This window comes from Festucalex cinctus, chromosome 13, assembly GCF_051991245.1.
Source record: "Festucalex cinctus isolate MCC-2025b chromosome 13, RoL_Fcin_1.0, whole genome shotgun sequence".
NCBI classification, from domain to species: Eukaryota; Metazoa; Chordata; class Actinopteri; order Syngnathiformes; family Syngnathidae; genus Festucalex; species Festucalex cinctus.
This window is the reverse complement of record NC_135423.1, coordinates 16,953,358-17,097,536: the sequence shown is the minus strand read 5'-3', so window position 1 is coordinate 17,097,536 and position 144,179 is coordinate 16,953,358. Positions and strand designations below refer to the sequence as shown.

The 144,179-nt window shown below is 38.9% G+C and overlaps 5 protein-coding genes across 8 annotated transcripts; 4 read left to right on the top strand and 1 right to left on the bottom strand.

Moving 5' to 3' along the window:
• The first annotated feature begins 70,175 nt into the window (after positions 1 to 70,175).
• Positions 70,176 to 100,333, top strand: vps53 (VPS53 subunit of GARP complex). Of its 2 annotated transcripts, none has more exons than XM_077541848.1 (22): positions 70,176 to 70,311; positions 70,675 to 70,755; positions 71,705 to 71,754; positions 72,183 to 72,249; positions 79,003 to 79,089; positions 79,424 to 79,539; positions 79,649 to 79,768; positions 80,914 to 80,992; positions 81,099 to 81,242; positions 81,364 to 81,506; positions 84,020 to 84,161; positions 87,889 to 87,996; positions 89,214 to 89,308; positions 90,472 to 90,714; positions 92,880 to 93,027; positions 93,337 to 93,419; positions 93,995 to 94,073; positions 94,189 to 94,337; positions 94,424 to 94,493; positions 94,626 to 94,763; positions 98,596 to 98,700; positions 99,284 to 100,333. In XM_077541848.1, exons 1-22 carry the CDS (start codon positions 70,225 to 70,227, stop codon positions 99,449 to 99,451), a joined length of 2,502 nt encoding a protein of 833 aa, XP_077397974.1. In that variant the 5' UTR covers positions 70,176 to 70,224; the 3' UTR covers positions 99,452 to 100,333. The 2 variants fall into 2 exon arrangements, with proteins under 2 accessions (XP_077397974.1, XP_077397973.1); XM_077541847.1 differs by having other exon boundaries at positions 87,886 to 87,996.
• Positions 100,334 to 101,064: 731 nt separating this feature from the next.
• Positions 101,065 to 108,443, top strand: rflnb (refilin B). Its single transcript, XM_077542147.1, has 3 exons — positions 101,065 to 101,630; positions 105,056 to 105,141; positions 107,206 to 108,443. The coding sequence occupies exons 1-3, from the start codon at positions 101,439 to 101,441 to the stop codon at positions 107,552 to 107,554; spliced, it is 627 nt and encodes a 208-aa protein (XP_077398273.1). The 5' UTR covers positions 101,065 to 101,438; the 3' UTR covers positions 107,555 to 108,443.
• Positions 108,444 to 109,285: 842 nt separating this feature from the next.
• On the top strand, positions 109,286 to 112,624 carry dus4l (dihydrouridine synthase 4-like (S. cerevisiae)). 2 transcript variants are annotated; one of them, XM_077541855.1, is made up of 7 exons: positions 109,286 to 109,415; positions 109,522 to 109,710; positions 109,816 to 109,937; positions 110,016 to 110,133; positions 110,934 to 111,053; positions 111,129 to 111,355; positions 111,440 to 112,624. In XM_077541855.1, exons 2-7 carry the CDS (start codon positions 109,622 to 109,624, stop codon positions 111,703 to 111,705), a joined length of 942 nt encoding a protein of 313 aa, XP_077397981.1. In that variant the 5' UTR covers positions 109,286 to 109,415; positions 109,522 to 109,621; the 3' UTR covers positions 111,706 to 112,624. The 2 variants fall into 2 exon arrangements, with proteins under 2 accessions (XP_077397981.1, XP_077397980.1); XM_077541854.1 differs by having other exon boundaries at positions 109,298 to 109,710; positions 111,440 to 112,623.
• A 417-nt stretch (positions 112,625 to 113,041) lies between these two features.
• On the top strand, positions 113,042 to 117,432 carry bcap29 (B cell receptor associated protein 29). Its single transcript, XM_077541856.1, has 8 exons — positions 113,042 to 113,243; positions 113,660 to 113,770; positions 114,459 to 114,559; positions 114,665 to 114,812; positions 114,885 to 115,020; positions 115,257 to 115,359; positions 116,956 to 117,056; positions 117,148 to 117,432. Exons 2-8 carry the CDS (start codon positions 113,679 to 113,681, stop codon positions 117,181 to 117,183), a joined length of 717 nt encoding a protein of 238 aa, XP_077397982.1. The 5' UTR covers positions 113,042 to 113,243; positions 113,660 to 113,678; the 3' UTR covers positions 117,184 to 117,432.
• A 1,556-nt stretch (positions 117,433 to 118,988) lies between these two features.
• On the bottom strand, positions 118,989 to 141,427 carry slco1c1 (solute carrier organic anion transporter family, member 1C1). Of its 2 annotated transcripts, XM_077541552.1 has the most exons (16): positions 141,316 to 141,427; positions 140,600 to 140,751; positions 135,141 to 135,314; positions 131,323 to 131,464; positions 127,581 to 127,713; positions 127,359 to 127,480; positions 127,141 to 127,287; positions 125,796 to 125,894; positions 124,883 to 125,125; positions 124,323 to 124,487; positions 123,975 to 124,170; positions 123,618 to 123,783; positions 122,762 to 122,934; positions 119,983 to 120,047; positions 119,737 to 119,854; positions 118,989 to 119,652 (listed from the first exon to the last, which is right to left on the bottom strand). In XM_077541552.1, the coding sequence occupies exons 3-16, from the start codon at positions 135,234 to 135,236 to the stop codon at positions 119,415 to 119,417; spliced, it is 2,103 nt and encodes a 700-aa protein (XP_077397678.1). In that variant the 5' UTR covers positions 135,237 to 135,314; positions 140,600 to 140,751; positions 141,316 to 141,427; the 3' UTR covers positions 118,989 to 119,414. The 2 variants fall into 2 exon arrangements, with proteins under 2 accessions (XP_077397678.1, XP_077397677.1); XM_077541551.1 differs by lacking the exon at positions 141,316 to 141,427 and having other exon boundaries at positions 140,600 to 140,805.
• Positions 141,428 to 144,179: the final 2,752 nt, after the last annotated feature.

Genomic DNA, 144,179 nt, shown 5'->3' with positions numbered 1-144,179 from the left:
TTTTTAAATGTCAGAAACAAACATTGAAACATATTTTCTGTTCAGCAAAGCAAAGTCAGAGCATCTGAATGATGTATGGTCTGAGTTGGAGGCAGTCAGAAGAAGAAGTCATGTCATATCGCCTGACAAAACTTCTTTCAACTCTGTCTACTTGCGTCTCGGTCAGGCCTTTTCCCCCTTATTTTATCATGTTTTGGGTATTCTGTCCCAAATTTAACACTTGTTGATCAAACTAAACAAAACGTGGCTTTCACTCTCAAAATGATGAAAGTGATTGATTTATTTACTGTATCTCAGTCATGTTTGTCTGCCTCTTCCACTAACATTTCCAATTCCATCATTCCAAACTTCATTTTGCCATTTTCAAACTTCTTGCCAAGCTCCCCCAAGTTTTCCATAGTGAAAGCCATTAAGCACTACCCAAAGCGCAAATCTTTCATTTACAGGAGGCTTCCTCCACCACTTGTACACCTGTTGCCATCAACCTGCGCAATCTGTCAGAGTGAGTGAACATGCAATTTTGTGCCCGCTATTTGCGATCTTATTAAAACATTGTAATGTTGGTATATCACGTGCAACACGCCCACTAACAGTGTGTGCAATCTGTTAGAGTGAACACACGATTTAGTGCCAGCTGTTTGGGATTTTGGAATCAGGTCCTTAGAGTGTTCAAATTTAAAACTTCCAATGTACTACTATTAGTATACTTTTGTGAATATTTTATTGCTATTAATTAGTGTTGTTCCGATACCGATACTGGTATCGGCAGAGGTGCCGATACTGCATTAAAACAGGGGTATCGGTATCGGTGACTACTCACAAGTAACATGCCGATACAATTAATTCCAATGCTAATATAGGATTTTGGATGCAGCATCTTGTGTATTGCTCATGCACGACATTCACTGATATGTGACATGTTCACTGCATGCCGATCTAAGATATCCTATTAGCCCTTGAATGCTCTAAACCAATGGCAGAACAGCTCTTTCATGTTGAGGAAAAAAAAAAACTTAAGTATTGGTATGGTATCGGTATCGGCCGATACTGCAAAGCTGGGTATCGGTATCGGGAGCCAAAAAACGGTATCGGAACAACACTACTATTAATATTAGAGATTTTGTTTAATGAATTTGGTTTGGGATGACACAAGGGCATCCATGACCAGACATCACCAAAAGTAAGAGGAACAAAAAACTATGACTAATACTGAGGGGTCGTTATATAGCTCTGACCCAACTGTGAATAGCAAATTTCCGTAAATAATTTACTCTTCCCTAAAAGTGATTATTATTTTTGTATGTTAATAGTTTAAACCATAAATATTAAAAGCATGTCAAACACTGTCAAACATCAAAGATGGTTTCCCCCTTAAAAATACAGTACACTAATCAACTTACAGCGAAGTACGTGGATACACAACGTCCAGTAGGTTGACGTACACACCAGTTATTCTGCTGCTGCTGAAGAATTATTGTAGTGGTGTAGAATAATGAACATTTGACTTCACAGGAAAGCACAAGAGTTACATCGAGGATGCGGACCGTCCATGGGGCAGAAGCAAACTCAGCTGCTTTGTAGGTACCTGGCACTGAGTGCTTCAGCGCTTTACTGACCTGAAACCGATGAATCCACGCAGTGACAACATGCGCTGTTGTCACAAGAAAGGTTTAGCAATGATCTGCTCAACAGTAGCTACGGATTCTATTGGATTCCTTGTTTAGTCCTAGTTTGGCAAAACCGCCTTTAGCCAATGTTGACATGGGCGCTGCCATGTACAGCACTGAAAGGTAATTATAAATTGGATGATAGATGATAGCATTGTGATCATATGAGACTTCATATGATCATATCAGACTTGTGCCTTCCACCGTAGAAGTTTGGTTGAATAGAAGTTCGGTTGAGGGAGAAACCAGTTTGATGTATTTGGGGGGCGTTAATGGCCGTAACAGTATTTTTCCACCCAAAAAAAAAAAAAAAAAAGTTTTTCCACATTACAGAAAATCGAGAATTTACAAATAGGTCAATTCATAAATACCAAACTGCAAATATGCAGAGTCTACATGCTTCTATTGATTTAGTCAAAATTCAGTAATTAGGTCTAAATTTTGTCAGAGCCAGAGGGTACTAATAACGACTTTGACAGAGTCGAAAGCTGAAGATGAACATTGTTTCTCCACTTCGAAACACACAGCCAGAGACTGTGTATCTTATTTTTTATTAAAAGAGCAGCACGCCATCCCGTTTGTGACCAAATCAGTCATTTAATTGATTTCAATGGATTTGAAAGGCAAGTCAAACTGTGACATCACACATGGCATTCAACTATTTATTTTATCAGCGTGTTTATATCTGTCATGATCAGTCATCTGTTGATTTGGTTTTGATTAGATTTTACTTCCATTAATTTTTCCTTGTGTGTGTGTGTTTTTTCTTCATCTAAAGTCTGTCTCATTAGATTATTATGCTGTTCTTGTCACTGGGCACCTTGTGACTTCCAATCAGCTCCCTCAGCCACTTGTATCTTTTCCAGGTGATTCCCGTTGTCTCATCAGTTTGTTTGTATTTAGTTCCGTGCTATCGTTCAGTCTTTGTTGGTTTATTGTCCTTGTCATGACTTGTTGCTCTTTGTTTGCTGACTCCATTAAAGTCTAGTTTGTATTACAGTATTTGTTTTTGCATTGCATCTTGTTTGTGGACTTTATTGATTTTGTGTTTTTTGGGACTACTCAAGTACCTTTTTTGCCTTTTTGTTTTTTGTTTTACCCCTTTTGAGTCCACACCTGCCTTGACTTCTTGCTTCCCTGCTTTCAGGTCCACCTCCACACAAAATTTAACCATGTCAACAACAAAAAATGTCAGAAAGAAAATCTAATAAAGTAAGAAACCTAAAGCTAAAAAATGAGTTGGATTCATGTACACATTAACCAATTACAGCAGGAAATTTCCAATTGTTTGCACACTTTAAAATGTCAATGAAAAACACAATGAAGCATAGTCAAACCTAATTTACCAGAAGCTTACATGGAAAGGCCTGTTCTATACATGTATTAATTTACCACATCTGACAGGACTTGCTTGTACTTGTAGTTGTTAGACATGTCCAAAGACAGCTTTAGCCGTGCTTACACATTTGAATCCTGTGCCCAGTCTGCAACACTTTGCAAATGTAAAGCATCAAGTGAACCCTTGTCAAACCAGGGGGGTGTGTTCTGGGACCCCAACGACCTTTGATTTCACGCCAATATACTGAAATGAAGGTCAAAATAATGAATGTTCTCTTGTTGCTCACAGCCATGCAGCCAACTAGTGATTTGTTATCTGAGCTGTCACTAGATGAGGATAAATTCAATATTAATATAAAGTGAATTTGAAATAAATCTAATCTACTGCCATTATGTTGCAAGATTAAATGAAAATCTATGAAAACATGGACACAATATCAATTGAGAAATTATGAATACACTATAAACCCAAAAATTATTCATTCCCTGGCCAAGTGTAGATTTTTATTTGAATGATTATCTTCTGGCTGGGAATGTTCAAAGATGAAAGTGTCAAAACACTGTGAAATGCTGCGTAAAAAAGAGAAAAAACATTATTCCTTCTAAATACATACATATAAAATTATGACAATATGCTATATTATACTGTATAATGCTGGAACCAGTTCAGGGTGTACCCAGGCTACTGCCCGAAGCCGGCTGGGATTGGCTCCAGCACCCACATGACCCTTGTGAGGAGTAAATGGTTTTAATAAAATGGATGGATGGATAACGCTGGAAAAGGTTGCTTTTACTGACAATTATATAAGATCAGGAATATTAAATGTATCAGAAGGTATAAAAAAAGAACGTCATTAATAGTTCAATCACAACAAATATTAGACACAGGTAGAAAAGGGTGTTTGCACCGTTGTGGGAAATGAAAGCGGCTCCACTCATCCTCTTTAAATTCAGTGCCAGAGAGGCAAACGCAGTCTTTGACATCACGGAAGCAGAAACTGACTCTCTTGAGTACATGCAGAAGTTCACTGAAGCTTGCAAACCACGTTCATAAGCAAGATCTCCACTTGCGGATGACTTAAAGTTTGCCGTTATGAAGTGGATGCTCGGAAACCACCTTTCACTCTCGATCATGTGTCTGAGTGTGATGACATAATCCAACGTCACATCTTTGAGGAAACAGATGTTCAGTTATGATCTGATCAAGCTGTGCATTAAAATCATTCAGTACAGTATGTTAGGTACTGTATACTGTGTATTTGCAATTTATTGTGGTAAAGCTCATGTTCATGTTAGTTTCAGATTTACTTGGTATTTGTACCACTTTAAGGGCAGAAATCCTCACTATGTTAGTAATTCCAATTCCCATGGGGAAATATTATGATGTAAACCATTTTCAAGTTACATTACTAAATAAATAAATAAATAAAAATACCACACAGATGTGTGGACTGACCAAGAGTATACATTTGTGGAAAAATATATATAAAAGTTCCCAAATTGTGACAAAGTATCTGACGCCGGAGATAAAACTATCAATTGCAGGGACAATCGTACATATAAAATAAAATGATGATGTGACTATGCAATGTAATGTGTCTCAACTTACGAATGACCGACAAGAGTTCTTCGAGATACCATCCATTGCTCAGCCCATTTATTTTTTTGTCTTTAGTTGTAAGCAAAACTTTACTTTCGAGCGCTAGCTTTAGCAGCATTGAACTTCACAAGTAGAAGTTTGACACATAATGAACAATTCTTAAAAAAAAAAAAAAGAGGCCAAGTGCTTTCTTCAAGCTTCAGTATTATTGCAGCTTAGTTGAGATAGTCTTCTGCTGTATGTCATCAAATTTACATGTAATATACATATATGTATTATACTGCCCCCTGGTGGCTACGGTGCACACCAGTACGATGCACAAGCTATTTACTTCTCTATATTTTATGGAATAATATTACAGTAGTTTTTAAAAAAGTAAAATGTTGTATGTAGAGTGTTTTTTGTTATAAAAATATTTATTTATTTATTTATTTATTTGATTACCAATGCATGCTGTCAGATTTTAGGCCCAGTTCCAAACTGCCTTTTATCTCTAAAATTCTGGAGAAAGTGGTACACATGCAACTAAGCACCTTCTTGGAGGAAAATAACATCTTGGAGTGTTTCCAGTCAGGCTTTAAAAAGATGCATAGCACGAAGTCAGCCCTGTTACGAGTTTTTAATGACATCCTCCTGGCAAATGACACTGGAGACTATGTATGTCTCGTACTGTTAGACCTGACTGCAGCGTTTGATACTGTGGACCACAGTATTCTGTTGGCTCGTTTACAGCACCAGGTGGGCATTAGTGGTAATGCTCTTGAGTGGTTTCGATCCTACTTGGCCGACAGAACATAACTGTGTTCACCTTGGGTGCTCCGAGTCCTGCACCCCACTGTCATATGGTGTTCCACAAGGATCTATATTGGGGCCCATTCTGTTCTCACTATATCTACTGCCCTTGGGCTCCATCCTTAGAAAACAAGGAACTTCTTTTCATTGCTATGCGGATGACAGTCAGATCTATGTCCCGCTTAGTAAAAAGGACGCTTTCTCATTGAGACCTCTTTTGTCCTGTCTGGAAGAAATCAAAGCCTGGATGGCTGGTATCTTCAGCAGACGACCAATGGATGGCCCAGTGCTTAGGCTTTTTGCCACAGCAGCTGGCCCCTTAAATGTGTAGCGTGGGGCTATTGCTTTTATGCACATCATCGTCTTCAGCTGATAGCGGTAAAGTGCTCCAGCTGAGCTAAATGTTCAAAACGCTCAAACTGTACAAGTGGCCTTTGTTACTGAGCCTTTGGCTGTTTGCTGTTTAATATGCAAGATGGTGGCATTAAGGGGCTAAGCGTGCTGTTGCTATCATTATTAATATGCACCATAAGGCTGCAGTTGCACAGTGCTAGAGCTGCGAGCTCGAATGCCCTGGGAAATCCCTGCTGCTGACCTTTTGCTGACAGGATGAAACCTGACACGGACACACACATGGTAATGAGGGCTGTGAAGACAGCAAGAGGAAGAGTGAAAATGGCCATCTTGAGTCGAAAAGAAGGGTGTTGGAGTAGAGAGTCGTGATATGAAAATGCAAAGAGAGACAGCTGTAGGTGACAGTAAAAGAAACGAGGAAATATACAGGAAAGGATTTTATAGCTTTGGGAGAAAAGACAAAGATGACCTGAAGTGAATTTCTGAACAGGACGTGACAGAAATGGAGACCGGCGGAGGGAAAGGAGAAATCGGGATACAATGAGGATGCAAAGGAAGAGGGTTGCATGCGATAAGCTGATAGTGGAGAGGACAGGTGTCTCCTTGAATGAAAACAATGACAGGGGTATAAATATAAACATAGAAGACATGACTCAGGGAGGAGAAATACCAGTCAATACAGAAGAGACAGAAGGAAGATGGAGGGTGAATGGAGGCGAAAAACAGAAGATTGTAATCGGAGCAGACCCTCACAATTCCCTCACAGCAGTATCGGTGAGGCTGCAATTTAATGCTCTGGCAAGTCACAATGAGCTTGTCTATGCATGCATTTGTGAGTTGTGAGTGGGCTTGAGGCAGACAGTTTGACACCCACTAGACTCAAGCGACAAAACACAAATGGACGAGTCCACGTCACAGGCTGAAGAAGCAGATTGTTTCTCTTTGTCGGGATTTTCTTTTGGTTGCAAAGAGTCCGTTGAGAAAAGAGAAGGTCAGCAGAGAGGAAAGCGGAGGGCAATGAGAATATGTCCAAGGAGCAGGAACATGTTGAGAAAAATGAACGAGGCTGAAATTCTGGATGGCCTTGCTGAACCGGAGAGAGGATGTGCGTAGAAAGAAGCACGTGTTCGGGAGAGGAGTGAAGGAAGCAAGGAGAAGAACGAAGACAGAGGAGCAAACCAGGAAGGATCAGGGACTAAACGGGAGAGGGATGCGAAGACGAGAGGATGATGAAGGACACGGTGAGAGGGGAGGGCAGACTTAGAGAAAAGAGGATAGGGGGAGGTGAGGATTGGAAAAATGGGGAATGAGATGGTGCAGTAATGGAGAGGAGAAGAAAGGAAAAGTAGAAAAGTCGAGGAGAGAAGATAGGATTAGAGGAGGGTTGGAAAGAGAAGAGGGGAGGGAGCGCCATATGGGACAGGAGATGAGACAAAAATGAGTTCCATTTTTATCCAAAATAGAGTAATCCCCCACAAAACTGTTGAGATAAAGGAGTTGAAATAACAAGTTTGAGAAAGTGGCTTTGACTTGCTAATGGTACACCGAGTGAAGGCTTGTGTATATTTCCTGTCCAAATCCTGTGATGTAAAAATATCAGCTTATACATAGTATTATTTACAGGAATACTGTTGTTAGAATAACTAAAAAATTTTGGTTAGAAAAATTGCACATTCAAATCACAACTCAAAAAATGTATTTTTCCAATTTGTTACATACTATTAGGCTGCCATATTTTTCTTTACAGAGATTTTCTGTATAAACTGAAACATTCATGAAGGATTTATATTTGGTCGTAGAACCACTTTTTCTGAGAACTACTTCGCTGCTGTGTCGCATCAAGTTGACCAACTTCTGGCCCCTGTTAACTGCTATTACAGCCGAGGATGGCTGGATGAAGAAATAGTAGAAGGAAATGTAAACACATTTTCTCCACGTTTTAAGTTGAAATGCAATGTGTTATGTTCCATATGCAATCTATATGCAATTCTGAGCTATAGTCACTGCTATAGTAATGACCTCTATTTTTGTACACAGATGGGGCAGCTTCACTTTGGTGCTAGGGCAAGTGTAGTTTAGTGTTTTGGTAAATTTGGTATGCCTCGTTCGGCATTCCAGCTGACACGTCTGACGTACAATTTAGATATCGATTTTAGACTCGCCAAAACCAGGTCTAACTTATGGCACAGTGGGTATAACACAATTTTGTTGGATTTGATCGAGGCACTCCGTTTGTAGTGGATATTTTTGTATTTCATTCATAAATACTGTATGACAACTGCGTGTGACAATCCCCTCTGAATCACTGAATCATATTGTGGAACAATTGCCCACGTCACATGTGTAGCCGACTACGTCATCTGCAAGAAGGGAACTTACAGTTTACCTGTATAAATGCAGTTTGTGTGCACCAATTTCATGTCTCGGAACCCAGCGAGTCAATTTGCTTACACTATGTCAAGCATGTCTGTGCATCCACCGCTCTGATTTTAATGGAAATGAGGAAAGCCGCTTTGATTGATCGGGAGTCGGCTATGTTCCATCGCACAACAGTGCAAAAACACTCCATAAGTTACTCCCAATTCTACCTGTGAAAGGTTTAGGAAAATATTCCATCCTGCGCACAGATTCCACTTTGCCTTAAACTCGCGCTGGGCACGAAATAGTGCCCTATATGTTTGAGTTTAACAGCCTAAGTAAGTAGATTGTCATTAATTTAGCTGTGAAGGCCAATTGAGAGCACACTTATTTTGGGGTATTCCTAATACAATACAAGCAGATCTCTGTGTAAAAGTGGTGATTAATGGTGCCAAAGTCCTCCAAGCTTTAGGAACAACGTCCCCTTGCTGTTTTCTTTATTGCTTGTTGAAATGAAAGAAACAAATCTTTAAATTTGCATCTCGGTGGAAAAGAGCAGTGAAACTGATTGTGTTCTACAATATAATGTGCTAATAAAATTCATATACTAAATGAAGTTGCTAGCGTTGTCAGCATAGTATACTTATATTGTTGTCTAGACTGTTTTTGAGTCATTAAACATTTAGCATTTTAACAGAAAACAAAAAGTTATAGGTTATAAATTCATATACAAATGCGAAACTGATATAGTCATAAAATGTGACTGTCAGACAGTCATAAAATGTGAAAAATATGACTACGAGTAAATGTAACTTGTGTCTCATTAAAGAACAGAAATTTTAAAAAGATGGTTGATTATGCCTGAATGAGCGGCTCATCCATCAGGTCCAACAGAAATTGTGGCAACAATGGAAAGTAGGAGTGGGATTGCTTTTTCAGTACAGCATGACCACCTTGGCTGACATTACTATAGGATGTGAGTGATGAGAGGAGAGACATCTGGAGGAGGAGGAAAAGAAGAAGAAAAAGAAATTTAAAAAAATGAGGTGGTGGTGGTGAGTGAAACAATCTGACCTGGAATTATGTAGAATTTGAACAAAATGGAACATAGGACGCTAAACCTTCATGATGTCACTGAGATGTTGCTGTTGTTGGGTCAAAAGAAAAAAATTCTGTGTGGACCTTTCAAGATGTAGAGAATAGTCATTCAGGGGATTTGAAGGCGGATGACACGTTACAGCCACAAACACATGATGGAAGTGGAGTGGCAGGACAAAACAACACACGCATACACATGTTATAGAGGCTACCATCAGTCTTTGAAGAATGCATTAGAGAATAGAAAAACACCAGTTATCAAGAAAGGGGCCCGGGTTCAATGAGTGTCAATATGTGCTGCCAGTGGGCTGTGAGGAAGCACTTTGTTGTCATGTCAGTAATTCCGTTCAGATATGAGCATTGGTCACTTCCTGTCCTTGCCCCATGCGCTGATTTACAAGTTAACAGCCAATCAGAGTGATCAAATGTCACAACGGTCTGAGAGTGATTCAGTATGCTTAACTTTGCATCGAATCAAAATATTCTGATGACTGAAGTAAAAATGACAAGCATGGATCAAGGGAGTGCTTTTTGCAGTCCTTCAAAAATGTGGAGTCAAATTGACAAACCCTCAAACCTTTTCATCTTTTCTCGACCCTATGACATTTTCCACAAAAGTTAAGAAAAGGTGGTATAAAGGTGAGGAGATTTCATTTTCTAAGAAGCCCTATACTCACCTTTCACTCTCTCCACAGTTGTTTTTTATTGTGTTGTAGACCTTTCACTTTTTGACTTTGTACCCATCTAATTTTTGCTAACCTGTGTCTGATTCTTTGTCCTTAGTGCCCGTCTATATCCTCAATTTTGCTTTCACTACGCTCTGCAAGGCACCTTTTGCTCCTTCCATGCTTCCACAGCTCTTTTCAGTTGAATGTTTTACTTGGTTGATTACTGCATTGCTTGATTAGATGTCTCGATTTTTTTTTCTCTGCAAGGAATAAACACCAAATGAAATACAATTACACCCTCTCTGCCCTATATTCTTAGGTGCCTGTGTGCTCGGCATATAAAATGGGCACACCTCGCAATTTGGTGACAAAAGTTGAATAGGTTTTAGACTTGCAAAAAGCAGGTCTAAGTGGTGGGGCAGGTTTTGTAATGTGATTTTGCTAGATTTGATTCGGGCGCAGGTGGACAGCATCGGGCACTCCGGGGGACGTGTGTGGGGAATGTCATATATACCAAATCTAATTAATAGCACTGTGAATCAAAACTATTTGGAGGCGTTAATTTCTGCTTCTGGTTATGTCAAGCAGTGAGTGCGCTTCCACTGCCTTGATTTTAATAAGAGTGCGGGGAGCTGCTTCAATTGGCTGGGAGTTGGCTGCTTTCCATCCCGCAATGGCACAAAACACCCTCTTCTATCTGTGTTTGTAAATAAATAAATAAATAAAAATAGGGCCATTGGCAAGGTTATTTTACAAAAAACTAAAATAAAATTCTAAAAACAATTTTTGTTTACGAAATAAAATAACAACGAAAATGCTTTTTAAAAACGAAAACTAACGGAAACTACATTTTATGTTTACAAAAATAACTTTAATTATTGCAAAAATGTCCTTCGTTTTAGTCTTTGGTAATTAATTTAATGCATGAACCTTTGGGGATGATTTCAAATGTGCTTTTAAGTATATTTATTTAACCAAAAAAAACAACTAATACTGAAACTAAAAGTAAAATAAAGCTAAGCATTTTTAAATAACCAAAACTAATGAAAACTAACCGAACCACCATAAAAACTAATTAAAACTAACTACATTTAAAAAACAAAATTCAAATGAAATAAAAACTAACTAAAATGAAAATTCCAAACTAACCTTGTACACTAGATTCTTTAATAATCCATATTTATAAAGAATTAAATTACAACAAATCGGAACTTGTTGAGGTTCCATTTGACCACAATAAGTTCCATCACCTTTCTCAAATAAGTCTTGTAATTTACAGACCGGATTATCCCTTATATAATGCATTATTGTCAGCTCAAATCATTTCAGCTGTAAAAAAAAAACGTTTTTTTTTTTTTTTTTTTTTTTTTTTTTTTTTTTTTTTAATGGTAAAGACCACATTCTACATGTTCATCCATTGCATTAAGTGTGTCCTCATGATGTCATGCGGGGTTTCTGCTGTGGTGGAATTGAGTAAATCACTCACTTGGCTTTTATTCCACTTTAACTTCTGCGTGACCAAACCAAAGCTGTTATTACCCCACTATAGCCAACAGTAATTGGGTGATGGTCGACCATGTAGCTTGAAAGCATGGCCTTTGTAAAATGGATTTATGGCTGCTTAGCTGAAGGATGTTGACAACTGAGGTGATCAGCTCCTCTTTGCTCAGATCCTCTGTGCTGGCATGAAATAGCATCTCTTCATCCTAGTGATTTTACTCCTCTGCCCACGCGCACTTTTTGTATGGAATGCTGACTTGTGTAACTTGTGGGGCTGCCAGAAACATGACTGTATAGAAACAAATTCCGCACTAACATAACATAATATGATTGTGAGTGTCATTCGTAGAGTGCATGAAGTTTTTTATTTTTATTTTCACAATTCACGTATACATTCCATATCTGTTTTAAATCCACAATTGAAAGAGGAAATATTCTAATCCGATGATTTCTGGTTCTGGTGTGAACAATAATCTGGTTCGAAGGAAGCCTCTTTGTGCCCGTTTCACAGATTTGTGATCTCCCAAGGTAACTTTATATCATGCTTGCAGTTTCTTATAAATGTATATTGTGCAACTCGACCCGCTGCAGGACTCCAGCACCCATACCAAGGATGATCGGCGCACCAAATTTAAATGAAATGAGAAGAACTTGTTTGATTGGCAGAGAAACAAGTCAGCTGTGTTCACACCCACAACGGCGCAAATCACCCTTTTTAAAAAGTGTTGTGCTGCACCAGCTTATACCGGTCTGCGAAAATACCAAAACTTAGTCTAGCCAGCCCCTGCGCTTATTTATACCGCACCTTATGCCAGACTTTAAACATTTTACTGCACCCCTGCTTCAAGAGTTTTTTATACATTTATTAAATTCCTATTTATACCGAGAATTATATGCAAGCCTTTCCATTCAATATCATTGTTAAAGACACTTTGTGGATGCAGTACAAGCATTCTTACACAATATTAATAACCCTCGTGACAGTTCTGTTATTCAAGCTGTCTCTCGACTGTCTGCCTCATTTTATAAAATAGATGAGGAACATGCGTCAGAATTTTATGAAAGGCTTTCTTGGCATCACGATGAAATTAACATCAGAGCAGGTAATAACGGTATAAGCAAGCGAAATTAGAAAAAGGAAATAAGACAGCTTGCGTGACAAGTTTATTCTGATGTAAGACAAAGTAATCAGTCTTCTTCCCTCTGACAGATATTGCTCTCATAAACATCCCAGAAACATTCTGAATGCTCTGTGAAAGCCATCTATCTTTTTTTAAGAGCTTTCTATCACCATCCTCGCCAGCTTGGCATTTGAGATGACTGTGCGCAACAAATGTTAATGGGTAAAAGAGGAACTTTCATTGAAAAGTACACGAAAAGAGACACGGGAAAATGTTGACTTTTGATCATACATACATTATCATACATACATTAGTTTCAGTATTAGTTTTTGTTTTTAAAAACTAATGTGTAATACTTGTGTGAAATATTCAATAAACACCATGGTAAAATGCAAAAAAGTAAATAATTTCTTACATAGCGATGCATTTTAGCTGAGTTAAAAAATGAAAAAGCAGGCGTGCCAAAGGATTGGAGCCAAAAGTCAAGCATCCAAAATTGTTACCTAAGAGCGGCGTCAACTGAAGGTGCTTTTCCATTGGCTGCTGATAAATGACATCACTACGGTGTGATAATAATAAATATATAATATAAATATACTTAAAATCACATTTAAAATCATCCCCAAAGGCTCGTGCATTAAATTAATTCCCAATGACTAAAACAAAGGACATTTTCTCTATAATTATAGCTAGTTTCAGTTTTTTTTTAAGTGTTTTTGTTTTTATTTTATTTCATGAATGAATATGTTATTTGAATTTTAGCTTTTCCTTTTTCTTTTTTTTTCTTTTTTTTTTTTAAAGAAACCTTGTGGAGTTAACATCCACACATATTTCCACCAAAAGTTTTAACTGATTTTTCTTGATGGATGGATGGATGGATGTCAGCCACAGTAAAAAAAAATAAAATAAAATACTCTCTCCCAGCGTGTTTGCTGGTGAGATGTTGACCAAATGGGGACATCTGTCCTCGCTCAGGACACATCACAATACTAGATTGTGCTAGGTGAGAATTTGCAGTGTTTGCAAATAATCACAGACCTGTTCACGTGGGGTGGAATAATTCCTTGATGTACTTCCACTTTGTCAATATGAGCTGAAAAGCTCAAGTCTGGCTTTTATCCCCCACTTCTCTGGTTCTCTCTCACTTCCCAAAGCTGCACATTGAGAAATAGAAGACAATTTAATTCGATTAAGGTGACAGACTAATTTCATTCAGTGCACTCTTCTGTTGCAGCAAGCGCTCTGCATTCTCGTCAAGACAAAATCATGTGATTTGCAACTCAACGACGTCATGCTCTATGTCAACTTGTCTGTCCAACCCTGAGCCACCACCACTTTCAGCTTTTGTCGCTTTAAAGATAGTATTCATTTCCATGACTGCTGCTGTCTAACCTGTTAAAGCATGTGTTGTTTAGCCCGACACTCACAGGAACATCAACACCCCGTGAAGTTTAGTAATAATTTGTCCAAAATACTTGATCACATCAGGTTAGCAAGCACAAATATGCTGGCTTGAACATGCATCCATATAGGCTATTTTTTTATTTATTTTTTTTACTTTTGTGTTCATGTGTGTGTTGTTTTGCAGTTACTCAGTTGGACATTGCTGGGCGGGACTTCTTGCGTCATACCTACTGCGAGTTGCACTCTTGTTAGTTAATATGCACACATCAAGATCGATATAGGGATGAGCAGTGGAAATTAGCATTAGCTGCAAATGCTGTGATGGTGTGCATTAGAAATAGTTTTTTTTATCCATCTATATTGTGGCGTTTGTCCCTATTCAAATAAACATGATAAAAAAGGATTCATTCAAGTCATCTTTATTCACTTATTATGTATTCCTTTTCCGTCGTGGCTCCATCCAACTAGCTTTGAGATCTTTTTTTTTCCTTTTTTTTTTTTTTTTAAAGTAGTGTACTTTTTCCACGGTGTCCCTTAGCAATTGTTGTAATCATTTCCATTATCATATTACTCATGTACCGTATTTATAAGGCGCACCTTCAATGAATGACAGATTTTAAAACTTTTTCCATATATAAGGCGCTATAGTAGAGGCTGGGGTTACGTTATGCATCCATGAGATGGTGCTGCGCTAAAGGGAATGTCAACAAAACAGTCAGATAGGTCAGTCAAACTTTATTAATAGATTACAAACCAGCTTTCTGACAACTCCATTCACTCCCAAAATGAATAAACAGCTGTTTTATTATTTTCTCTGAGGTAAAGTATTAGTATTAGCTAGCGATCCAAGATGGCGGGATCTTCTGCACATGCGTGTCACCGATTGTGCAGGGTCACCGATAGCGTCTTGACAGCGAGACCTGTTGCGGCTCAGTATTGATCCATATATAAGGCACACTGGATTATAAGGCGCATGGTCAGCTTTTGAAAAAAGTGAAGGCTTTTAGGTGCGCCTTATAGTCGTGAAAATACGGTACTTTCTGCTAGTTGTGTTTTCATTAATGAGTTGCATTGTTGTTATATCGTGCATGGTCTTGGCTGCTTTGGGATGTTTTATTCAGCATTCACCTCATCTTGAAATGTTGCGTGTTTATGTAAAAAAGATGGAGCCCATGTACCAATAATGGTGCTGGTGCCACACTTAGGAAAATCATTGCAGTAGACCATTAAATTGATGAGCCAAAATGCTTATAGCATGCGGTGGATTTGAACATGCACTTTTATAAACTGAGCATATACTGTACTGTATAGGAATTAATTGTGGTTCAGATGTTAACAGTCGCTACAAGTATAATTGGAGAGCTAAATCCCGTAATACCCTTTATGGTACCATGTAATTCACTTGTGGTCACCTTACACAAAGTCATTACAGGTTCTCATTAAGTTCATTCATGTCGTAATCATATTCCCCAGTACTGGGGAATAAACTGTCAATGTGGTCATTTGATCCTCCCTCAGCACTCACTCACAGTTTATCATCTTATAATATTGCAGTATCATTGAATTGTGAGTGGGGGGGTACTTATTCTTTTTTCTTCTTTTTTTTTTTTTGCTATATCTCTTTGATTTCTACAGCCATTGTTATGATATAGTAAATAAAAGTGTGAAGAAATCATGCCTTTTAAGTTTTAACTGATTGAATTAGCTGCTATCACAACTTTATAGATTCTTGTGAATGTGGAGCCAAAGATTAATGAAATCCTCTATAGTTGTTGGTCCTAAAACCAGCCAAAATTCCTTTCTGTAATGACTTTCTTTTGTAATATAGCAAGTGATATGTTATGTTAAACTTAACTTTGTTTCTAATTGCTATTCAAAAGCTGTGTGAAGGTAATTCAAAAAATATTGATGACTGAAGTCAATAGGTTGTAATTTTCTCCCTTTTTGCTCTTTTCAAAATTTCCACACAAAAAAATCTAATCAATCAATCAATTAATTTTAATCAAATAATGTAGAAATTGTAGAGCTGACCGATTCTAACAGACAGTGTTGGGATCCGATAGCGCCATATTCTCCCATGAGCATTAGAGAGAAAACACATGCATTTGCCTCGACTTAGGTCAGTCATTAACGCACCTTCAATCTAGATAAACACTCTGGGTAGAGCGACCCTAAAATGTGGGTGTTCCCTGTCAAATCTGGCCTTGAGCAAATTCTCCCATTGCCTTAAGCTGCCCTTAAGCACTTTTCCCCTTACGCGTGTCAAAGGCTGTAGTAAATCAAACGTGGAAAAGGGCAACATCATTGCACTTATACAGCACACGTACTTACTGTAATAGACTTTTTAAAAGAGAGAAAAGAACAATCTGATAACATTTGGCAGGAATAATAGCAATGAAGATGGATAATTTGATATAATGTATATGTTTTGTCTTAAAAGTTGTTTATTGGCATTAATAAGATGCTTGGTTCTAAACAGGTGTTTCCTTGATAAAATCACATTTCTAGTTATATTATACTAAATAATTGCTTAAAAAAAAAAAAAAAAAAAAAGTTAATTTTAATTCTGAGGACGTGCCAAGTCAGTATGATGCTCGCAACAAATGTTAGTTCATGTGCGGTTTAGTGTGGGTGAGTGAAATGTCACCACCCAGCCCACAGATTCCATTAAAGAGATTATGAAGATGCATGCAGCCATGTTGACAGTCTTAGTGTTGAAGTTCAGAATATTCTGACCACTGTTATTATATCACGGAACCAACAGTGCATGTCACCCAACAGCCCACACAAACGGCACATAATAAACAGCAGTGACTGCTGTTTTTCCACAGCACTCTAGTGTCCTTTTACAGAGATGGATAACTGCTAATGGACTGACACTCGTTATTATTATTAAAACGGTGAAACTATACAGTATGTTAAGGAAATATAGTCTGTAAAACAGAAGTAACAGAACAAAAGTGTAGCCCAAATGGCATCGTTAGATTGGACTGATATGAAATGTATGAGATTTCAATACAAATAAGAAATCGAATTATCCATACATTAAGAATCATATGATAATGCAAGATGTCATAATGGCATTGCGCTTATGACAATTTAGGCTCATGAATAAATGCAAGATGATACACTTATTAATATCAAGCATGTCCTGTTTAAACCAATCAACGACTTGTTGACACGGACTAAAATAATTACACGACCTTTATTCATATCAATCACACTTTATGTATGCTCTCTTATGATACAATTATATGTCATACGCAGCAAATCAGAGCCCAAGGGGACGAAAAATTTCAGAACACATGCACTAGAGTAAAAAGCCTTGATGTAAATAGCACTATTAGGCGAGAAATTCACTGAACTTCTTGTACTCACTCGTGTTGCACACGCACAACTATTTTTTCTTAAAAAAAAAAAAAAAAAGAATACATTGGACTCATATGTTCGACACCAATATGATTAAGTACACATTATGATTACATTTTGAATAATAACAGACAATGCGTAGTATCTTTAAACTACAGCTTTAAATAAGCAAATATAATTTAAGGCTAAACTTAGAAATACAGGATGCATTAGATAAACTTTGTAAAGTAATTTAAGTTTTAAAAAAAAAAAACTTCTCTCTCTTCTTTGCATGTGTTTGTGTGCATATGCAGAGAAGAAATAGTCCTGAGAATGTATTTCTCGGGGTGAGAATTCCCTATCTGATCTTTATGGCTGTTGGGCAAGCAGCACTTAAATGCTGAACTTAAAATTGTCTGAACAAATCTTCTACCAGTGTTGTAAAATTATCGTTACAGTCACAACGTGCTGACATATTAACTTGATTTGCATTGTTTTTCTGTTTCTGCAAGAGCAAACAAGAAAAGAGTTAAGATGGCCTGAAAGGACAAAATCGAAACAATATGCGTTTGCATGCCTACTATGAATTAATGTTTTGTGCTACATTTGTCCGTTTGACTTGAGCACACACCACCCTTCTCCTCCCATAAAGTGAAGCTGTTTACAGTAAAACTTTGATTTATTAGTTTAGGGCTGCACACAACAAATTTAGAGGGGGTGCATCTGCAAATAGAAGCCTTTATTTTTTCTATACAGTAGTTACATACATCAGTAGTCCCCAACCTTTTTTTTGCACTATGGATCAGTAACTTTCACAGTAATAAAAACAATACATAGCATATACATTTTTAATAGCAAAGTCATACAAATGTAGATAGTTGTATTGTATTTACTATAATGCTACATTTTTCATCTCAACAACAAAACTCCTTCATATTGCATTGAAACTGCTCTTTGTCAACAAAGCTATGCAACCTAATGACCAGAATTTGGAATGAATTATCCACCTTTACTTATACTGCATGTCCTCATAGCGTCACGGTGACTTTGCAGCCGATGACTTTGCGGCCAGATGTATAGTGTGGTACATCCTGGACCAAGCATGACATGACAAACAACCATTTTCATTACAGTCTTCATTACATGCATGTTTTTGGAATGTGGGAGAAATCTAATATACATGAGGGAGAAAAGTGGATTAAAAAAAAAAAAACATTAAAGAAAACCAAAAAAAATAAAATAATCATAGAACATGTGAATCAGTGGGTGCCGATTAGTGTAGTTTTAAGTTGTAATATCACTATTCGCCACTAGGTGCCAGATATTGCTCAGTTGCACTTATACTGTACTGTGTTTAACTTCAACATGAGTAGGCCTCATCTTTTTTTTTTTTTTCTTTTTTTCTTTTTTGCAGATTTGCAATGATATACAGGACAAGCAAAGTAACTCAATAATATTTTGCGTAATTTTTGTGGGGGGAAAAATGCACAAAATGAGTTCTTGCGCATAATGTTGGTTTGCTATTCAGTAATTTTCTGCCATACTGGAATGGTAAATTTCATGCTAGAGAGCCATTTACACTGTAAAAAATAACAATAATAATAATAATAATAATAATAATAATAATAATAATAATAATAATAATAATAATAATAAATACAGTAGGCCTGTGTGGTTATTTTTGTTGTTGATTTTGGAAATTGGATCTTTATTGAAAAATGTATTATGAAAAATGAAATATATATTTGTCATGTATTTCGTCCATATTTAAAGTGGTATTTGTGTGGTCCTACTGAAGCACTGATGAAAAATTGTAGGCCCCTCCAACATTTAAGTTGCCCATCCCTGGCCTACATTACCTGCCCTGCGATTGACTGGTGACCAGTCCAGGGTGGTGTGTCTGTCTGTCAGGCCAAACTCAGCTAGCACATGCTCCAGTTACCCACCAAACTAGTACGGATAAGCAGTACAGATTTTTAAATGGGTAGCCTTAGGTTGTGTAAACAGCCTTTATAATATTACTGTGGCATACAAAAGAACAACAAAGAAAAGAAAAAAATTGACTGTGCTCACAAAGTGCTGACCTCAAGACAAGCCAGCAATAACAAACTCGACACATTGGAGTAAACATGCAGAGAGTGCTGTATCAGTAAAAGTGAACACTCTAAAATTAAAGGAAACAATCTTTACAAACCACTAAACTTGATGTTGACTTGTACTGCCCTGTGCTTACTGTATGTTTACACTTTAATTTCCCATGTTGTCCCCAACCTCAGAATCTGAGGTTGAGCGGATTCCTTTAGTAAGATGTAAGGTTAATTTCCAGTCAGCTTGATTAACCATGGTGCTCACATGTCCCCGGGGGCGACATGGTTGCTGCCCACTGCTATTTGGGGATGTCTCAAATGCAAAACACAGATGTTGCTGTGTATAAATTATAAAGTAATTTTACCTTTACTGAGCTGTGATACAATATGAAGCTACATTGGAAATTATCTTTAATATCACAAGTCAATAGTGATTTGAAGAAACAGATCAGCACAAGTCTAGTTAGTGTGAGACACGGTCTAAATCCGTTCATGGGCTATCTAGACGAACGCAACTTGGTGCCGTATAAAATACGCCTTTCTGTCGTTGTGGGCACGAACACAGCTGACTTGATTCAACATGTCGTATGCTAAGCACGCTTTAGCCCACATTAGGAGCGACCACCCCTCACGTCCCCACCCCCACACTGAATGACATGAAACCGGACGTGCTGAGGAATTTACTCTGATCAGATTGAAGACGGTCTTTTTCTAGCCCATTACGGAAAACTCGCATTGAAATGAACAAAGGCGGCTTTCGTATTATGCACGGGATACATCATCACGATCACGTGACCAGGATAATGCCGTTGACCACGGTATGTTCGTATTTTGATACTTCTAATCGGTTTAAAAGAAAATTCAGGGCAAAGGATGCCAAAGATATTTGCACTTTTATTCTTTGTACACACTGCCTAATCGAATACTGGAAAATAAGTTACAAGTCTTGTATCACTTTAAAGATAGTATGCAAGAGGCACAGTCCTTGACATGGTGGAAATAAAAATAAATAAAGTGCATTCATAAGCACACCTCCATAGGTGGTGAAGCACAGAATCTGTCTGCCTGTGCCTCGATCAAATTAACCAAAATTGATTTAAAACTGTGATTGCAAGGAATAAATTGAACTCAACTTTCATCGACTACAAAGTAAGTTGTCTTGGCCCAGAGTGGTCCGCTAAATTCCCAAACAGGCGAAACCAGGCTTGCACATGCACTAAAATGACGATATGGCAGTTTTTATGCTTTGGAACACCCATGCCATCTGCTAATATAAAGCGCAAAGTGTTAATAGCTACAGTTTTTTACATACCGGTTTGACTAATATTTGAGTTGGGAAGTCAGGACAAATTGGGAGTTTGCAATTCAAATCATACAGTTTAGAGGTTCAATACTTTCCCAAAGGGTACTTCCACAGTTCTCAGGAGGCGAACAGTTTGTCCCAATTTGTGTGTTTTTGGACTTTTAAGTAGTTGTTCCGTTTCAATTCTCAGTGCTCATCTCACTTAATCACAGTCTCCTCCAAAATTATTGGAACAGTGAGGGCCAATTTATTGTTTGGCTTTGATGGCTTTTTTTCTGGTGCCTGCTCAGTTACATTTATTGATGAAATGACACATGATAGTATAGCAGCACAATTCACTCCAAATTCTATAGAAATATTTGCTGCTTCATCATTCAGCAAAAATAATGACCCAACACTGTCTAAATAAGAAAGCATTTCCTCAAGGACAAGAGATGGATAATTTTAGACTCACCAAATGAATCTTCAGGTTTAAACCATATGTATTTTACCTGCTAAAGAGGAGAAAGATGGGAACAACCTCTGAAAATCTCACAAGCTTGATTCAGTTAGAATTTTATACTTCATATGGTTATTTTGTAAATACTTTAGAGGTGTTTAGTTAGAAATCTGAATTCTGTATCAGATGCAATACCTGTCAAAAGATTACGTGTTTTCTTTTTTGTTTTCTTTTTTTTTTAACGCAAGCAAAAATAAAGGAATTGGCCTCACTCTTCGAATATGTTTCAAGAACAAGTAGCGTCAGAAAGAATATTAAGGTGTTTTATGAATTTGCAACACCACGTGCTTATGTGTAAACTTCATAATGCAGTGTGGTGTTGGAAAAAGGTGTGAAAATTGATACTCATTTGATGTGCATACCATTTGATATGCATACCAAGAAAAGTAGCAACTAATGTGTTTAGAAAATCATGCAAGGAGTCACAGATGATGAATATGATGTTTTTTTTAATTACAATATTTATTTTCATTGAATATACATAATTTTAATGGATTTTGCAGACATACGGGAAACAATATTGGATGGGTGCCCTAACGCACACTTGAGTGGACCAAGTGTCCTCTGAGGGGCTGCTGATCTTTGTCATTTGGGAGTTTATGTACTCGCCAGCTGTTTATTTCACATTTGGAGATACAATTAGCACATCTGTTGCCTGTTGGATAATAACCTCCTAGATCCCTATGCTCCATTTCAGTGGCTAGAAAGACTTAATTGAAGATTACTTGCACGAGTGGTGGCAAAGCATTAGCTTTGTCTATTATGGCTAAACATTACTGGTTACAGACTATTGCACCAGCTCCAAAAATGCAACTCATTCTTATCTAAGGCATCTCCCGATATTTAAAACAATAACAGCAACAAATTATATCTTAATACTCCTGAATAAACTGAAAACAATCAGCCATATAAATCAAAGTAATTGGAGAGGAGCAGGAAAAACGTGCTGCTAACTTGTTGGATCAGGTTAGTCTGTCATGATATGTTAAGGACCACCCACATAAACACTTGAAGACTACCATTTGTACAAGTCACCAGTGTTTAATTTAGTCACAGTGTGCGACTGGGCCGATACATGAACAAGGACAAACTTCAAACTTATTCTTGTTTATGCTCTTCCGGTGTTTGCAATTTCAATACGTTGCCGTTTTCGATCATATGGCAGTACGTTTTGATGTTGTTTTTTCCCATGTATGGATGTAATGCTTAAATGTTACGCTTGTGAGTTGAGCCATCAGATTTTTTACCGTCTCACTGCGAGTTGGTTCTCTGAGCTTTTTGATTCCTCATCAAACATGGAGGAACTCATCTCTTGGCTCCATTCATGCTGCCGTACTAAACTAGATTTGTTGGCTTCACTAAAAACCATCTAAAAAAATCAGACCTGAGCCCGGAAACCCTTTAATGACAGAGCTCACACTGCTAAACAGGAGTGCCGCAAAGCTGAATGTGGGTGGAAGAAAGACAAGGCGCGAGTTTCTTATCAAAATTTTAAGAGACTGCCGGCGCTGCTACCAGAGCACCGTTAAAGAGGCCAAAAGAGAACATTCAGGTTAACATCAAAATCCTCGACATGTACTATTCAAAACTATTGACTTTGTTCTAACCTCCCTCATCATATTTGCACAGTCTTCCCCTAAAATGTGCAATAAATTCCTGCTCTTTTTCATTATGGTTGCTACAGGTCGAGGTCTTGTTTCAAACAACACATTTGACCCCTCTTTCCATGTCCACTGTTTGGCAGTGTTAAATTCTTTTGAAGCTGCTGAAGTTTTTAGAAGAATGTGGTTCACCAGATTAAAACACCCGGCTCCCTTTATGACTCGGTTTCTCATCTTTTCTTTAATGAGGTCCCCCCAAGTCAATCGCTTTTGGCCATTAACAACAGCAGCCTGTATTCTGGTGTCGTTCACCAATATTTGCAGATGAACTACCTGTGTCTGTTCTGTTGGACCTGACAGCAGTGTCCGATATGGTGGACCATGGTATTTTGTTGGCTCGTTTGCAGCACCAGGTGGGCATCATTGGTAGCAGTTTGGATCCTACTTGGCAGAGAGGAGGTTTTGTGTTAGCACTTTGTTGTTCTGAGTCCCACTCTGCTCCTATGTTGTAGGGTGTTCCTCAGGGTTCAATTTTGGGGCCCCTGCTGTTTTCATTGTATTTGCTCGCCACTGGGTACCATTTTTGGAAAGAATGATATTGCCTTTTTCTGCTTTTTGGATGTCAGACAGGTCTATGTCTTGTCTGGAAAAAATAAAAATAAATCAAAACTGATCCTTTTGAATTTCAACTAACAGAAAACCATTTATGGAGTTTGGTCTTAGTAGCCACAAGTCACACCCTGTTGACTTGGGTTTTAGTTGAACAGTGATTTTAAATAAGACAGACACATAGATGCTCTTGTTAAATCCAGCTCTTCTTCTTCTTCTTCTTCTTCTTCTTCTTCTTCTTCTTCTTCTTCTTCTTCTTCTTCTTCTTCTTCTTCTTCTTCCTTAGGCAGCTGGCTAAAATAAAGCCTCTCCTTCCACAACAACACCAACAGTAACAGTAATATCGGCAGAGAGATAGAAAACACTTCCTGATCCTTGCGAATATTATTTTGACAGAAAAAACAAAACAAAAACAAAAAAAACCCTAAGGTATAATTAAATCTGAATGATAATAAGTTCATGAGAGTTCATGACACACTTACAGTACAGTCAGGAACCTCCAGTCTCACTTGATTTTACTGAAGTGACTGCTATGTGATTGCAAGGTTTAATTAAGGCAACCCCACTGAACAATGCATAATTGCAAAGTGCTTTGGAGATTGAGAGCACATGCCTGAAATGAAAGGAAATGACAACCTGATACTTTTCAGAAATGATTCAGTGGTATCCTAATGTAGTGTGAGATATCATTAGGGTGCTGTTGAAAATTGTGCGATTCCACAGAAAGACTCTGTAGGTTAGTTTTTAAAATGCATTTTACTAGTTGAAAAATGTTTGCTTTGCTGAATTTTTGGGCACGACCACAAAGGCGCCAACTTTGCAGTCAGTATATCGTGCTCTGAATCTTTGAGTAAAGTAAAAATAAGCAGGTCTTCTGAGAGACCTCCTAAGTTATTTCAGCATTGTCACATTACACATCCCTTAATGTGACTGATCCTGACAGGTTGATGATGATATCTCAACATCAGTCCAGGAGAAAATGCTGAAATCGAACTCTCCAATAATCACTTGTGTAGTGATGCTCAAATGAAGCCTCATGAAGCAATGAAGCTTTGCAGCCTTTTGGTTTGCACATGTAGCAAAGCTTCATGGAGCTTCATTTGCTCTATGGTGCCATCAAGTGATCTAGGAGCCCAAGAGGTCAACATTGTTAAGAATTCAATGGCTATTTGCTTAAGACAAAGATATGAATGTGCTTGTGTTAGTGATTTAGTTTGTGAACAAAATACAACAAATGCTAAGGATAATTTGTTATTCATTTTTATTTAGAAATAATAGCTTTCCCAAAATGGCTGGCTTTAGATGGTTTCTTTTTTTTGGACAATATTTCACCAGCTTTCGAAAATATTCTTTCACAAGGCACAGATGAAGCTGGGGTGCAGAGAAATGCGAGTGCCAGTATATATAAATTTGGAAAGGTATTTTTATGTGTCTCCCAGTACACTAATGGATTTTTTTTTCTGTACTGTGTTTGCAATGCGCGCCAAACGTCGGACCACTCCCGAAGCGTTCACGGGATTCGAAACGAAATTTTGGGAGGGAAGGACTACGTTGCATGTAACAATGGATTTTCACTCAGTTTTTTGAGGAGCAAGCACAATAGATGATTATTGTGATCCCGCTTTCAATTTTTGATTTGCTGGTGGCGAGAATCAAATGAATCACTCATTGTTGAATAATTACCATAGTTACATATGTGTCATCATTCTATTTGTGTAACAAAATGTGTCGTTTATTTAAAGACTGCCCTACAGTTATCAAGTGATGTGATGATTTAAATATACTGTAAATTGACATTTATGCATAGGCCTATATGGCAGTACAGTATAATCCTTTGTTTTTGTTTTACAAAGAGTTATACTGCAATATATTCCCCACCCTTGGAGCTGCAAGTAATGTTTAGAGTCTTGCAGAGTTTAAGCTTGTGGGTTAGCGGCATGGCACTTTGTTGTGTTCCATTTGTGATTAGGAAACGACGCTTGCTGATTCTCCTCTGAGCACAATCAAGAATGGGATAGGACTCCGCAGGAGGGAGAGACAGAAGGAGAAAAACAGGACATACTGTAGATAAACAAATTTTGTCGGTGATGTAGCTGATGAGCATACATAAGAGCTGGACTAAATCAGTTGACGACATTGGACGTTTTGGTGAATAACACAACGATAATATAACGCAAACAGAAGGGAACAGAAGAATAACTTTTAAGGACAAAAACAGGTTTCTACTGCTTCACTGCTTCAGCCTGCTAATGTGGCATTTGTGTCCTATCAAGCTCTCAGGAAGTGTTCTTTTTCTCACCCAACACAAAAACTTCTCATGGTGTGCTGTGCGTGCTGCCATGTATTCGCTTTCCCTCTGAATAATTTCCTCTGCAATAAAAGTGTAATGCCCATGGGCATAACTTTGCTTGTGGTTAACCAGTTGAAAGGTGGACGGAATGTTAAGTCTACTGGTGCTTTGTCAAAATATTTTAGACTGATGCAAGCAGAGGATCTCTGTGGTACTAAATGACCTAAAATGTACCCTTATGCAATAGAGGCAATGATTTGCAGATTATAAAATGGCTATTTAGCTGAAGATGTATTTTCTAGCTAGTGAATAAAGTATGTTGGAGCATTGTCCATATCATTAGGGAGGATGGATAATAAACTAGAAATAAATTTGGAATATAATACAATAAGCCTTTATTAGTCCCGCAATGGGGAAATTCAAGTTTAACAGCAGCAAAGTGGACAGTAGAAGCACACAAGAATAATTTTCAAGAATCCAAAATCCCAAACCATTTCTGTGCATATTTAAAACATCCGGCATACTCATCAGAATAAATGGTTGCAGTTTTGCATCAACTATACATGAATTATAATTATGCATGTATGCAGATATGTCCATGCATAAATAAATAGTATATGCAGTATATACGAGGTAATAAGGAATGTGGACAGCAGCAATAATATTCAACAGTAGTAGCCAAATCTATGTAGGCTATCAATGGAATGTGTATGTATGAGCAGAAAAAACACACCAGCAGAAGAGCGACAACATTGGTATACAGTTTATTCAAAGAAAAACAACACAATACTATACAGTAGTACAGTACTATACAACGTGCACTATATATGCAAATGTGAATCTGAGCAAAAGCAAAAAGAATGCGTATAGAGGGTCTTTTAATGCTGCCAAAGTTAAAGCGTTAACTCATTGATTAAACACAAAAAAGTATTGCATTAATCATATATTAATGCAGATTAATTACACTCTTAAGATTGACTGCAGATGATCTTTTAGCTTGACAGCGGATGGTTACGTTAAAGGTAGCACATTGTTTTTGAGCAATAAACATAACTACATGCATTAAAGTAAAGCATTTAATAAATGTTTGCGTACGAGATTCAGAATATTTGCTCATGTCAAACTGTTGGGGTCATTTTTTTTTTCTATTTAAATTTATGCAAGTAATTAACTGATTAGAAAAAGAGGAGGATGAGAATGCACATTGGATAAAACTTTTTGAAGACGTCTTCAACATTAAATGTTGAAAAAATTAACACAGAACAGGTGCTCTTTAAATTTCGCAGGCAAAAAAATGTTTATTCAAAAAAGCCTTTTTAATTAAGCGATTAATCGTGATTAACCAAAACTCTAAGATGTGATTAATCTGATCAAAAAATGTAATCGTTTGACAGCTCTATTTTTTATGTACCGACTATGCATTGAACATCACTGCCACTCCCGTCCAAAAATATCAGAATCATTTTACTAATAATTTTGAAGGGGATTGTATGCAGTTGCAGTATGAATGGAACTATGGCAATATATATATATTAGATAAAGGCTATTGAGCAGCAGGATGGAACGACCTGCAGTAACTCCCCTTTGAGGTGAAGGTGAGAGAAAATGTTAGGAACAATGGAACAATGAAAAATAGTGCAAGAAAGAAAACTTGTTGAAAGAGAAGACAGAATGAAGTGAGACAAAAGAAAGGTGCGAAGAGGTGGCATGTGGTCATAATTATCTCACACTCAATTCCGCTTTCGACTGGCATCGCACAGTTGTGACTGCCATGACACCCTGTAGAATAATCAAACCCATACCGAGACACCTGTCTGCCCAACAGGGAACCTTTAGAGCACATCAGCCTCAAGGAACATGTCGCATCAATGTTACCTAGCAACAAGGTAATACATAGAGCAAAACCTTATATTTGAGGGATGGGTCATTGCTGTGCAAGGACACTGGAGAACACGTTTCATGTAAGCGATGGCAGTATCTCAGTTGTAGTTCCTTTGATTTTCATCCTTCAACCATCAGGTATAATATAGTATGCATTTTAATGTTCAGGATTGAATGTCACTTCTAATTTTGCCTGACATTATATTTCATGTCAATGTAATGACTTGAACTGGCTGGGCTCTGGCTAGGTGGAGGCTCTCTGCTTGCTGGCAGCTCACTGGGCTGAGCACAGCTAATTAAAGGTTAACTGGTTAAAGGTTAGTTGGGTGCTCGATTTTAATATAATACTTCCACCACCAGGGGCAAAGTAGTCCCCAAACAATTTCAGGTAAACACTGAATGGCTATATTAAGCTTAACTCTTAAGTTAGCTTACTTTGCCTCAGCACAAGTCGACGCACATTGCAGGTAAAAAAAAAAAAAAAAAGTTTAAAAAAGTTTACCTATATTTAACATGCCGGCAGCAGTCACTGATATATTACTTTATAACCGAAATGTTGCTTAATATTTGTTTTTTGTTTTTTCTAAAGCAAAAACTCTTAAAGCGGAATTCAAACCCTGCCCCCAGAGGTTTTGACCCATCATGGTTCAGTTTGCGCACGTCACATGTCCAAACCCAGAAAATAGGTGAGCCATGATTGGTCGTTACCTGAGCTATGAGCACCTGTGACGTTGTTGTTGTTGTTGTTGGGGTAGCGTGGTTCAGTGGTAGAATAGTTGTCTCCTGACCCTGACAGCGTGGGCTTGATCCCAAACCAGTGTAACTATGTCAAAGTATCATTGAGCAACAAACAAAACCCCCAAGGCTCCTGATGCCTTGCCATCAATAGTCAAAAGTGCTTTGAGTCCCTTGTACGTGAGAAAACGTTATAGAAATTAAGTACCTTTTACCAGAATGACGTGTTAGTTTGAGTTACATCTTTAACACTGACGCTAGTGTGGAGCTGTGTTTACCAGTGTAGATTTCTAACACTATACAGTCTTGGAGCAACACTGGTTAAGTGTACAAAAAAAAAAAAAAAAAAAAAAAGTAACGCTTTGAAAAGCGTCAGATTTACACTTACTGTTGTGGACACATATAAACACTTTCTAATGTTAGATTTACACTACTCAGTCTCAGTGTTAAATCTAACACTAGCGATTTTGCTGTGTAGTCAAATTAATTAGGCAAAAAATAAATTTTTATGGCTGCAAATGGCTAAATGTGTCAAGTCAGGCCCATTTCGGGTAAGCAACAGCAAGAGGAGTAATGCTGTGGTTATCTGCTTTGACTGAAAAGCTTGGACAAACTTGTGTCTGAACTTTTGACTGATGCTTTATATATCAATAGTCAACAACAAAAAAAGGTTTCGGCATGGAATAGGACTTGTCCATTGGTGCCTGCAATGCAAATCCAGAACTTAGTTCTGCTTGAAGCCACACCTTATGTGTGTGATCCCCTGTAATCCCCTTATATCTACACCAGCTTCCTCCATCTGCCATTCATGGTCTTCTCTGTCTCCATCTTGCTGTCTCCTCCAGTTCCCCTCACACCTATACCCTGTCTATCTGTTTCCTAAACACATGTCCCATTCTTTTATTGTCCCAAAGTTGCTCCATCTTCTCTCCCCGTGCTGTGGTGATATGAGCTGATGTGTCACTTGATTTGATTGTGCCCTCCAGCTGCTGCCTGCCGACTCTCTCTCCCTCATGTGTCATTTTCTCTCTTTTCCTCGTTCTCTCACTTTGTCTGTCTTGCAGCCTCTTTCCTTTTAAGATTCTTTCACTCGATCATGTTTTCTTGCCTCTCTTTCACCATCATTCCTTTACTTTTGTCTGTGCTCCCACCCTCTCTTTGCTTCCCTTCTGAGACAGACCTGTCAGGAAGATTCAGCCTCTTGTACACAAGCAGTCGGATGTGGTTGTGTCTGCTCTGGTATGTCTGCATGTGCGGCACGCCATAGCACTCACATATTCAATTAAGTGTGAGTGACAAAAGATTGGTGTGGTTGGGGAGTGTCTGGGTCCTCCAGAGATTAAGTAGGTCTTAGTGTGGTGTTCTCGGTGTATGGAGTGGAGGGCAGACTATAGATTTTCTGTGTTCCGAGAACAAATCCATTTAAATCCTAAGAGATGCGGCATGTACCTCAATAGGTATTTTAAATACCATTGTCTGAACTTTAACAAACTTGACATTTTGAATCTATTTTCTTTCTATTTGAAGGTTACATAAAATTGTATATAAAAGACGGCAGCCCCATTTTTATTGAGTGGAAAATGCCGGCGCTATTAGACTTTTGCCACTTATCTACGATGGTACAAATGCAAAGAGCAGCAACCGCAAGTAGCTGGAACCATAAGATATTTTGCCCCGTGAATCTGAATGCATGCCGGAGGAGATATGGAGAGGGAAGCAAGGCAGATGACTAAATGGGACAGGAGAATTGAACCAGACTGTTTTGTATGGGTGTGATGCTGCCGGTCAGAGCGAACACGAGTTGGCTGATTGTGACGATGCGATAAAAGAGTAAGTCTGGAAATGGAAGTCTGATATTTTGAGTCAAATCTACACCGGTGTGGTATGTAGGATCCTTCTAGTGGTACGGAAAAAAATGCAAAATGTGACAGTAGATTTGACTTTGATTCAATTTAAGTACAATATATTTGCATTTAATAGTTAGAACTGTTTGTATGCAATAATATTAAATGTATCTGTCAGGAATAAAACCTCCGCCTATTTTTGATGAGCACTATCGAACAGCACATGTATTTTTTAATGATGTCGTTATGGTGGTACTTGAGGAGCCAAGTATTTTTAAGTTGGTACTTGGTGTATGGTATTTGAGAAATACTGCTCTACACAGATTTTCGAACTACACGTATGAGCAGGTGACAGGTAGGACGTGAGTCATGCTGACATGGGGCAGCTGCATTGCCTTGTGCTGGGGCCTGTACACATCAAAGCCTGGACAGGATGCACCAAATGTCTTTCCTTTGACTGGGCAAACTGAAAACTCTGAAACTGATTAAGCAGGCAGATGGACTTTAAATGTTGAAGGCTACTAGTTGGGGAGCTAAAACAAACTTGTTCCTTAGAGGTACCGTTTTGCAGAGGCATCACAGATCTAAGGTCTCTAGATAAGGTAAACTGAAGAATGGTGATGTGAGAGGTTGGCAAAATATACAGAATCACAGTCTAAATCAATAAATAAATACATAAATAAATAAAATATAAGAAAATACTAGCAGCAGGCAGTTTGCAAAGTACTGACATGACACCAATTCCAGTCCAAACTTTAAGGTACTACTGACTGTGTACCGGTGATAGGTTTGAAGGCTCTGCAGACAAAATATGAGACTCTCAGGGGGTCTATAATTGGCTTCACAATGAATCCGACCATATTCTCTGCAGGGCTGCCACTGTCTTGTTTGCAGCCTTCCCAGCTGAGTTTTGGGAATGTGAGGGGGAGCTCACTCTTGATTTGCAGCTAATTATACTCTTCATATGGTCAGGACTCAAGACACTATGCAGAAAATCGCAGGGTCTCTACTGCCCGCCACATCATGCAGAGACAAACAGACAGCCAGACAGAGAGAGATGTTTACTTGGCTCACGACATGATGGAATATAAGTGCCAGCAGGGTCACTTATCATTTGTCACATTTGCTGGTAAACTGTTTCTGCGATTCCATATGATATTAATCTAAAAGTGAATAATAAAATAGTTCATCTGGAGTCCATATCAGTGTATATTCAGAACCATTTTTTAAACATTATAAAATACAGGAAGTAGCTACAATCTACAGACTAGAAGAAAACAACAAAATATACTCAGAGCTAAAAGGACAGGTGAGGGAGCAAAAGTTAATGCAAACACATAAATAGAAAAGAGCAAAGCAAAGACACAAGGCACAACAGTCAAGAACTGGAAGAGGAAAAGAACTTTTACCAAATCTACAATAATAACAAAAATAATAATTTCAAAAAAAAAACTCACAAACATAAAAGTGCAGGCTAGAACCTTGACTGTTTGTATTGAAGAAAACATCCATCCCGGCCGGTCACGGTTCGTGTAGAATAATATAGTAAGGAGATTATGCAGCAAGTGAGGGTTCAAGGTGTCGAGATATGTCGAGCTGAGGGTAACAAGGATTTGTCTGTTATGTCTCAAAAACAAACAAAACAAAACAAAAAAAATCAAGGAGTATCATAGTTACAATTTAAGAGATTTTGAGTGGTGTGCATCCGAAGGCCTTTAAAAATACAAAGGAAAGATCATTGGAAATATTTAGTCCAGTACACCAGTCTCTGTACCGGTACTGCATGGATAATTATGTTGTAAGGATTTTCATTTACATTTTTCAATGTTTTTAGATTTTTCTATTTCTTTTCCTTCATAGGTCACATTCATTGGTTTGTTTAGGCTTTTAACGCCACCAGTCAATATCACTCTAAATTCTATTTGTGTTTGTTGGTGTGAACAGCAGGGGGATATTTAAGATACAGAGGCCATTGTGTGGGTCCCCATCACTTCCATAACATGTAAATAAGCGAAACACAACATAGTAGACATATCTTTTTGCAAAACAACCCACAATTCTGGGTTGTTTTGGATGACATATTTTGTCATATACATTCCCCAAATGCTGGGACAAATCAACTACAGTACAATGTTATGATTGTGTTTAGGGTTGGGTCATGATTGTGTTATGAGTGTATTATACTAATACAGTTACTATGTCCTTTATGATTTTAACTACCGTAAAAATGTTTTTGTTCAGTAATCTATTTAAATGCTTGCTCACATTAAACAACATCCTACATTCATTTTATGGAATTAGAGTACAATCTTTACCCCTTGTATGGTGTTCGGGTCTGTTTTTAGTATGTGAACGCGGGTCCCACAGACCCCGATCACCATTCAAGGGTTATTATGTTGACTGCATTAAAAAGCCAATATAATAATAATAATAATAATAATAATAATCATAATCATAATCATAATAATAGTGCATCAGATTTATATGGAGCAGAGTGACCCTTCTATAAAATGGTGCACTGATTATATCTGTTTTTAATGTAACATTACTGGCACTCCATGTTTCAATCAGGAAACTACTGCAAATAAGTTAGCACTAACTCCCATGAAGACATTCATAAATGCATCTTTTTACTTTGAAAATTTATAAAGTCTGTTGGTCAGTTCTGTGATTGGCTGGCAACCAGTTCAGAGTGTACCCCGCCTACTGCCCGAAACCAGCTGGGATAGGCTCCAGCTCCCCCACGCCGCGACCCTTGTGGGGAATAAGCCAGTCATGAAAATGGATGGATGTTGGTCAGTTTGAGCACATTTGACAATGACATGAGAATCATTTTCACTGGAACCATCTATGTATTGTTTTTCTACGTGTATTAATATTAATAATAGAATGTTTGTGACTGAGTGTGAGGCTCAATGAATAAATTAAAGTGAACTTCAACTGCCATTAAAACAATATTAATTAAAATGGGGCTACCAGCAGCACATTTTGGTTGCATAATGATAGATGAGTTGTTTAACTTGTAATTGCTTGTGGGGGTTTAAATACATTGTAAACAAACTTCATGTTGCATCTTAATTTTCTGTTAGGTCTACAGTGGATTATACCTGTATGCAAGCAACGGAATGGGTTTTTAATTGACTTATAGAAAATGTGTTCATGATGAACGCAGTAGCAATTACAGTAAAATGTACCCTTAAAATGGCTGCTGATTGAACAATTCTAATTATACGTGTTTTGTCATTAAGATCCATTCAGTTTCCATTAAGAAATGAAAGAAAATTAATACAGTATATTTGTAATTTTAAGTGAATGACACAAGAATTGTAATACGGTATTTACACCTGGGTCATTATCCGGTTGCATGACCTGCAATTGAGGTCAAGCTTTCTGACATTGGGCGGCACATTTCACTGTATAAAACCTTGGCAGTCTTGAGATTTCATTTTAGTATACCCTACAACACAAAACTGTGGCAGTGAGCAGTCATGCTCTCACAGGGAGCATACAAGGTACACTTCAGTCTATTAACTAGCCAGTGAGTAAATTTCGATTAACACACTATTCGCCCCTGCGTCAATTCCTCTTCCACTGAAGTAGTATTCACGCATACTGTCATTCAGGCCAAATTCGAGCATTTCCACTCCTTTTTTGATCAAGGTTAGCAAATGTCTGATTATCTACAAGTAGTTCTCCTGTGACAGATATATACTACTCACAAAAAGTTAGGGATATTTGGCTTTCAGGTGAAATTTCAGGATGAGCCTAAAACACATTAAAAACTTTACAGGTGAACTTAATGTGACATTCTTTAAGCTTTTGAATGCACATGTCCAACTGTTAAATGTTTCAATACTTTTTGCACAAGTTGCCTGAACCCATTTGCTGCCAAAAAAGTCTAAAAAAAATTCTATTTTAAATATTGCTATAGTGCCAAAAACGTAATTATACGTCTTTTTAGGTTTTTCCATGTCAGAGCATACAGAAGGCTTTGGTACAGCCTCTGACCTGAAGAGGTCACTTCAAGCAATGGTAGTTATTTAAAAAAAAAAACGCCCAGCAGGTGGCAGCAGAGTATAGATATCAATCAGGGCCATGTTGCAACAAGCTTTTTTCCCCAGTGTTTTCAACAGGTTTGCTCCCAAAAACCTATAAAATGTTGTTCTATTTTAAATATTACTATAGTGCCAAAAACATAATTATACGTCTTGTGTTTTTCCATGTCAGAGCATACAGAAGGCTTAGGTACAGCCTCTGACCTGAAGAGGTCGCTTAAAGCAATGGTAGTTACTTTAAAAAAAACAAAAAAAACAACAACAAAAACACCCAGCTGCTGCCACCAGAGTATAAGAGATCAATCAGGGCCATGTTGCAACAAGCTTTTTTCCCCAGTGTTTTCAACAGGTTTGTGAATAATGATGAAACTTGGCTATATTCTAATGCTAAGTGCTGCAAAACAGAAACAGATACAAATATACTTTTTTTTATTTTTTCCTGATGAAAGATGAGACTTGAATCTTTATTTTAATAGGTTCCATGTTCCAGTGCAGCCTCCAGGCTCTGCCAACTGTCCCCATCATTAACTATTATGCCCATCCACACAACTAGCTGCATGCATAGATGCACGAGTATTGAGCAGATTGTCTATGTTAACACAAGTACAATTAAAGAATACAGTAAATTTGAGTGTCCTAATCTATGCATTCAAAGAAGCAAGATCTCAAGATCTTGTAAAGTGTTGGCAGAAGGAGAAACACTTTGAACACCAGTCCACCTCTTGCATTAGCTATCTTACTTGATTGTGCAGTGTGTCCAGGTCTATGCATTAGAGCTTTGTAAATACAGCACAATTTCCACCACAATGACCAAACAGCTAGTGCAATTATTTAATGACAGTGAATATCGAACATATATGCTGAGTTAAATCAACCAGATTTTAATGCATGTATGCAAAATGTATTACACATTGAATAAAATCGATTGCACATGTGAAAAAGTTTACATCATTGCACAGGGTTCAGGTGTGTTTTCCTCACATGATTGTTACATACACTATTAGGTGCTGAATGGTATAAAAGATGACCTCAAGCATTTTTTTTTTTTTTTTACCATTAGAAAAGCTGAACAAGTCTGTTTGGGAACAAGCAATTTTGCTGCAGCAGAATGTCATAGAGAAGATGTGAATGATTGTCCAATTTGTCCAAGATGGAGAGAAGTTTGCTCAGTCATCTCTGGTCCAGGTCCCTGACTGACTCAAACGTCTCCAATATCCATCAGTCCCATGGTGTCGGCAGCCTTCTTAATGAGTTGATGTTTTTTCATCCCTGGCACTGTTGCTGTTCCCCCAGCAGACTGCAGCAACATAGATGGCATCGCCTCAAAGCAAAAACTACACATCTATTCAAATTGTTCTGATGTTATCTGAGCCCCCAGAGGTTATATTACCATGGTTGCATATGTCTTAGCGATTGTTATAGTTCCTATTTCCTACGAGGAATTGTCTTACTCAATGAGAAGGTGTCTTTTTTGCTTAGTGGGACATAGCAGTAGAAGGGGAAAAAAAAAAACAACAGGTTTTCTTAAAATGGAACCCAGGGGCAGCAGATACAAAGAAAACAGCAGAGGCCCGAGAATTGAACCCTGTGAAACACCATCTTACAGTGGGGCAGTGCAGGACACAGAATGTTCTGTCAGCCAAATAGGATCTAAATCACTCATCACACATATTCTCTGGTGTTATTTGCCAGGAGGTTGTCATTAAAAATTCATAACAGGGCTGACTCTGTGCTATGCATCATGTTAAAACCTGACTGGAAAACCTCCATAACATTATATTCACCCAAGAAAGATTTCAATTGCATGTATTGCATGAAATGAGATCAAGTATTCAGGATAAGCCTGTGTGTCATGAAAGATAACAAAAATGGAGGGCTGGGACACATTATCGACAACACTGTCATACTTCTGAAGAGAGGCGCCCTTGTTTGGTGGTACAATCGTGCCTTCGTTTCCAGCTGTAAAAACAGCCGTCAGCACACGACAGAGGTACATGCACTTTTCCCCTTGTGCATTTGGAGTGGAGAAATTATCTCTAGTAGTGTATTCAGCAGCTGCAGCAAAGTACGTTCCTTTGCCAAACTGGGTACCTAAAATAAGACAAAAGCAGATGTCGTTGTCATAGGTTAGACAGTTGAAATAATCGGAAATGGACATGAAAGTAGCTTTCTACAATATATGTCCAGCTAACGGGAGATTAACAGGCGGATCGGTGCAAAGTTTGCTATGAAGCAGATTCTGTATCGGTCTGTCATGCTGAAGAAGGAGCGAGCTGATTTACCGGTCACGAGCTGCGGGTCGTGACCGAAAGAACATTTTGGATTTTCCCCTAAAATAACATCAAATATGATTTGCTGATTTTTAATAGGCCACCCATACTGTATAGATAGATGCGGGTCAGTGTACTCTTGCATTTCAAACACAAAGTTAATCAATAAGAGAAATCAACAGGAAGAACCAGGACATACAGTACTGTATGGACTCTATGCAACAATAGCCGTTTTCCGGGAAAATTTATGAGCGCACCGCCCTTTCCGGTAGTGGCGATTGACATTTGTTTTCCTTCAGAGAACTCACCAGTTGTCAGCGTTTTAGAGTATATTTTCGTCATTTTTTCCTATGAGTGTGGTTGCGTGCATTTTTCAAGGCATCGAAGAAGAGGCGAGACGACAGTACATCGAGCAATCATTGCTGTGTGCGCAGATAGACAGGTTTAACTCTTTCTCCCCTCTTATGCTAACCACCGGAGCCACTTTGTGTTAACTTGTTAACATTGGCAGGGATAACTCGATCGCACAAGGGCGCCGTTTGTTAACAGTAGAGCCAGAGCTGTATTTTGGAATTTAAACTTTGATGTGTGTTATGGCCCTTCGGCGATGTCTTTACTGAACTTTTTGTGCTCAACCTACATGTCAACAACATACCAAAGCACCACCTAGAGGTCACATTAATAACAATACACCACAATGTGGTGTTACTCTTTTGACAAAATTATGTTTCTGCCTTTTTTACTTTTCATGTGCCTGTATGTATATTATTCCCATGCTGCCATTTTATTGTATTTAAAACATGAAAATATTTATATGAGTCATTATTCTTTACCGCTGACAACGCTGTCCGATTTCCATTGTAAGCACGTTTCAGCATGTCATCATGGGCTGACATGAAAAAAAATAAACAGCAAGGAAAGGCATTACATCTGATTCAAAATATTGACAATAAACCAAAAAAATCTTAGATGTCATGAACAGTTAGCCGGCAGGTTCGATCTGAAGATTCAACACCTCACCTATACACCGTCTTCTGACTGAAGGGGGGGGGGGGGGGGGGGGGGGGGGGGGGGGGTAGGATATGTTGTGGACCCATAGAGGAGCTACAATACGTAATTTACATTATAAAAAATAAAGAATAAATAATAAATAAAAAAAACAAACTCTCCTTGCTACTCAAACGGCTTGTGTTTCGGTGTAGTAATCATTTTAAGCAACTGCGTCATTGTCAGCGCTTAAGCCGTCAAAATTACGATTCTGGGAGATCTAATTAGTTGTTTTAAAATTCTGATAGACATAGGGGCATATTCACTAAGAATTTTTTTGTGACTAGTTCAAATCCAACATTGGAAATGGCGTAAATATGTGCAGTGTTGCATTTTTTGGGGGTTTGTTCATTCAACAGACACACAAAAACAACCATAACAACATAAAAACAACTATATTTAAAAAAATTAAAAAAAAGAAAAAATAATAATAAAATAAAAAAAGTGTTGCTTGTGCCGTTGTGTGCCGCCAATCAAAATAGCTTCTTTCATTATCTTTAAAATGTGGTGAAATGCGAATGGAGAAATCTATGCGGAAAAGGACGCAGCAATCTGCATGTGACCGGTGGTCGATGTGGCAACAGATGCAATCTGGAGACTTGGATCACGTGTATTTATCCCTACCTCCGATCGTCCGTGTGCCCCACTTATAACTGCATGCCGCTCAGTGGGATGATTAAAAAGAAAAAAAACGATAATAATAATAATGATAATAATGATGATGATGATGATGATATACTGGATTTATAACCATATTTACTCCGAATGAGGCCAAGATATTCAAATTCTGCAAAAAAATAAAAAATAAAAAAAATGTATAAATCCAGTTGAACGGGCTGGAAGTGGTTAAAACACAATGCTACAGATTTCTTTTGAAAGTTATTGAGAACAGTTCTGTGGAAATGTGATTAAGAGGTTGTTTTACTGGCATGGCTCTCTAGCACTGTAAACAATGCACAAAGCATCTCTGGCTTTATAAACACCCTGGTATTCGGCCCTAGGGGGAATCCTAATGTGCTGGTGGATTGTGACACCATCTTGCCAGAATCGCCCTCAAGGCAATGTCTGCAAAAAAAAGAAAAAAAAATGCCCTAATGCTTCTGACCTGAGGGACTGTATTTTTCTCTGGAGAAAAGTAATTATTCACAATGTTTTGAAATGTCCAACCAACTGTGGCTCTTTGCACGCCTCCTTTTCACAAGTAATAAATGGTTTGCTTCAGAATTTAAAATCAGCATTCAAATGAACCTACAGGGCAGTTAAGGACAGACCTGGGCAGCATATAGTGTGAATATGGAAAGTTATATGGTTGGTTGCAAGAAATGTTATGAATGAAAAGGCCTTTCTTGTTTTGTAAGAATGTGCAGATGACGGGAAAACCAATTCATTTTTATCTTAGTGTGCCCATTTTCAATGCTATTGTTTCTAATGTCTTCAGTTTGTTCCCATAGGAATGTTTCCCTCTCCATCAATCTACTGAGTTTCTTTCAATCTTTTATTGTCTCTGTTTTTATGCCAGATTCATACAGAATAAATTTCTCCCTCTACCATTATATCCGCCTCTGTCACTCTACCCCTCTCATTCTGTCAATGGTGGTCTCCATTTACCGGATCAAAAATAAATGTGCGTGTATGTACAGTATAATTTTTTCATTATCTGCCGCTTATCCGGGGTCGCGTTGCGGGGGGTAGCAGCTTTAGTTATATCACTTTGAAATATGTATCAACTCAATATGTCATTATTATTATAATTTATCATATTATTATTATTATTATTTATTTATTATTATTATTATTATTATTATTATTATTATTATTATTATTATTATTATTATTATTATTGTTATTATTATTATTATTATTATTATTATTATTGTCATGTTTTGGTTCGGTGGGGTTGGGCTTTTGTTGTATTTTGGGTGTTCATGTTGTCTTTTGTCTGGTTTGTCTTCCTTGTCTCGTTACAGTGAACCTTGTCCACCTGCGTGTGCCTTCCCTTTCCAGTACCTGTGACCAATCAGTGCCGTCAGCCTATTGTGTTTCCCAGGTGTGTCTTGTTAGTGTCTCGTTAGTGTTGGAGTATTTAGTCAGTGATGTTTGTTCACACGGTGTGGGAGCACTGTCCTGTCCTGTCCTGTCCTGTCCTGTCCTGTCCTGTCCTGTCCTGTCCTTGTTGTTGTTTGCCGTCAAGTTCCCCAAGTCAAGTCTCTCTCATGCCCAAGCCACATCGCCCCACGTCCCAGCCAAGTCGGCCCATGTTCAGTCCAGTCATGGCGACCAGTCCGCTCACGCCCCGTCTTGTCTTCTACTTGTTTATAGTCAATAAAGATACTCTCATTAATGTCTGTCTCCCTGCCTTGCTGTTCCGCCTTTGGCTCCATCTCTCCACATATTGTGACAACTATTATTAGTATTATTAATACAGAGACTAAATGGTAATTGGGCACTTTGAACTTCGCCGTATTTCAACCAAGTCACCTTAAGGACAGGAATTTGTTTAATATGTTCGTCCAATTATTGTGCAATAGCCTATCAATGTGTTCACAGAATGTATCAGTAAACGGACTTCGATGGTCGTTGATAAATTATATATCGACGGCCAGCTATTCCGAAACCCAACCTCGACCCCTTGGCTGTTCTAACTGACAATTGGTAGAGCCGAGCATTGTGTGATTATTTGACGTATGTATATGTATATGTATGTGTATGTATATGTGTATATATGTATATATATGTATATGTATATGTATGTATATGTATGGATAATGGGTTACGAAATAGAATATGAATTTATATTATGCATAGGCTATATAGTAATAATATTAATAATAATAATAATAATAATAATATAGAAATATATTCTTAAAAAAAATAAATTAATAATAATAATAATAATCTCGCTTAGGTCACCATTTACTGGTGTATTATGTTGAATCCCCCACAGATTTCCTTCACACTCACTTCCCCCCACGTTTCTTCACTATTATACTTATCTACTTGCTATCTCTCTCTTTATATAAATTATATAAATTGCCTAATTACTCTTTTGCTATCCTACAATATGTTAATATTAATAAGCAGCTTATATAGATGTATACATAAGACTGAGTCTATATTGCTTGTATGCAGAAATTAGTTCTGGTCTCCTGGAATGTGTGTGGCGCTCGCTCCCAGGCAAAAAGAATAAAAATTTTAGACCATCTCTCAAAATTTAAGGCAGATATTTGTCTCCTACAAGAAACCCACTTACAAAAATCAGAAGAAAAATTATTTATAGATAAAAATTTTAGTCAAGTTTACTCTGCCTCCTATAATAGTAGACAAAGAGGTGTCTCTATACTTATACATAAGAATTTATTCTTTACTCTAAATAATATAGTAACAGATTTAGAGGGCCGATATATTATTATCCAGGTAACTATATTTAATAAAGTATATACAATTGGTAATTTATATGCCCCAAATAATGATGACCCTGATTTTTTCCATGAATTTTTTTCTCGGTTACTCGATTTAGCAACAAATTCTACTATTATTATTGGAGGTGATTTTAACACGGTCTTGAACCCGTTAATAGATCGTTCTAATAATACGATATATACAAGGCGATTACGATCCGCTAAAGTAATAGATGAATATATGGAGGATTTTGGCCTCAGCGATGGCTGGAGACTTCAAAACCCAACTAAGAAGGAATTTACTTTCTTCTCTGCTGTGCACCGATCATTCTCAAGAATTGATTTTTTCCTTACAAATAATTCTATTGTTGATAAAACTGCTATAAAAATACATTCTATAATTATAAGTGATCATGCACCAGTCTCCCTCACTCTACAAATTGACTCTACCTTTAAACCTCCCCCGATATGGCGTTTTAACATCTCATTACTGAAAGACGTAGAGTTTGATAAAATTATTAGAAGGGAGTGGGCAGATTTTTTGGAAATAAATGACTCTCCAAATATATCTCCATCTCTTCTCTGGGAAGCAGGGAAAGCGGTAATTAGAGGGAAAATTATATCATATTCAACTTATAAAAAGAAACAGGATCAAAAATTAGAAAAATACCTGGAAGATAAAATTAAACAACTAACGGATGAATATGTATTAAACCCAAATAATCAAATATGGATAGAACTACAGAATATAAAAATACAGTTAGATAACATGTTATCTAAAAAGACAGAGTTTATAATACAACAGTTGAGATATAATAATTTTGAACATAATAATAAATCAGGTAAATTCCTGGCAAATCAACTTCAACGGAATCGGGAAAAATCTCTTATAACGGCTATTAAAGATATAAATGGTGAATGCACACAATCACCAGAAGAAATTAACCATATTTTTTATAACTATTATCGAAATCTATACACAGAAATTAATAGACCTAACCCTGAATATATTGAGGAATTCCTAAACAGCTTAAATATACCTCAGTTATCTATTGAACATAAAGATATTCTCGATACCCCGCTTACTATAGATGAGTTGTATCGTGCTTTAGACAGTATGCCTAATGGCAGAGCACCTGGTCCAGACGGCTTTCCGGCTATATTTTTTAAACATTTCTGGTTAATGTTTGCTCCATTATTTCTAAGAGTAGTAACTGAAATTAAAAGTAAAGGTGATATACGTCAAGATATGAATATAGCAGCAATTAAACTTTTATTAAAGCCAGAAAAAGACCCTACCCTCCCGTCAAGTTACCGACCGATATCACTAATTAATACCGATATTAAAATTATCGCTAAGGCCTTGGCATCTCGATTAGAGACGGTAATCTCGACAATTATTCATAGTGATCAAACAGGTTTTATTAAAGGTCGTCATTCTACTAATAATATTAGGAGACTCTTTAACTTGATTAGTATGTCACAGCGGTATGATAAAAAGGCAGTTGTTATTTCGCTGGATGCAGAAAAAGCATTCGATAAAGTTAACTGGTCCTTCCTCTTTGCTGTCTTAAATAAATTCGGCTTCAGGGAGTCATTCATTCAATGGGTCTCAATATTATATGATTCTCCTAAAGCTACAGTTACTACTAATGGGATTACATCACAGAGTTTTACTTTACAAAGGGGAACAAGACAAGGGTGCCCAATTTCTCCTTTATTATTTGCTATATTTATTGAGCCGCTTGCATTAGCTATACGTCAGGATAGACGGATCCAAGGAATCCACTCCGGGACAATAGAACATAAAATTAATCTATATGCCGATGATATATTACTCTATTTAGAAGAACCTGCTATCTCGCTAGGGGAAGCATTTAAATTAATAACTAAATTCTCTCACTTATCAGATTACTCTATTAACTGGACAAAATCAACATTATTACCTATTACAGAAAATTCATGGAATCCTACAAGTCAGGATCCACACTACTCCTTTCCTACAGGTAATTTAAAATACTTAGGTGTTAAAATTTCACCTAAGTTAACTGAATTAACTTCTTTAAATTTTTCACCATTATTGGATAGTATCCGTAGTGACCTGGAGCGCTGGAATAATCTTCCGATCTCTTTAATAGGACGGATAGCTACTATAAAAATGAAAGTTTTACCAAAGATTAATTATTTATTTTCAATGATTCCATTTAAACCTACGTCTAACTGGTTCCAATCGCTGGACTCTGCTATCATAAAATTCTATTGGAATAAAAAAAAAGCCAAAATTAGTCTATCTACTCTTCAGGAAAGTAAATCTAAAGGAGGTTTAGAGGCACCAAACTTTATGTACTATTATCTAGCTAATCAACTACAATATCTTGTGCTATGGACACAACCCAACAGAGATACTAACTGTTGGTTGGAATTGGAGCAGAAGGATTGTAATAATCTTAGACTGTCAGATTTACTCTTTATTACAAAATCAATAAGACGACATAATTGTTTTAAAAACCCAATGATAGCCGCCACCCTGACTGCCTGGTGGAAGGCATTAGAAATTACAAACTCCCAATTGGCGCCCTGTGGGCTCTCTCCCATTTGGCATAACCCCGACTTTCAACTTAATAATCAGTCGTTCCATTTAAGCCTATGGGAGCAGAAAGGAATTACACACCTTCATCATCTTTTCTCAGATAATAAGTTTATATCGTATACAAACTTGGTCCAGAAATATGAAATAAAAAAGGGAAATTTCTTACATTATCTGCAAGTTAAAAATATGGTTAAGAAACAAATCCCAACACTTCAGGATACGCTCCAACTGCCTGTCTTAGCTAAAGATATTATAAAGCTTTCTCCAACAACAATAAAGAAAATATCAAAAATATATAAGTTATTTTTATACACAAATAAAACGTATTTACCGACTTTAAAATGGGAAAAAGACTTGTCTATAGTTCCGGAACCAGACTTTTGGACCCAAATCTGTGAAAATGTATTTAAAATGACCAAACAGACAAATTTGCAACTTATCCAATATAAGATACTTCATAGAACATATATTACACAATATATGATGAAAAAAATGGGACTCTCTGACTCCGACATTTGTCTCCAGTGCTCACAAAACACTGCCGATACTTATCTTCATGCTTTATGGTCATGTACTCCAGTGCTGCATTTCTGGACTAAAATCTTGGAAAAGCTCGCTGATATATTAAACTGTAGGCTTCCTTTATCTCCAAGACTGTGTTTACTAGGTGACTTAACAATAACTGAGCTACCATGTAAACAATCTCAATCTATATTTATAGCCCTTACTATTGCTAAAAAAATAATCCTTGTCAATTGGAAAAATAAACAATCTCTAAATATCGACCACTGGTTAAACTTACTAATAAATTATATCTCAATGGAAAAAATCTCTGCCTTAAATAAAAATCAAGTATCAAGATTTAAACAAATATGGTCTATGTACATAGAATATTTTAATCTCAATTTGGCAACTTAATCCTGCCAAGATTCTGCCTGTTAACGAGAGCCACCACATCGTTACAACTTCTGTTTTCGCTGCTCCTGTATTTGGTATTTTGTATCTGATTGTTTTTATTTTTATATAGTCAGGAACCTAGTTGCTGCTAGTGGGCTCGAGCATACCACACTATACGACACTATACTCAATAACTCCTTAAGATCTATTTCTAGTGGGCACTAAGCATCAACACTTGGTGTTACTGCATGCTAATTAGTCAATTTTCTTGATGCCGTCCCCTGTGGTCGGGCGGGGGTGGTTCTGCACCCCCCCCCCCCCCCCCCCGTTGTCTGCTCGGTGGCGGTTGCGTCTTGGCCGCTCCCTGGGCCCCCTGTGGGGTGCGGTGTTGGGGTGCTTCCCCTGGTGCCCGGGGCGGTGCCGTCCCGGCGCGGTCCGCTGCTCCGTGCCCGGCGGCGCGGTTCGGGGTGGGTGGGCCTCCGGTGTGCCCCGTGGTTCCCTCTCCCCTCCCCCTTCCTCCCCCCCGTCGCCTCTCCCTCCTCGCCTCCTCCCGCCCATCCTCCTCTGCCTCCCGGTCCCTTTTCCCTTGTCGCCCTCCCTCCTCCTCTCCCCTCCCGCCTCCTGCCCTGCAGCCGCCCTTTCGCCTTCTTGTCGTCTTCTCCCCGCTTCCCCCGCCCCCCCCCCCTTCCCTGTCTGCCCTGCGGCCCCTCCCCCTCCCTCTCCCTGGGCCTGGGGCTCCCTCCCCGGCCCGGGCGTCGGGCTCCGGGGGCCGGGCGAGGGTTTGGGGCCTGCCCCACTCCGGTATAACTCCTGGCGCCCCGGGCGGGCTCCGGTGGCCGGTGGGCTGTCCGGTAGCCCTGCTGCGCTGGCTGTCCGCCCATTGTGGTGCCGGGTGGATGAGGTGGGGGGCGGCAGGGGGTGGGGGTGCTGGGGGGCGGGCGTGCCACCTACACCCGCCGGGTTGGGTGAGGCCCCGCTGGTCGCTCCTCTTACTCACTTCACTAGCTTGCACTATACACTTTGTAAATATACACATAGGGCACACAACACATTTCTTGGTGGGGTGGGGAAGGGTGGAAACACCGTCTTCACCCTTCAACTCCCCTCCAATTTTAATGCACCTCACGTCCAAGGGGAGGGGTGAGTTGGGGCGGGGAGCCATCAGAGGGGATGGACTGCAGTGCCTGGCAGCGCTGTGGTCCCCCCCATTTGTGTCCCTGCCCCACCACTTTGTCCCTCCATTCCCTTTTTTAATGCACCACACATATACATATTCATTTTTTGGGGGGGGATACGGGTGTGTCGGAGTAGGGGAAATTTTTTCCCTCTGCTCCGACTCACCTGCTCCCAATTTTAATGCACCACACGCACACACTTGTATATACACTGGGTGGGGCCACATTCACGGTGTAAGGGTAGAGCTCGCCAGTCGGCGAGCTGGCGGACTCAGTAACAGGGTTAGGTGTCACTTGTACTCTGGCGTGACGACCGGGGCCTCTCCCCACCGGGCTCGGTGTTCTGGTGTCCCGCCTTCTCCCCTGGTGCTTCCTCCTCTGCTTCCCCCCTCCCGCCGCTGTGCAAATCTCGCGCGGCTGGAGGTGGGGTGGGCACATCTTCCCTCTCTGCGCTGCTGCCCGGTGCCGGTTTCCGGGGGGGGGGTGGGGGGTTCTCGCGGGGGGCCGGGTTCGCGGGGGGGGGGTGGCGGCCGTCGGGGGGGGGGCGGCTTGTTTGGGGGGGGGGGTGGAGGTATGGGTGGGTGGGGGGTTGGGTGCTGGGGGTCGGGGTGTGTTCGGGGGTTTGGGGGTCGGGGGTGGTGGGGCCTGGGTCGTGGTGGATGGCGGGTTTGGGTGGGGTGCGGGGGGGTCGTGGGGGGCTGGGGGCTGGGGACCGGTGGGGCGCTGTGGGGGCCCGCTGGGCCTCGTTCTGCGGCCTTGGGCTCGGGGGTGTGGGCCGGGGCTGGGGCGGGGGTGTTCCGGGTGTCTGGGTCGGCTCGCCGACCGGTGTCCGCTCGGGTGGCTTGGGGGTGGCCTTGGTGCTGCCGCGGCCTGGGGATTCCGGGGGGGGGGGGGTGCTCGCTTTGCTGGACCGCGGTTGACGGCTTCTTTCTTTGGTGGTGGTCCTTATGCATGCCAGATCCGTCGCACCAGCATCTACTGAAACTCAACAGAAGTACCCTCTCCCTCCCACAGCCCCTTGAATCAGTTGGTGCTGGTGTCTGTGGTTCTCACTTTGCTTTATCTATCCTTCCCTCCTTCCTCTCTTTAGTTTTTCCTCTGGTCACTTGAGATCTTAATTTATTAGAAGTATGAGGTTTCTGGGGTTGGCATAAGACTCCGGTTTTGTAACCACGCAGGAGGGGTCTTGTTGGTGCTGGACTTCACTTTGATGGATTGGATGTACTGGCTTCTATTGATCTCACTCTGCCTTATCGATCCTTCCCTCCTTCCTCTCTTTAGTTTTTCCTCTGGGCTCTTGAGATCTCGCTAAATTTGCTGGAATTTAGAGGCTTCCGGGGTTGGCGTAAGACTTTGATTTTGTAATCATGGGGAAGGCAGGAAGTGTTTGGTCGGTGCTGGATGTCACTTTGATTTACCTTTCTTTTCTCTTTATTTCTTTTTTTTTCTGACCTTTTCTCTGGTCTCCTGACCATTTAAATCTCACGACTCTGGCAAGATTCTGAAGTACCTGGTTAAGGCGAAGGGTAATGGGATATTTATAAGGTTTTAGGTGAATGAATGAGTATAAATTTATACGTATTTGCACGCACGCACACGCACGCACGCAAACGCACGCAAACGCACACACGCAAACGCACGCACGCACGCAAACGCACGCACGTAAACGCACGCAAACGCACGCACACATACACACACACAAAAAAAAAAAAAAAAAAAAAAAAAAGAGCAATGATGACAAGACGTTGAATCGGTAAGACTACCGAATGAACAATTCTGAGCTCTTCAAAAAAAAAAAAAAAAAAAAAAAAAAAAAAAAAAGAATGTATCAGTCATCTTCCTCTGTTTAGTGTCATGGTATTTTCCCTTCCACTCACTCCCCATGTACCCTCCACATTTTGATGGTCAAACCAAGTCCCCATTTCTATTAAATGCCTGGCTTTTATATTTGTTTGTTCACTTACAGTTTGTTTTCTGGAGGGCCCTATAAAAACATCTTCTGATCAATACCAGCTTGCTTCCACCGCTAAATTGCTCTTTTATTCCCCTGTGGAACCTTGAATTCATATCCAACTCCTAGTCAAAACGTGGTTAATGCTCACAAAGCTCACAAGCCCACTGAAATCTAATCTCCCATACATACTGTACACACTCACATGCCTATAGTCCAGTTGATGCAATGATAATAAGAGACTGATAATCAAGAGCTCTGATTGGCTGGCAACCAGTTCAGGCCCGAAGCCAGCTGGGTTCGGCTCCAGCACCCCTGCGACCCTTGTGAGGAATAAGCGGTGGATGAATGAAGATGGATAATCAAGAGAGCAATATTTACCATATCACTGTTTTGCCAATAAAGTAAAACATCGGTAGATACATTTTGTGAAAAAAGAGAATGACTAAGATTTTGCACTGTATTTTTCAAATGTATACTGACAAATATAGTGGGATACACAGAAATGTGAGAGCAAGGGTAAAGAACATTGCCAAAGGGAACGTGCGGCGTGGGAAATGAAGTGAATGAAGACAAGCAGTTGATGTGACATGTCTGAGATCAACATGACATCCAACAGGCAAATGTCGTGGTTCAGTTTGAGCCAGTAAGGCAGACATATGATCAGTCACCAGTCACATTGCCTGTATTTCACACCTCGGCATGCAAAGGTTATTGTAAACATAGCCAGTCAGCTGTTATTGAGACATATTCATGTTGAAAGAGAGCGATATATGGTATGGGTCTCCAATACGCATCTGACTACTGATGACAACAAACTCAGACCAACAAAAATGGTATATGATCCGATAGCTATGAAGACAACTTGTCACGCCGCCGCCAGAGTGGCGGGTCATGCTTTTATTTTCACAGTCAGGTTCCCGGTTTATTTTGAAAGTACTAACTCTCATCTCACCCCAGGTCACTTGCCCTTCCTGCAGCCTCACTGATTAGTAATCAGTGATTACCGGTCCACGCCCATGATCACTACCACCTGTTCCCAATCAACCCGGACATAAAAGCCACCTGAATTCTCCTCTCAGGGCCGAAGTGTCACATCTCAGTGCATGGAAGCGTCCTCACAGTCCTTGATCCACAGTCCTTGTTTGATGTCCTGTCCTGTCCTGTCCTGTCCTGTCCTGTCCTGTCCTGTCCTGTCCTGTCCTGTCCTGTCCTGTCCTGCCTTGCCTTGTCTTGCGCCCTTTGTTTGCCCCTTGTTTTCCTCCCTTGTGGAGCGCCTTTAGTTGTCCCTGTTTTTGAGTGCCCTTTTTGTATCTCCAGTTTGGAGCTCTTTGTTCAGCCTTTTTTCCCTCTTTGAGAGGTGTTTTGAGTTTCAAGCAATTAAAACTGCAGCCTTGTTGGCCAACTGTCACTCTACGTCTGAGTCCTACCTCCTCGCGTCGTGTCACAACTAAATGCTTGAAAGAAAACATTTATTTTACATTCTCATTTAAAATGTCTTCATGAACAGTTCTTTTTTTTTTTTTTTGGTAAGCACTTTTTGAAGACGAATGTATCATTCACCAATGTAAGTTTTCTAAGAAACATTCAAAAATGTTCTAAATAATATTTGTATGTGATGAAGTATTTCTCAAGTATTAGCCAATTTCGATAATGACTTCATCATTATAATGTCTCATCCACCAATATGTTTTATTCCTAGCGAAGTCAATCCAAAGATATTTTTTTACAATAATATTTCTATGCACCGTCACTAGTCGAAACATGGCTGACAAGTGAAAATGACATCACAGTTGCTCAGGAAACAACCAATCACGACATGTGCCAAAGGGACTGAAAAAACAAACAAACTTGTACACCAGGCAGTTAACTTGAGTGATTTGTATGATGATTTATCATTAGATTAATTTAAATTTTAAGGATTAAAACAAATGTGTTTAATTTTTGTGTTTATGTGTCTTTGCAGGCTATATCACACATATTGAATCAGTTACGCTTCACCTGCCAAATACCCAACGGGCCATAGTAAAATGAACTGAGCCCTAAGACCTAAACCGAACAAAATCGATGCAAAGCGATCAATAAATGTGATCGATAGATGGAACACCAGAACGAATGGACCATTTCAGGTTCTATTAACTTTGCTGATGGTGTGAGGAAGGCCAAGCGGTTTGTCAACAAACTGTCCTGTTAATCTGATCATCCATCCAGTCTATTGCACACACTTCAATACCATTTAGCCTCAAATACAGACCAGATACATGATGACACTGTGTTATTTTAAGGATGGATAGACAGACAGACAGGTAGGTAGGTAGGTAGGGATGGATGGATGGATGGATGGATGGATGGATGGATGGATGGATGGATGGATGGATGAGTTCTGTGAGAATGTCACGTTGGCAATAGAGTGATGATTAATTTTAGCATGTGATTCTTTTTAATGGATCTTACTGTAATACTACAAAGACTGACTCACTATAGAGTGAGTCAGTCTTTGTGTATATATTAGTGCTGTCAAAGTTAAAGCGTTAACTAATTAATTAATCACAGAAAATTATCGCATTAACATGTATTAACGCAGATTAATCGTATTATTAATTTTGACTGCAAATGCTCCTTTAGCTTGACAGCGGATGGCTACGTTAAAGGTAGCACAGGTGTTTGAACAATAAACATGCATTAAAGTGAAGCATTTAATAAATGTTTGCGTGTGACATTCAGAATATTTGTTGATGTCAAACTATTGGGGTCATTTTTTTCCACTTTAAATTATGCAAGTAATTAACTGATTAGAAAAAGAGGATGAGATGCCGAAAAATTTAACACATAAGAGGTGCATTTTCAATTTGATGGGCAAAAAATGATGATAAAAAGCCTTTTTAATTAAGCGATTAATCGTGATTAACCAAAATTTTGAGATGTGATTAATCTGATTAAAAAATTGAATCGTTTGACAGCCCTAGTATATATACACCCCAGGTAGTCAATGATTTGGAATGAACATGTGCATGAGTAAAACAAAAGCTGACAGTGGGTTTGAATTAACAAGTGCTTACTCTCACAAACTCTGACTGATACTTCTGCATGCAGTAAGCTAGCTATGATGGAGTTTTATTGTTGGAATTTTACATATAGTTTTCGAGTTGGTGAATGGTCAACGGCTCTGTTGAGAACATTATCATCTAATGAACAGACATCCGTATACTGCTTATGTTGTATTAGACAGTCTGGAAAATGTGACCACTTCATGAGTACCGTGAAATGTATAACATTGACAGGTAAGCTAGAGTCCAATAATTCCCTTTCGCCAAGTGTCATTATTTTTGATAGTCCATTGTTGGTTGAATTGTTGCAATCACTCAAGTTGAATAGCTCCATTGACATTGTAGTGTTCTTCAGAATAATGGTTATTGATGTCGGAAAGCTGAAGAAGTCAGTTCGATAATTTCGAATCAGAGAGAACAAGAGTGAGGTTGGAAGATGAGAGGATTTGAGACATGTGCCTAAACATTACTATTGGCTATTGGAATTGCTGAATATTCAATGCCAACTGAGACACAATCACCATATGACCTATTGACTTCTTAAATAAAATTGGGATAAGCATCCCATTATACACTAATGCATGCATATATACAATATACTCAACTTTATTTTAGGAGCCCTTAAAGTTTACTGCCAAGTAATGGATATAAGATCAAACAAAGACTAAAACACAATAAATAAAATAAGAATTATGCCTTCATATTGGCGTTTGGTGTACAGGAAGGTCCAGTTTGATTCCTTCTAGTAGGTGCACAGTCTACAAATTGTTTGTCGACAAGAGAGAGCGGAACAGGATTAAAGTCTCCACTAACTACTGAGTAACACAAATGGTTTAGCTCAACACAAAGAGAATAAGAGGGAAAAAAGTACTGTACAAATAAAGGAAGACAACAAGGCACATACAACAAGTGCTGATATGCCAAAAAAATGTCTTGGTGAAAAAATGGTGCAAAAATGTACAAATGCACACCCAGATTATACGGTGTACTGGTTTGTATAAAGTTGTTTGCTATTTGCAATTGCAATTCTTTAAAATGAGCTGCACCTCTCTCTCAAGCTTTGCTGTTTTAATTACCCCAGTCATTTTAAAATGATTATTTAGAAAGAAAAAAAAAAAAGCCAGCTCGCTAGCAGCAGTAAATAAAATGGCATTACAGGTAAGTATTTGAAGGTATTTAACATTTCAGTATTTGAAAATATCCCATTGGTATATAGCTGGCACTAGTATTGCCTTTGATTGGTTGCCATGACAATGAAAGTATTATTTGACTGTAAATTTGCATAAAACCATTTATGGTTTTGTTTTTCTGTTTATCTTAATGAAATAATTTATTTAGAAAATATTCTGTGAACAATCACTTCCGATTCGGGTCAAAATATTTGGAAAGTGCTAGAAAGAGAGAGAAGATACTGCTAGATAGAGTGAGAGATGAAGCGAAACAGAGTGAAAGACATCACTGTAAAGAGACGAAAGTGTGATGGACAATTTATCTACCACTGGTTAACAGGGCGCACATGGTATGTTTGTTTTGTTTGTTTATAAAGTTAAAGTTAAAGAAATGACTGTAAATGTTGATTGTAAATACGTGGAATGTCTGCTGTTAATTTTCACGGTGTTCCAAACTGTTCCATGTTGGACAAGGAATAAATCGATTGCGGACATCAGTAGGCTACGAAGCGTGGTCCTTTACCGGGGTATGGATACAGTGAAAACCTTCATGATGAAAAACAAAATCACAACGAGAACATCAGGAATGCCTTCAAAGGATTCTTCTGCTAGTTAACAAACAGGGCTTTCAAGCAAAAGCCACCATTCCCATATGCTTGACTGAACAAACAAAAAAAGATGTGGTAGCATGATCCGTATCCTGAATCCACAGCTATTGGACTGCCTTCCATCAATCTGCGTGCCTCTGTGTCTCATCTGCAGGCAGGTGCTTATCTGTTGGTCCTGACAAGTGAAGGATAGAGATGGGTTATATGTGAGGAAGAGACAGAAGATGGCATGAGGCCAAACGGAAATGGGAAAAGACCCAAGAAGGTGTGTGAGAAGCAGCCAAGAGTAGGCAGGGAGTGGAAGAAATAAGAGAAACTCACGGGGATTAGTGAGGACCACCACCAAGGACGATTCCAGCATCCAATTGCCGGAATCCCTTGGAGAAAATGTCGTTCTTGAGAGAATGAAGCACTCCATGATGCTCATTGCTTGAGTTGTAGCTTGTACAAAATAACTAAATATAACAAACTGAATAAAAGCATAATGTTTTTTTCCTCTAAGCACATTGTTTCTGTACAGATTAAAACTAAAAATGCAAAAAGTCTCATATCGTAAACAGACAATTATTTTCTCTAAAATTTGGATTAGGCTCCATGCTAACCTGGCAACAGATATTGGTTATTGGTTACTTGTCAACATGGAAGCTACATTCTGGGTTTGCTTTTAAAAAAATCATGAGACAAAATAATCTAGTATAACGTGATATACTGTCTTCAACTTTACAACACAGAAATATTCCAGCCTTCTGGCACTTTAAACAGCCTTGATTCTTCTTACGGCTGCAAAGAAGATGACAATGACAGCACAGCGTTAAATTCCTTAGCTGTAGGAAAGAAAATAGAATGCATCCATTTGCGGAATACTTTAAAACACTGATTCAGACTTGCTCCAACACTCGAAATGTATTGTGAACAAAAGCAGCCTTTACTTGGAATTTGCAAGCATCTCTGCCCACACAAAGCATTATTACAGCCATCCTGGTGGATGCAGAGCCGCTTTGTCTCAGGGTTCTTTCGTTTTGGAGCTGCTGCTGCCGTTTCCCATTGATTGTTCTGAAGTTGCTTTGTAATGAATCCGCTTGAAGGGAGAACTTTAAATTGGGCCACTTCATTGTGGGAGAGACAGAATTGAAATAATGTTTCCTGCTTGCCGCTTTCCAAAGACATGAAGCAAGCGTTCTATCACATTTGTCTGGTTAGGGAAAGGCCAAAGTGCTTTTAGCGCGAGACTTGGATATCATTACGTTTCTAGGTTTGTCTTGGCATCTGTAGGCAAGCCAATTATCGAGCTGGTGGTGGTTACGGTGGGGAAAACATTGCGGCGTTTTTGTCGGGACTTGATTGCTAAAGTAGAATTTGCTTGAGGGATGAAACCTCCATTTTAAGTTGTAATATGATGATATAGAATTATTTTGGAATAGATGGGTGAAAAAACTGCTGAAAGTTTTTTTTATATATATTTATATACTTAGTTTTCAACGCCAAGTGCATCAAAAAAGCTAACGTGGGTAATGATATGTTGAGCACCTACTTTTTTGTAGATAAATCACCTTGGAAAATACACTAATTTGGGACCATTGTTTGGCTTGTGTAAGATTCTTTAAAAATGCCTATAGTGTACAGTATGTTTTTGTTAAAATGATTACAAATCCGTATATTCACCCGAAATTGCAGTGAATACGTATTCACTGACTTGCATCAGCCAGTTGGTGTTTGCCTACGTCAAAGCACAGTTAACATGCTTAGCCCACCTTAGGAGACCGTCATACATAACCAACGCCGATCCTGCTATTTTGATTCGCATCCAAATGATTGAATCACCTCAGGCCTGTCATCTTGAGCAGTAGGGAACACAATGACCTGAGGAAAAATAAGTCTTCACCGTTAAACAAGATTTCTTCACTGGCGCCAATTGTGCAATTTTTCCGCCAACAGCAGAGTGAAGCTCCCTTTCTGACATGAAGGGTGCCATTAGTGATCGCTTGGAATGAGTCATTTTATGAAACAGTCACCTGGGTATGTGGAGATAAACATTTAGCTCTGACTGGCATTACTGAAAAAAAACTATTAACAACTCAAATTTTTATTGCGTATCCAAACCAAGACATGAAAAAAACAAAAAAAAACAGAGACATTTACCTGATTTTGAGTAACAGTCATCACCCAAAGTACTATATTTATTGTATAAAATATCAGCAAATAACTGTGCAAAAGTTTTATGCTTTGCACTAAAATAACTAAATACATGATATACTTTTCGACCAAGCAAACAAATGAACATACCAATGTTTATTTTTTTTTATTTTTTTTTTAAGATAAAGTACTTTTCTATCCATGAACCCTAGTGTGCAGTGTAAATAGACTGTGTATATCAACAATGCATCTGGATCAGCACAGCAGACAGAACCACTTTGATTTTAAAGTTAGATATATACAGTGTGCTACAACTGACCTCCTGTCAAACTTTATTACTATTGATCCGGGTCAGCTGTTTTAATTTCTGAACTGACTGCACTTAAAGATCCTTTGTCCCAAGTAGCACTGTAGAGGTCTGTATGGTCAATGCGCCTATATATTGGCATGCTGAAGTGCATTTTCCCATTGCTGTGCATACATGGATGGTCGACTATAATAAATATAGCTATGTGTTGCCCATGTTTACTTACTATAAAATGACAGCATATTATTTATCATGTATAGACACACAAGAAAAAGACACAAATTGCTTTGTGATGCTATCAAAATCCATTAGTCACCATCACTTAAAAGAGGTTATTATCCAGTATATTGGCTTATCATGACACATGTTGAAATGTGTCTGCAGCTGTCATTTTATTTAAGAGCTTTGCATTAAATATGTCAGGATTTTGCACAAAGACATCATTAAGCCTCAAGCTCAGTAGCAAGCAAACGTTGAATGAATAAACCCCATCTGCTTATTTCATTGAACATTTTTCAAGTTACAACAACAATTTAACTCGAGATAATGAGGCCATACTGTCTGTATATAGGGGACTTACAAATAAAATGGGGTTGCTGCAGATAAAGCATTGGATTAAATGCCCTTGATTAATCAATTAAATTATCTCAACATTAATTTTTGCATGTAAATATACCATTTTGTAATAGTTCTTATAAGGAATATTATTTTCACAGCAATTATTTTTAACAATTTAACAATAGCACATAATATAAAAACTGCAAAGCATAGATTTCTGTCTTTTTAAAAACAAAACTAGTTGAGACAAAATCAACAGCGCCACTGCTGGTTGCAACCAAGAAGGCACTCAATTTTTCTTCGGTTGCTTCAAGGTGCAATTAACAACAGATCCAATTGCAGCCACCAGCACTTTGGTTAATCAATTAATCAACTCATAAAAATGTACAATATTTAATAAGATCCATTCATCCATTTTCTGTACCACTTGGTCTCACTAGGGTCAGGTAAGTTGGAATATGGTCTCACCTGGCTGTGTGCGAGTGGCGGAGTACACTCAGGACTGTTCAGCCAATCACTGGGCACAGATTACACCAAAATTAGGAAAAGCTGCTTTACAGAGGTAATTGCCAATATTGTAAAAGTTTGTCAAGATGTTCAAATATTAACCTCCATTATGTATTTATTCATGTATTTATTTATTTAGTAGGTACAGCAGGTTTAAATGAAATACACAAATCAACTCATATATTTACGACTGTAGAGAGAAACCTAACTTGAATGCTTTCAGTCTTGTAAACATTCAAATGCAAATACACAAACGTTCTTTTGACCCTTGTTTGACAGTTAGTTCATGAGTTACATCTGTGCCTCCTCATTTATCATAAATGAGGAGGCACAATCTAATAAAGATCATAAATCATTTAGAGATTGTTGAAGCAGTGTTTCATTAGTTCAGCATGCTAATTTGGGTGACCTCTGCTTATAATCAAACAACACTTGACCGATGTTAAACATAATTATCCACAGGGAACATCCGTCCATCCATCCATCCATTTTCTTGACCGCTTATTCCTCACAAGGGTTGCGGGGGCTGCTGGCGCCTATCTCAGCTGGCTCTGGGCAGTAGGCGGGGGACACCCTGGACTGGTTGCCAACCAATCGCAGGGCACACAGAGACGAACAACCATCCACACTCACACGCACACCTAGGGACAATTCGGAGCGCCCAATTAACCTGCCATGCATGTCTTTGGAATGTGGGAGGAGACCGGAGTACCCGGAGAAGACCCACGCGGGCACGGGGAGAACATGCAAACTCCACCCAGGAAGGTCCGAGCCTGGACTCGAACCGGAGACCACAGGGAACATATTTCATTGCTTGTAAACAAATATCTGGTCTTGTGAAGTTCCTGACCATCCAATCAAGTGAGAAAACACGACCGGCCAACTCAATTTTAATATAAAAGATGAATCCACCCCCACCCCCACCCTTTTTTTTTTCTTCTTCTTTTTGACTGGCACAGCTGTGAACAGAGAGCATGATTCAGTACCAGGTTATAATACTGGAGTAATTGCCAATATTGTCAAGATATTCCGATTTTCCCTGAGGGAATGAACATTTACAGGATTCAAGCCCATGTGAGAAACCTATAAAGTTTGCTTGTCTTATCATTTCCAAAATGTTATATAGCAGACACTTTTTATACTGCAATATGACCATTTTAAAACCACTACTGGCTTTAAACCCCATTTTTAAGAGATTCCCTCCTCATCTGTCTCTAATTATTTAATGTGTCTCATGGATGACAGACTTTCAGAGCATCTGTCCTCTACAGAATGTCAAGATCTTAGACGTTACATCAAGCGTTCACAACTTTTGACATTTGCCGCTTGATGCCTGGCCACCCCAAAATTGCAAATTTCACTTGGAGGTTTTCTTTAAACCCGTGGAAATGAAGCCCTGGAGTAGATGTGTTGAAACCAATCAGGAAATGGTGACAGAATATTGAAATATGAAGTAAGTTGACGTAAAATGAAATCATGTGTATGCTCAGCAGCACTTTTTTAAGTATTGAACACTTACAATTTAATCTTTGTAGGGGTTAAAAAAAAAATGCCATAGTCATGTTCATTGTGTGCAGCCACTTTCCTCAATGTGTACTGACACAACTAAGACACTAAAGTAACAACACAAATTACAATGTTTAAATTTCTTATACTAGTAAGAATAAGACTTATCTATTTTCTATACTGTGTCTCCTTATTAGGACTGCAGGTGAGCTATAGCCCATCGCAGCTGCCTTTGGGAAAAATCATTCTTTGCCCATTTATTTATTTGGGACTCTGTTTTTGCTACAGTTTATAGGTTTCTCAAAGTTTCAATGATTCACGATGTGGAATCTGAGATATGTGTCCTGAAAAGCATTTTTTTTTCCCTCTGATGCCAAAATAGAATAAGTGCTCATAAACCATCATCACCTCAAATAATTGTGCTGGCCATACAAATCCTGTACAAATAGGTGCTTATTTAAATTATGATTTACGCTGTGATTGTTTAATTGCTATTTTTTTAGAAACAGTTTGGCTTCCAATGTAAATAATGTTGATTCTGTTATGTCGTTACGTTACTTGAATAAAAACGAATGTCAGTGTTTGCTGTCATGCTCAGGAAGGCTTGTTTTGAGTCAGCAAACATTTAAAAAGCTACACAGCACTTCTAGTGGCAAAAGTGTCTTTGTCTTCCTCTCTGCTTATACATCTGACAGTTTTTGGGTGACTTTTGTTGTTTGTTTGTTGTCATTCTGCTGTTTCTTTGCAAACTTTGCTGTCTCCAACATAATTAATGTCCTTATTTACACAGCCTTACTTTATTCAATTCTGTTTATAATATATGGCAGCTCTGTGGTCTTCCTGCCAGCTTGTATTGCACATTTGTTTCTCCATATTCCTAAAGTGCTCCTCTGTCCGAATTTTTTCTTTCTTATAGGCCTAATAATTGGTTGGCAGGAGTCAAGTCAATCAAGTGGCTGAACATTCACTAGTGACCAAACAGTCAGTCATCTGACAAAAAATTCACAAGTTGATGTCAAGTAAGTTTCAGTGTACCTAGTCTATTATTAACCAGACTGGCATTGACACAAACCGGAATCTCGCCTGCTAGTCCAGCAAACTAATTTTGGTTAATTTTTACACCATTATTCAGTTGTGTTCCATCAATGTATTTTTTATGACTTGGCTCAGGTGACTTTTATCATGAGCTGGTGGCCGGCTGCACATTCTTCTTCTTTGCTGAAATGATCACCCGATTAAAGGCAGGAAAGCAGGCAGTCGTCTTTTGGATTCTGTGTGAATTAAATATTCGGTAGCAGATTACTGAATTTCTTCCTGCATTTTTCAGCAGGGCCTCAATCCACGAATGAAAGGTGAACTGGCTGCACGAGATGAGACTCTTAATCCAGATAAACTATTGAATCACACTATTCGTTTAAATAATAGTCTATGGGAGTGGCAGTGGGAGTAAGCAGTGGAGTTTTGTGGTGTGCCTGTAGGAGAATCTACAGTTTTGGTACGACAATGGATCCTTTGATCAACCATTGTTCATCCGCATCAACACGGCAGCAATCAGTGGTGGCGCAGGAGCCCATACAACTGGGTAGAAGTTGATGAGCACCAGACAGATGAGGTTGTAACCTGTTTCTGCTGCGGAATGATATTAATATGTTTATGTGCAATGTTTCCCGCCACTTGTATCTCCTCTGCCTTGAGTTTCCATCCTGTCATCTAACCGTTATAATACGACTAACGTGTCATCCAGGGACGGGATCATCCCCCACCCAAAAGGACACGCAGGTAGAGACAAAGTTAGAGGGAAGCAGCTGTTAATCAGCAACATGAATGACAGAATGCCAGGTTCTCTCTTCGGGGAGTGAAAAGGAAAATTGAAAGAGCAAGAACAGCAAAGACAGACAGAGAGGTGAAGCTAAGTGGATTAGAACAGAAGGGAAGAAGAGTAAGGGAGGAAAACATCAAAGGTGTTTTTAAATATGAAAAAGAAGCTTCAAGCAACCGAATTGGACTAAAAACGAACTCAGAATATAGGCTACTATCACTGATTAAATGCTTTGACAGGAGGCATAATTTAACGGTGGCTGTATGACCTTTGTGCCGATAGACCTGAACATAGCATCAGTCCCCATGGGCAATCATCAAATTTAGGTCAAAATAGGTCTCGCCTTCTTATTGGCTCTTAAATATAGGAATGCACTTGAGATTCTTCTTTGGCTTCAGTCTAAAGAAAATTGTGTGCAAAGATGTGAGAACATCTTTGCCATGAATCACATCAACTAGGAGCATAATGCTCCTTAGACACAGTGTATTGCAAAACATATGGCATGATTGGAGTATTGGACCAGATGTATGACAAGAATGTCATTTTAAATATGGAGAAAATGTGTGCATAAGTTTGTTTTTTAGTGAACCAATGTCCATCAAAGTATCTTAAAATATATCATGCTCAATGAATGTATAAAAATGCTGAACAACCTACTCAGGGCAAACACAACTAAGCTATACCTGCCATCTAGTGGCAAATGGTGATACTACAACTTGAAACTATACAGTGGAACCCTGCTCTTCAAGGAGGGGAGGTTTTCCCACAAATAGCAAAAATACATATAATTGGTGCACAGTGAAATACAAATAAATACATATTTAAAAAAAAAAAATCTAAATATAGGTGATTACATAGGTGCCGAACCACACACATACAGGGGTCCACTGTAGCAGAGAAAACGAGTATACGATACCTAGTAAAGCTGCCCTGCCATTGGTTCTGAGCATTCAAAGGCCAATAGTTTATCTTGGCTCGGCATGCTGTGAACACGTCACACATCAGTGATGTTGTGCGCAAACAAGACACAAGATGCTGCCTTCAAAGTCCTATATTATTGTCGGAATAATGGTATTGACATGTTACTTGTTAGCCCTTGCCGACCTGTTTATACATTTGTGCATTGTTTTTAGTTAAATTGGCTTTATGGGTATTGCATTTTAAAATTTTGTTGGTAGAATGACCAAGACCATTTCATATAATGCAGTTAAATTTATTTCCCAACGGAACATATGCTCATCGATACATACATAACTTTTCACTGATGAATTCCTTCATAAAATAGGTGGCTTAATAGTATATTTCAAGGTCACACAATTTGTATTTCAATTTGTTGTGAAAATGGACAGTGATAAGTTGCCACTGTTGGGTCTTTCTCTGCACTGTGGTTCTTTTCTGGGTACAATTACATGGTGAGGGATGAGCTCTTTTGGCATGTTCATGCCAAGCTTGTGACAAATCTTTCCCAGTGTCCGTGTAATACAAACACTGTCACAACTTACACTTATGTTCTGCATTGAATGATAGGTTTCTATTGCACTATGTCACCAAGTGTTCGACTTTATTCCCAGGCCCGATAACAGTGTGCCTTTACCCAACCTGAATATTGGATAGTTTTTGCAAGGTAAGGAGAAACAAGGGAGCCTGTGCTCAGCACCACTGTGCTTGTGTTTGTTGCCAATGCATACTGACTGTGTTCTTCCTCTCCCAGGGAGTCCAAAATCCAATTACAAAGGGAGTTGTTGAGGCCAACAATTGAAAGCTTCTCTGACAGCCTGGCTCAGGGAAATTTTGAAAGTACTCATGAGGACATATTGTAAGTCAGCAGATTGGCGCATTCCACGAGTAGGTGATCTGGTATTTTGCCTGGTCCGGCAACTTTATATAAATGGTCTGGATATGATCCGTTGCAAGCTTTCTGAGTCCAGAAAGAGTGCTTATATATATATATATATATATATATATATATATATATATATATATATATATAAAGCATAAAATCATGTTTGACATTTGAGTCTGGTGAAAAGGAAGAGGATCAGATTAAAAAAAAAAAAAAAAAAGGCACGGGATTAGAATTGTTCCGCTCTCTCGAATGCATGTGGGCGGAAGTGAGAGGAGGGCCTGTGGACAGAAGGAAAGACAGAGACACAAAAACCACATGAGGATGTGTTCTTTATTCTTATCACAAAAAAATGTCTTATCAAAATGCATTTTGTTGCTATTTTCATTCCCGTTCCCAGGAGTTGTTTAAAAAATAAGCATAGCCTGGCCAGATTTAAGATTTGACAAAATGTTGCCTCATGGTGGTTGGGACCAGGCCACAGAGGCAAGAATGAAAGCCAACTCTTTAAAAACAATGTGACGAAAATAAATGACAACTCAGTCCAGATTATCCCCAAAGGGCCAAGAGGGGTGTTTTAAATTTCATAATTTAAAAGTGTATTTCATTTTGTCGTCTCCGTTGCTGGCATTACAAAATGAATGGCTACAAAAAAAAGAACTGAGAATATGCAAACTTATCAAGTCTTCTTTACGTAAATTCAATATTACAAATTGTGTTGTTGTTGTTTTTTTTGTTTTTTTGTTTGTTTTTTCCATACTGTGCAGCTGAATACCTTATCCTGGCAGTAGTGGTGGTTATGTTCTGCTCGGCTGGTCTGCTGCACAAAATCTATACGTGTTGTCAGATTGGAAGTCAGTGTGGTTTTACGTTTGCGTAGCTGTAGAATTTAACTCTATTGATGCTCTAAGCACCATTATATTGCTGATTGGTTCAACATACTCGTGAAAGATTCTCAAGAGATGTATTGAAACAAATCGGATACTGATAGATTACAGTCCAGTGAAAAGTGGTTTATTAAATAGTAAGGTTGCAAAACTAGAGTCTAGTAACATTTTGAAGACAGATTTAACAAGTTGTTTATGCAGGAGGAAACATATTTTGCAGCAGGAAAAAAAAAAAAAAAAAATCAAACCTTAGGGACCCTTCAAGGCCACTGTATTTCCCAGTACTTGATGGCGTTTCGGTGATGATAAATAGCTTTGACTGTGCGGGTGAATTAATGGATGTCTGTTTGTGTTCTTTGATTGACACTTGACTTCCTAGAAAGGGAAATGATGGAGCCTGTAAAAAGACTTATGTGTCCTTGAAAGATTTAAAACTACCTAGTTAATGCCACTTCACATTGAAAAAGAAAGACAGTGAAATGTTGAGAGTTGCAGCGTGTGTGCATGCGTCAAAACCGGAAAATTATTGCATTAATATGTGAAACTTATCACATTAAAATGTGAAATGTGTCACATAATGTGATATTCAACTTTAATTTAATGGTGTGGCAGCAACACCCTTCCATAGATCAGCTACCTTGAAATCTTACACAACGGAATAGCAGTATTCCTCTTCACAGACACCGTCTATCCCTTTTCTTGGAAGTCAAATGTCAATCAAAAGGCACAAATAGACAACCATTCACACTTGCATTGAAAACTATGGGCATGGAAGACCCGGAGAAAACTCACAAAAGCATGGGGACATAATGCAAACTCCACGTAGAAGAGCCAAAGCTGAGATTAAAACTCAGAACCTCTGACTGTATATCTATAACCACATGTTGCCTTGCCTTCACAGACACTGGATGGATGGGACTTAACAAAGCTCTAATCTGAGTCCTTGGCATTAGTGTGACACTTTGAAAGTACTGTAAGAGTTTTTAATAGCAACAAAGAAGGCAAGGCAAGGCAAGGCAAGTTTATTTGTATAGCACATTTCATACACAAGGCAACTCAATGTGCTTTACACGAGGAAAGACAACACATAAGCATCAAGAAACAGTAGTTAACATTCAGAGGAAAAATAAAAAATAAAATAAAAATAAATACATAAAAATAGGTTACAAAATTTACTAAAAAGAAAATGCTGAATGTGGAATCACACAACTCATTCTAAGTACCTGAAGGTGAAATCAAGCTGAATCAAGTTGAAATTGTATGAGGAAATGTTTGTGCTGTCCGAAAGGAAAAATGAACAAATTAATCAAATCAAATCAAACCAAATCAAGCTTTTTATTTAAATAGCCTATTAGTGTTTTTCCCCCCACAATAATACAGGTTTTTAAAATAAAAGTCCACAATTATTTTTAAATACAATTAACCTATTGTCTGACAGTGTAAATTCATGGTGGCAATATGGATTCTAAAAAGATGTAACTCATTAAAGTGGATTGTCACGTGGAAGTATAATACGTATAAAGTTGCTTATCAATAAAATGATAATAGCTGACAACACCATTATAAGTCATTTAAATTAGCAAACTCTACCCACCCCCACCCGCTGAGGTCATTTACATGTCAGTACAAATTTAGATTTCCTTCACTTTCTTGAAAATCTCCACCAATGAAGTGTGTTTGGTGAGTGAGTCAAGGCCACTGCTTGAGGCCAGATTTATCTGGCAACTGGAATGAGAGATCTCTGTGAACTAATTACACTGACGTAATGTACTCATCAATATTTAAGGATAATCACAGTCGAGCTTCTGATTAGAGAAGAGCCTGTATGGGGGGGGGAGTAGTTCCTACGTGGCTCTTCCAATTTTTGTAACACATAAACCAATCGGTCTTAATCATTCAAGGGTAAGTTATATTTGATTTAATTGTATTGTACAACACGGGCTCACCACCGGTGGGAGGGGCCAAAGGGGTCGGGTGCAGAGTAGGCTGGGTGGCAGCCAAAGGCGGAGACCTTGGCGGACCGATCCCCGGCTACAGAAGCTGGCTCTCGGGACATGGAATGTCACCTCTCTGGCAGGGAAGGAGCCCGAGCTGGTGTGTGAGGCTAAGAAGTTCCGACTCGACATAGTCGGACTCGCCTCCACACACGGCTTGGGCTCTGATACCAGTCCTCTCGAGAGGGGTTGGACTCTCTTCCACTCTGGAGTCGCCCACGGTGAGAGGCGCAGAGCAGGTGTGGGCATACTTATTGCCCCCCGGCTCGGCGCCTGTACGTTGGGGTTCACCCCGGTAGACGAGAGGGTAGCATCCCTCCGCCTTCGGGTGGGGGGACGGGTCCTGACTGTTGTTTGTGCATATGCACCAAACAGCAGTTCAGAGTACCCACCCTTTTTGGAGTCCTTGGAGGGTGTGCTGGAGAGCGCTCCCCCTGGGGACTCCCTCGTCCTGCTGGGGGACTTCAACGCTCACCTGGGCAATGACAGTGAGACCTGGAGGGGCGTGATTGGGAGGAACAGCCCCCCTGATCGGAACCCGAGCGGCGTTCTGTTGGGGTGGGGTGGGGGAAGATGCCGGTCCGACCTGGCAGACCCAAACGTATTGTAAGGGTTTGCTGGGAACGTCTGGCGGAATCCCCTGTCAGAAAGAGTTTCAATTCCCACCTCCGGCAGAGCTTCTCCCTTGTCTCGGGGGAGGCGGGGGACATTGAGTCCGAATGGGCCATGTTCCGCGCCTCCATTGTTGAGGCGGCCGATCGGAGCTGTGGCCGTAAGGTGGTCGGTGCCTGTCGCGGCGACAATCCTCGAACCCGCTGGTGGACACCAGCGGTAAGGGATGCCGTCAAGCTGAAGAAGGAGTCCTATCGGGCCTTTTTGGCCTGTGGGACTCTGGAGGCAGCTGACAGGTACCGGATGGCCAAGCGGAACGCGGCTTCGGCGGTTGCTGAGGCAAAAACTCGGACATGGGAGGAGTTTGGTGAGGCCATGGAAAGCGACTTTCGGACGGCTTCGAGGAAATTCTGGTCCACCATCCGGCGTCTCAGGAGAGGAAAGCAGTGCACCATTAACACTGTGTATAGTGGAGATGGGGTGCTGCTGACCTCGACTCGGGACGTCGTGAAGCGGTGGGGGGAATACTTCGAAGACCTCCTCAATTCCACCGACACGTCTTCCTTTGAGGAAGCAGAGTCTGGGGACTCTGAGGTGGGCTCTCCTATCTCTGGGGTCGAAGTCACTGAGGTGGTTGGAAAGCTCCTCGGTGGCAGGGCCCCAGGGGTGGATGAGATCCGCCCGGAGTTCCTAAAGACTCTGGATGTTGTGGGGCTGTCGTGGTTGACACGCCTCTACAACATCGCGTGGACATCGGGGACAGTGCCTCTGGATTGGCAGACCGGGGTGGTGGTCCCCCTTTTTAAGAAGGGGGACCGGAGGGTGTGCTCCAACTACAGAGGGATCACACTCCTCAGCCTCCCTGGTAAGGTCTATTCGGGGGTGCTGGAGAGGAGGGTCCGTCGGGAGGTCGAATCTCGGATTCAGGAGGAGCAGTGTGGTTTTTGTCCTGGCCGTGGAACAGTGGACCAGCTCTAGACCCTCAGCAGGATCCTTGAGGGGGCGTGGGAGTTCGCTCAACCAGTCCACATGTGTTTTGTGGATTTGGAGAAGGCGTTCGACCGTGTCCCTCGGGGAGTCCTATGGGGGGTGCTTCGGGAGTACGGGGTACCGGGCCCCCTGATACGGGCTGTTCGGTCCCTGTACGACCGTTGCCAGAGTTTGGTCCGCATTGCCGGCAGTAAGTCGGATTCATTTCCGGTGAGGGTTGGACTCCGCCAAGGTTGCCCTTTGTCACCGATTCTGTTCAGAACTTATGGACAGAATTTCTAGGCGCAGCCGAGGCGTTGAGGGGTTCCGGTTTGGTGGCCTCAGCATTGCATCTCTGCTCTTTGCAGATGATGTGGTGCTGTTGGCTTCATCAGGCCGGGGCCTCCAACTCTCACTGGAGCGGTTCACAGCCGAGTGTGAAGCGGTTGGGATGAGGATCAGCACCTCCAAATCCGAGACCATGGTCCTCAGTCGGAAAAGGGTGGAGTGTCGTCTTCGGGTCGGGGATGAGATCCTGCCCCAAGTGGAGGAGTTCAAGTATCTTGGGGTCTTGTTCACGAGTGAGGGTAGGATGGAGTGGGAGATCGACAGGCGGATCGGTGCAGCGTCTGCAGTGATGCGGACTCTGTATCGGTCTGTCATGGTGAAGAAAGAGCTGAGCCAAAAGGCAAAGCTCTCGATTTACCGGTCGATCTACGTTCCAACCCTCACCTATGGTCACGAGCTGTGGGTCGTGACCGAAAGAACGAGATCCCGGATACAAGCGGCCGAAATGAGTTTCCTCCGCAGGGTTTCCGGGCTCTCCCTTAGAGATAGGGTGAGAAGCTCGGTCATCCGGGAGGGACTCAGATTCGAGCTGCTGCTCCTCCGCGTTGAGAGGAGCCAGCTGAGGTGGCTCGGGCATCTGGTTCGGATGCCTCCTGGACGCCTCCCTGGGGAGGTGTTCCGGGCATGTCCCACCGGTGGGAGGCCCCGGGGACGACCCAGGACACGCTGGAGAGACTATGTCTCTCAGCTGGCCTGGGAACGCCTTGGGATCCCACCGGAGGAGCTGGTTGAAGTGGCTGGGGAGAGGGAAGTCTGGGTTTCCCTCCTGAAGCTGCTGCCCCCGCGACCCGACCCCGGATAAGCGGAAGAAGATGGATGGATGGATGGTATTGTACAACACACTATCCACGATCCAGATGGATGGATCCATTGGGCGACGTGGTCACTGCCCCATACTATGAAGTGGAAATGAAGAAAATATCAGTCCCACTTTGCAAATTAAATACGTTCTTCTTCTTCTTCTTCTTCTTCTTCTTCTTCTTCTTCTTCTTCTTCTTCTTCTTCTTCTTCTTCTTCTCCTTCTTCTTCTTCTTCTTCTTCTTCTTCTTCTTCAGTGCTAGTCTTGCCTGAGTTTGGTTATGATGGTAATTTTGGACCATTGCCTTATTGTTAATTGTCATTTCTTAAATCTTTGTCGCAATATATTTTAGTTATGTTTATTTTCTTTAACTGATTATTTAAAATATATATACAGCAGTCACACTGGAACAGGAAAGAGCCATCCACAAACTGTTGGAAGCATACAATTGTAGAAAATGTGAATTTAAGTTTAGTGTATATAGTGAAACGAAGACATGATTCAATTTATTTTGTATTTTTAAATTATTTTTTTTTACAATTAAAGTATAGCACTATATTCTACAGTCCAAGGAAATGAATACGATATTTACATATTTTTTTTATTTTGATTTCGGTCATTCACCTTGGCATATTATTCATGATCTTTCTCTTACTTTCAAAAAGTGTGAACTATTAAATAGAAAGAGGATACACTTTGAAGCTCAGAATAGACCACCACCAAGTGCAAACAACTAAACATAACCTCTCGTCCTGTGATGTTCACACTTTGCAGAGGCGATGAAGAGAGAGAAACATTCAACAGTTCATTTTCTCCAAACACTATTGCCTGACAGGATTTTCTTTTCTGCACTCTCATTCTTCCTAGCACATAATGGGAACACAAGACCTACATGATCACAAACAGTATCTTAAAAAAAATGTAGTACGGTAATGTGAGAAACATATACATTTAAAACAAATATGGACAGACTGCCCCTTTATCATTAGTGGATCATTTTGCTTGCAGTAAACGCAATAATTTTGTTTTCTCTCAGCTGATCTTCTGCATTTTATGCATTGAAGCAATGAGCCAAAAATATTGCTGAACAGTTTCAGTTGAATTTTGAGTGATTAGATCATTTTGTACCATAGCAGGAGCCATCCTCCTACGCTGCACATTTGCAAATAAAAACATTCACCCAGTCTAAATTTACCTGCCGCTGAGACAATTACAAATCTGACATCCCTGTGGTAGAATTTGTTCTGCAGTTAAAATGAGCCATCTTTCTGATTTCGTTTCTCATCCAAACAAATAAATCCACCATGACAGATAATCTTAGCAAAAAAGATGATTGCGTTGCTCATACCATTTTTCCAGACTGATAAAAGCAGTATTAAAGTCAAGGGCTTCTTATGCTTATAGAGTAAGAAGGTACTGTACTACAATTGAATTATGTTTGGATTTCTTAGCTCAAGATTTTCATTTAGCTCAAAAGATTTGTGCAAACTTTATATTACTTCTTTCCTGACTAATTTTCTTTTAAAATTTCGAAGCTTTCTGGAGGCTGCATTTTTATAGATTCTTTTGGGGTGTCACACGTTTTATTATTTTTTTTTGCAGATGCTTACTGCACCAGCTCCTCACCCGCAATGATGTTTGTGGAGAACTGCCCACTGTTTATTTCACACTGTTTGCCACGCCTTGCTGCATTGTGACCATAGCGACTAGGGAGATTAATTGATGATTCTGGAATTTTAGCTAACAGAGGGATATTACAAATAGTAACATATGTAGCAATGGTCATTTGTATTTTATAAAGCAGAAGAGGGATTAGATGAATATGATGAATATATGATAGGAAAAAAATCTCAGGCTGGAGAATAGTTTTAGCCTGGTTTTGTTAGATGGCATTGGTAAAATGCTGAGGTTTGCTTGAGGAGACAGGATATGAGACTTTAAATGTTTGTTACATCCATTCTTGTTGGCTTGACACAATAATTTCATGGTGACCGTCACGGGTATCCCCAAATCTCCAGTACATACAAGCAAACACAACAACATTCATTTGAGAGATATGCCAACAAACCTGCAAATCTTGTCACAACATACCTAAGCACCTACTCTGAGTAGGTGCTTCTCACGAGGCATTTTTTCCCCCTCAAATTTATGTGCAAGCAAACACAAAGTCATTAATTCGAGAGGGATGTATTATAACCCAACAAACCTGTGAATTTTGTCATCCATGACATTTTAGAGGCTTTCAACTTTGAAAGTTTCTGTCTTCCCTTCCTGGGGTACTTAAAGCCCAACCCCCACAGTCACATTGCAAGCCTGATGCATCCACTTTGGAAATCCTTTCAGTCATCTTCCAAACCGTGAATTATGCCTGAAGCTGATGATTTAGAGAGAAAGTGCTTTCACCACATCTTACATGTAGAAGGCGTAGTGGTGCAACATTACACAAAACTGCACTCTGTGTCCTATAGCCTACTATCTTCTGATTGTGATGTTCCAAAGCCCTCTTTTGTTGTGGTGACACTTTTTGTTGTTCAGGTCTTGTCAGTCAAATAGTTATTCATTGTAATTTTAAAAGTTTCTGTCTGCAATTAAAACAGCTTATTCTGCATTTGGGTCCAATTGCCGTTTTCATTCTCTCGCCGATTGTGACATCACCAGGCATAAAAGATCAGACTCACAGCTGTCATATTGCAGTGGTGCTCTGATGTGGATGCCCAGAGGGTTGTATGAAACAGATTTGAACTTCAATGTTTATTTTCATGAAGCGATTTGCAGCTCAGACTAGATATATGCATCAGATTAAGTGTCTATGAATCAGCTCATGACTGCTGTAGAACATGATGGTTCTGCTGTTCACAAAGACAGGTTTAGTAACTGAAATAAATTAATGAATGTGACAGAGGAGAGGACCTTGGCCTTCCTGAATGTTATGGATTTAAATCCCCATTTGGAAAAAATATCTATCTATCTATCTATCTATCTATCTATCTATCTATCTATCTATCTATCTATCTATCTATCTATCTATCTATCTATCTATCTATCTATCTATCTATCTATCTATCTATCTATCTGTCTGTCTGTCTGTCTGTCTGTCTGTCTTTTTTCAAATTCCACAAGCTTCTCAATAAGTGATTCATTCGAGCAATTACATTTACACATAATTTTCATATATATATATATATATATATATATATATATATATACATATATATATATATATATATATATATATATATATATATATATATATATATATATATATATATATATATATATATATATATATATATATATATATATATATATATATATATATATTTATTTTTTAAACACTGGTAGTGGTTACTTACAACATTTAACAGAAGCAACTCACAAAATCATGTTAGTTAAGCAATTTCTTATAATTGTAATAGTTCGCCAACTGTAATAGTTATGTGGACTAGCAAACAGACTAATAAAATAAATTTCACACGAACAGGTGCAATGCTGTACTTTACTGCATTAATGAACCAGCGATTGATTAATGTTTCTCTTTTCCCTGATAGAAGTGAACGCACCACGATTGCGTCATAGATTATCCCAGAAGCCTTTTCACCAGGAAGTGGGCGGCTCCTGAGCTGTCTAATGTTTTGACAATGATGGAGGACGAAGAATTTGAATTTGCCGATGATTTGGAGGCAATTTTGCATCTCACACCCGAAGTACAACTGGCGATTGAACAGGTAGCTTTTGGGGTTTGGTAACAAATGTAGCTTGAGGCGCATTGATGATGGATTTTGCGGGCAAACGACAAGGATGCATTGTACTCTACATTACATTCTCGTTGTTGTACTGGTACTGTGTTGTATATTTATCGTTTCGTTACACCATCTGTAAAGTTGGCCGAATATACCTTCCATGTGTTAGCTGTGCTTATACCCGTTTCCACGGATAAAATGTCAACGTGCTAATGTAAGAAGATGAAGACAGTTTAATTTTCTAATGTTACAAACCACAGTCGCCCTGTTTTAGGAGTTCTGCATTATCTGTGAATATTAAGTACTATATCGGCTTGACTACCCTTAAGTTTGTCTTGTGTTCTCAAGGTCTTTCCATCTCAAGATCCGCTTGATAAAGCAGACTTCAATGCGGTGGAATACATCAACACATTGTTTCCGACCGAGCAGGTAAAACGGCAGTAAAGCAATTTATGTATTTTTGTTTTTAACCATCTTTATTGAACGTCTTATATTACAAAACAGACAGTTATTAACACATAAGAAGAATGTTATACAAAGAACATGAACAACAATGGTTTTAACCACTTTGTTGATTTTGGAATTTAATATGGTACTCATTTAATAAATCTCTTTGACTGCCAAAGACGTTTCATGATGATTAGTAAAATTCCAATAAATGGAATGCAATCTTTCATTGAGTAGCCACATTGTATATGTAGTAAAGGCAAACAATATTCTTTTTGCCTTGAAAGATGAGTTAAAATGCTCAAAAGCGGCTGGCACTGTGGATTTTTTTGTTTTGTTTTTATAACGCCTGGCAGTCAAAGAGTTTAATGTCTGATTTTGAGTTATAAAATTTAAGAAAATAAGTTTTGAATGACTAAACTTGTAGAATTTTACAAGAATAACTGTTAAATCTATAATAAAGATGTGTTTGTGTTTTTGTTTCACATTTTTTCCAAGAAAAGTGTAGTCAGAGTCTATTAATAATAAATAAAGATGCACCTTTTAACCTTTTGGGAAATATAATCTGGCAGTACAACTCCAACCACAGCAAATTATTGTAATACTCAGTTCTGGTCAGCGGTAGTCACTTGTATTCTGCCACCCAAAAACTATCCTTGTGCCTATATTTTGCAAACATTATGAAAATATCTATTGAAAATGCTGTCCAACTAACCAATCTTCTGGTGTAGGTATCCTACTTTTCCATGAGGGGGCTCTGTAAGCCAATACAGTAAAACAGTCTAGAACGCTGCAGGATAAATCAAAAAGCCATTTAAGGGTTTCGGTCACGTCAATATAGCATGAAACAGATGACATTGTTTTTAAAGATAATATTGTAGTATTGCTTCAATAACGTCTTGTTTCCTTGACTTGTTTTGTCTTTTCACAGTCCCTTGCTAATATTGATGATGTGGTAAACAAGATACGTCTGAAAATAAGGTCAGTAGAGGTCAGTGTTTTTGTGTTAATTTGCTAACTCTGTGAAAAAGGTATATACAGTCATGGAAAAAAAAAACAATAGGCCACCATGTTTTCTTCAATTTCTTGTTCATGTAATGTCTGGTGCCACTAAAAGTGTGTCAAGCTACTAACACAAAAGAAAGTACGTAATGCCTAAAAGTGCAGTTTTTGGCGGTACAATGAACTCAAGTGATTGTGGTCATTACAAGAAAACCTTTGGGAAAAGGTCTCTCATCGCTTAAATTCAACTCTCATGAACTGATTTATTTTTCATTAAAATATTGGTCCAAACAAATGTACCTTTAGTTGTACAGGCATTTAAATGAGCAGTATATTGAAGAAACAATGGTGGTCTCCCCAACCCAGCTGTTTATACAGTATACATACTCATGTGTTGCATTCTGCAGGCGCCTTGATGACAACATCAGGACAGTGGTGAGGGGTCAAACCAATGTGGGGCAGGATGGCAGGCAGGTGAGTTAACTCGTTAAATTTTGCACTGGTTGTTTTCAGCCTAAAAGAGGACTTATTACTGACCGTTAAGGAGCTGTTTTATTGCTTGACACTTAATAATGTTATTTGCTGTTTTATACATTGTTGTCTCACTCAAAGTCAGGGGGAAAAGGCTGCAGCGCATCCATGGCCCCATTTACAACAACCAAAAGCAACATTACAAAAATTTCTGCATTATACAGACATGTACAGATTCCTAGGCATTGTGAAAAAGGTGTACTATACTTTCATTACATTTTGATATGTCATGTCTAATGTTACAAGTAGGAATATTGAATACCACTTTTTTTCAGACCGATACTCAACTCTTGAGTAGTCGCCACTCGCCAATACCGGTACCAGTTACCGCTACCACTAGTACATAAAATTCCCCCGCAAAAAATGACAATAATTTTAAAGAAAGACTCACAAATCCCAATACAATATTTTTCCTTAAAATTGCATGTAATTAATGACAATTTTCTATTTTCTTAATTTCTCATTTCTGTTTCCTGATTGTAAAACAGTACTAGAGGGCAGCCAACACTGGTAACCAGTACCGATATCTTAGAAATAAGGCTATTTGCACCGATACGGATACCTAGTTATAGGTACTCACTCATCCCTAGTTACAAGTTTATATTATGTAAATATTGTTTTGACTGCTCACGAAGAATATTGACATCTTGCGAGTCAATTTTTTCCGAAACGAGTCTGGGCAAGTAACAAGGAAACAGCCCTAAATATAAAAACAAACATGTCTTACCCAGTGTTGTGTTTTGTATAAAAGTGGGTTCACCAGACAGCAACAATTATTTTATTTTTTTTGCCACAAGCACCATTTCAGATTGGTCTGCCTCAGACATCCTTGGTAATCATAGGAAATGATTGGCGCATATCCGGACCGTTTGTTTTTTTTTTTTTCCTTTTTACCATTTTTGTGACATCGTGTGAGAGAGGGCTTGGCCTCACCAGGTAAAAGCGACAGCTCAGAGATTCCAAACTTGGTGATGACCACGCATGGGAATTTGTGATTGGAAATATGTTTTAACATTTATTTATGTTTTCCAAGCAGATCGAAAAGCTGTAATCACCCTTAACACACCCCACACCGCATGATTGCTCAAATACTCAAATTTGGACCGAATGTTTGTGTTTATACCTGGCTTAAGAAGTAAGAAGCAATAACAAATAGCCTCTGAAATGTAAAATATATTACCGGATAATATACATAAGACTAATTCCAATGCAATAATTGGGTCGATAAACATCCAATTCAGTATTAAACACGCACACACTAGTGACTACATCGATGAAGTGTTCACAACATAATCCCTTTCCTGAAGTTAGAATGCAGCAAGTGGATGCTCTCATCTCTGGAAAAACAAGGTTCCGTCTTGCTTTCCCTTTCATTTGTCCCCACTGCAATCCATGGAAAAGGACATGATGACTCAGATTCATCCCCATTGCGCACACTGTACCTTTTTACAAAAAACAAAAAAAACAAAAAACTGTCTGGGAAATATATCCTCTTGTGTATACTTCTTTTCGTAAAACCCCAGGCTTTATTGTAAGAGCATGATGGAAAAGAGCAGCCCGTGCATATTTAATTCAAGCCTTTTCCCAGTCAAGAGTTTGTGGTTGAAAGGGAACATGACACCTGAAGGTTGAGCCATGAAAGTTCCGAAAAGTAGACTTCGTTTGGCGTGTGTTGCCTTCTGGGTGTCTGCTGTGGTGGCCATGTCTTTTCCAGTGTGCTACTGTTTGGAAGCGGAAACAACCCCAGACGAATAACATTATCAGGTTGCACACACACACACAATAACTTGAGGTTGTTTTTCCAAGGCCATGAAGCAATTCCAACATTTCCAGAGGGAAAATGTCTTCTACAGATGGAAAGAAGGAGAGGTTCTCTTTTCAGGATGAAGATTGAGACATAACAGACTCAGTAGAATCAAACCAGCAGGATCCGCAGTGTTGTCTAGTCTACCACACAGCGAAATGTGACCGTTGGTTGACACTGAAGAAGGTAACTCTTATGAACCACATGATGTTCACTGTGTTGTGCTGCAGGTTTAATTATAGTTGAGGGTTCTCAAGGAAGTCTCAAGAGGAGTACCCTTAACCTGTGTTCAAACCTGGTCTATTAAGTTAAAAACAAGCAAAAAAAATTGTACACTGCTGACCATGACAGACTGTGAAAGAGCATGGATGTTGTGCAAGGAAGATTAAAATAGAGCATCCGTTGTGGAAGGGAGGAAATAATGTGATGATGAATGCCATCACTAATGCACCTCATACACTTACTGGTATGCAAACAATGTTGCTGGGGTGAGGATGGGGCCTTGCTGATGGGCACTTTGACAGTAGCCTGGGAGCAGACTAGTATCTCTGTTAATGTTTTTACAAAGGTTTGCAAGCAGGACTCTGTCGTGTGCTGAAGGGTTGGATCCCAGAGCGCAGACACAAATAAGGTTTTAACTATTTATTCACAAAACTAGACTAAACGAAAAACAACAAGAATGCATTGAGAATCACGAGATGCCAAGCCCCCTTGGGCTACGGAGAAGCACAGAGGAACAAAGAGCAAAAATCCGGCAACCACACACATTTCTCAGACAGCTTATATTGACAGTAAATCGATCCCATTGGTTGTGGCTAGACATGTGGTGTTCCAGTACAGACATGGAATTATTTGATTGGCTGTTGACCTGACATCACATATCATATATCATATAGCATTACAGATAGTTCTTGACTCCACATAACATCACATAGCATTATAGATTCTTCTCACCACATATCATCACATAGCATTAAAGACCCTTGACATCACATAGCCTAAAACTAGTTGAAACTAGTTGATAGTTACATCAGTCCAAAACAGGCACTTGACCTCAACTTAATAGGTCATGAACTCACACTTGACCCAGGCGTGAACCCAGACATGAGACTAAACCCCAAACAAATCTCCTGCATGACTCGAGTCATGACAGACTCAAACTGGGGAACTCTGGCTCCAAAGTCTAACTTGTTACAGATGAGCTCTTGAAGTATCGTATTTTCCCCAATATATTCATTGAATTTTCCACAAATTTTATCCAAATAGTAACATGCAAAAGTGTCGTCATACGTTTCACCAATTCATTATATACAAAGCATACTATTTATCACATGAGATAAAACAAAACAAAAATTCACAACCTTCACAGGGAGTGGCTCAATCTTCACGTCGAGCAAAACAGCCTAAAATTCAAGAAGTATTTTGTACAATCAATAAAGAATATCCAGGCCCATGCAATATCATAAGTAACATGCTATTGTTTGTTCAAGTGCAAATTCTGGCATATTGTCCTCAAACTGCTTGCTCCTTGCATGTTGAGGGGCCTTTTTGTCAAAGAAGCTTCATGTTAATATTTAATGTAAAATTTTAATATTTCATGTTGTCAGAAAAGGCAGTTCAGAGACTGTTTTTGTTTCCACACGTATCATCCCCTCGCTCTGTCTTTGACAGATCCATTTATTTCTTCATTCTGACACTGAATAGTTCTTTTAAGCCTTTCTAACAATGCTGCTATCTGCACTTGTCATTTAAAGTAACATCTGGGACACAAGCAGCATAATGTATTACGTTTTTCAGTTCAGAATCCTATCAACTGCAGCTGTGCTTAGATCACTTTTGCAGACACACTATTGGGGGCGGGGAGGTGCTTTTTCAGTAATCCTTTTTTAGTGTAAAGTGTAGCACTTAATAATGTTTGTATGGAATGCTATGCAATTGCTAGGGAAATGTTTCAACTGTCAAAATAATTCCACTAGGTTCATTGATTTTCTTGTGTTTAACTCAAGTTAAACAAATCCTGTGCTCCTACTACTTTAAATTCATGTCAAGGAGAGTTGATGATTTCTCTTTGCTTGTTTAAACATTTTGAAGGAGGTCGTCTCTCCCCTTTAGCATACCTCAATACTGACTGTTTGCGATGGGAGGTCCTGCTTATTTGACGTTGAAGGCATACATTGTTGTGTTTGTGTGGAAAGGCAGATAACATCTCGGGCATGAAGGCGCCTGCTGGGCAGTGGTCTCCCTCTGCTTTCCTCTGGGCTAAATACAGGAAATGAGCACAAGGCAGCAAGCCAGATTGATTTGGCTGTGCCTGCATGAGTGACAATTGCAGCCTTGAAGGATTTTGGCTCCTCGGGATGTACAGATTTTCTTTAAGATCACCTATGGGGAAGTTCTTTAAAATTCTGGGGAACTCCCATTCATCAAACTGCCAGATCAAATAGCAGACATGCAGTTTACCTTTGTTTTGTTTTGTTTTTTGTTCCCCCCCCCCCCCAAATAAAGACAAAAAAGAAAAGTTTATGTATTTCTGTATGTGTTGTTAGGCTTAAGTAAAGAAAAACAATTCTGAACAAGATAAAGTTTAAAAGAGTGAACGCTATTGCAAAGCTATATATTTATCAGGTCATACAGTATGTTAAAATATTTTGACAAAAGCTTTTCTGATTATATGATCAAACATACAACAACAGAAGTGATCGAAGTCTGTATAGTTCTTCCTCAGGAACTGACACAACTGATTACACAGCTAGACTAAGCACCTTATCTGCATTGAAGGTTGTTTTTGAAGTCCTCTGCAAATAAAGTTGTATTATATTACAGTATTGTGTTTCAATGTGGCCCTTTTAGTAAATGTAATGCCTAACTTCAGCTCCCAACAAGTTTCTTGGAAATATAGTCACAGAAAGATGTCATAGTATGAAGGTGAGCCACGAAGTACTTTGTGGGACAAAGAACATCTCTCCTATGTATTTCTGTCATGATCTTGAGTAGACTTTCTTAAAAATGCTGAAAATGTAGGATTGAACTTGCGTTGATATATTGTAGCTCATTTGTAAGCTGTACTTACTGTAGAAACGCACATTTTTCTTTGTTCGTGTTTGCGTGTGGAAATCTGGTGCCAGATGTTACTCACAATGCACATATGTTGTCGGTACCCCTCTGTTTATGAAAGAAAAATGGACAGTAGTTTCAGAAATAATTTGAGTCTGCCAAAAAAAAAAAGGCAATTTAATGAAAAATAAGCAATGGAAATGAGACGTTGCTTTTTTTTTTTTTAAATAGTGGTTCAACAGAATTATTTAAATATTATTTAAACACAACAACAAAGTCATGAAACAAGCCTGCACAAAAATATGATATTGTGCCCTTTACTTAATATTCTGTTGCACAACCTTTTGAGGCAATCACTGCACTCAATCGATTATTTTATTTTATTTTTTTTTTAACTTTCAATGCGACTTCTGCATCTCTCGAACTCATAAACCTCCATATTAGAGGGCAATGTTTATGATGCTGAAATATTAGAACAACACCCCAACTTTTTTACGACTCTAACTTTATATAATTAAATTGTGTCTGTCGTTTATAGGCTATCAGAGCTCGAATTATCTCTTTAACCTTGATAGTGACGGTCCTCATGTTGAGCTGAGTCTCATGGCCCTTTGCCTCGATTGAGTCGGTGCCCGGTTGGCCAATTAGACTGAGCCTGACATTACAAGCAAGATTAGCGGGATCATTTTTCACTTGGAGCCACAGCTCGTTGTGAGAGTGAATGAAAGTGATTCCGACAAATCAGTCCCAGACTTTGATAGCATGACTATAGTTCAACCACCCATCCAATTTAGGATCACAGAAAAAGACCATATTTCAAGTGCTGTTTCATTTAAAACATAGATTTCGCTAGCCAAATCACTACCAATTAGGCTCACAGTCTCATGTACTTTAAGCCAATTATGTCTTAAAAGTGATGCCTACAAATCAGACCCAGACTTTGATAGCAGGACCGCAGTTCAACGGCAACCATCGCACAACCACCCACCCAGTTTATGATCGGAGAAACAGACCAAAATTCAGCAGTTGTTTCATTTATACCACCGCTTATGCTGGTCTTATTTAAATTGCTGCCAATTTGGCTCAGTCTCATGTACTTTAGGCCAATGATGGCTACCAGCTTTACGTTGTACTTGGGAGTTTTGCTAACAATCTATGCCGTAGCAACCAACCTCACACATGGTGCCAAAACTCCCGCCCACACACAAAGCAAATCACCCCATCCCCTAACACATTAAGATATGTGATAAATTGCCGTAACATAATCTATATTAAACCAAAACAGATTAATATATGACTTTGTTTTATAACAGCCTCAATGGTTTAGAATAGATGGTGTGTTGAAATGTGTAAGGATAACTCGTTTCAGTGTTCATACAGATCCTTAACTGATGATGTATGGATGATCTGGTGGATATGATAAAAAATGAAAATGAGTTAAAATTAAAAAGATGTACTGTACTCTTAAAAAAAAAAAAAAAAAAAAAAAAAATGAGTGTGATATTGATTTGTGTTGAGGTCATTTTTCTGCCACTAATTTGCTACTGGAATTCCCCCAGTACAGCTTTCCAAGTAAGGGGCAGTTATTACCGGTAATAGCATGTTTAAATAAAATAGTGGCGTTAAAGGACCTTTAAATTAACTCAAAATTAACACACTTGTTTTGACACCCCTAGTTTTTATATTATTATTAATTTGTGAAATGTAAATTGATTGACTTCCCAGTTCCTTTCTGTACTCATGCACTCCTGATATTTTAACAGATCTGAGTGTTAGTTTTCAAAACCCCTGAATAACTTATCTTCTATTTTTAATATTGACGTATCTGATTTATGCAGGCTTTGGAAGAGGCCCAGGTAGCAATCCAGCAGCTTTTTGGAAAAATCAAAGACATCAAGGACAAGGCAGAGAAGTCTGAACAAATGGTATGTTCGCACACACATCCAGACAACAATCTGCACCTTCCATCAATTATGATAAATAACAGTGGGCAGCCTTTGTGTGAGTATGTTTATGTATCAGGGGAAGTTTTAGAATGAATGCAGTGAGTAAAGAAAGGATTGGAAGTGGGGGGTAGACCCTCCCTCAGGATTTCTAAGCAATTAGTTCTCAGACCAGCATGTCTGTTGCTCTTTATCTTAGCTGTGTATTTCCATTTGCAAACACGCCCGCCATGTTACTCAGTACAGTTTCTCTTTGCTGTCCTTTCCCTGCCTTTGATTTGCCCAACCTGCTCGACTCCTTCCTCTGTTTGCTTAGGTCAAGGAGATTACCAGGGACATAAAGCAGTTGGACCATGCCAAGCGCCACCTCACTACATCTATCACCACACTGAACCACCTACATATGTTAGCAGGAGGTGTGGACTCTTTAGAGTGAGTACAATGATGATGCTTGATGTGTTACATTTCTTTTATTTACAAATATGAGGACATCGACAGTGATACACAAAAATAAACTGAGGCGTTTGTTTGTTTGTTTAAGGGCCATGACGAGGAAAAGGCAGTACGGTGAGGTGGCCAATCTCCTGCAAGGAGTCGTAAACGTACTTGAGCACTTCCACAAGTATATGGGCATACCACAGATCAGGCAGCTCTCCGAGAGGTACCTCATACAAGTACTTAACACATGCATGCGTGCAGTTGCTTACATCAGTGCAAAATCCTTCTAGGTCTCATTGGCCTCATTTTACAGCAACTCTAGAATCAGATGGGACAAGGCTGAACTCCAGGTTCAGAGTAGTTTTCATCCGCTTAATCAGGAAAGATGGCCATCTGTTCAGTTTTGACTTAGGTGTGGCAGACAGTATTGAATACCAGACAACAGCTGCGTGGAAGAAGTTACTCTTCAGGAGAAACAGATGGGAATGTAAAGAAATCTGAGAGGGGGGAGTAATGAATGCAGAGAAACCAAACAGAACAGGTTAACAGCATGAAGCACAAAGAAGACTGGACAAATGAAGCTTCTAAAATGTTTCAGTACAGATTCTGAGGTTGGACAAGCAAAATTTTATAACTGCACTCCCGTGCAAACATTTGACAATGAAGCCGGTTTTAAAAGCGCAAATAAAAGTTATAAATAAAACTTTGAGGTTGCTATGTAAATTTGCACCGTTTACGTGATTGTAGGCTCAACAATGTCAACATGGTTGAAAAATATTTGTTGCATTTTTTTTTTCTTAATTCTATGTATATTTGCATCAGACTGACAACATTAATTTGTGTTTGAAATTGCTATTTAATTTCATTACTTGCATTTCTCCCTCTGTGGCACCCTTTCCGATGACCGATGACCAGTTGTGGGGGAATCACAAATAAAGAACCAAAAGACACTTCTGGAGCTAAAATTTCACAAAACTTGCTGGCGTCTCACATCATTTCAAGCATGATGATGGTTTAATGTTCAAATGCTCAAGGGACTCTTGAGGCATTTTCCAGAAAATATTCAACTTTGGAAGTTGCACTGTTTAAACATTTCAAGTGACACAATTGGGACTGCCTGCCTGACTTAAAAGCTTTCTCGACATATTTTGGAAAATAACATCAGTACACTATATTTCAGACTCTGAATGACCTTATACCGGCCTGAGATATGACGCACTGAAATTAACATAAGTTAGTTTCAGTCTTTCATTTGAGTTTACAAATCTTGCATATGACTTCATTCACACCAAATGGCAAGTTAATGGGAGCATAAATGAATATAACGCATTTATATTTCGACTGAATTTGCACTTTGTCCTTTTGTAGAGTAAAAGCAGCACAAAGTGAGTTGGGCACTCAGATCCTGGCAGATTTTGAAGAAGCATTCCCTTCCCAGGGCTCCAAGGTAAACGCATGCCACATGTCATCTTTTCAAATATGACTCTAAGGTTTACTCTCCTTTATAAAAATAAAAGCAAAAGTGTTCTTGATCTTTTTTTTTTCTGTCACAGAGGCCAGGTGGGCCAAGTAACGTCTTGAGGGATGCCTGTCTGGTTGCAAATGTTCTTGACCCACGCATCAAACACGAGATAATGAAAAAGTTCATCCGTCAGCATCTCTCAGAGTACCTTGTACTCTTTCAGGAAAACCAAGATGTGAGTAAACGTCATTAACAAAAATTTCTTAGCCTACTTTATAGATTGCTATAAATGTTGAATGATTCATGTGGTTTTGGATGATAGTGTGTATGAAGAAGTGCTTTACCATGTGTTTTAGGTCGCATGGCTAGATAAGATTGATCGACGCTATGCCTGGATCAAGCGGCAACTAGTCGACTATGAAGAAAAATATGGACGCATGTTTCCAGAGGAGTGGTGCATGACAGAACGTATTGCAGTGGAATTCTGCCACATCACCAGGTAGAGTTCTAAAAGCTTTTCATTGACCTTTGACAACACAAAATCAGCAAGACTGATTAGATGAGTATGTAATTAAATACACTGAATCACTGGCAGAAAGTGAAAAATGAATATGGGACAGTGAAGCATAGTGGTGGTGTGGCAATTTTCAATTCAGTTGTTTTAGGTGGCCAACTTCAATGGTGGTGACACAGCAGTAAATATAGTTCAGTCTTTTCAGTTAAGAGAGACTGTTTCATTTGTACTATAAATTGTGCTAAAGTATAAATCTAGTAAAAAAATACATTATGAATGAACACAACAGAAAAACGGAGACCAAGGACACTAAAGCTCAAACTCGCACCCAACATCCTCATTTCCTAATCGTGTTATAAGCAAAGGGGTTCCAGATGGATTTAAAACTTGTGTTTCTAACTACGGACATATTTTCTTTTTAGTTTTAAAAATGGCTTAACTTAACTAGAATCTTGTGTTAATTTGTGGCCAAAGGTTATTATTGCACCTTTTAGCGTTGTGTTGGATGCCACTTAACTAATTCACTCCCAGCCATTTTCACAGAAGCAGTCCCGTTCGCTCCCGGCTGTTTTACTGGATTTTGACTGATTTTGCAAGGCCCACAGAATATTGTGTTCTATTGCTATAAAAGCATGGAACCTATCAAAAGAGAGATTAAAGTGAGGAAAAAAAAATGTTTCTCTCTGTTTCCGTTTTGCAGCAATTAGCATTAGAAAAGAGCTAAGTTTCATCAGTTTTCACAAATCTATTTAAAATTCAAAGTAATTGAGCTTTTTTTCTAAATGGCCCTGGTTGATCTCCTTTGCTGGCCGTTTGTGTAATAACTACCATTTCTGCAACCGTTCTTTGCAGTTGAAAGGCTGCATCAAAGCCTTCTGTATGCTCTAGCATACAAAAAACAAAAACACGTATAAATACGTCTTTGGGACACTTAGAACATTAAAAAAATATATATATATTTATACGCTATTGGGAGTAAATGAGTTAAGAAGGTGACGGTAATGCACCAAAAGTATTTCCCAACCGCCAAAAGAAAGTAGAAGAACAAATGGAAGAAGAAACAATAGAAGTAGTAGTATGTTGTTGTTTGTTGTTAGTTACTTTTAAAACTGGTTCAGACGCCGGAGGTTGACAACGATGAGCCGCTAGCGGCAGCAACTCCGAAAGACTCGCTAAAATGTTTACCACAAGATTCACTATTTTATCCATTGTTCATCCACGTATGAAATTGTCAATAAGGTTCCTTATTGTTGTAAAACACAATATACCGGTAAGTGTACTTTATTTTTATGACTTTGCGGCAGGTAGCTCTGTCCCGTTCGCTTAACCAGGAAATGAGTGTGAGTTGAGAATAAGGTCGCATCTTTCGGCCAATCAGATAACAGTGATGTCACGGCCCTGCTCAGCCTGTCCTGTAGAAACACCTCTTAGGAGGTTCTGAAAAGCGGTTCTATAGTAACTGCATGGCCCTGCAAAAATGTACAATGGAAAAATGACCACGCAGCGTGGAGTAAGGTCGGGCGATGTCAAACCGGTACATTAGAAAAGTGACTCATAATCAAACTTCTCCCCTAAACAAAACCTGCCTTGCTCCTGCTTGTAGCGCCAAAAGTACTCCCAAGATTTCACTTTGCCAGGTGTAGTAAAATGGAATCCACTAAACCAATACCTCTGCTTTAGTATCAGCCCCGGGAGTTCTGTTTTTTTCTCCCCTGAGTGTCCTTTGAAAGTGGTGTTGTTGTTTTTTAAGCTGCATGTGTATCAAACAAAGCTTCACACATCACCACAGTTGGAAGAGTACGTTCCTTCCCAATTGAGTGCGGGCTTTTGCGCTCCACTGAGTCTTTGTTTTCAACAAAACAAAACTCCACATACTCTAACTGTCATCAATTTTTCCAACTTTTAACCAGTTTGGTTTGTGAATCACGTGAAGTGGACAATAAAATAGTTGTCCATTATGCAGTAGCTCAAAATTAGGAACTGAGCGCCAGGTACATCGTGAGTCATGGGGTGACTCTCGCCCAATCGATTCTGAAAATGAGGCGTTGCCCCAGCAGGATCCTGCGATCTGTTAAATGTCGAGGATCAATGTGTCCTCCAATTGCTATTCGTTCTCTTTGAGGAGAACTAATATGAATTGAAGGATCATCACATGGTTATGCAGCCAATGTGTGTATACTGTAAGAACGAAGTGAAAATAGCGCCGTAGCAGCCATGCTAAATGACATTCTAATATTTAGTGGCTCATTATTTTATACAGAGACAAGACCACAATGATACCGAGGCTCTTTTACTACCATATCATGACATTATGAAGATTGTGACATCCCTAATATAGGGTAGAGTTTCACTACTCATGGCAGGGCTCGCTGCCCATCACCTGCCAATTGCGGGGAACCACCATACTTCAATAAAAGTGCAAATCATTCCGTTTTTATGTGTCAAATTGTATATGCATCCTTTTTTTTTTTTTTTTTTTTTTTTTTTCTCCCCAAAAGAGCGGAGCTTTCCAAAGTAATGAGAACACGAGCCAAGGAGATTGAAGTGAAGCTTCTTCTGTTTGCCATTCAGAGGACTACAAACTTCGAAGGTCTGCTGGCAAAACGCTTCACGGGATGCACATTGACAGATGCCCCTGTGGTAAGAACAAGCACAGGCAGGCTTCTGTTGGACATTATGTCAGACAGAATTTTCTATCTTCATTTAGAGCAGGGGGTATGGCCTTGGAATAAAATCCCCAATTCTTTCACAAAATCGCAATTTTCCCCCTTTCGCTTATAGAAAGAGCACATGACAATAATATTGTCATGTCATGCTCTCCATCAAAAAAAAAATCAAACAGCACACTTATCAGATGTCAAAAAAATAATATTGTGATGTATATGGTCTTTGTGTCCACCTTCTGAGATATCTTTATTTCTCCTAATACAATTTTCCAGTTAGTTTTCCCAGCAATGACTTGCATCAATATTCACAAGAATAATCACTAGGGGTGTGAATTGCCTAGTACCTGACGATTCGATTCGTATCACGATTCACAGGTCACGATTCGATTCGATACCGATTAATCCCGATACGAATTGATTGTTGCGATTTTTTTTCATTCAAATTTAGAAAATACTAATCAGTAAGCTTGTAGAGTGTAAGATTTATATGAAAATGTATTATTTATTTATCTGAAATTTCAGTCTTATAGAGGTTGTAATCTGTTTCATGTTTGAACAGCATTAAAATAAAATATTAAGGCTTAATGTTCCGTTCATATAACATTCTTCCATGCTCAAGGTGTGAATCCTAACCCGAAGTCAGACGTTTTGTTGAATATTTTTCCATTAAAAATGGAAGTTTAAAAATCGATTCACACACACACAAAAAAAAAAAAAAAAGCTACTTGAGTAGACAATGGTTTGTTTGCTAAGTGCTGTCAACCTCCCGAAGGACAAGCAGGCGTGTGCGCAGCGAACATTTCAGGCATGAGGACTTCGAATATATGTTACAATTTGAGATGGGGTACGCCACACGCCTAATACTAAAGCCCAACGCAGTACCGAGTATCTTTAAAGAACCAGACGTGGGAAATAATCAAGCCGATGGAGGAGCCGCAACTGCTAGCAACACGGAGCCTTCACTATCACCAACTGTCAGCACAAATCGAGGTCTCCCTACGGCCACTGAAAGATCTCGGAGAAGCGAAGCAAATGTAAAGCGAAAGGTAGGCATGTTTCGGGGGTGGGGGGGGGGCATTCGTTATTATACTGCACGGACTGTTTTATTTCATAATTCATTTGAAGGTGGCCAACGCAGGGGCACGTCGGCACGTTACCGTAATGCACAGTATTAACAATCGTTGGGGCGGCTGGCTTGACTTCGTCTTTTCGAGTGGCGGCTGGCCTGACCGCATCGGGACGCTACGCAAAAAAAGAAAAAAAAAAACAGCTAGGGGAGGTTGGGTGCTGTAACGACGATACATTTAATTTTACTATTTTTTCTTTTTCCTGAAATATTTCGTCAGTTCCACACGTTTTGCATTGCTCGTACTGTGTGTCACTTTACCTGTTGGATATTGGCTCATCCAAGACTTTTCTTCTTCACATCTTTCATCGCAACCAAAGCTATCCTGAGAATGTCTATTTAGTATTGCCATGTTGAATGTCTGATGTTCCGGGATGCAGTTGAGATTGTCCGCAAGGAACCGATCCTCGAGTTCTTTCATTTCCAGACAGCACACATTCATTAGCGGATTGTCCATTCATGTGCAGCTCCCGCACGAACACCCCCCCCCCTGATTCACTCGTTCGTTAAAGTTTATTTTGTGCCCGAAAAGACCATCTGGCGCCACAACTTTCACATCCAAGGCAGACTTTCCTTCGGTAGGGTTATTTTGTTGTGTTGGCTCGAAGCGATAAGGTTTAATCCTTCCGGGTTTGACGCTAGATGCACGGCTGCGTTGCATAGTGCTTCCATAGTGTTGCGTTTACACACTAGTGACGTAAACATCCGGGTTATTTAGTCACATGTAACAAACATGCCGGCGTTCGATTCATTTTAACATCGGTTTAAAAGTTATTAAATGTACATAAAAAAATAATCACGTCACCAAATTAATTATTGAAAAAGTAGCAACTTTTTGCTGCTAAAAATGGATCAATAAGTAAAGTGTTCCTTTAAGACTACCGAATGAACAATTCTGAGCTCTTAAAAAAAAAAAAAAAAAAAATCGATTTGTTTTTTTATTGAATCGATTCGAGAATCGCGCGATGTAGTATCGCGATATATCGCCGAATCGATTTTTTTTTTAACACCCCTAATAATCACAGTAAATATTATTGAGGGGCGATTAAAATCTTCAATCGTAATTAATCGCATGACTTAAATAGTCACTCGCCATGAATCACAATTTTTATATCTGGTCTAAATGTACAATAAAAAATACAATAATTTTTTTTTCTAAGTTTTCATACTTTTAACATAAAAGTGGAAAAATGTTCAACTAATAGAAATAGGGCTGCATCTTTTCGTTATTAATACAGTAATTTCCTAAATTCATAAAATTGAGTTAAAATTAAGAAGATGTACTATACTGTAAAAAAACAAATGTGATATTGATTTGTGTTGAGGTAATTTTTCCTGCCTCTAGATGGCAATATTGCATTTGTAAAACATTTGTGATTTGTGTTTTCTTATCATATTGAGAGCTATCTAATCTTTAACATGAAATAACTTGTGAAATTCTGCAAATTTTAAAAATTGCAAATTACAACTTCTCCACAAATATATTCATTATTATTAAATTTATTGCTGTTAAATTTTGGCGTGAAGTACAGGCTTTCCAAGTAAGGGGCAGTCATTAATCGCAGGTTAAAATAAAAATTGGTGATCTCTAAATTAACTTAAAATTAACATACTATTTTTGACACCCCTAATATTATTCATTAATGTGAATCTAAGTGGTTCCTGTTGCCACAATGTCCCTTTTTCAAAACACAGTCCTTAGTAAGATAACTGAGCACGGCACAGCTGTTCCATATGTCATATGGACAGTGTCAGAGTTGCACCACCTCCAGCTCTCTTGCAGCCTTTTCTCATGCAAAGTTGCACAGGTGATGCAATTTATTTGAGGCTGAAAAGCATATAAGTCAGGTTAGATGTTTTCAACATGTCAATAACTCACTGCTTTTGCAACATATAAATGGGCACGGTTGCTTTGCTTTCCACAAGGCTTCTTTCTAGTCAGATGGAAAACAGTGTGAAAATGATTCCGCTCATGTTGTCTGTTTCTAAGGAATTAAGGTTCTGGGAAAATGACGCTAGAGAGATGGGAACAGTCAACCCTGTTGATAGTATAAGCAGTGCACATCAGCGGCGACGTACTTTGAAATATGGTAGTGGCTAAAACAAACAATTTAAGGAGTTTAATCGTCCTGACAAATAAATTAGTATTAATCCCTAAAATAAATTAGCCACCCAGCTGTAACTACATTATTAAAATGCTAATTTTGGTGCCTCGTGGTCCTGGTATTGAGTCCTAAAATCTGGTATCCTTCACAAACTGTGTGTTCTCTGCATATCTGTCAATGAACCTTTTGGTCATTTGGCATGTAGAGGCTATACAATAAATAGTGAGTATTACTGAAAATTCAGTCCTGCATTTTGACTCAATGATTTTTTTGCTTAGTACAAATAAAGAATTGGTTTGGTTCTGTACACTTTAGAAGATAGGATTTTATAATCGAAACTGGGCAATGTTGAAACATTGCCCTTTGGATAATTTTCCATAAATTCAACAAAACTATTTCCCCAGTCCCTGGATTTTTAACATAGATTGAGCTATGTAACCAGATTTTTTTTTGTTTTTTTTCCTAAGCAGCAGAAGAGGCCAGAAAGCCCTTTAGACCCCTCTAATCCTTTCTTGGAAGATGATCAAGGTGAAGATGAGAGTACTGTGAAAGATGACAAAGATGGAGATCTGGCAAAGGTGAGATGAGCTTCAATAAAAACTAATTGTACTAGTGTATACTTTCCTAATCAATAGCTAGGTTCTTGTCTTATTTATGATGCAAAATGTGTGCTATATAAAGTTTTCAGTGTGTGTTTTTGATGCTGTTTGTCGTTTATAAATGGTTGCAGAAAGTTTATTCATGTCTGAATTTGGCATTGACTGGTGAATTTCTGATCTCAGCTGGTACTGTGATTTTTATTTTTTTTTTTTTTGGGGAGAATAAAGCACATTAATCGACAGCAAAAAGGCATCCGTAACTATGCTGGAGTTAGCACAGTTGCCCACTGCCATCTCCCTGAGTCACTCCTGGCCCTGTAACTGCTTACCCCGCCGCTCTCTGCTCACCCAAGAAGGAATTTAAAAAAAAAAAAAGTGTCTTGCCTCTTTTCATTAACTTCAATGAGGCAATTTTTTAAGTGATATCTGCAAGCAGTCAATCATATTGCAGCTGCCTACAAGTTGCCTCTAAAACAAGACAAAAGAAAAGCGCATTACCGGTGACACACAATTTTAACAGTCCAACCACGCCCATCCGTGATAGGTGAATTTCCGTGAAGTAATAAAGTATGTCACCATAATCATCGCTTCTGGCGGAGTTGCGTAAATGAGCAGCCTCATTCAAGTTAATTGCCTTCAATTAACTTGTTCTTCTACTTCTCCTGCAAGTGCAGTGCATGGAGGTGTGTGTGTAGGGGGGAGGGGGATTAATGAGACATGCCTTGAGTATGAGTAACTGGCATCTGTGCTAAACAAAAAACAAAAACAAAAAAACAAACAAATAGCTCACCACTCACCAGTGATGGGACACTGACTTGCTCAGAATAAATAAAAGAAGAAAAATATCTTTTTTTTTCTTTTTTAAGTTATCATGGTACGCGTTTCTTATTTTACCAAATATGCTCTATTTTATTTAAAATGTGATTGTGTTTGAATGAAAGAAAGAGTTGTTTATATTTACTCAAATATTTTTAAAAAGTACAAAATAGCAGCATAAATGATTTCATGGGGTACTCACTATTGAAAATGGGTGGGGGGTAAAATTCCACTATTGAGTGAATCCATAATAAGTGAACCGCGAAGTAGTGAGAGACTGTAATTGAAACCTTGACATTTTAAAACCACGGTGAACCGGTAATCGGACTATGCCTGTCATTTCTACTACATTAATGCCTGTGTTTGTTGCATTCTTGCAGCCTCGAAAGCCCAAGACTCCTGAGAATCCTTTCCATGGTATTGTCTCCAAGTGCTTTGAGCCTCATCTATATGTCTACATAGAATCCCAAGACAAGTGAGCAACAAATACGTTCACTCACATATATTATATACAGTGTTCCCTTGTTTATCGCGGGTGTTACGTTCCAAAAACTACCCACGATAATGGAAATCCACGTTAATTAAAGAAAGAAAAAAAAAAAATCCCATTAATTTTATATATATATATTTTTTTTTCTCGTTTATTATATATTTCTTTTCGTTTTGGTATGATTTTTACTTTATTACTGTATAAATGCTTTTTCATTCATCATACATGTTGTTTTATTGTTCCCCAAAAAAAGTATGTTTTTTTTTTTTTTATTTACTTATCATAGAACACTGTATATATTTTGTGTTTCCGGAATGCAATGTCGTGGAGCGACGGGACATACACCGTTTGAAAGGTCTCATCGAGACGAATCCGCGGATGTCGTTATGTCCCCAGTCGGACGTAGGGTTCGAGAGATACGGCTACGCGCAAACTAAAAAAAATAAGCAAACCAAAAAGCACGCTGTTAAAGGAAAAAAAAATAAAAAAGCAAGCTGTAAAAAATCCACGGAACAGCGAGGCCGAGAAATATGAACCCGCGATAAATGAGGGAACATTGTATACGTATGCACGAGTCGCGTAATCAGAGATAGATGGTGTTTAAAGTTGACATATGCTTCCTTGTTTCCCATTTTCTCGTTATTCACTAACACACACCCCTCTTGCTCTCCACCTCACTGGCCTGTCTGTCTTTCCATCTCTTGTTCCTGGACATGCCACTGACTTGGTTGTGGCAGAAATGTTTCCCATTAGCTACACGACCACAGACGCTGAGAGAGCGAGAGAGCTTGAAGAAATTGCTGCCTCAGCAACCACTTTTTTTTTTTTAATCCCCACCTCTTCATTTCTGATGCCCCCCTTTTTAGTCTGCTCTTGCCTTGTTTGTTGGCTTTCTTCATTTCTCTCCCTTTTCCCAGATTTTCCCTTCTGTTGCTGCCACCAGCCTCCACTTTTCCCCTAATAGTCCATCCTTTCCGTAGGTCGTAGTGGTTTCTCCAACAAAAATGAATGCAGTTTTAGAAGAGCTGTGATTGCATGGTTGTTGTGCACAATTTTAAATGGTGTCAATTAAATCCAGAGGCCTCACTATAAATGTTTTATATGCTTGCCTGTTAACCCATCTGGTGCTGTGTCTGTGCCTGTTGCAGGAACCTAGGCGAACTGATCGACAGGTTTGTGGCTGACTTCCGAGCACAGGGCCCACCCAAGCTTGCCACAGACGAGGGTGGCGCTGTGCTGCCAAGCTGTGCCGATCTCTTTGTCTATTACAAGAAGTGCATGGTCCAGTGCTCCCAGCTGAGCACTGGGGAGCCCATGATTGCCCTCACAACCATCTTTCAGAAATTCCTGCGGGAGTATGCCTGGAAGATCCTCTCAGGCAATCTGCCTAAGTAAGATCACATTAGTTCTGTTCAACTGAAACATAATTTAATCCACATTTGTCACACCCATATGTGGTCTTTCTTCTTGCATGGTGATAAAACCACTTGAGAATTCATTTTGAAATAGAATAGCTTCAGTACTTGCCGTGTTTTAATGGGTAGCAGTAACATGGCAATTGGTGTGGGTTATGCAATGGCAATAGTGCGCAAATTGTAATAAAATTATTTGGATCACGAAGCACACTAGAAATCATCACTGACAGGACTACATATACAATTATGCTGTTTGTGTTGCACATATGCAAACATGCTATTACACATATGCGCTCGCTGACTAATGTATGCCATATTGTCGACCATATGTGATCACTTAAACAAACTCTCAATGGTGCGCTCAGTCCCACTTGTCTTATGCCACGAGTTATGACCTCATTTTTGCAATTTTGTCATGGTTTCGTCTTGAGAGAAGCTTGATATAAATGGTCATGAGTGATCACATCACTTTATTCTGGCTATTAATGATACACTTGTTGCTGTCGTGTCTCAACATTTGCATGCACACTATTCATCGTTCCACCATAGTATGAACTTTTAAACTTACGAGATGCAAAAAGCTAAGTCTTAAAGACTTACAAATGTCTAAATCAGTGATTCTTAAACTTATTGGAGGTACTGAACACCATCAGTTTCCTATGCACATGCACTGAATCCTTCTTCATTGAAAAAAAATTTTTTTTTCTTTCAAGTTCAAGACAGCTCTATAACCAAAATGAACAGGGAGAGTGGCTCTCGTCACTTTGAATTCAGAAAATGTTATGTTCTTGTATTCCCCATCTCCATGCATCTTAAGGAAGTGTTCCTTTGTTTTTCTTGATCACCACTGTTTTCTTAAGATGAAACCCAGCAGATACAATGAAAACTGCAGTGACTCCAGTATTGAACCCTGTGGAACACCATACATTCTGTTATACATGTAAATTCTTATTAGCGATAGACCGATATGTTGTTTTTTTTTAGAGCCGACACCGATAATTAGTAGTCAATGACTTTTCAAAATGTAGTTGTTGTTTTTTTTGTTTTTTGTTTTTGTTTTTTAATCTTAGACTATAGACGTCCTTTTAAAGGGATACTTTACTTATTGAATCATTTTCGGCAGTGAAAAGTTAGTATTTAGTTCAGAATGAATTAGATAACTTCATTATTTTTCATGTACAATTAATTCCTTTAGGTAACAACCAATCATGGCTCACCTGTTTTCTGGGTTTGGTCAGTAAACTCAGCCTTGATTGGTTGTTACCTACTTTCTCAGCACAGGTGATGTCATCATCAGTCGACAGCAAGTAGAAAAATTACTTTTTAAAGGTATTAATTGTACGTGAAAAATAATGAAGTTACCACATTAATTGTAGACAAAATATTAACTTTACGCCTGAAAATGTTTCAAATAGTCAAGTATACCTTTAAAGTTCTAACAATGTTTAGACAGCTCCCAAGGTTATCAGTATGTCTTAAAATTTTGAATAGCATCTTAAGCAAGTAAATGCCATAGCTCTCTAGTTTTCTACAGTAAATAATCATTTTTCCAAACATTTTAAATACCTGAAATCTTAAATTTTCACATTTCTTTGTTTTAATGTCAAACAAAAACAAAAGGTTCAGATAGTCCCAGCAGCATTCTTACAAAATTAACTGAACATTTTAATAAATAGCTCCCCGAGATTAAAATGGTTTTTGATTTACCTTATATCGGCCATCAGATGTTTAAAAAAAAGCCGATACCGATATTCATCAAAATGCACAATCAACGGCCTGGCCAATTATCGGGCTATCTCTAATTCTTTTTGCACATATTTGTCCGATCACTTTTTTTTTTTTTTTACTCCACATTGTTATTATGAAGGGATTACTGTAATAAAGAAATCACACCACGTACCATCACAAGAGCCACAAGTCGACTACTGATTGCACCAAATTTCCTGCAGCACAGACAGGCCAAGCAATGTAACACGATCACCTGCAGCCAATGATGGCCAAGCGGGGTGCATCATCACAAATCATTTGAGTCTTGACCTCCGCCAAACCCCTGGGGTCCGATCGAACCCAGTTTAAGAACCACTGATTCAAATCATCTCTTCACTGATTTGTCACTCGGTCACTTTGTGTATCATCTGCAGGTCGAGCAGTAACAGTGGGGTTCTGACCATCAGCAGTCTGCTGAAAGAAAAAGAAGGCCCAGAAGCAGCCAAGTTCACTGTTGACGAGCTGTGCCTCATCTGTAGCATCCTTAGCACTGCCGAGTACTGCCTGGCTACCACGCAACAGGCATGTCCATTTCAGTTTTCTGAAATGAATTTCTTGAAATGTGCTGTGCATTTTGCTAGCTGTAAGGAGGATTGCAAAAGGGGAGCACAATGTGCAGTGGATTTCCGTAAAATGTTAAATTAGCTGAATTTTGTGAATATTCTGTCGACAGCTTGGGCAGTTATTGTGAGAATTAATTCCCTCACCTGGATTAATAACATACAAAATACTCATTGCAACATTACCAAGTATTTTTGCAGACAAGTTGGTCAAATGAATGTCTGTTACATATTCCTGTAATACTGTCCTAAATCTTGCGCTGTTTTTCAGCTTGAAGAGAAACTCAAAGAGAAAGTGGATAAAATCCTGGTGGAGAGAATTAATTTGACTGGGGAGATGGATACATTCAGCACGTATGTATCAAATATAATTTATCTTAACTCATTTTCACTGAAGCAATCCCGTTCACTCCTGGCTGTTTTACTGGATTTTGACTGATTTTGCAAGGTCCACAGAATATTGTGTTCTATTGCTATAAAAACTTGGAGGAACCTATCAAAAGAAAAATTAAAATCTCTTCTTTCATCAGGAAAAAAAAAAAAAAAGTATTTCTATCTGTTTCCGCTTTGCAGCAATTACCATTAGAAGAGAGCTTGAATGAATCTTCATCAGTAATTGAGTAATTGAGCTTGTTTTCAACATGGCCCTGGTTGATCTCCTTTGCTCTGCTGCCACCTGCTGGCCTTTTCTGTAATTACCATTTCTGCAACCGTTCTTTGCTCTTGAGAGGCTGCATCAAAGCCTTCTGTATGCTCTAGCATAAAAAAAACAAACGTATAAATACGTCTTTGGGACACTTAAAACATTTAAAAAAAACAAAACGTTTTTACACGTTATTGGGAGCAAATGAGTTAAATAGCAGCCTGCCTCTGATTTGATAACTTGTCATATTTGAGTTTTCTCATGTTTCTCATGTCTATTTTACCAGTGTGATCTCGAATAGTATCCAGTTACTCGTTCAGGATCTTGATGCTGCCTGTGACCCTGCTCTCACTGCAATGAGCAAGGTCAGATGCACTATTACATTTCGATTCTTATGGCAAACACTCTTTAATAAAACATGAAGTGCATATTATGAGGAGGCTTTTGTGACTTGCGTGTGTGAATCCCTTTTCCTCTCAGATGCCGTGGCAGAGCGTGGAGCATGTCGGTGACCAGAGTCCCTACGTGACTTCAATCATCATGCACATAAAGCAGAACGTGCCAATCATCAGAGACAATTTGGCCTCCACGCGCAAATACTTCACGCAATTCTGCATCAAATTCACAAAGTAATAGCCCCGAGACGTCCTTAGTTTCTCGGTACATGAGTCTGAAGTGACGATGCATCCATTGAATGTTGTCATCTCTTTTCTAGCTCTTTCATCCCCAAATTTATCAATCACTTGTTCAGATGTAAGCCAATCAGCATGGTGGGAGCAGAACAAGTACGTGCGTGCTAATTAACACATTTCAGCTGCATTTTAGTCACCATCTTAAGTGCTTTGCTAGCTCTGTACAGCCTCCTGTTTTGTTTTGTTTTTGACTGGCTTTTCATTTTGTATATTCCTTCCAACCAGCTCCTCCTGGACGCACACTCTTTGAAGACCGTGCTGCTAGATCTGCCCTCCATAGGTTCTCAGGTACTTCGCAAGGCACCTGCCAGCTATACCAAGATTGTGGTGAAGGGCATGACCCGTGCAGAGATGATACTTAAGGTAAGCAACTGCACTAGGCCTACTTAAGTGCAGTGGTGTTAGACTGATATCATTTTATACATTTTAAACATACCTTTCATGGACGCGTTTTGAAAATAAGCCATTGGTAGGTTTCAAACAGTTTATGTTTCCCCACAAAAACTCAGAATTACTATGTTCACATCTTAAGTGGAGCAAAGTAAGACATGTCAGTGCCACTCAACCGTAACAGGGCACTTCAAATGTTATGACAGCTCTAACCATGCCGATAAATGTGTGCCTGTCATGTCGACAAAAAAAAAAAAGTTACTTTCTGACCTTTAAAGGCAATGGAGCCTTTAGAGTCTTTAGACTTTAGGATCCTTTAGTATCTTTTTGTGTTACCACTTGAATGAGGTCCCCATACTTTGCCATCCATATTTATGTTGGAACTCATAAATCCTTATAAACTCAATCATGGCAGAACAGGAATAGCACCACTTTTGTCTGCGGCCTTTTGAACGGAATCAGGTACTAAAATATGAGAGAAGAATCTTTGTAGTCCCCTTGGGGGAAAGAATTTACCATTTTAATCCTTTATGCGAGACCCATTTAAACACTTGCAAATTCAACATTTTATCCCCAGAAAATTAATCCATGACGAGACTTTGTTTTAGTGACGGCTAAAAATGTCATCTTTGTCGTTCTATTTATAATAATGATACACCGGGGTGGTGTATCATTATTATCATCATACTCATCTTCCGACATTCCCAAAATATGTTGGATTAGGTTTATTGCCAATTTCTAAATTACCCTTATGTGTGAATGTGACTGAAATGGTTGCTTGTATTTTGTTGGATTCTCACCGAATGTCTACTGGCAAAAACTCCAGCTCACCTGTAATCCTGAACAATATCAAGTAGTTAAAGTTTGTAAACTAATCGGAATAGATTAGTAGACAGATTTCAGTGACAATAAATAAGGATTCAATATAATGAAAGCAAAATGAGCAAAAATGTTCGACAATTACCTACAACTATAAATCAGAAACAAAAATGTGTTCAATTTAGTCTACTTTATTTTCAGTGTTTTTTATGCAAACTGAAAAAGGCTTTACTCTTGGAATATTAATATGCATGGCAACATTTGGAATTTGCATAATGAAATGAATGAATGAACAATGATGAGGTTGAGTCTTGTCCATTAGGGAGTGCCATTTATTTGTCTTTATTTAACTTGACGCTTCTTAATGAATGGGCGCTCTGGTGCTCTTATTGAAAATAAGGAATGAAAGTTGTTGTTTGTTTTTTTTTTAATCAGAGAATGACGCCTTGTGCGGCAGCCAATATCGCCCATATATAAAACTGCCACTGCATAATGGACTGTACAAACTATGCGGAACATAAAATGAACATGGATACAAATGACGTGGTCAGAGTTAGAAGTGGCCCAAATAAACAGTATTGCAATTTCAACAAATCAGCAGTTTAACAATATAGTGCCTTGCTCAGAGTCAGAAGGTGAGCCATCAAGCAGCTTACCACATTTTCTACTTGTAAACCTCAAACTACAACCCGTCCATCCTCTCAGCAAAAATACTCACAGCTTTGCCCTTACAGATTGAACTACTGCCATTGTAAAAATATCAAAGGAATCAATATATTTACTAATACCAAAGTACAGTGTCTTCAAAACACAGTATGTGCATTGGATGTAGTTTTTCCATTGTTAAGAGTAATTATGAAAGTCACGACAGTTGGCCTTGTCTCAAACCAACCATGTGGCATCTCAGGGGACTCTGCGGTATGCGTGGCCCCACCCTCATTAACTGTCCCTGGGGTGAAGAAAAATGTCCACACACATTAATCGAATGCCTGTCTGTCTTTTGAATTTGGTGGGGCTCCCAAGAGTCCTTCTTTCCTTCCGAACGTTGACCTTGGTTGTGCTGTTATTGTCTTGATGGCGAGCAGCAGGCTTGCTCGACTTGAGCCAATTCCTAACCACAACTTAATGAGTGAGATAGATTTGATTTATGTCTTTAAACAACAGTTATATATATATTATCTCTTCATGTTTAAGATACTGTGTAGCAAAACTTACACTTAAAAAATAAAAAAAATGGCTTGATTTAGAAGATCCCAAATAGTGTGCAGTAAATGCACTCAACAGGTTGCCTGCCATTTTGGTGGGCGTGTTTTGTGTGAGCTATTGAGATTGCAATCTTTTACTCAGACTCTGAATAAGAGGATTCAATGATTTATTTTTATTTTTTTCCCCAAACCTAAACACAGAACAAAACAAAACGAATGATGTATTTCAACAACTCAAGGTGTCAATTTGTGGAACAATCTGGATTGTAAAACCAAATCATCTCAATCTATATGAATTTGTAAAACTGTTAGGTTGGAACCGTCTTGACTGCTTGCTGTCTTTCATTTTGTATTGATCAGGTGCAGACATCACACGTTTTACTTCTGTCTGTCCCCTTTTCATTTCTTTTTCTTTTTTTCTTTTTTTTAAGAATGATATAACAATTTGAATTTAAAAGAGTGTATGTGCAAAATTGCATGGTCTGATGGTTTTCACTCAAGCTGGACATTAAGAACCTCACGATTTGATTTTGATTCTTTAGGTGGCAATTCAGTAGGATTTCAATTCTTCAGGTTGTGATTCTATTTGATTGAAATGCTTCGATATTAACTAAGAAGCAAAAATACACAAATAGGAGTACATTTTGAGAATTTGAATCATTTTTACCCTGCCATGTAAACATGTGGCATCTCACATCACATTTTTAGCAATAAAACATCTGAAAATGAACATCAATTATTAATTTTATTCATTCTCTAACTTGCAATTTCTCGAGGTATAAGGCTGCCTCCCAAGATGTATTTCTTGCTTGGCTGCTTTATATGAGAACTTTTAATAAGGTGCTTTAGAACTTAATTGATAGATGGCAGTTTGTGCGCTCTTGTTCGTGGATCTCAGCTGCTGGGTGGCATTTTCCTCAGTTTTAGGGAAGACTGTTTCTTGTGCACGTTGAGGTTGTTTTGTGAGCCCCTTCTTATGTCTGAGGCGGTCTCTCCTAGCTGATACAACGCCTGTGAGTCTTGGCTGCTTTCAACCCAGCCCAAGATTGCTTCAATGTTCACTTGGGAAGGTCTCCTCTGGGGACTATTTTCAAAGTAACCCCCATCCCCACCCTTGTTTAACCCTCGCTTTATCACGTTTCTTTTTTTTTTTTTTTTTTTTGTATTACATTCTTATACTTGCTTATATTCTCACAATACCCACAGGCCTTTTCCTTGGCCTGGCTCCAGCACAGTTGCTAAATAAATCACTTGGTCAGCAGGGCGAGTATGAAAGCTTAGAATTCCACACAGTCCTTCATGCCTGCTCACTTCTCAAATTCTTCTAATTCCACCACAGCGACCTTCCATGGACACCTTTTTGTACATGTCAGGCAACACGAGGCAACAAAAATACATTTTTCGTGCTGGTCCCTGTTTTTGTGTTTGTGTGCACACGGGGAGGAGAATGACCTGAGATTTCTACTTAATTTCTTTTGTTGAGGGAATCAATTCCATTAGACACAATCAGCTTTTCTCATTGTACCCGTTTTAACCAAAAGTGCTACTTGTGAGTAGAAATATGCAATGCAGAATAGTTAAATATCAAGACTCAACTTCATTTGTAGCCACTGTCACAGTGGAACCCCCCACCCCATTTGCCTGATTTAGGTCATGGCTGCACCATATGGGATCATTTAAAGATTTTTTGGGTCTTACTATGATGGCTCACGGGAAAAAGAGGGGTTGTCAAAACAAACTTATAGACGTTTCTTTTCTTTCTTTTTTCTTTTTTTTTGTAGGTGGTAATGGCCCCGCATGAACCGCCTGTGGTGTTTGTGGATAACTACATCAAGCTCTTGGCTGATGGCAATCCCGAGACTTTCCAGAAAATACTTGACATGAAGGTTTGTTGGTTTGCCCAGTTGTTTCAAATCATTTTAAATGCATGATGCAAATAAATGGAAATTCAAAAAAAAAAAAAAAAAAAAAGACAGCTGAGAACACACATTCTATGCAAGTATCTGTTTTTAATCTGCCCCAGGAGGGGATTTTATAAGAATAAGAGGCTATAACAGTTGATTAACCTATTAAGGCCTAAAGCGACAGCCAAACCATGCCTCTAAAACCTCTTGGTGACTTTAGAATCACCTTCGAAAACCTGAAGTTTTCCTGGAAATTCAACAATATTGGCAATGCCTACTTAATCATTGATATCTCAGCTCCTGAAGCAGATAGAAACATAATTTCAAAAACATTTGAGACCTGAGAGGTTTATTATTATAAACCTTCAATGTATTACAACAAAATCAAATGTGTCGCACCTCTGGCTATATAACACCGGAGCGCATTCATAAAGTTGAATGAGATGGATTTGGGATTTTATTACATTTAGTAAATAAAATCCCAAACTGCAATAATACTTACTTGGATCATCTTTTTGGGATATTAACGTCTGTGCAATGATTTGAATCATTCTTTGGTGTGTAGGGTTTAAAGCGGGGTGAGCAGAGCAGCATGCTGGAGCTCTTCCGACAGAGGTTACCCACACCACCCTCCGGAGCCGACGGCGGCACCTCTTTGTCTTTCAGTGCCCCCACCCCTGAGCAGGAGTCATCTCGCATACGCAAACTAGAGAAACTCATCAAGAGACTGTGAAGGAATAATACTTCAAGATATTGTACGCTGCTTGGCTGGCCTTTACCTCTCAACTGCTCATCTCACAAAATGGCATTATGCTCCATTGAGTTATTGTTAAAAATAAAAGAGATGATTCAATTTCCCATCACAAAAAAAGTAAACACAAGTTGGTAGTGAGGTGTGAAGAAACTTCCTCAATTGTGACTTGCTTTTGGTACATAAACTCCTTTATGTGCAATTTCCTTACCTTTGTGTTCATGCAATTGCTCAGTGCATTGCACATTGAGTTGTGCTCAAATGGAATGGATGTTGTGCTTATCTGTCTAGTACAGGCAACTTTATCCAAGTTTAATGTTGATCTTATTATGATAAATGACGGTATCCAAAAGGCCATTGAATTTGATGGCAAATCTGAGTATATTGATTTGAAATATGTGTGCTTGTCTTTCATACATTTATGAATGAGATAATAAAAGGCTCTTCCCCTTTATTAGCTATCTGGGGGCATGTTCAGTTGATTCTGTTAGACAATTTATACACGTACACAAGCCAGAAACACACGTGCACACTTGGGATCCAACTGACATACACTCGGGCAATTTAAAGTACTAGCTTTCTGAAAGCTCATTCCAAAAAAATACCATAGTAGAAAAATTGACTGGAAGTAATATTTATACAAAATTAGCTGCAATTGATATCTGCTGCTTATTGTAACACATTCCTTCCTTTGAGGAAAACTATCTTTATGATTGTGTTGTATTATACAATGGCAAGGTGTGAACATTACAAACATTGCTACAGATGAGTCTTTGTGCTCCTTCAAATGGTTCTTCACTGCATTCATTTCCATGTTTTGCGAAATATCAATAAAGATGGTGTCAATGTTTATGATCCATGTTGGATGGTGGACGCTGTTTCTAGTATGTTTGTTTTGCAAAAGTAATTTTGACAGTTTCTCCAATTTTGCGTTTACAGTACACGATGCCACCACTTTATGGATTGTGGCCCTTGTTTTCCTCTTGTAATACTACAGTACTATCAAGAGGAAAATGAGGACCACCAGACCCAAAAACAAAGAGCTGACAGCAAGCATCAAGAAAAACTGGGCTTCCAGGACCCCCAGGCAATGCCACGGCACATCGAGGCACTGGGCAGTGATTAAGGCAAAGGCAACCGAACCAACTATTGAAGATTGGCGTATCGTTTTGAAAATACCATCCATCTTGTTTTTCCCATGCAAAAACGCAGGGAAGTATGCATGTTGGTTTCTACACATTATTCTAATTTTTGGACATCCTGTTCAAGGGTTTTATGAGCTGGGAGCCCAAATAATGTAAAAATAAACAATAAATACTTGTGGACCCTGAATCTATAATCTATGAAAGTTTGGATTTTTGAATTTAATTACAGAAAAACTGTTGAGGATGTTCTTTTTTAAATTATTTGTATTTATTTATTTATTTTTGACGAGCACCTGTACATGTCTGAAAGAACGTGTTTTTCATTTATTTATTTTTTATGTTTCTGTAAAGCGCTTTGTGACAATTCAGGCTGTTTGAAAGCGCTATATAAATAATTTTCCTAGTAGTTGACGTTTGTCTTTCATCCAATCAGCATCGAGGAAAGGCCTCCAAGGGGCGGGCCTTTCCGCTTTTAATGCCTGATGGAACTTTCGAGGGAAAAGTTTGAAGCTCATCCGCGGGGCTGTTCAAGTCATGTTCAACGTTGGCCGGTTCGGTGATAAAATAGACTAATATATGGTTCTATTTATTTTAACGCACAGTTTACTGTGCCAAAAGGACTTTAAGAAGGTTAGTGGGAGTCGGGACGGTCTTTTCCCCTTTTTTTCCCTCCCCAAGGCACCCGTGAAAGCAGTGAGACGTGACCACGTAGAACGTAAACAAAAAGCGAGGAATAACGGGGAAACTACATTTCGGAAGCCGTTCTCCTTCGCAAGAAGCGTTACCAGCTTCTGAAGTTTCACAACTTCTCCCTTGAAAAGGAAATGGTCGGACGGTTGAACTTTCCACATGTTTGCGAAGAGGACCCGCTGGGCATGAGCTGCCGGGCGGACAGAGGGCTAGACAGCCCGGACTCCGGCTTACCGCCGAGCCCGAGCCCCAGCGTTTGGCTGCTGCCTCAAGACAAAGCCCGTGGTGTGAGTCCGGTACCGGAGGACGAACGAAGCCAATCGCAGGTGTGTATCATAAACTGACAGTGTTGTATGCATTGTGTTCAGTCCGATCCTAATTTGACCACAAATGCACAGCTGGAAACGATCGCTATCCCACCTGCACCGAACATGCTTCACCTGTTGACAATATGGTGAATCATCGCTCTAGGAATAAGGCCTGACACAAATTGCAATAAAAATAAATACATAAAAATCCCTACATCGGCCGATCCTTTATCTTTATACAACCTGACCAGTCGTTCCCAACTTCTTTTTGTTCTTTTTCATAACCAACAACATACGCCTTCAATGTTCTACTGTATTCTTTTTTTGATGGTAAAACAAAAAAATAAAACGTTGGTGTAATTGAAGTAGCTCGCTCAAATAAAAACAAAAAGCCTGTGGGTTAAACTGGCCATCTGGCATACAGGGCAATGCCCGGTGGGCTGGAGTATTTCGGGGCCGATTTAGTGATATTTAATTATTATTTTACTCTATTTTTATCCCAAGAGACCTGCAGCCCATTAATCTATTTACAATATAGATGACAAATTAACCAATCAACATCAATGGCTTAGGTCCGAATCAAAATGCTGTCGTTGTTGTTGTTGTTTTTCTTTTCTTTTCTTTTATGGTCGTCGTTTTTTGTTTTCCCCGTGTTAGCCCAGCCCTGGCTATCTTTTTATTTTATTTTATTTTTTTTTAATTTTATTTTTTTTGTACTCTAATATGGTGCAGTAAATCCCCCACAGACAAAGCCTGTCACAAATACAGGAAAGGTTAATAATTAAGTAATTTACACTACTTCTAATGTTTGTAACTGCTTATATTTTAAACTTTAAATATTTTACAAATTATGATCCCCAAACACTTTAATATAATTTCAAACCCATCTCGCAAAATTGCCTTTTTAGTGTAACAGGCTTGCAGCTGATAAAAAGATCCGGAAATGCACAGTGTACATGCATATGCAGCAATTATTCTGCAACTTCCACTAACACCACAGTCTAAACCTGGCCCATAAACAACATACAAAGATATTGGTCTCCTGTCAACACCAATTTCAGCTTTCCTATTAGTTAGGGCATTACTGAAAGCATGCAAAAAAGGTGAATAGGTCGTTTTCAGCGAATGGCTGAAGATATGTTCTAGTACATAGTTGAAAACCATAAATATTAGAGGTGGGAATCTTGGGGCACCTCACGATTCGATTGCGATTACGATTCAGAGGCTACGATTCGATTATAAAACGATTATTGATTTCCCCCCAGGCAGCAGAAAAAAAACAATGTATTTTGGTGCTTTTAATGTTTCGTACATTAGTTACAAAAATAGTACAAAAGTCCTCTCAGGCCTAAATAAACTACTATTTCAGTATCAAGTTAACAGTTCAAAACAGTAAATAAAATACTCAAGTCCTCATTCTGTAACAACAGCTTTTAAGTATATTCAGTCTTCAACAGAATAAAACATAGCATTGAGCAAAAATATATTATTTTTATCCACTCAAAAGTGCATTGAGATATAAATGAAAGACAATGTGAACTACTACTTCAATACAAATGCCTAAAAAAAAAAAAGTGCTTTCCTGCTTTTTAAGTTGTGTAAAGATGAACATGTAAACATTAAAGTTTCTCAGAAATACAAAAAAAAAACCCTCAAGTGCTTTTCTGCTTTTTAACTTGTGTAAACATGAACGTGTAAACATTAAAGGGATCGTTCGGCTTTTTTAACATGAATCTCAATTTGATCCTCACCTCCCGTGTGTGCGATCAGCACTGACTTACCCCTGACAGCGTTCGGTGACACGCGTTCATGTTCGACGTTGGACGAGAGGAAAATAGTCCAGCAAGCTGGCTGGGGTCTCGGAAATAAAGCGTTTTTCTTCTAAAAACTATTTGTTTTCAAAAGCGTGATACATTTCCACCACAATACTCTTTTCTGAATAAAGTCAGACGCCATTACCGCCAGCCACTACTTTTCTGTTCGTTCGTTCGTATCACTGCGCGGCGCCCTGTAGAACGCTAACCGACGCACTGCAGCCAGCTAGCTGATACTTCCGCCTCAAGTTGTTTGCCTTTTCGGAGCAGGTCTGATCTCACGAAGAGGTGGGTTGGTCAGCTCAGCCATGCTTGTTTTTGTTTTGAATCTCGAGGCGTGAGTTGTGGATGTGTACTCTCGGTCCGTCCCATTAAGCGTCCCGAAGACCGCGCGCGCTACTGCGTTTCAGTTCCGCGTACTTTCCGCTCCGGTCCACTTTTAGTTTCGGTTCCCTTGGCATATTTATATAATCGGAATTTGGACTTTTGTGAATCGTTCTCGATTGTTCCACGGCCGAATCGTGAATAATCTAAGAATCGGAAATTTTGCACACCTCTAATAAATATGTAGGAGTTTACTGTGCGATTGCAAATGACTCTTTAGTTGGGTAGATGCCTGGTGCACCTTAAGTTAAGCAGCTAGCTGTTACCAGCTGTTAGTCCAGTGGAGAAGGTTTACCACCCACGTTTCTCTGGCATCAACCCCACAAGGAGCTCTATAGGAATCTTGCATCACACCAGTGTTCATTGCCAGGCCTGCCTATTAGCTGGTGACAAAATGCTAGCTGCTCCTTTGCTAATATAGCACACTAGCGGGAAGCAGGGTATTTTCACGGCATCTTTGTGTGTGACAAAAAGAGCACAGAAATACATGGAATGTAAATATGGGTGTTTTTTACTAATAGTTTGTTATGTTCAATTGAATAAAAAATAATCACACATCATATTTCCTCACATAGTGCAGAAACTAACAGGCTCTCATTTGAGAGGACGGTGTACATGTCGGCCTAATTGGCCGAGATGTTTTTGCATGTTTTTGGAAAACAAAAGAACAATAAATTCAACAAACAGTCCAATTGGCTCTACAGTAGAGATGAGCATTTTGAAATTGGCATTAGCTATGAATGGTGTGATGCTGTACATTAGAGAGATCTGTCTTTCAATTGTCTATGTTGCAGCTTCTGTCCCTGTTCAAATGTAAAATGAACTGAAATGAATGAACTCGGTGGCTCTCTTTCCATCAGTCTCAAACTCTGGTCCTCGAGGGCCGCAGTCCTGCTGGTTTTAGATGTTTCCACCCACTAGCACACCTGATTCATATGATCAGCATGCCTGATAACGCTCCTGCTCTTTAGTATTAGGCGTGTTAGTAGGCGGAAGCATCTAAAACCCGCAGGACTCCAGACCTCGTGGACCGGACTTGGTGAACCCTGCGGTACAGGTTTCCTTCATCCAACACACCTGGATCAAATGATTAGACTCCTTATCAGTCTCCTGCAGAGCTTGCTGATGAGCTGATCATTTGAATCAGGTGTGTTGGAGGAGGGAAACCTCTAAAACAGAATAAATTGAACCACACAAACGTTCATCCTAGCATTCTTGTTTAATTGTATTTATTTATTTTTGTAGGTTTCAGCTTTGCCCGCTGGTCCCTTCCAGCCTTTGTCCTATGGGGAGGGTATTGCAATTGACCCTTTACCCCCTAAAGAAGTAAGGTGGGTTGTGTTGAAAAGTCCTCCATTCCATCCATCCATTTTCTATCCTGTCACCGTGTTCAGTTCTGTGTTCTAAAGCTCCGCGTTTGACTCTCGGCTGCGGCCTTGTTCATCCAGCCTTTGTGATGATTTTCTCCTGATACTCAAGAGCTCCTCCCAGAATATGCATGCTAGGTTCATGGAAGGCCTTTTTTTTTTTTTTTTTTTTTTTTCTGCTAAAAAAATTTTGGATTTGTTTTTTAACTGTCTTGGTGTTCTTTGCCCTTTTAAAGTGTCTTGAAAGATGCTGATAAATTAAATTTTCATATGCATGGATTTTTGTGATGAATGCTCATTTTTCTACGTACCCTGAGATTAGCTGGCGACCAATCCAGGGTCCAAAACAATGTTTAGAGACATTTTCGAGGTTGTCCTAAAGAACCGCAAATAGTCATTAGTAAAATTTGCAACATTAGACGGTTGAATTTGCAGAAATAAAAAGCTATTTCAATCCAAAACATCCTAACGGGTCAACATAGAACCTAAAATTTAATTTGACCTATTAAGTTGTTTTTGTCTTGACCGTATTCCGCACAACTTATTGAGTTGCAAATCTGTGTGTTTATTTCTCGTAATTTTTTTTTTTTTCTCACAAATTTGCCACTTTATAAAGTCAATTTTTTTTTATTTTTTTGGTCAAAATGTTACCCACTTTGTAAAAAATAAATATTGGTATGTTCCCTAATAGTGTTTCTCAACCATGTTCCTCGAGTACCTCTATCCAGCCTGTTGTTGTCCATGTCTCCTTGAGCCGACACAGCTGAGGATTGTCATCAGGCATCATGCAGGGCTTGCTGGTTAGCTGATCGTTTGAAACACCTGTGTTGGCTGTTAGAGATATGGAAAACAGGCTGGATAGGGGTACTCGAGAACCAGGTTTGAGAACCATTGCCCTACTACACCATCGGAATTTCACTCATTTGTAAAAGAAAAAAAGACAATATAAAATGATATTCTTGGATGATGAATGAAAAGGAGCAGAAAGTCAGAAAGTCTTATTTTCTCTGCCAAAGTACAAAAAACGTAAATGAACAAACAACATAAACAGAAACGACAAAATAATAAAAAAAATATTAGGGATGCACGATAATATCGGTGGCTGATAATTATCGACCAATTTGATGTCAAACAGATAAATCAGATAATAAAGAAATCCAGCAATAATTATAGCCATGCCACGTTGGTCCATCTGATGTGGTTGTGGCTCATATCAATAAAATTCAGCTTCATGGTGCTTTACGTACACTGAAACATTGTGTAGTTTATACAATGTTTCAATGTATTTATTCGACTTATAGTACGACTCGAAAGTATTTTTGTATTCAAGTTAATTTTGCAAACAATTATCGGCTTACTTATCGGTTATCGACATCAGCACTTCTAAATTATTAGTTTAGCGGTATTGGTTGAAAACAGCATTATTGTGCATCCCTAAAACATATCATTTGGGTATACATGGGATGGTTTAAAAAAAAAAAAAAAAAAAAGTACAGTATGTAAAATATCGGGATACATATTGCCTTGAAAGCCACATATCTGGATAGACATGTTATCGTGACCCCTGCTCACATTGTATCGTGAGCTTTGTTAGCAATACCCAGCTCTAATTTTGGGTGGGGCCACAGACATTTTGTTTGTGGTCATGTGACTGTCTTGCTGCCTTTGATTGGTGAAATGAAATCAAATAACGCAATCACAGTATAGCACAAGTTAAATACCAGTAGGAAGTGGAACGACACTCAAAGTAAGTGAGTAAAAGTGGCGTTTCCTAACAAAAATACTGATCTTAAAGTAAAAGTATTTGACATTAAAACTACTTGTCAAGTATATTTTTTTCCAAAAGTTATTTAGATAATTGTAACGAAAAAATGTTGCTGGTTGTTATTCACTCCAAAAACACCAAACAAAAACAGAGAACATATGAACTGAAACAGCCACAAAGTTTTGCATCTTGGCTCAATGGAAAACTAAACTGGACCGTCCCGACTTTTAGACAACGGCTCAACCGCCTTCTATCATCCACAGATACACCTCCTCACTGCACTACGACTCGGACCGCCACTTCATTCAGAATGTGGCACTGCAGCCGTGGGGTCAGGTCGTGGAGCACTGCACGCAGACCATCACGGCCGTGTCGCACAGCACCTGGCGCCATTACAAGACACGGCTGGATTTGCAGCCTCGCCATCGGCCGCAGAGCTTTACGAGCACCACCATCATCTACCCCAAGAGAATGAGCTCCGTGTTCGCCACCGAGCTGAGCTACGACCGCCACCGGCGAGCCAGACGTTTCCTCTCCAGCGTGGAGTTGGAGGCGGCAGGAAGCTACCTCAGGAAGACGGAAGAGGTCATTTCGATCGATCCTGTTCTGTAACGCAGCCCTTGGCCGACTGTTGTTTGACCCTGCTGTGTTGTCTTTTACTTTTAAGTAATTAGTTAACTTTTTTTTATTTTTAATGCACTGTTACATACAGCAGAGTTGTAAAGACAAATTGGAGGTAATATCTGTTCATTCCATGTCTTCACAATTCTGCCAGTGGATGAGTCATCCATTAAAAATGACCTTTTATATGAATTTCCAGAAATACAGTGCTGTCTCTCAGTCTTTGTGTTTTTGCAGATCTTGCCCAGTCAAGGCTAATGACTTGACCGCCATGGAAGCCTCCCATCAAATTGGTCACTGCCTGATGTTTAACTTTTTATTTTAATGAGAGCAAAGACTGATGACATTTGTATTAGTTAAGGAAGAGAAATTCACTGTTGTGCGCGGGTTTTGGTAGTGCATGCTAAGAAATCACGGAAGATTACCACACTGCACAAAGAATACTTAGCTATGAGGGTTTTTTTTTTTTTTTTTTTTTTTTTTTTTCATTTCTGCACTAAATTATCACAAGATAAGCTCTTTCCAGCATTTTCAAATGCAAAATTAAATTTAAAGTAATCATTCAGTATGAGTAAGCTTTTGTAGAAATTACGTAGGCATGTGACATAGATGGAACAGGAGTCTTAAAGTGACAAATACACTGACTGCCCGACAAGTGAAAAGTAACACACTTCATTCCACTACACTTTTGTCATTTGAGTGGAATGTCTATTTATTCTTTTTAAGGTTTTAAGAGCTGAGATTTTATCATCTGATAAAGTTATATTGTCTGTAGATGTACATTAGTTGCTGTGTTTTGTGTCTCACAGATGCTTCATGCTTGTTTTTGCTATTGCTGGCTTATTTGGTGCCAATTTGAAATAAAATGAGTCAAACTTAACATTTGTTTTATTTTTTTGATGGAGGATAAGTAAACATTGATGGATGCTAACTTACTACACAAAAAATACACACCCATACACGAAATCATAATGACATTTTGCCAACTGAAATAATAATCCCTACTTCTAGAACCCAGCATCAATAATGGTACAAATACATGGCTAATCAAGTATCCGACCTATTGATAAAGTTGTTGCACAGCCATGTACATATTCATTTGGAATGTTTAGCACACATGTCCGCCTCAGTGCATGTCGTTATACCGAATCCGGGCTCCGGCTGTCCTGTGCGGAGTTTGCATGTTTGTCCTCATGCCGACGTGGGTTTTCTCTGGGTATTACGGTTGCCTGCAGCCTACCTACCACATTCAAAAAACATGCATGGTATTTTATACTAAATTGTCCGTCGGAGTGAATGGTTGTTCGTCTGCGTGTGCCCTACGATTAGCTGGCAACCAGTTCAGGGCGTACCTTGATAGGATCGAAAACTCCCGCGACCCTAGTGAGGATAAGCGGTTCGGAAAATAGATGGATGAATAGAACCTTAAAGATGTATTTATTTATTTATTTATTTATTTATTTGTAGAGCTTGAGCGCCTCGCAGTGGCTAGAGATGACAATGATTGTAATTTAGAGGAATACATGTGCAACATCGATACGTTTGTCGAATTAGAAAATATATAATTATATATATGTATATATAAATAAAAATAATGAACAAGCACATTTTATTTTTAGTAAAAACATGTTTGCACAGGTAGGCAATCATTATTACCTCTTTTTTTTTTTTTTTTTCCTCTGTATTGTGTGCTGACATTTTGCCTTGGGAATGAAAGGGAATGACACGCAGGCAAGGACCGCACGGCACGGGAATCGAACAGACAACGCCTGCTCAGAGAGCGTAGGGTAGGCTACTCTGGTTGATGGAGTCATTTGTCAAAGACCACGCCCACATATTTGACATGGCGGAAGTGCGTGAATACTGTACATGTGTCCGAAGCTGAAACTTGGCGTGCATATGTAGCTTTACTAACGTAAGGACATGTTAGCAAAATTGTGCTTGTGTTTGATTTGAAGCGGTTAAAGAGTGCTTCGCCAGGGAGTACCAACGAGTGGATACTGAAACAGGCGTTAGTTAGCTGGTCAGGCTAAGTGATATCGCTACAGCTGGGAAAGGATGAAGACCACTAACCACAACAGTATCATGGGCATGTTTGAAGAAGGAAATGTGGTAAAGATTTGTGCGCCGATGGTTCGCTATTCAAAGTAAGTTTGATCTTTTGTAGCTCTTATGTTGAAAGCCACACATCGGCTGGCTCCTTAGTGAATCGAAAGACGTACTTCTTTCTCTGTGCTATTATTTTCCCACAGATTGGCTTTCAGGTCTTTGGTTAGGAAGTACAACTGTGACCTTTGCTTCACTCCAATGATAGTTGCGTCTGACTTTGTGCGATCCATCAAAGCCAGAGACAGTGAATTCACCACGAATGAGTGTGAGTAATGCATGCAATGTTGAGTGATACTAATTGTTTATCATTTATTTTTAATGTTGTGACTTTTGTCTACCATAGGTGACAGACCCCTGATTGTGCAGTTTGCTGCCCACGATGCTCAGACTCTGGTTGATGCAACGTGCGCAGTTGCACCTTTCTCAGATGGAGTTGACTTGAACTGTGGATGCCCTCAGAGGTGCACGTCTTACCTGCTTTAAGTTCCATAGCACATCCAACTGTTCAAAATTGAACAGACAAAAGTAATAACCAACTAATCATCACATGAAACAGCAACTATTTTGATTACAGAGTAACCCTTTAGCCCTAGAACAGATTAAACAACTTCAATGGGCAATAATCAAAATTACACGTAGCTAACTCCACAAAGCATCAACATTGTTAATTAAACAATAATACATAAAAGAAAACAATTACATTGCCTACTGTATATTTGGCCTGGGCTGATTCTTCTTCTGACCTCTGATGGGCTACAATGGCTGAAATAATGAATTTCGCAGTTTACAAGTCCAAATCTGCATTTTGTGCTTCATCAAAACACAATGAAATACACAGATTTTTACGTTTTTCTGAATATTGAGCCGTCGAGACGGTGCCAAAAAGCTTCGCTGGGCTGAACCCGCGGCACTCACGTCACTTACGCGCAAGTAGTCCGAGGTTGAGGCAAGCTAGCAACAAGCGTCAGCTGGTTGCGTGTGCGGCTAAACCCATTATGGAGTCAGTAATCATCACCTCCATTGGCGGCGAATAAGATAACTACTGTTCTTACGAAGGTCTTATGATGAAAGATGGAGAATTCATGTTAATTGCTAAGCTAAAATAAGATTGATATATCAAATTGTTTAACAGCAAAATTAAGCTTTAGAATTGTTTTGTTTTTACTGTTTTGGTGTAGGTATTCAGGAAATATGTATTAAGCCTGTTTTACTATGGTAGCATTAGCATCTTTCAGTTCTAGTTTTTTAAAATTGTTTTCAGATGGGCCATGTCGGCAGGATATGGCGCGTGCCTTATCAACAAGCCTGAACTGGTTAAAGACATGGTCAGACATGTCAGGAACCAAGTGGACAATCACTATGCAACATCCATTAAAATAAGGTAAAAGACAAAGCGATTAAAAAAAAACAAAACCGTTGATAATCACAAAAATAATGAAATTGACTTGATGTGCAGAATTCACAACGACCTAAGAAAGACAGTTGATCTGTGCCAGAAAGCTGAGTCAGCAGGAGTATCGTGGATAACAGTGCACGGTCGTACGTCGGAGGAGCGCCACCAGCCAGTCCACTACGACGCCATAAAGACAATCAAAGACAGCATGTCCATTCCGGTTATTGCCAACGGGGACATCAAGTACCCACGTGACGTGGAGTCTATTCACCAGCTCACTGGCGTAGACGGTGATGTTTTGTTTTTGTTTTCAAATCAAAATTGTTTTATTTAAAATATTCATTTGAAAATAATTTCTTGTTGATTTGTTGCAGGTGTGATGGTAGCGCGAGGATTGCTCGCTAACCCGGCCTTGTTCGCGGGGCATGACGATACCCCTTTGGAGTGTATATGGGACTGGGTAGACATCTCTATACAACAGGGCACTCCATTTACGTGTTTCCACAATCATCTCATCTACATGCTTGAGAGGGTTAGCTCCCAGCCCGAAAGAAAAGTATTCAATTCTTTATGTAGTACATCAGCTGTTATAGACTACCTGCAGAGCACGTATGGTTCAGTGCATGATTTGGGAACATGAACATCTATTTTCTATAGCTTATGTCTCAATAGCGTTGCGGGCGAGCTGGAGCTTATGACTTTGGGACAGGGTACACCCTGGGCTGGTAGCTAGCCTAACAACCATTTACAGTCAAGGATCAAAACTTTTATTTGTATGACACCTTTCATGACATAAAAAAAAGCAACACTATATGTCCCACAATAAAATTAAACAAATCCAAAATGTGAAATTAATTTTTGTCTAAAGCTTCTGTGCATTTAATGGTCTTAGAAGCTTTGCCACATCATGCAACTACAATTCAGATTTTGAATCCCGGCAAAAACTGGCCGAAATTCGCCACTCATGAAATATTACCCAGCATTTTGTGTGTTAACTGTTAAAACTAGTTTTATCCCCTCTGTATTGATATCAATTGTCATGACACTCGTTCTGTTCTTTCTGCCAGAAACAGTGTCAAGCAATCATATATAACAAAATATGTGTGATTGTACGTTGTGAGGATTCAAATCGACTTGTTTACACATTTACATGCTTCAAAATTGACAAATGTAGAACATCAGTAAGCAAATAATTTTTTTTTATTTTTTTTTAAACTGGACCAGGCCAGATGGAAGTCAAAATTTCCTTCAAAACAAGACTAACGTAGGAGAACTAAATCCACCATCAATGGACAATAAAGTCCCTTCGTTAATAGGAAAAGCTAGTGATGGCCAAATGAAGCGTATGTGAAAGACCGAACTATTTGATCGAATTCGAAAATGGGTTCAATTATTGAAGCTTCAGTTTTAGTGCCCTCTCCTGGCGAAAAGCAAGAGTGCAGTGGATTTAAAAATCATTGCTTTGAAATCTTGATGTACTGTACACACAAACTGAACAAGAATTGCAAACAAAACTATTATTATTAAACAAATAAAGGTTGAACAGAATGTGTGTATTTTCCTAGTAATTAGACAATTTGGGTTTGGGTGTGCCTGTTTAACTATGGCCAGAGAAGGATTGTGGGCAAACTCAGTCCTCGAGGGCCGGGGTCCTGCAGGTTTTGGGTGTTCCCCTTCTCCAACACAGCTGACATGATCAGCTCATCAGCAAGATCTGGAAGCCTGATCACGATTTTGTTGATTAGAATTAGCTTGTGTTGGGTGAGAGAAACCTCAAAACCAGCAGGATTTTAGACTTTTTATTTTTTTTTTCTGCGTCACTTTCTGAATTGAGCGTGTTTCTTTATTTTTATTTCCTCATTTTGCTCACCACTTATTCAAATTTGGAAAATAATCAGAAGGAACAAATTATGCTAGAGTGCATGAAAATGTGAGATACAGTATAAGAGGAGTGAAAGATACGCTTTTCAAATGATATAGATGGATTAGGATTATCTTAACCGTAAATAAATATGAATATGAGTAGGGGGAAAAGACACCGCTTAGTGGAATCAAGCCAAAGACTCAGAGCCGAAATCTGCACGTTTTAATTTGAAAGGAAGCAGCGGAAGACGTGTTTTTCAGCGGAAGTATCGGAGGTTGCATGAAGGAGGAAGTGTGACAAGCAGATCGACAGATGTAAGTTTTTATGTTCCGAAATTGTTTTAACAAAAAGTCGAAAAGTCCGTTTACTCGTCGATTGTGTGATTTCCTGAAAAGTCAACAAACCATATTCTTGCAAGTGCAGCGTGTGTGAAGCTTTTAGATTTTTAAATAAAACAGCTTGGAAGTTTGGGTTACAATCGGAAACTGTAAACAAGTGTGATTAATTTTCACATGTGGCCCTTATTAGTATTTTACGTCATATTATTGCTTGTGACGACGTAATGTTAAACCTTTAATTGACTTCGCAAAGAGTTTTGACCCAGTGTTGACAAACGGTTAGAGAACTGTCATCGAAGATGGACCACGCCTTCCACTGAACCTGTTGGAAGAAGACTGGCTAGGTTGTATAACCTGTGTTCGCTAATCTTGCCCTGTTGCATTTTTTCAAGTTGACCTCACCACATCAAGATGACCATCCAGTGGACCGCTGTAGCGCTCTTCCTCTATATGGAGATAGGATTTCTTGTCATCCTCTGCCTGCCATTCATCTCAGCTAAGAGGTGATTTATTTACAAGTTTTTATATGCAACTACATAGTTGTTTTTTTAAGCCTAATTTGACCCTAACTGCCAGCATCTCTAGGTTGTCTAAAATGTTAACCTGCGGTGTGAGTAGTGTTTAGAGCAGTGGTGCCCAAGTTTGGTCCTCGAGAGCCCCTATCCAGCCTGTTTTCCATCTCTCCCTCCTTCAACACAGCTGAATCTAATGATCATCTCATCATCAAGCTTTGCAGAAGCCTACTAACGATCCTGATTGTGAATTAGGTGTGTTAGTGGAGAGAAACATGGAAAACAGGCTGGATAGGGGCTCGCGAGGACCGAAATTGGGCACCTCTGGCTTAGAGTGATTTAAAAACCGCACATTGGGCGATTTTTGCATCAAGGCTCTTTATGACGTCAGTCACTGATGTAAAACATGTTTGGCGAATGCAGATATTGGGTGCAAGTCAGAGCTCTACCCATAAGGATTTGTGATTGTAAATAATGAACAGGTTTATCATTTCAAATTACTCTGTTCCTTACACATCCCACACCAAAAGGAAATCAGTCAGGATAATGTTTTGTGGTGACTTTGATCGGAAGGATTGAGTCAGGATCAAATTTGGTCAGATGATCAGACGGATTGTAACCTGCTCTACGGATCAATGAAGGTATGTAACTGTGTGTTTATGTGTGTGGTGTATTTCAGATGGCAGAGCGTTTTCAACTTGAGGATCTGGAGCCCGGTTGCCCGCTTTTGGAACAAAGTCTTTCTTACAATGATTATCATACTTATTGTCCTTTTCCTCGGTAAGTAGTCTAGGATTTTTGCCAGTACTGGCAGGCATCCTTCTTTGGTGAAGAAGCTTATAAACGGTGATGACTTTACAACATGGTGCGCTGCTTCATTTGCAGATGCGATCCGCGAGGTGCGGAAGTACTCGATTAAAAACCTCGGCACAGACGCCAAACTGATGCCCAACATGCACGACCACATGCACATGAAGCTTTTCCGGGCCCAGCGGAACCTCTACATCTCAGGCTTCGCTGTCTTCCTCTGGCTGTGAGTCTTTGCGTCACGCTTAAAGATTAAACTTACATGGACTTGCCAGTTTATTTTATTTTTTGTAAAAAGGATTATGAAGCGAGTGGTCACCTTGATTAACCAGCTGGCTTCAGTGTCTGGAACAACTGCTGCACTGCAGGCACAGGCTGACACTGCAAACAAAGCTGCCAAAAAGTACATGGAAGACAACGAGCTGCTGAAGCAGGTACTGATAGGTGGATATAGACGGATAACGAAAACTGAATTAGAAAATCAGGTTCGATTTCGAAGTTGTGACTGCATCCATACACAAACAAATGAATTGGTCTCAATATAGCATGAACCACTAAAACCAAAGTTATAAATTGGTTTGATGTTATTAAAATGACATTGTATGCACATTTGATGACGAGTTCAACGCCACCTAGCTTTTCTAACTACATGCTTGACGTGTCTTTGCAGACTCTGATGGAGGGGTCAGGCGATAAAGCAACTGCAGAAGGCATGGAGCTCTTGAGGAAAGAGATGGAGAAACTGAAAGAAGAACTGAAGGCTTCAGAAGACGGTTAGTGTCATTTGAATGGACTCCTCATGGATGAGTACACTCGACAACAATACATTTGTTAGAAAAGCATATGATTCCTTCCAGAATCAGTATTTTTATGAAGTACTAGACTGTAAATGCATATTTAAAATACTCTCATAAATAATGACCAGATATTAAGCGTGGGCGGATACTAGATTGTGAATGTAAGATAACAATGTGCAAAAATGTGGCAGTATCACTGTAATAAAATTACAGATCTAACATTATTTTTATTTTTTTTTAAATATAGATATAGATAAATATTTGGGGTACATAAAATATTTTTTTATGAGAAAACAATGAAGCACACTTTTTTTTTTTTTTTTTTTTAAATACCCCTCTTAATAAGGGTCTTTTTGGTTTAAAGATAAAGGCTGGTGCATATTTAAACCAAGAGTGCCATCTAGAGGAGTTAAAAAAAAAAAAATACCACAAGTGCTTCATGCAGCGTTCATCATAATTTTTTTCCCCATCTAATTTATTTTTAAACAAATATAACATTTAGTACTGATCAAATGTGTATCAAGTTAAATTTATAAAGAAGTCAGTGTCCCATCACTGGTGAGCTATTTTTAGAACATACATGTGGGCTACTCATGATGTCATTGGGGGTAACTAGTACCCACTGGCAGTTTTTATTTCCCCCTTAATAGGCCAAAAGGGCACCCAAGCTTGCGGTATCTTGTCTTTCTCCCTCCCTCCCTCCTCCTCCGCCATTATGCACCAAGAAGGGAAAAAAAAAAATTATTTGAAGGCAATTAACTTGAGAGGTGACTCGTTTACTCAACTTTTCAAGCACCAAATCATATTGTGCCCTGCTGAGACGTCACTTGAAAAAAAAAAAAAAAGAGGCAGTATTAGCGGTTATTGAAACCAGGGTAAACCCGTGAAAACTGGTAATTGGCCCATGCTTAAATGAACATTGGAGATGTATACACACAAATATATATATATATATATATATATATATATATGTATGTATGTATGTATGTGTGTGTATATATATATATATATATATATATATATATATATATATATATATATATATATGTATATAATTCTTATTATTATTTTTATTTATTTATTTATTTTTTAATTTATTTATTTTGATTTTTTTGCAGCAAATTAATGTAAAACAAGCTGCGTGTGCACAGGTATACCGGAGTTTAATGAAGCCAGATTATAGGTTAAAATAGAAGAATTAAAACAAGTATAAAAAAAAAAAAAAAAAGACCTCGTTTCCCTTTGTGCTGTTGTACTGTATGACACTGTACAGACATAGAACAGACATGGATGTGCATGTTTCATCTTGCCCACATGTCCATGTGACAGAATGTTATTACCATGACAAAGATGTTTCTTTTGTGTTTGTGAGTAAATTGTGTTCACAATTAAGGCCATTCATTGACATCCATTGCCTCCAGCATGTCAGACGTGCGCTACTGGTTGCACAAACTGCCACTCGCTTCACTTATTATTTTTTTCCTCCATTTGTGTTGTTAGTACAAACTTGGCGGAGCTGTTGACTCTGCTGTTTGATTTCAATCTCTGACGTGTGTTGTGTGTGAAATGCAGCACTGAAGAAGTCTGAGTGTGATACGGATGGATTGAAGAAACAGACGGACGGCCTTGCCAGGGAGTACGACCGACTACTTAAAGAACATCAGGAGCTTCAGGTGCTTTTTCTTGAAAGCAACTTTACATTTACCTCAAATGTTCCCTCACCATTCCACAGTAACTTTTCCCGTTGTATTCTTTGTCTTGTAGAATGTGCAAAGTCCTGTAAACAAAAAAGAAGACTAGCCTTTGAAATGAGTTCTCCACACAAGTCCTTGTGACACAGCGCAAATGACGCCTGAAGTACATGCAAGCTTTTGAATGGAACATTTTATTTTATTTTATTTTTTATCTTTTTGGGTCTCCTGGCGCCTGACTGACTCTCTTAAAGGCCAGTTTCACGCCCCCTGGCACTGCGACTAAGAGGATTGCTGCTCGAGTCAATGCGCTCTATTTTTAGTTTGAGACTTCTCGGGAGCATCTCGGCATGGTTTTCTGAAGTTTTTTTTTTTTTTTTTTTTTTTTTTTTGGGGGGGGGGGGGGGGGGCACATGACGCTTCCTTTCTGTTTAGTCATTCTTTAAAATGATCCGTTTTTCTTTTGTGTCTTTGGGAATCTCCTAATGGATCGTTCCCTTAATTTCGTGAAAAGTTGCTGCTCTCACGTTTACATTTACCAGACTTAGTGTAGCACACGTGCACTGTCAGATCACGATGTCTTAGTTTAACTTTAATTTTAGTGGTGAAGTACTCCTTTGTCTTAAATTGAATGTGTAATTGATAACATGGAAGAGGTAAGTAACACTTGTCACAGGATATATTTGGTGACTCTGTGAGTTTTACTGCATGGGACGTTGACTGTTTTAAAGGTCTGTTTCCAAAATGGACCCGTTTTATTTAATCTATGGAAGATGGGCTCTTTGTGTTGTGTACCTTGCTCACTTTGCTGGTAAAATATTTGTCACATGTAAATCGACATGCCTGTTAGGAAGCTGCAGAATGTTTTTTTTGTTGTTTTGTTTCTTTCTTTCATCTTATACAAAACACCTCAACACAATGTTTTAGATTGGGTATTAAAACTTGTATTACTTACAAGGTATTCTTTGACATTTTTACAAAAATAATCCTCAAGTTATATGATGGATAACTTCCTTCTGGTAAATACTTGAGGCTGACAGCTGAATTGAAAAGACAGTAGTCACATATAATTGAACCTCCCATTAGATTATATAGCATATATACTCCATAGTATATTGTCTTACAAAATAATATTGTCCACATTTATGAGGACATTGTGTGACTAAAAGAATGAAAAGAATGTAAACACCTGAGAAAATCATGTCCGTTGGGTTTTGGCTTTGGTTTCTTAACAAACCCCGCCCAAAAATGTCACTAAACAAAGTCACTAGTGTAAAGTCTAACAATGTCGAGGTAGAGATAAATACGTATCAGTAATATAAATAAAGTATTTGTGTCACAGTTGAGCCATTGGTTGATAGCCGAGGGCAACAGTTGGCACAGTTTATCGCATGGATTTTACCATACGACACAAGGCAAGCATGGCAGTAAGAGATCGCCATGGTGAGGGAGGATCGCAAAACATTTCCAGTGCTGTAAGACATTTAGGTCCTCATACTGCATGACTTGATGCAAAGTGTACGTGTAAGGGGAAAAAAAAAAAAAAAACTACAGTCAAAATATTCTAGTTGTAATAACGCGTAAACTCTGTGATTCTTACACGAAGGTTAAATGTAACAAAAAGAAAAAATGCTCAAGAGACTAATTAAATTTGTGAGAACTGACAGGCAAAAAAATGTTGGAATTTTATGAGGATAAAGTCTAAGTATGAGAATTAATGTATATTAAAAAAAAATCACATTTTAGAGGAAAAGCATATATTTGAGAATAAAACTCACTGAGGGGCGAACATTTGGAAGGGTTGGTGAAGGTAGCGAATGCACGCTCCCGTCAGGGTTCATTCAAAGTTCGCTAAACGTTCGCTAAACAATTATGACTTTATTCTCGTAATGTGTTTTCTTGTGAGAAAAAAAAAAGAAAAAAAAAGACTTCTCATAATGCTGACTTTTTCCTCTTAACATTACAACTTTATCAACTTACAATTACAACTTTAGCTTTTTTCTTTCGTTATTGAATTTCTTTTCCGTGTGGCATTAATATTCCTTCATACATAAAAACAATGTTATACCCATTTGTTTTTTTTGTTTTTTTTTGTTTTTTTTTTAGAAAAAAAACAAGTACAATACATTCATTAGAAATATTTTAACTAAAGTATATCAAATCTCTCAAACCCTCAATGCACACGAAATAGTATATATAGAATTTTTACTTTAAATAGATTGAATATGATTCCCTGCAAATCTCATATATGTAAAGTTAGGTTTGTTCATCTGCATGTGATGAAAAGGAGGTTGGTGGTGCGAGGTTTTTTTTTTTTTCCCCTTCTTCTTCTCTGGGGAATCACAGTCGTGTCTCACGGTCTGTTCCGTTTTCTGACGTTCTTTGTAATGTCTCGGAATTTGAAATAACAAATTCTTCCTTTCTAAGCGCTTCCAGTTCGGTTCCGCCATTCGCTAGAGATTTACGAAGGTTGTCGTGTTCCTCCTTCTTCAGCTGCCGACTGAGCAGGATGAAGCCGGGGATGCAAATTAGAAAGGAGATTGTCCGCAGGCCCAAAGTCAGGCCCAGGTAGGCTATCCTAAAAAGAAAGAATCAGGGAGAGAAAAGAAATCTGGTCATGTGGAAATACATTCCTTATACAGCAACATTGACAGAGTTCTACCTGTACTTTGTAGTGTTGTAGATTCTACAAGCTCCTCTTCCACCACAGCGTTTCTGACCCCATTTTAGACATGTTGTGTCAATAATTGCTCCAAAGTAAATGGGTGCTGGGATTCCAGCTATATATAGACAGTGAAACCATTTCAGTCAACAGTTGTTTTTTTTGTTTTTTCAGGAAGAAAAATGAAAGACAACTACCGTTACTACTGGTACTATATGTGTAAACATTTCGAAACACCTTACTTACCGAGTGTATGTGTCGCTAGAGCATGGAATCCCAAGGCAAATGATTTCAGCTGTGGTTTGATGCACCTATAAGAAAGAGATTCTGAATCATATAATACTGCCCATTGTATGAATTATGTGGTGCGACCAAAAGGAAATCAACAATTTGGAACTTTTAGTTTTGATATACATTTAAAGACAGGAGTTTAGGTCATCCACAAGACAGTCTGCTGAGATAGGCTTGTAGCGAGTAGTGACGGGAGTCGGAGGCGGAGTGTTGAAGCCCGGAGCCAAAGACTGGCGTTTTATTGACATCAGCGTCTGTGTTAAACAGCAACAACTCACCCTGCGTGAGGCTCACAGGCCAACTAACATTTTTTCCTTTTATCCTTTCATCCTAACCAACTCCTCCCACCCGGAACTCCCCCTTCGTCCCAACGTTCCGTGGGTGAATTATTTTCCTACCACTACAGGCTCCAGCAAACCCGTGACAATAGCTGGTGAAAATAGTGTGGTGTGTAAATGTCACTATTAAACATGATCCTGCTTTAAATTAGAGACTTGTGATCTGCCACAATGCTGTGTGAATCCATGTTTATTCAGCATGACTTTATTTCTCCAAATCAAGCTGTGTTCTAGAACGCTTTCCTAGAAGCAGGTCAGGTCAGATGTTTCAGATAAATCAGTTTTATCAAATATAAAGAACAATGCGACCACTGTCATTTTTAATACAAATCTGGAAGGGAAAAGTTTATTAGCCTTAGAATTGCTGCTTCAAAGTCATGCTATAAATCCGCCTTTTATACTGAATCTAGTGAAGAAGCATATGACCGAAATTGTGTTAGTTAGTAGCTAGGTATTTATAGTGTAAAGTTGATAGCGTAGTAAATTGTAAAAGGTAAATTTAATTATTTTAGTATAGCACAGTGAAAAGAAAGTTTGAAAAGTTCAAAGAATAACGTACTTCCGATTTGTCCAAAGCTAAAAACATTTTATTTCGACAAGTGACCGCACTCTCTCTGTCCCAAGACTCTTGATGTATTTCAAGATGCTAAATATTATGGTCGCTAAAAGCTAATGTTAAATGCCTAAGCTAGAAAAATGAGTGGAAAAAACAAAACCGTGAGATGACAAGGTCCTATGACCAAGGAGAAAAAGAAATGTGCATTCACGTGAGACCAAGACCTACTTGAAATACAAATTTACAGCGACTGGTGATTCTCACACAATGCCCGCGGCAAGCGGCTCTTGATTTAGCGTTGTGGTGCCTTGTTGGCGCATTTCAGGAGAACACTGGACATAAAAATGTGGCTTCACATTTATTGTTCTAAATACCCCGCACAGTCGTATGGTATCCTTCTTGATAAGCTTTACCATAGTGACCACAAAGCATTGTTACCCTTGTAGGTGTCTGCGCTACTAATACAGCTACATAAAAATACACAGTGGATTCATGTTTGTTGTTGTAGCATTAGCTCGGGGACCGCCAAGCCCTTTCATACAAGCGGGTGAACTTGGCGAGCGGTGTGTGCACTCGTGAAAATATTATCACAAGCTTCAGGTATTGTTTTCAAACAACAATTATGTGGACTATACTGAATTCTTATGACTTGATGGCAGCCGACGCCTACAATGAAATATAATGTTGGCCATCTGTAGCAAATATGTACCATAAGTCCCAATATTATTTAAGTGGTACAATGGTGTTCCATAGAAGGTAAAGTGAAGGCTAGTGATAAGCCTTTGCACTCTTAAGTACAAATTTACAATTTAGCTGTCTCCTGCTATCGCCCTCATCATCACACACCTTTAGATCGTTGTGAAGGAATGTTAGGAATCCAGATCGGCACTGGGGTACCGGTGTGTGCTCGAATTTATTCCAGCTGACTTTGGGCGAGAGGTGAGGTACACCCTGGATTGCTCGCCAGCCATTCACACTCACATTCACATCTCAAGACTTCAGAGGTGGCAAATCCAGGCCCACAAAGTAAAAACCCTGCCGCAGTTTGGGTTTAGCCCCAGCCCCCAGCTGGTAGCTAGCAAGCTAGCAAATAAGATACTGTATCTTATTTTGAAATGACTTGGTCAGAACCATCAAAAAGCCGAAAACCAGTCACAATAATGCCTAAGGGCTAGCTTGTTTACCTGCTAGGGAACTAGCTAGCTAGCACAAGGGTCTAAAGCCAAACTGCCAGGGTTTTTACTGTCTGGACCTGGATTTGCCAGGCTTAGAAAAGTAAATTTACCCTACCAAGCTTGTTTTTAGAATTTGTGAGGAAAACAAAGGCTAGAACCTGGATTTGAACCCACCACCCCTAATGTGGCGGTTATGCTAACCAGTGGCCCACTGTGTCGCCCAGTTTTAAGAATGACATGGAAATTAAACCTTTTGCATTCTGGCACCAGCATCAGATTGATCTAATTTATGAGGAGCCCAAACTGTTTTTTCAAGATTTAATATGGGTCATGTGATTGGCAAGAGTCTTGTTTGAAAACGTTGGCAGATGGCCCAGTGGGATTACAAGATAGACAAAAGAAAGAAAAAAAAAATCAGCAGATACTGCAAATTAGACTAACATTATAAATAACCCGTTAAATTGTCTCTAGCAGAAGTCACTATAATCACACACAAAGCAGGACTGAGCATGCAGTGCAAAGCATTTAATCATGTAGTATCAAAATCATGCATTATGTATGGAAATGTCTCCAAGTAACACAGCAATAAGTCAGATCTGCTCACTTATCTCCAAACTTTGACGATCAAAGGAAGAGGGGCATGAGATCTTTTTTTATGAGCTGACCTGATGAGAAGCATGTATCCTGGCGTTCCACCCAGTGAGATGATGAAAGATGTGATGACGGAGAGGGCCAAGAAGTACGGGAACATCCTGTCACAGTCGTCCTTATCTGGGCACTGACCTGTATTGGCTGTTAAGTTGGCGGCCACACCGACACAGCTACAGTTTGAGAAGACCTGGAAAAACGTGCATACATGCGAATAATTATAAACAGACATATCCAGTAATGAGAGAGTGGAATTTGTTGATAGCAAAATAACTTAGAGACTTTACATACATGTGGCTCAGTATGGGCTCCCGTATGCACTCAACTACGTCTAGCATGCTCTAGACTGGATGAAGAACAGCAGTTCAGTTGTTACTGCTTTAAATTGGTCACGTGGATATGCTATCCAGCTGCTAGTGTGATTAAGTCGGAGTTACACTGTGAGGATTATGCGCAGGGGTGCACAGAATAATTTTGGTTGTTAGGGTTGTTAGAGTTGTTAGGTGTTTTTTTTTTTTTTTTTCCTTCTTTTTTTTTTTTTAAGATTAACTTGAAGAAAAAATCTGAACTTTTTAGACAGATGTCAGTACAAGTATTCTCTCTGAGTACTCAACGATTAAGTAGTGATAGCTGGTATCGACAGCCTCTACTAGTACCCGATACTTTGAATTTTATTTTTTATTCTTTACGTATTTATTTATTCATTTATTCTTTTTGAGCAGTTGTGTTGTCAATGTTGAGGCAACATAAGATGTCGTTTGTGACATTTCTGATCCAGTTCTTTATTTAAACATTTAGGAATCATGGTTTTACAGTAGGCTACTCAAGTTTCACACCTTTTGAAGGCATTTGACTTGATACAGTTTTACGTACTGTGTTTTTTCCTGAGCCGGTGGAGACGGTGCAGCCAGCAAGACAGGGAGAAACATATGTGATGCCATTCCCTCCACAGACTGGGTCCCAGTTATTTGCTGAACAAAAACAGTTGGAGTTGCAGGTGGTGAAAACAGAGTGTTTGTCATAAGATACACCCTCCAGGCTGGAAGAAAGAGAACAAGAGAATTATGCTACTAAATATTGTTTGTGATTTACACAGCCAGAAAAATTAAAGTTGTACAATATGAGATTTGACGCAAGTCTCCAGTCCAGGGGTGAGAAAAGTTTTACATTTACATTCACAAGAGTTAAATTTATCATATTAATTTAGCTGTTTTTCCCGTTTAAACACACCTGTCGTATGGAAGTGTCACTCCGGCTACTTTGGCATTCTCACAGCTCATCACAAAGAAGAACAATGAAAGGACGTAACCGAGGAATGAAGTAACAAAAGCAAATTTGGCTGCTCCCATTATGTTCAGCTTCATTTTCTTCATCAGGAGGCCTCCAGAAAAAATCCCAAGTGCAACCGCGGGGATATTAATCACACCTGAGATTTTTGGAACAAAACAGAACTAAAATGAACGAGAGCTATTTAATACTTATTGATATTGACCCTGTGCCTATTAGTTAGCTAAAAAAAAGTTCTCAATATGCTTCTCCGATCTTTCAGGCTGTTATAAACAAATCATTCATACATACCCATTAGAAAGTTGGCCTTTGAGGCGGATTGCCTAAAATGCTGCTCGATATATTTGGGTTTATAAGTGACCATGCCAATAAGCGAGTTGAGCTGGATGATTGTCACACACAAGTAGATCAAATAAACCGGGTGGCCCAACATGGTTCGCAACGTTGGGATAAAATCTGTGAAAACACATGAATAGGAGCAAAGTACATTAAAGGGGAAGTCAACCCCCATTTTTTTCATTTTCATTATTATGTTTCCCACTGCTAAATAATGCATTTGCGGAATATGAATTAAGCAGAAAAATCGACTTGTTTTTATCCATCTCAGGGTGCTGCCATTTTGCCACTTATTGAGAATGACATCACAGTTGCTCTGGGAACGACCAATCATGTCTCCAGAAAACAGATGAACTGTGATTGATCGTTACCTGAGGCCTGAGCAATTGTTATGTCATTTTCAGTCAAATGACAAATTGAAGACAAGAATGCATAAACAAAAGAACTTTTTTTTTTTTTTTTTTTTTTTTTTTTTTAAAGAAAATCAAAGATATACAGCATATCCTTATGCTCACCTTTGGCCATCTCTATGAAACTGGTGTGCTCTTCCGCTGGATACTTGTGCTTGATGGGGGCGGAGTCTTTAATAAAACTTGTCTGCTCTGGCTTTTGTGGGGTGTGTGAGCCTGGACCGGGCAGCGAGCGTGGTAGAAACCAGAAAGGAATGGCAGAAAGTAGGGTGATGACGCCAGCTATGAGGTAGCCTAACCACCAGGCCCCAACCCAGCGGGAATCTGCTGGCGTGATTGTGATGGTTTCTGTGTTGAGGTAAAAAAGAGTGACATGGACATTTCTAGGATCTCTACCATTAGGATTTGGTTACTTCTTTCAACGTTCTACTTTATTTCTCATATAATTAGAATTTGATTCTCGTAAAAATTCCAATTACCGGTATATTATATTCTTTCTTTCTTGATGACCTTTTACCCGTAATGAACCCATTAATACAGTGAGCAAATACTGGGGATAAGTTGTCTTTTCAAACTTCTGTGACAAGAAAGATTTTGAATGGAATACCCCATTAGTAATTAATGTAAAGACCAACAGTCTTAGTAGGGACTACGGTCTATAATCTGGTTTTTGCAGAAACATAGCCTGTATTCTCACTTCCACTCCCTCTGCAGCACAGCTATTTGATTGAAAGCTGCTCCGGTTCATTAACTAACTGATGCTAATCCTGAACATCTGTCCTGACTCCCGCTCACCTACATCTGCTGCACTTGCTGTTGTATTGATAAAACCATGCCTCTGTTTTATGAAGGAGCTCTTTAGTTACGATCTTTAAAAGCCTGCCAAAAAACAAAAAACAAAAAAACTTTTCCAGAAACTTACGAATCAAATTGAGTTTGAACCTGCTGTGATGGGTTTCATAAAACCTAAATGTAATATTCTTCTCTAACTTAAAAATGTAAAAATAAACTAACTTACCCAGTTTTACAAATCCAATATCCACATAAATCTTTGCACATAAGGAGCCCAACAGGTAGCCGAAGACAGGCCCCACCACAGAGATGGTCTGTACACAGCCTAGAACACCAAAAACACACTTTAATTAAAAGACAGATATTGTTGAAGAAGATGAACATGTGCAAAAACCATCCACATCATCTATCATTCATCGTAGAGGAGGGCAGGTGAAATGTGTTGTTAATGCGGGACCTATGGTAGAACTGTGTTACACACTGTTTTGGTTTACACTCAACTCAACACACGGAGGATGTGGGACTTCCCTAAGTCACACACCTACACTGTTTTCGGTTACTGTTGTGACGTATTAGGCCGCGCCCCAATACTCGCACTGCCACCATTGTGCCAATCAATGGCGCGTTCCGTTAACGGTGCAAGTGTGTAGGGTGTCTTAGTTGTTCAAGTGTGTCTCAGAGTGCTACGTAAAACTGAGACATCCTAGCCGACACACTCGCACCCATCAACGGGAACGCGCAATTGAGGGGCACAACGGTGGAAGTGTGAGTATTGGAACGTGGCCTAATATGTCACAACAGTAACCGAAAACAGTGTGTGACTTAGGGAGGTCGGAATGGCATCTATCTCATATATACCGATTAGTGTGGATACAGCAACATATTAGTATTTAGCTGTTATTAGCTAGCTGTCATGAGTTGTTCTTAATAAGTATTATTTAGTGCCATCTAGTGGTGAACTAAGAATAGTAGAATGCATCAATTTTGAAGCAAGCGCAATAAAGTGACTCAGAGAGACCACACTTTGCTAGCCTACCGGTACCAATTATTATTTGGCATAAGCGTGCGAGCAAAGACTAGCTAGCAAGAACAAACTGAAGCGGCTAACGAGCGGCTAGCGAGAGAAGCTAGTAAAAGCTAGCGAGAGAAAGCAGAAGGAGACAAGCCCGACTCACAGGACACAGGATGACCAACTGCAGCCCCCAGTTGTGGAAGGTAAGCGGTGGTCGACCCATTCCGCAACTAGCTGCAATCACCACTAGAGGCTAACTAGATTCACAAGTTCTTCTTCTTTGGGTATCCATAGCAGAACGATGGCGGTGAAACATGTTAGCCTGCTGTACGACCTATGTTATATAATTAACGTTTAGACCTACGATTATATTTTTAAAAATGTACATGGATCTGATAGAACGTTTTTTGTTGTTGTTGAAATTAATAGTGTTTATTTTTTTTTATAAATGAAATATTAGTTCACCACAAGACGACGCTAAATAATACACACAAATGACTGACCGACCGACTGACCGATGGATATGTAGATAGTTAGATATTGAAAATGTTTTTCTCACCCACATATAAAGCAGCATTCTCCTCACTAGCAAAGTCATCTATGTAGGAGATTCCAAGGGGTTGAACAGGGGTCTCGCCAATCCCTCGTAGGACATTTCCCAGGAGCACATATATCCACATGGACAGGTTGGAATCTCCTTCACAATCTGGAGAAGATTATTACATTACGGTACCAGTATGCGTGCAGCTGAGTGTGTTTATCTGAGTAGACGCCTACCTGTCACTGGCACTTCAGGTAATTTACTATGTTGGCTGAGGTCAGCTGTGGAGCCCAGTGAACATGGGGATGGGATAAGGCTTGAATTCACAACCCACTGCGCTGATGATTCATATTCATAACTGTACACAAAGGTTAGAGTGAAATTTGAGGAGCACCCAAGTGACAGATTTCCATCTAGTCAGTTGAGTACAAATCAAAGCTGAGTTTTTTTTTACTAACCGTCCAATGATGAAGTGAGGCAGTGCAATAATGAAGGTACCAATCGACATCAGTACACAACCCATTGCAATCATCTTTGGCCGATGGAGCTTGGCACCAAAGTAACTGACAAAGGCTATAACTAACAGGTTACCTGTAAGAAGAGATGAAACATTCGAGCCTTTATGGGATACTCTAATTGTTGCATTCAAATAAATTTGAACAGCAACGAGACAAAATCAATAAGCAAATTGATGACATAAATCTGTTAATTACATCTATTTTTAATATTGTACTTAATATGGATGAGCAGCAATAAAGCTTGGCCACAATGGAGAAAAATGTTAACTTTGTACAAAAAGCTGCATGTCTAGCCATTTTTAACCCTGCTGAAAGATTTATTAAATGTTTCCTTCAGAAGGGGCTTGCAGGCTGTCAAACAAAATACAGCAGGTCTTTAAGATTCTTAGCATGATTTCATGTGGCATATATGATATATACAACAATATCAGGGCCAGTCCAGTTTGTAATTCACCTTTTGCCCAATGTCAGCTGGGAAAGGCTCCAGCTCCCCACAACCCTGAACAGCATATGCGGCACACTTTGGGACAAAATAGTGATTTTTTTTTGTGAGTAATTCATCCATCCATTTTCTTGACTGCTTATTCCTCACAATGGTCACAAGGGGTGCTGGCGCCTATCTCAGCTGGCTTTGGGAAGTAGGCGGGGTACACCCTGGACTGGTTGCCAGCCAATCGCAGGGCACACAGAGACGAACAACCATCCACACACACTCACAAGCACACCTAGGGACAATTTGGAGCAACCGATTAACCTGCTGTGCATGTCTTTGGAATGTGGGAGGAGACCGGAGTATCCGGAGAAGACCCACACGGGCACGGGGAGAACATGCAAACTCCACCCAGGAAGGCCGGGGCCTGGACTCGAACCCGAGTCCTCAGAACTGGGAGGCGGACGTGCTAACCACTCGTCCACCGTGCCGCTGTAAGTAATTCATGCTCATTAAAAGTGATTACAATTGCCTCTATTGTCTCAAACCAAAACTATACCACAAACTATGATCCCAAAACATTTTAATATCATTCCAAGGCTTACTAATATATTCAAAAATTGCTACTTGTACAGTAACCATCTTCGTCCTTGTTTGCTGAAGCTATTGTGATGCAAAGGAGACAGATAGGTGCCACTATGAAAGTTTAGTGGCGTGGACAACTAGTTTGATGGGGGTTTTGGCATGGTTATGGCCGTTACTGTTCATTATCTCCATCAGAGACAATCAAATGAGTAACTTAGGTAAGTAAAAAGTAAAAAATCTATTAGATTAATTTGTGAATGTCAAACCGTAGATAATGTATGTGGGGGTCCACTGTACGTACATAAAATGGATGGTTGGATAAGCCCACTCTTTCATCCACTATAATGCTCTCCCAATGTGCTCTGTTCTTAACAGTTGTACCTTCCGTTCTTCTTTGTATTCATGTTACCCTTCCCGTCGCTGTGTTTCCCTGGCAACAATCCTATACATAAAGCTGGTTGCCTTGACCACATGTGAATATCTTTCACAGGAGAAAAGGAACTACATGTATGTAATTCAGCTTCAGGATGCTGCAGGTGACCTTCTCAAGTTTTCAATGGATGCATACTGTGGTGCCTTGGCAAACAAGATTAATTTGATCTTTAACTATGCTCATAACTCAAAAATATTGTATCTCAAATCATAGTTCCCAATGGAATAAATGGAAATACCATTAATCCATTCCAGCATCCATAAAACATCAACATTTTAATTACATGTTTTTAATAAAGCAAAATATCGCTATTTTGGGGGGCCGGGGGAAAAAAATGCGGCAGCATGACAGGAGGAAACATTAAAGAATCATTGCAGACGGAGGGGAGACAAGAGACTACACATAATGACATAACGAGACACACCTGGCCAAGACACAAGTGGCTGAGGGCACTGATTGGTTGACACACGAGAAGGGCAGAAACAAGGAAAAAAACATCATCTCTTTTTCCAGCTGCTCAGCATTCAGGTACAGTTGGTGGAGCAGGTCAGGTCTTTTAAATACCTGGGGACTAAGACTGATACCTACTTTTTTGTTAGTTTTTTTTGTTTTTGTTTTTTAATACATTTGGGAGAATAGTTGGAACTGGGGACAAGAGTTTTGGCATCATAGTATGGTGTTTAAAACAACAAATATAGGATTTTAACTAAGGTTTTTAAGGTAAACCACTACCCTTTTTCCTAGTTGTGGCATGTTTTGGTGAAGTGTTGACTTTACTCAGTTGGCAATCCCTCAGTCTATACCAAAATCCAAATTTCCAGTGGTTCTGTCTTCTGGACACAGTATCTATGGATACTCATCTTCTATATTTTCTTCTCTCAGTCTTGTTTTTTAATCCGAAAACCAATGTCTTATCAGCACTTTCAGCGACTGCTTGATAATACGAAGCCTTGAAAAAATGCACAGACTGAGCACTGAGTGAAGCAGGATTACTTCTGTCAATCGCGGTGAGTACACACGGTCCTTCTCAATCCGTGTATTTTTGTGAGGCTTCGCATTATCAAGCATTCGATGAAAGTGCTGAAGCACACGCCAAAAGGTGGGCACCCCCACCAATCATCAATTCCAGTCAATGGCGATGCCCACCTCTGCAAATAAGGAAACGAGGAAGAAGTACAGCCTCCTAAACCCCTTCTGTACAAAGTCACTGACTGTGTGCATGCTGTCATGATTCGAGTCATGCAGGAGGTTTGTTTGGGGTTTAGTCTCATGCCTGGGTCAAGTTTAAGTTCATGACATATTGAGTTGAGGTCAAGTGTCTGTTTTGTATTGATGTAACTATCATCTAGGTTCAATTATTTTTAGTCTATGTGATGTCAAGGATCTTTAATGCTATATGATATGTGGTGTCAAGAATCTTTAATCGCCTTACTGGGTCAACAGCCAATCAGATAGTCCTATGTTAGTACTGGTGCCCACATGTCTAGCCTCAACCAATGAGATCGATTCACTGTCTATATAAGCTGTCTGAGAAATATGCGTGTTGCTGGATTATTACTCGCTGTTCCTCTGTGCTTCTCCACAGCCCAAGGGGGCTCGTGATTCTCGATGCATTCTCGTATTTGGTATAGTTAAGTAATGTGAATAAATAGTTAAAACCTTATTTGTGTCTGCGCTTTGGGATCCAACCCTTCAGCACATGACACATGCCATCCATACCTATAAGGACCGAGGCAGCAGTAACCTGATTTGTTGTATTGTTTACGTTACTCTTTGCCTCCTATCAAATATTGTAACTCACTAAATTTCCATGTGAGACATGTCAAAGGTCAGGCAAAATGAAATATTGTGTGTTCATATCAATTCTAAGATACCATGCAAATAGACCCCCATCTGTAAACTTGATAGTAATTGTATTGAAGGAACCTGATGCAGGATTTATAATAATCAGACAATGTTGTACACACATGGTGAAGTACAAGAAGCTTCACACAGGAAAACAAATGACAACATTTCTAGTTCACCACAGATACAGTTACAAAGAGCAGTGTTTGTCCTTGTTCAACATTATGACTCCCATTTTCTCAAACACACATCTAATCCTTTCTCAGTACCTTGAATAACTTTGTGACCCATTGATTTTTTTTTCCAGAGTGGTGAGTGGATGACATATCTGTGACACGGAGGGTGTAAACAACATCGACAAAAAAGTGATGACATGCAGACCTACGCACCTATCTCAAAGCTTCCGTCAATGATGCCTATTAGGTAACTGGGTATGTCAAAGCGTCTCTCCAGCTGAGTTATCGTGCTCTTCATGTAGCTCCCCGACAGAGCCTTTGCAAAATAGGCAAAGGACAGCGCCACCAGGAACATCTGTGAGGAGAATGGAAATAGGTCATGACCAATTAGATGCAAGTAAAGGGCCCTTTCATACAGCTGAAATTTTTGTTTACATTAAGTGAATACAAATAACTGTGCTCAGATGAGTGGAAAAGATAAACGTTTCAATTATTGGAAAAGCTTACAAAGGGAGTGAATCAGAGACACTTTAAATGATGGCAGGTGCGTGCTGACTCCCATTTAAACATGACTTCATGACTCATCAAGGTGCGGAGTGTTGCTATTTTTAGACGCAACGCAACTATGTAGTGGTTATCAGCTTGTTCAGAGGTGTCACTTGCACTTTGTTGGATTGTTATACTCTTTGCTGTTGCTCTTGATAACTTGTTATAGTTATTCTTATGTAGTTAGATATTTACTTGTTAATGTAGATCTGTATGGTAGAGAGGAAAGTAAAAAAATAAAAATAAAAAATAGTTAAAGTGCCAGAAATATTCACACTAAAAAAAATTCCCATTCAACCTGGTGAGTTTAGTTCATTTATATTAATTTAGTGGAGTCAAAAAGTTAAGAACTTCTGGTTATGTTGTTATCATAAGCTTTATGCTTCTTCCTGCCAGCCCTTTTTCTTTTCGGTTATCATATGTTAAAATTGTATGTTGAAATGTTTGTTTGTCACAATGCTGTCCGAAAGGAAAAATGAACAAATAAATCATGCACCTAGGTAGGCATTTGGCAATGTCAAGTTAAAGTTTTTGGTAATTTTGACAGTTTTCTTCCATTTGAAAATATCAGCTTTATAGAAAAATAAATGTTATCATATTCAATAACATTTTATGTTTGAGCAAAAACAAAGTTCTTTTTTTCAGTTAAAATGATTTTGTGATGCACTGTGGATGTAGTTTTATATATTACACAATGCCTGTGTTCTGATAATATCAATATTGCTGGCAAAATATCAAAGAAAATCCTATTGAGTTATCTGCGAGTACTGTATCTCCACTATTAAATAAGGCATGTGAAAATCAACTCATTGACATGACTGCTGTGATTAAACACATATGTGCCATTGCACTCATTTGTACACTAACAGTTTTGCGTTAAATGAGAAATATGAATCAATTGACACCCACTTTGCATTACCATGATTACCACTGACAGCAAATTTAAAATACTGTTCAGTACTCTCAACCCATCAGTGGTGGGTAAGCCAACTAGAAATTTTAGTAAACTAAGTTGCTAATTGGTGTGTGACGTTCACAACTACTTAGCACATTTTGTGATTTGAGACAAATGAAGCTGTTGAACCGCATATAATCATATAATCACCACTCGATTGTAACACCCTTAATTAGCAGAATTATGGAGAAACTGGCTGTTAAATGATTGTCCACATAAACACAAATGGTGATAACAATCGCCTTAACTTGCATGCAGGGTAAACAAGCTGTTAAATTTACAGCAGCTTTCCTCCAGTCAGAGAATTCAGTCATGCTATGGCCCACAATGAGATTGTTTGTTTGTTCCAGAATTAATGACGCCCTGCAACAGCATGTTCGGATAAAATGCTGATCTTCTACACTTGTTTGAAAAATTCCATTCGAATCTTTAAAAGTCATACTTCACCGTTTACTCTGACAGTTTATCATTAGTGTTTACTTTTGTTTAGGTATGATGTCACCCAATCTATGCTCATATTGGTACAATAAACAAAAAGTGGGTAACAAAAGGATAGGATTAGAGCTGCAGGAGATTGTGCCATGTCCCACCCAAAACTAAACAATTCCGAGAAGAAATAAAGTCTATGCAGAGACCCAGCCTGTATTATGATAAGCTGCTTGAACACCATTGTCTCACGTCACTTTCATCTGAGGGAGAAGCAACAAGAGGGTTTGATCTTATTTGAAGTTGCGCTAACTTTGAAAGAAGACTTTCAGCTTATTTTTTAAAGCTTGTTTGACGTGGAAGGAAAGGCAAGAGTGAGATGGAAAAACCTGAGGTGGTCTGATCATAACATCATCACATTCATGCTGTGTTCTGCCTTATTTCGGCCCTCTTTCTTCTGAGGAGGACTATGGAGAAAAATTTGTGAGGCAGATGGACAACAATAGAGAGATGTAACCCTAAAAAGCCAAGCATCAAACATGGTTTAACAAAAAAAAAAAAAAAAGACAATTGTTGGTACCTAAACAAAATGTCTTCATTTAAAGCTGCAATATGGAACTTTTTTTTTTCCCAAAAAATATCTTTACAGTAGCCTTTTTATTTGACCATTTATGACTGAAACATCTTCTAATTTGTAGATTAACACCTTAGCTGTTAGTAGGGATTCCTGCAAGCCTCTGGCCAATAGTTTTCAGACTGGATTCGGGTTATCAACCGCTGTCTGCGGATGTGACTCGTGTGCGTTGTGTACGTGAAGAAGGATATGTGCAGTTTAATTTTTCATCAACAGGTGGCAGTAGCAATTCAAAATTGAATTCTATTGTTCAGTAGCTTTAAAGCAGTGGTGTCCAAACTGCTTACTTCAGATTGCGCTTGTTTTGGTTCTGAATGTGGAGATGGGATTCAGCTGCTGGTCAGTGGAGCGGCAGAACTGTACTAGTGGGATACAGGGTCAAAGGCCACCAAAAAATAAAATAATCCTCAGATATTTGCCTTAGCACTTTTAACTCTTTTACTGCCACACGTCATAAAAAAAAAAAATAAAAAAAAAATTTAATATGACAAAGGCTTTGGTCATTTACATCATCCTTGAATATGTTCTGTTTCATCAAATTTAATACATATTGAGACCATTGAAAAGAGATACAATGCTGCCATCTGCTGGCTACAGATAGTGAGGATTTTCGATTCCACAACTCATTGACCAGGCAGCACGTGCTGCACTTACACGGTGAACTGCCCATTGATTTAAGGAAAAAAATAAATAAATAAATTAAAAAAAACAGTTGACATCGTTCAACGTTTATGGCGGCTTACATCGTGATTTTACTAATCGTTATTAAAGGTTTTTGGCGGTCAAAGAGTTAACAGAATGCCTTGACGATTCAGATTTTCAAAATAACTACATTATATAAACAATATATGATCCGGGTCAGTACAGATGGTCCTTCTCAGTCACATCATCAAAGCACTTGCTGAAAATGCGGTAGGACTCGTTGAAAAGTGGGCATCCCATCAATGATGGGGGTTTCATAAAGTAAAAAGAATTCAAAGTGGTTCTTTCATCTTGATATATTTTTGTAAGCGGTCCTCAGAGATAAAAGTTCAGACACCCCTGATCTTAAGCTTGTTTGAAAAGACTGCGTTGATGAGGCCCGTTTAAAAAGGCACAGGCCAATAAATGCCAGCTCTAGTGTTACGCCTCTAAAGAGAATGATGAATAACATCCCCAATTGGATATTCAGTGTGATTTATAATGGCTGTTCAAAAGAAAACAAGGTAAAGGCTTCAGGAACGTCCTGTTTCATGCTTGCATAACATTCATTTGTTATTTGCAAACACCTGCTTCAGCCAACGGATTTGAGTTTTATATACTTTTTACTTTTAAGACTGAATTAAGTTGAGAAAGTTAATATAATCAAGGAAAGGTCCATTTGTCAATACACTCCGATTGATTTGTCAATACAAAAACAAAATGTCGGAACGCTAAATTGAAATCCCCAAACATCCTCTTCAATCTCATTTTGAAACGTACTTGCCTTACCTTAAGACTGGAGCAGGATGAGGGGCGTGTTTTTCCGGATGCATCGTCACCGCGTCGAGTCTTCTGCATGCTGCCGCGCTCTGCTCCAACCTCCATCCTCCTAAAAGGTCACTGGGTCTGCTTTGCTGTAGTCTTACCACCAAGTGCAAATTCTTGGCACTGATGCATGCAAGCCTGTAAATGGATAATTCAAGCATGTGACCCACTTCTTATTCTCAGCACAAGCAGAAACAACTTAGAGCAGGAAAAGGGGATCATACATGAGTAAGTAGTGCAGTTAAAGGTGTAAAACCGACCACGCAATTGTCAGACCATGTCACAATATTGCTTAGAAAAAGAGCTCCATTTTTAAAATGGTACTCGGCATACTGAAATGCAGTGATTTGACTGTAGAGGGAAGTTTTAATCAGAACATGTAGAATTGTATTTATAGGTTTCATTTAAAAAATACATGATTGTAAAGGACAGACGACCAAGCTAGCCACAAAACCCATTTTAAATGTTCTGACCCTCTTATTTTATTAGCCTTGCCCTGCTTCTTCAGCCCCACTCAGAATATGTTATCCTCGAGAGGAGTCATGTGAAGCCGTGAATGTGATGCCTCAGGGGGCAGAATTAGTGATGCCACTCCAGCATAGATAGCTAACAGAATTACTGTCAACAAGACTGCATGGAAAAGTCTGCATTTCTGCAGGACAGATTGCTCTCTTTTAAGGTTTTGGACTGTTTGATAATTGAGGGCGTTTTTAATCAACATTTACAACATTTCAGGAGCAGCAAGTGGGCAAAAACAGGATAGAGTGGAAACTCATAAGTCAGAAAAATGGTGAATTACTTTCCTCCATGGTTTTATAGTTTTGGTGTCAAAAAATGTTTTTAGTGACACAGAATGGCACCAGGTATGACAAAGAGCAAACAACAATGAAGTATAGTATTTTTATTGTTGGGTGACAAAGTTGAATCTTTTTATTAGCAATAGTTTGTTGCTATAAGTACTTAGACCAAATTAGAATCCTGATGCAGACAATATAAGTATGTGACATATAGCTATGTAAGAATGCACCAAAATCAATGTATAGCTTTGACATAATTACCAAAAACAAATTGTAACATTTTTTATTTTTTTTTGTTTGAGATTTGATGACTGTACACATGGGGTGGTTGGCTGCACTCCCTGCTGAATCTGTGACATTCTATTAAAGGGCATAATTCAGAAGAGAACACTCCTACATTCATCCTGTCACTCCGCCATCATCGCTACATTTGACAATTAGATATGGTCACAAACTAGAGAAGAAGCTAAACTAATAGCCACTGAATAAACAGTATAGGCCAAAAGTTTTGACACCTTCTCATTCAATATATTGCTTTATTTTCATGACTATGTACGTTGTAGATTAAAACTATGACGGCAACTACTACTACTACTTTTTTTTTTTTCTTTCTTTCTAACAGACAACACAAAAGTAACTGAACCAAATATTAATTATATCTACCGGTGTTAATAATTTCATTTCAAGGGTAGAATTGAATCTGAGCCAATTTTAGGTGGCCAACATGCTAAGGAAATATGAAGAGAAAACATGAGCTGGAGTTTGGATCCCAAAGCGCAGACACAAATAAGGTTTTAACTATTTATTCACCTAACTTGACTAGACGAGAAACAACGAGAGTTGCACAGAGGAACAGTGGTAACAGAAGTAATAATCCGACAAAGACACACACTTCTTAGACCGCTACTACAGACAGTGAATCGATCTGATTGGTTGTGACTAGGCAAAGGTTTAAAGATTGACATCACATAGCCTAAAACCAGTAGAAACTAGATGCTGGTTACATCAGTACATAACAGACACTTGACCTCACGGTCATGAACCCAATTTAACAGGTCATGAACTCAAACTTAACCCTGGCGTGACCCAGACATGACAAATATGACGGGCCATTATTTTAAGAGGAAGACAATAGTTTGGATGGAACCTTTTTTAATAGATAGGTTTTAGGAAAAAATAATAAAATATGAACTTTTTTTGTGGTTCAGGAAGAACAGGAATAAGTCACCACTGACTTGCACAGAAATTGGCAAAATGATTTTGCTGTTTCTCATTAATATTTTTTTAAACAGTAACCAGTGGTAGAGAAAGCACACTCTACGCTTTAATTGGAAAAAGCACAACATGATATCAAGCTTATATTAATTGATTATGGACCAAGAAAGGAGTATGGAAAATTTGTCACTTTCGATATCAGATGGTATCAACACAGGCATTCTCAGAGTAGTTGCACTTCACTTTGTACAGCGCTGACTAAACCATTCATTGTCCATGTAAGACTGGCAGGGCTCGCATGATGCGCCTGATAATGGGTCACTGAGTTCACTGCAATTTTTAAATTTCACTGACACTTTGCCTCTAGGAGACAAATTGCTCAAAAATGTTTTTCCAAGTTTGCTGCTAAAAGAAAAGAGGACCGTGAAATTGGAAATTAAAAAAAAAAAAAAAATGGAGTGAAAATTTTACATTCATCCAACCAGCACAACAGCGATGTGCTTTAATATACTAGGAAATGGTAGCTGTGATGAAGATTTCCAAATTGAAATGGCATTTTCAAACGAAGCATATGAATTCTGAAGAGACATTTCCTCACGAAGAACAAAATTAAATACGGCATATCAAGCTGAAAACAGGATTGTTGTCACGTCTAAGATGCAACAACCAAAAGCAACAGAGTGCTCACTTGAAGTAATGTGGATTTTGGGTAAGCACAGGAAAGCCATTCTCAGATGCGCAAATAGTAAAACAATGCATGCCTGAAATGAAGGACGCAATGTTTGAAGCAAACAAAAAGAGGAAATGATAACTAATTACGTAGATTCCACAGCAACCAGATGAACATAAATACTGGCCGGTGATCTATTTAGGCAGCTGTGTGATGGAATAAATGGAAATTTACATTTTTATTTTAGTTCATTGGATTTTTGTTGCTATGTTAAATGACAGTATAATAATATTGTCTGTGACCTGTGACTGACCTAAATAGATCAACATTTTGATTAACTGCAAAAATGTTAATGGCCCATAAAACATTTGTCCTCGTCAGTCACAAGCTCCATGTTAAATTTATACACTTTACTTTTAAATGTGAAGATGTTACAGATAAAAATGGTTTTCTAGAATCATTAAAGATTAAATTAAACAATCAAACTATTTGTGAGCTGCCTTCTTCTAAAAATGTGTTGTTAGTTGAACCTCACTCTTCGGAAGCCTTAAAAGTAGTGCTCACCGGTGAGTAGCTTTCATGCTAGCCCAGGCTTTTAGTATGCTGGTTAGAGCGCTTGACTATTTAACCCGTGGGAAGCTGGTTCTGTGGTTTACAGTCTCAAGCAGGACGCTGGATGACTATCATCAAATTGGTACCATGACTTAGATTAGAAGTCAGGTTTTCAGGGGAACCTCACTCCTCGGAAGCCTTCACAAGTAATGCTAGCTGGTTGGTTAGCGGCACACGATTTTAGCCTGCTGATTCTTAACCCGCAGGGGATGGATAGACATGTGAAATGACAAATGGAATTTGACTTGGTGATGAATCAGTGTCTTCTTTATGAGGGCTATAGCATAATCAAACATTTCTCTCTTCTAATTTTTATAGTACAGTATCACTTATTTCACTTCTTCAGTATTTCAGTTACTTGGCCCTCAATAATGAACAATGGGAAATCAACACTTGCGCTAAGTAATTTATAAAGGAGCCACTCCCAGGTATCTAGTTGCAACCTGACAAGGTGTAAAAATTGGCATGCATTTGTAAGGAAAATGGAAGATACTCTTGAGACCTATGCTGTTTCTGTCTCTGTGTCTCTGCCTTCCTTGCAAAGAAAATAAACTGCTATTTTGTCTTCAAATATGTATTTTAGGTATTCTCTATATCAGAATGAGTATTTCTCCGCCACCCCCCACCCCTCTCCAACTTTCCGTATAAAAGCTCACATGCATGAGACAGGAGCACCTCTTCACAAAATTAACTCCTTTCAGCAAGTCAATAAAATATGGGTGTGTAAATTGTGTTGTAATGTTCTTGATCCTTGATGAAAACATGACACAGACATGTTATTAAGAGTAGCATATGAACTGCTTTACATTGTGAAAAAATGCATGATTAATCTCCTTTAAATGAAAGAAAACTAATTAATAGCTAGGGATGCCCAATATAAACGAGGCACAATTCCTTAACAATGTGTTTTGAATGATTATTTTGAATGCTGCAGGGCCACTTTAAACAAGACAGACCTAAATTGTTCAACAGTAAAGAAAAGCAACATCTCAGAACCTTTGACATAATGAACTGTTTACAGACTGCTCTTATGGGAAAACACGTGCACATACTGTGCAGTATCACTATACGTATATGGAGGTCTTGCATAAACGGATCAAATCTGTGATGCACCTCTGATTGTTCGCTCATCTTAACAATGATTTTATGCATTACATCCTAGACTTGCTTCTCTGTTGCCTCCGTGTCATCTTTTGTAATGTAAACATTTTGTTCAAACTGAAATAAAGCCTTACACCAAATAAATACAAATAAACCTTACACCAAAAATAAACTTTACACATTCCCCACCACGCTACCCCTCTATAAATTCATATGAATTAGGACCTTTCCAAACACACACTTAGGTGTTTGTTTATACGTGTTTCCTTTGTAATGCTAATTGTGTTGTGTACTATAATATTGATTCCCAACCAGGGTGCCTTGGCGCAACAGAGTGATCACCAGAAAGGAGGAGGGGGTGGGAGGTGGACGGAGAAAGAAATCATTCAATTTCATTTTAGTTGTCCAAAAATGATTACAATGCCTTCAATCTATGTTTGTTCATTGATGTGTGATAGCAGAAAATCAGTAGCGACAAGCAGAACAATTAAATGGTCCTCCTTTTAGATGGCAGAAAGTTCAATGACTATAACTGCTGTCATTGATAAAGTACAATAAGTGGGAGAATATCAGCTTTGTGTTCAAATAAACAGGGCCAGTTTTCAGATGGAATAAGTGGATTTGTAAGTAAATTGAGACGTCATCATCATTATTTCACTATTCCTACTTTTTGTGACATTTTTGTTTAGTGGTGCGCCGTACATTTTTTCTAAAGTAAAATAGATGCCTTGGCTCAAACAGGTTGGGTAGGAAACTAGTACGAGTTTACAATATTTGTGCTACTTATATCATATAAGGGATAAATGAGTCAAGACAACTGATCAGAGCTGAATCATAAATACACATTTTTTGCGACTGCAAACACGGCAGAGATGACGCGTTCAGAGACTGTCGGAAGCGTGCTTTATTTTTTCAATTACGTTTGCAAATCAAATCAGACTGATTCGAGAGGATAATTATAACATTTGGTGTTAAGTCGTTTCCATTCCACAAAGAGCTGAAGTGAACTCGGTGTGCGAGTCTCTTACCTCCGTGACAAAGAGCGGTGTTTGAGTCGAGGAGGAGATTCCGAGATGGGGAGTAAACACAGGTTGGCTCCGGTCTGCCAGCTCCGCTTAAACTTCAAATGAGGATGGCAGAGAATGGGAGGAGGCGCCAGCTGCGGTCGGGCCAGCCTCCACTTGAAAAGACCAAGTCAAACCAGCCTCCATTTAGAATGTCAATACTGTTTATATTCTGCGATACGGTAAAGCGCTGCCAAGTGCAACGCTCAAAGAACAAATTTCAAAATAAAAGCAGTATACAGTATCCCAGAATTAGAATGGTAACGTGATAACAGCGAATATACCTCCGAATTCAGAGTGATAACAGTCTTGTACATACAAATTTCAAATAGGATTATCTGTTGGAAATGCAACATCAGATCTTAATGAAGTTTTCAGTGTGGGGTCAACAACGTGATGCACGAGTATCACCCTAGGCCCTGTTCTAAAGATAACTCACGAGGGATGTGATGTTCCAGGAATTTTGATGGAAGTGATAATGCACTACTTTTTTTTTTCTTTTTTCTCCCTTAGCGCTTTAACTGCAGGTGCCCAAAGCGCTTTACAATACCTCATATTCACACACCAATGGTCACCTGCTGCCAGGTCCACTGGGAGCAAATCGGGGTTGCTGTAATTAATTTCTCATGAGCTCATTGCTTTGCACCAGGATAGCTTCGTGCTGTTGTAATGCTGTTTACCTGATTTCACATTGCCAAAACCCTCGAGGGTTAGGGTTATTGTTCATATAACACCAGCACTCTTGAGAGATGATGAATGTTTAAACACAGCGGTTGACCTCCTTTGTTCACAGTTGGGACAGTGCGAATAGATAATAGACAAAATCTTGTGCGCGTTTCTGTTGCTGTGGTTACATGTAGTCCATTCAACATGAACTGATGACGTGAGTCCCGAATCCCACATGAATATTATTAGTGGCAAAGATGCAGCGTTTTTATCCTGAAAAGTCAGCGTAAAAATGACTTGATGAATGGAGAATTAGACAAAGTTATGAACTGCAAAACTCTTCATATGAACACATTTGCGTTGTTCCCTCATTAAAGCAAACTAAGAAATCTTTCTTCTCACCAGGGCAACATGTATATACTGTAATGCTGTCACGTCCTACTTCTGCATTCAAATTACTGCATTTGCATTTATTGTTGGTAATATGGAGAAACGGCATCAATGGTCGTGTATGTTAGAGCGTGTGAAGTTAGCGAGGGGATTGCAACCCTGTTACAATTCCACTGTGGAATTCTGTTGCGTGACCATGGCTTTGGCCTACAAAAAGTATGTTTCATGTGATTCGATATGGCTTACAGCTCATTAGTAATGTCATATGACGAACAGATTGCTGCTTTCCATTCATGTAAGCTACAAGCATAGAGACTCCACTGTGAACCACATCGACAATCTACAGTATAAGCTTTAAAAAATAACACATACAGACAAATGTTTTGTTGTGATCTAGCATATATTAGTTCTCTTACCTGGTACAGTTAACTGCCACAAAAGTGAGTCAAAAATAACCCAAATGGATAAAAAAGGGACCAATTCACCGAATTTGGGTTATTCAATTTAGCCAAAAGTTGGGTCAAGTGAATAACCCACAAAACAACCCCCAGAATTGGGTTGCTTTGCGGATTATTCATTTTATTTGACCCAACATTTTGGTTAAATAACATGAAAAAAAAAACTGGGTCGGTCCATTCTTGACCCAATGTGTGTTGTTTTTGACCCAACTGTTTTTAGTGTATTGCTGGAAAATAATGGTGGCCAAACAAAATATTGACTCTTAGGGTATTTTTGATTTCCTCTCCTTTTGTTGCCAGTCACGTGTTGGTATCATTGATGTGTCAAGAGAACGTAGCGATGAAGGCTGAAAGTGTAGCATTAAATGTTCACGCACTTTATAACATTTTAAGTGCGAAGAGGTGAAATAATGTTAACATTGAGATGTTACAAGTGTAATGACTGGGTCATGCCAAGGTTAAGTTTGGGTCATGACCGTGAGGTCAAGTGTCTGTTGTGAACTGATGTTTTAAACTGATGTAATCGGCATCTGGTTTCAACTGGAGAAACGCTATGTGATGTCAGGAGCTATGTGATGTCAAGAATCTTTAATCCCTTTTACTTGGTCAACCGCCAATCGGATAATTCCGATTACCCACAGGTCTAGCCACAGCAAATCCGAACAATTGTCTATTTAAGCCAAACCGAGAACTGTGTTTGTCGGATTATTGCCTCAGTTCCTCTGTTCATCTCCACAGCCCAAGGGGTGATTCTCGATGCATTCTCATTGTTTCTCGTCTAGTCAAGTTTGTTCTACACCTGTCGATGTTATGCGAATAAAGAGTTAAAATCTTATTTGCGTCTGCGCTTTTGGGATACAACCTCAGAACATAAGTTACTGAATCGTGTTCTCAGCCTCATTACGCGTGACGAATGTGATGGTGCAGAGGGATTACTGCTTGTCATTCACATTCTGTTCTTTATACTGCATCTGTAAATGTCAAAGTATTTGTCTCTGTTGTAGTCAGCCGCCAGGACAGATTGTGATGTTGCTACGCTACCACTATATGTCACAATCCATTGTGAGTCATCATAATATTTTTTTTATATTTCTATTACACATTTAAAAAAAAAAAAAAAAAGGCAAAATTTGGAATGAATCATGTTAATGGTGACCGAGGTAAAATCCTGTGAAATTTTCTTACTGTATTGTCATTATTAAAATAGAATCAGTCATTACAATGGACTACTTGGATGTTGGGAAAAAAAACAGTTTGTCAACTGTGTTGCTATGGAAACAGGACAAAGACACTTGCAGTATTTATAAATCATGTAATTCAACAGGTCACATTACAACATCAACACTGCTTTGCTAGTGACATGTTCTAATCATCCTTATATATTGTACAGTTACTTTGTAATACATTTTTGAAGAGGCACTTCCAGTAAATCTGGCAATAGAGGAGCTACAGTATTGTGTCTAAATTACAAAACAGTAAAAATAAATATTTTTCTAAAAGGTTTTTTTTTAATATACTTTTCCAATATGTACAGTATATATTTTGAATACAAAGTCAAATGAGATCAAGGAATAAAATTGATATTCCACTGAAACAAATACGGGTAGATCACACAACTTCCCCATCCTTGTAAGTATTGCTACATGTGTTGCATGTGTTGTGAGTGCAAGTGCCTGCTATAGTAGATTCGAGGAATAAAGATAACCAGCCATATTGAAAAGTTTGTTTTGGTTTCAACAAACAATGTACCATTCATACAATGCATATGAAAATGGTATGCCCCCCCCCCCCCCCCCAAAAAAAAAAAAAAAAAAAATTAAAAAACAATGTGCAGAGCAAGAATATTCACAAACAACGGGATTCTGCTCTGAGAATAGAACACACCCCTGTGTTCTCACAGTAACTGAACTGTTGTGCACTTCCATGTGTCTGGATTACACCGACGGAACAGACGACTGAAACGTGTTCCTTTTTAGCTTTCGTTGTGTGCAAATCACACACACGCACAAAAAAAATACGGACTCTTTGGG

Coding starts and splice junctions, on each gene's coding strand:
- vps53 (XM_077541847.1), top strand. CDS start 70,225: ATGATGGAGGACGAAGAATTTGAATTTGCCGATGATTTGGAGGCAATT. Junction 93,420..93,994: donor GAGATGGATACATTCAGCAC/GTATGTATCAAA, acceptor CTATTTTACCAG/TGTGATCTCGAATAGTATCC. Junction 94,074..94,188: donor CTCTCACTGCAATGAGCAAG/GTCAGATGCACT, acceptor TTTTCCTCTCAG/ATGCCGTGGCAGAGCGTGGA.
- slco1c1 (XM_077541552.1), bottom strand. CDS start 135,236: ATGGAGGTTGGAGCAGAGCGCGGCAGCATGCAGAAGACTCGACGCGGT. Junction 124,488..124,882: donor TTTCATAGAGATGGCCAAAG/GTGAGCATAAGG, acceptor GTGTTTTCACAG/ATTTTATCCCAACGTTGCGA. Junction 123,784..123,974: donor GTGACACTTCCATACGACAG/GTGTGTTTAAAC, acceptor TCTTTCTTCCAG/CCTGGAGGGTGTATCTTATG.
- dus4l (XM_077541855.1), top strand. CDS start 109,622: ATGAAGACCACTAACCACAACAGTATCATGGGCATGTTTGAAGAAGGA. Junction 109,711..109,815: donor CCGATGGTTCGCTATTCAAA/GTAAGTTTGATC, acceptor ATTTTCCCACAG/ATTGGCTTTCAGGTCTTTGG. Junction 110,134..110,933: donor AACTGTGGATGCCCTCAGAG/GTGCACGTCTTA, acceptor AATTGTTTTCAG/ATGGGCCATGTCGGCAGGAT.
- rflnb (XM_077542147.1), top strand. CDS start 101,439: ATGGTCGGACGGTTGAACTTTCCACATGTTTGCGAAGAGGACCCGCTG. Junction 101,631..105,055: donor ACGAACGAAGCCAATCGCAG/GTGTGTATCATA, acceptor TTATTTTTGTAG/GTTTCAGCTTTGCCCGCTGG. Junction 105,142..107,205: donor TTACCCCCTAAAGAAGTAAG/GTGGGTTGTGTT, acceptor TATCATCCACAG/ATACACCTCCTCACTGCACT.
- bcap29 (XM_077541856.1), top strand. CDS start 113,679: ATGACCATCCAGTGGACCGCTGTAGCGCTCTTCCTCTATATGGAGATA. Junction 114,560..114,664: donor ACTTATTGTCCTTTTCCTCG/GTAAGTAGTCTA, acceptor CTTCATTTGCAG/ATGCGATCCGCGAGGTGCGG. Junction 115,360..116,955: donor ACTGAAGGCTTCAGAAGACG/GTTAGTGTCATT, acceptor TGTGAAATGCAG/CACTGAAGAAGTCTGAGTGT.